Source organism: Lichenostomus cassidix, chromosome 5, assembly GCF_008360975.1.
Source record: "Lichenostomus cassidix isolate B80296 chromosome 5, HeHo_3.0, whole genome shotgun sequence".
Classification (NCBI taxonomy): Eukaryota; Metazoa; Chordata; class Aves; order Passeriformes; family Meliphagidae; genus Lichenostomus; species Lichenostomus cassidix.
Window position 1 is genome coordinate 9,989,889 of NC_139486.1, and position 123,891 is coordinate 10,113,779.

Below are 123,891 nucleotides of genomic sequence, written 5' to 3' on the forward strand. Positions count from 1 at the left end.
TCCACACCGTCAATGCTGACTTTTCTCACCCTCCCTCCTTGGTGTCAGAGAAGACACCATGTCTTTAGGGTGGCTGACAGCTGACAGGACTATCCCAAACCGTTTGGTTCCTGCACCAGGAGTGGGGCCATGGCGACGGGGCTGACATTACACCACTTTGCAATGGCAAAGGCCCATTCCTCTGAACGCCTGAAGCAGAGCAGCAGGAGGAAGAGGGGCGAGCACCAGAGGCATCCGCTGTGCCCCTTATGTCAGGTTTAGACTTTGACAGCAAAGGTTATCTACAAAATCTCTCCCGCAGGAATTCAGGCGCTTGAACGTGCTGTTAACCCTTCGGGGGCCAAGCCCATGGGCAGAGGTAGTGCCGGCGCGGTGCGGAGGGGCAGCGAGAGTGATGCTCTGGGTACCACACGGAGCCCCCGCGCATCCTCGCCGCCAGCGCCGGGCGGCACACGGAGCTCCGCGGCGGAACGCACGCCGTTCCTTTTCTCCTGGCTCCCTCTCGTGGGCCTTCCCGAGCAGCACAACTCCGGCTGCCCCTCAGCCCTCCCTCGGCCTCCCTCGCCCGGCAGCCCGCTGCTCTCCGGCCGTCCTGTAGCCCCGGCGGGGTGGGACACACGGCTGGGGGCCGGGCTGCGGCACCCGGCCACGGGCATCGCTCTGGCTGCCAGGCAAAGGGCAGTAGTTTGAGCTTTCCAGGGTGCGTGGGCTTCACAGCTGCGTTCATGTCCCCAGCAAGAGGGGCTCCTCATTTTATGCTCCTGCCTTCGTGCCTTAGCACCAGTTTTAGGGACAGATGTGCTTTCTCCCAAGCAAAAAGATCATTCATAGTTGTCACTTCTCTGCCCTTCCCTGCGTTTCCTCAAGCTGAAGCCTGCAGTAGCTGTACTGCTGAATAGGCTGCTGCAATTCCTTTCACTGCTGCTACCTTCAGTCCCGTGGGATTGAACCTGCTTGTCCCTGTAGCATCCTCCATCTACCCTGCAACCTGGTTAAAATCTTCATCTAAGTCTTCAGCCTGCAGCACTTTCAGGGAGCTGTCACCTTCCTCCTTGTTCCCAGCCTGTCTGCAAGCTCCTCTGCCCCTTCTTCACCCACTTCACCCCGACTTTCACCTCCCTTTTCACCAGCCATGGCCCTACAGGCTGCTCAGCAGCCCTTTTCCTTCTCTTGTTTCTCTCTGGACACATTCTACAGCGTTGTCTGCCAGGGCACTGTCAGCACTGCTGTCTGCTTCTGTCAGCTTACCTTTTCCTTTCATCCCTGTGAAGCCAAAACACCTGAAAAACGTGCTTATCATCCTTCACTCCGCTCTTTTATTCTTTCCCCTCATGTTTTCATGTTTCAGTCCCAGCTGCATCCCTTTCTCCAGCTGTAACTCATTCTGAGAGACAAAGAGTAACGCGCCATGCCAGCCAAAGCTGCACTGGTGAGGATGAGGATGTGCCTGCAGCTCCAGGGCTGTGAATTAGGGTCTGATACTTTGCTGCATGAACTCAGGAAGGTAAGTGAACCTTCCCATGCCTCTCTTTCCCCATTTCATCTGTTTTCTATTTTTCAAACATAAGCTTTGCAGTGCAGGACAATTTCTTAATCTCTTGTGGTGAGGTGTCAGATTCAAATAGGTCCTATTTTTTGTAAAATTGAAATCTAAGGCCTAATAAAATTTGAATCTGAGGTCTGATAACAACACAAATAATAATAGCAGCATATAGCACTCATGAAATAATCCTTTGGCAAAAGAGTATCTTGGAATTGAAGTAATGCTTTCTAGTCTTTTACACATTAAACACCCACAAGCCTGCAGCTTCCTCCAGGCCAATTTATTTCAATTCCACCTCATTTTCCTGTGAGATACTCCATGAGATTTAGTGACAGTATGTGACAAAGGAGCTAGAAAACGTTTTGGTGTAGAACAGCCACTGAGCCATCCAATATGCTTTATGTGCTTTATTCAGAGACATAAGTCACTAGGTACTGAAAATTTATGAAGTATTCCATTTGGTGATGAGTCTGCCTTTCCCTTCTCACTGGTTGGGTTTCTTTGGGCTTACTGGAGCATTTAGCAAGGAAGAGCATGCCCTGCCAATTGATCCAGGAGCTCCTCTGCCTCATGCTACAAAGGGTGTAAGTGAAGTGGAAAGCACATGTTCTTTCTCTGTGAGAATCACTGTTTACATGTCACTTTCTCTGAAAATTTTGCAAGGATTGTGTGTGTTAGAAATGTCTGAATGCTTTGGAAAAGAAAGCAAAGCTATTTTCAAATGGTATCATTCAGACTGGAGGGTTTCCCCATCAAGATGGAACTTCACTACTAGATAGCAAGATAGTTCACAGCTGACAGAGAGAATAAAATCATTTTTGCTTTGAGTAGTTTGGTGTCCCTTTGGTCTGGTAGTCCAGGTCTCAGCAACTTCAACTGTACGTGAGCTGTCCTGGGATCATGCAATATTTTGGGCTGGAAGGAACTGTTAAAGGTCATCCAGCACAGAGCTGGCCATGTTGGGGGGACCAGGCTACTACCTTAAAGCATCAGCTTGGCTCCCATGGAGTGCAGCAGCCACATTCCCACTGCAGCCTGCAGACACAGGACTTGACCCTTGCTGGAACAAATGCACTGAGGGACAGCCCCTTGCAAGGCCAGCAGCTGCCAAAGCCCTTGCCTTGCCCCTGCTCCTGATGCTGACTATTCCCTATCACAGAGCCCCCTGTGGCTCAGACACAGGGAAAGGTGTGTGACACTCCTTTGCCAGTGTTTGCCAGAGAGAGCAGCCACTCAGTCACTGCCACCTCCATCCTGGCAGTCTACAAGCCCCTTCCTGACACATTATTTTATCAGAAGGATAAATGCTGGCCAGTGGTGAGGCCACTCTGTGCAGGTAAAGTTGGGGATGTGCTGCTAAATGAAGTAGCATGTGCTCTCTGTCTATCACTCCCCATCTCCTTTGTCTTCAGCAGGAATTATTTAGTGCCCAGGAGCAGCAATAAGGGGCTGGGTGCTGGTCTCAGCTGGAGAAAGGCCTCTGCCTAAACTGAGCTCTGCCTTTTGATTCCTTTGCTGTTGGATCTATTTTTATTCCAGATGAGCAGATATTCTCTTGATGTATAATGGAAACGAGTGAAGACATAGTTCTTAGCCAGGATCAGTCTCTATGAATTCAGGTCTTTGATCAGCAGATGAAGGGGCAGACAGCAGGGGAAGAAGGGGACACCCCAGGACCATAAGGGTCCTGAGAAAGCCTTGGCCACCTTTGTGCTGTTTCCATCAGTGCAGGAAGGGGCAGAGATTTTGATTCTGCACATCAAAGTCAAAGGTGAAGGCAAGTAAATGAAGTTCACTTTTCATTTGGATGGGAGGTTTACTCATTCCCCACCAGGTGCCTGGAGCCCTAGGCATGGTAAAGTGCTTACTTTTATTCACCACTCTAGCACTGATCCTCGTTCAAAGACAGCTTACTTTTAGGATTTTTCTATTTGTTTTTCAACTTAATATTACTTAAAATGGCTGAACAAAGTCCTCTCTAGCCTGTGCCCTGAGAGGAAACCAGCTGTACTTAGGGGAGACACAAACACATGCTTTTCTTGCCCCACAGCTGTGGGACTTTGTCAACAGCTGTGCACTGAGACCCCCTTGGTGGCACCTCTGGACCTAGTGGATGTGCATGCCATCCTCACTGCACCTTGGGGGGCTTTTGGGAGGCTCCTTGGTGAGTCATGGGAGTGAGGGGCTGTGCTCCCAGGGACAGTCCCCTCCTTGCCCAGGGTCTTCATGCCAAAGGACAGGACAGGGGACTGCAATATGCAGCAAAGCAGAGGACAGCAGCAAAACCAGCCCCTTGCTGCCTGTGGTTAAACTCCTCTCCATTTCTCCTCATTTACCACAAAACCTCTGTTAGAAAATTTTGGACGTGACTTAAGAGAGACCTCTGCAGTCAACAGGAAGATTTGGGAAGTGATTCCTGGTAGCTGCTGAGGGGGAAAGACAGAAGTGTAACCACAAGCAGCAGAAAACCACAAATCAGGGGAAGCAAAGTGGCCAAGGGGGGACAAGGCAGGGTGAATGACTTCAAGACAGAGCCTGGGGTCTGACTGGAGGAAGAACTCTGAGCCCAAAGGGAAAATGGCATGACCTTGGTGTCATGCCAATCTTATGATGCAACACAAAAGTTACCTTTCCTTCCCTTTTTATACTTACTTTTTATTAATAATTTGCAAGGGGAAAGTGGGGAAAGTAAACTATTTCAGCCTATATCTGCCAAGCTGCAAAGCTGAGCCATTAAATCAATAAATGCAGGGCTACTTAGGGTAGCCAGTGGCTGCAGGCTGGATGCCCTTCTCATCCCCACACCCAGGCTTGTGCTCACACGTCAGCTTGCATGAAACCAGGAGTGGCACCGTGACTTCTTCTGCAGCAAACCTGAGTGCTGGAAGCTCTGACACTCCCTAGGGACTCAGGGCTGCTCAGTGTTTGCTGTCAGTCAGACTGGAGAAGTCCAGTTACAGGCAGTAATGTGGCATCTTATTACTCAATTAATTCATCTTATTTGTTAACTCTCACAGAGGGAGAAAGATTGTGGAAGGACATAGCCTCTGACAGGCAGGGAGCAGCCAGAAGCCCTGCCAACACAGCTCCTGCTGCTGCTGCAGCTACACCACAGGGCTGTGGTTAACATCCCCATCACGGTTAGAGGGCACAGTTACGGTCTTCTGCTGCAGCAAGCAGGATCTTCAGCACTAAATTTGGATTTAAGGGTGGGAAAAATGGCACTTTGGAAAGAGGATTCTGGCTGGAAATGATGCAGAAATACTATCACAAGCTCCCGTCCCCTCCCAGAGCTGCTGCTGCTGTGGTGATTTATGAGCTGGTTTATGGACTGAGACATGTAGGAGTGATTGCCTGTTCCTCTGCAGTGCACTGCAGGCTGAAGCTAGCATCAGCTGGAGGGTAGAAAGAGCTGCTGTGCAGTCCCCACAGCTGGGAAGAGAAAGGCCCCCATTCCTGACCCCCAAGAGACCCACCCTGGGTTCCCCCTCCAGGATAACATCCAGCCTGGCAGTCACAGCAGTCATATCCTGGCTTCTCACAAGTAGCCAGGGTTTGAAAAATCATATTCACAAGGCATCTGCAATATTCAAGGGGTCAGAACTGCAAGGATGCTCCTTTATAAATCAAGTGCAGCTACTAGCTACATCTTCCCAATCAGAGTTCCCAGGGAAAAAAAAGGCTTTTTGTCTGGAATTAATGTTTGAGAGTTTGCTTTATAGTTCTAAGTCAATATCTTTAAATGCTTTGCAAAAGAGCAATGGAAGAGAAAAGCTCTGCAAACTGGCCATGCATATTAAAAGCCTCATCCTTCAGCAGTCTAAAGCTAAGTAATAATCCACTCGGCTCTCACTTACTTCAAGCTTGCTTTTAAAACAAAATTATCAGAATATTTGGAGGCATTAGGCAGTCCAGTATCTCTGACTGAACAGCTCACAACCTGCAAGCTTTCCCAAAAACCCATATGTGGCCGATGTGAAGATCCCCAACCTCCTACCACTGCACAGGGCTGTGCTTTGAGATTGCAGCCTGTTTGGGCCAAGGACAATTTATGGGATCAGCTCAGTGGCATTTTGTTCTTGTCTTGCTTTACCATAATAAGCATAATCATTACAATCAGCATTAACACCCTAGCTATTTATTATTGTTATTTGACTTACAATGATAATTTGCATTATTGCACGAGAGCTTCTTTCTATTCCAAGCAGCCACATTGGATCAGGAAGATTTACTGGCAATCAGGCTGCCCATTTGAGCTGACTCCCTCTTCCTAGCAATGGCAGTGCCAGTCCAGCTGGCATGTGGAGTGAAGGCCTGCCTGCTGAGGACACCAGCAATTTCCTCAGCTGTGTGTTTCCTCACTTCAATTATCCAGTAAATGGATTTTCACCAGGAAGCCAAGGAACAGGTAGGCTCCCACCCAAGCCTGCTGCAGTTGCACAAATGTGAATGGAGAGACACACCAAAGCCGTGATAAAACCCAGGGAGTTGCCTGGGACAGATACAGTCCCCAGGCAAGGGAGAGCTGGAGGAACAGAGATTTCTTCATGCTGGCTGTGTGCAGGGCTGAAGGGAGGAGAGAGATGCCTGTCTCAGGGCAGTGGGCTTTAGCTCAGAGCCCTGCTGCTGTAGGGGCACGGGAAGAGGGCTGAGGTAAGATGTCACCATGCCCTCATCTACCTCATTTATTTGAAAGGGCAGCTGATGACAGAACTGCGAGGAACATTTTTCTGTGACTTTATTACTGGTTTCCATGGAAAATACTGTGTCACAGGGGAGTTAATGAATTCAAGGCAGGAAAAAAGCTGAAGAGCCGGAGAATCTGCGTAGCAGGATTGGGAAAAGGCAGATCAGGGACTGTGCCTGTACCTTACCAGTGGGCTTTGAACACAGCCAGCGTGCTCGTTCACTCACACCCCAGGCTGCACGGCTGCCACAAACAGGGTTTCCAGCAGGTTACAATGACTAGGCCACGGGTTATTTTTATAAATCCTCACCCTTGCAAAGGTCTCTTCCCCAAAATCACCCCTCGAAGCCCCTGTGGGCTCCCAGCACCTCCCTCAGCCACACCCGGTGCCCGAGCATCCCGGCACGGCTCCGGTCCCGTATCACTAGAGGGCACTCGGGTTGTTTTTTCCACCGAGCCTTGACTATTAATATTCATACCATGCGCCGCGCTCTAGGGGCGGGCTGGCAATATTCTCTTACGGCAGCAGAGGATTTTTTTTTTTCAGCTGTTTTGCAGGGAGAGGGAGCGATCACAAAAGCAGGTCGTGTTTTCCGAGGGGATGCCACAGGCACGGCCGGGAATGGTTCGTGCGCGGCGTGGGCTGCTGCGGCCGCCGAACGTGGGACCAAGTCGTGCTGCAGTTCCAGGTGGTGCTGGGGGAAAGGACGGGTCCTGGCCCCGCAGGGTGTGCAATAAAGTGTGGACGCACAGCCTTCCCGAGCTCCGAATAAATTAAGAGCGCTGGCACATCTGAAGCTGGATGCCCAGTGAAGGATGAACTAGCAGCGTGAGCTTTTGTTTTCTGCCTCTGCAGCAGGTTGCTAATGCAGCAGTGAACACACTTCTGGAGGGGCCTAGAAAGGATCCTCCAGAAAGAGATGTGAGTGGTGATCTGCCTCTTGGATAGGTTTTTTTCCCTCTGTTTTGACCTGATACGAAGGCTCCTGGTGTGCTGTCCTACCTCTGGTGTCCCCAGCGGAGCAGAGGATGCAGCCACTGCCCACACACTGTCCTGAGCCGGAGCAGCAGCAGCAGCTTCCCCAGCTCAGCACCATGCTCTGCACTGCCCCGGCTGCAGGATGCCCCACGCCATACCTCCCACCTCGTCCTGCCCACAGGTGTGGGTGTGCACTCACACAGACCAGCACAAGGACACCATGGGCACATGCCCCAGGAGCAGCCAGCAGCTCCCATGGGGTACAGCTCCAGAGAGCAAGGCTGTGAGACACGGACATGGAGGGTCACTGCTTCTGGGTACCCCCAGCTGATCGGATCCTCCCTGACCCAGGGGATACATGGCAAATTCCCTGATGCCTCCTCCACCAACAGCTGGGAGCAAAGCTTTTGCCTTCCCACCGGGTGCTGGAGCTGGCACACTGCAGTCACAGGAGGGGTGGTCTCACTGTGACCCTCAAGCCTTCACCAGCAGCAAAGCACATGTCTCTCTGTTGAAGCACATTTCTCCCTCACAAACCACATCTCATTAACAGTAATTCTTTCTAAGCTATAACTGGTATTCAAATCGAAGTAGAGTATTTTCCCTTATTTATTGCCACTTTATTTGTGCTGGAGTAGCAGCTAGAGGCTCTGATTGGGACCCCCTCATGCAAGACATAATGAAGAGATGGTCCCTGCCCCAAAGAGCTTCCGGTTTAATTACAGAATGAGCGACAACAGATGGATGCCCCATACAGACAGGGAGGAGCACAAGGTAACAGGGAGACAATTATGATTAGCTTAATAACCCATGGTCACAGTACAGCAGCTGCCTGCCATTGTCACTAATTGTCACTCCAATTGCTGAAAGAACTCTTTCAGTTTAATCCCAAACTGTTCGCTGTCACACAGGGGGAGAAAACCCAGTTATTTGCCAACACTTTGTGCCTCACCTCTCTACAAAATCCTCACACCAAGCCTGAGAGTGCAGGACATGTCACCCCAGCAGTGGTGCTTTTACAGGTACCTCCCTGCCTCCCTTTGCTTCCCACATGGCCCTGAGATAAAAGAGTTGTTTCTGTCCCCTTCATTCCCATCCCTGCCTGGTCTTAATATAAAATGGATGGAGGAGCAACAAATAACTGTGCTAGCAAGAGTGCAGAGACAGAGCAACATGCACCCAGCCCACACTGGAGTGTGCAGCAGGAGGAAGTTTTGCTGCTGGACGTCTGGCACTGTTCAACCACAGCCTGAGGGTCTAGCCCATCTTTCTATTTTTCTCTGTCTTTCTCACCACCATGACTCAGCTACACGTAAGTGCTCACTCCCAGCATCCCTCCTAGGCTCTGACACTGTGACTGCTGCAGTGTAAGACCAAATTGCTGTCCCTTTTGTGACTGAAGTAACCATCACAATCTAAGTGGTATTTAATTGAAAATTACTCCCCTCTGTAGCTTTCTTGACTAGCTATTTTCTATGTATTTCTGTATATGTTTTCTATGTGTTTCTGTGTCTACTTCCATATGTTGACTGCTTGGATCCATGTTTGAAATATTTCTAGGCATCTGGCTTGTCCTTGTCACACACAAATACACATGCACAGGCTGCCCATTTCTCCATGCCTGGAGAGGAGGAAAAGTAGGGGGCATACCCTGCCACCCAAATTTGATTTCTGCTCAGACTGAGCCCCAGTCAAGCAGACAGAGTCTCAGAAGGCTGAGGTTGCTGCTCTTAAGCCCAGGCCCACCAGGCACAGCTGCCCTGACTCCTCCATTTCTACAGCCACCAGCAGTCATCCTTTCCTCTGCACAGGCATGAGTCCTCACAAGGTGAGTTGGCCATGAGGGGACTTGGATCATCCCATCTCCCTTCTCCACATCTGCCCATCTTACCTCAGACTGGAAAAAATGGCCTGTAGTGCCTGCTGGGTTACACCCTGGCCCTCAAGGATCTCCACTGGAGTGGAGTCATGAGCTCATGTGACCATGCCAGCTCTCAGCAGTGCCACCTAGGAAGGAGAAGTGGTGTGAGCATTGTCCTTGCTGGCTGCAGTGGTCACTGTGTTACAGGGACTTCAGCCCATGCTCTCTCCCTTCCAGGGGCTTGTTTTAGCTTTGGTGTCCTTTGCTGCTCTCCTCAAGCTGAAGTCAAAGACACCTGTGTGGAAAGCAAGGGCTAGGGAGGGAGGATGCACTGGTCTGCACCACAGAGGGCACAGTGCTGAGCTCTCCAGGGCTCAGGCATTTCCTGCAGCACCAAACCTGCTGCTGCAGAGTGACGCAGTGACAGCCAGTGATGAGGAACAGCAGCTGGGCTGGCACCTCCTGCTTGTGCTTCTCCAAAGCAGGACCATAAGGCTTCTTCAGCCAACACAGCCCATGGGGAGCCAGGAGAGGCTCTGGTGGCTGGGCTAGTCTGGGATCAGCCAGGTGAGCAGTGGGCTGCAGCCCACCCCTGCATGCTGGCACAGTGTGCCAGCCACACACACCAAAACTGCTGGCTGCCAGCACTGTGCTGTGGCATGCTGTGCCAGAGGCCTGGAGAGAAGGGGATTGCCAATTTACCAGGTACCATGGAGCCTGGCCAGCTTTGAGGGAGCTAACTAGGAGCACTTGCACCAAAGTGAAGGTTAAGCTCATGAGCACTGCCCACCTGCCAAAAGCCACAGGCAGCTGCTGGGCAGACCTGACTGTGTCCTGCCTGTGAAAGTCATTTCAGGGTACTTCATTGATTTTGTAGTCTTCTAAAAGCAAGAAGTTGCTTGAGCTTTGCAACTTAGATCACTCTGCGTCCTTGGATACTCACATCAGGTCAAGCACGAATAAATTGTACTTGCTGCTTTCCTAGATATATTGCTTTTGTTGGAACACCAAAATGCCAGGTTTACTAGCAAGCTGAAGAAAATCTCTGGGGTTTGGTTTATATTTTTATCCTGAGCATTGATAACTTGTTATTTATTCCACTATTATTAAAAAAATATATTAAAATATGCAAAGATTTTATGGCAGCTTCTGCTGAATCACTGCAAAGTGGAAAAACTCCTTCAATAAAAATTAGCCCTTCACATTTGTTAGCTAGGTTATCTGAGGCTGCATTTCTCTCCTTTCCCTACCTGGTAACTATTGACATGACAAGTACCAGCAAGGTACAAGATAAAGGGTAAATGTAAATTTAAAAAAAAGCCTTTTGTGTTGAAAGGTGGTAACTGTACTGCAATCAATCTGCTGCTACTGTTTTCCCTCTGTTGAAGTGGATGTAAGTCAGGGAAAAGGAGGATGCCACAGAATGTGATGATGTGCTCGCTGCAGCCCAGGCTGCTGAACAAGGTATCTCAGGGCCTTAAAGACCATGAGAGTTGGAAATGATTTGCTGGCTCATATTTTGCACCATATGTCCCAGCAGTTGAAGTACTTACAGAGTGTGCTTAAGCAATGATATGCTGCCAGGATGAAGGCTAGTGTTCCTCAGCCTTTCAGCAACTCTGCTGAGGGAAATGATTACAGAACCTGCAGAATCTGTTGGGTTTTTCTTTATGTTGGGAATGTAGAGCTGGTTGAACTTGCCAGCCAGCCCAGCAAAAAAGGTGAAAGGCATCAGAGGCAATAAAAGGCAAGTCAGTGTAGAACTTGCAGAGTTCAAAAATACTTGAATCAATCCTGTCAGTGAGACAATATTCCCAAAAGAAAATGCAGTCAAATAGAGCAGGGGTGAGGGAAACCCAACATAAACATGTATTAGGAAGAAAACACTGTTATTTCTGAAGGATGCAGTAATCTATTTGAGACAGGTCTTGGTAAATCAGTGCTTCAGTGCCTTATTTGCAATGATGAGACAGATGATGTGAAATGATAAGAAGTCTTGCATAACTAATTCACTGCAATGTTTCAGAGCTGTTAGTGGGATGATAGTAAGAAAAAATAGAGAAGACATTTTGTGCCAAGATTTTTAAAAGCACTTCATAAAGGGAAAAGTTAAAGATTAATTGACTACTGGCTGTGGTATGATAATGCAGTAAAGCATTGAGTTAGATAGACAACTGGCTTAAAAACAGCTTATGATGGGAGGCTAGGATGTGAGCACCAGCAAGCATTTGATTTTAAGACTTTAATTATCTGTAATGTCTTGTATTTTTAAATGACTAGGTTGGGATATGAAATATTAGTTACCAAAATTTGCAGGTTAAGACAACAGTGAGATTTAATAAGCAGGAAGGGAGCTGGTATGTGTGCAATACAGCTCTGCTCTGAAAGGTGACTGTGAAAATTACGTACTGGAATTTTTTTACATGGTTATATTTCATGGGAAAGCAAATGATAGTTTCATAACCACCTGCTTCGCAAACTGAACGGGAGATCCTTGAACGTCAGTGGGAATATTTGCAGAGTTGGGTGCTTCTCAAAGTGAATCAGGGCATCAGTGTCTGACCCAAAGCCAATAAAGGAGAGATGGGTTTTAAAGTTGATGACTAATGTGAAACAATAAATCAGGGAGAAGTGCCAAGCTGCAAATAGCACTGTCATGCAATACACTGCCAAGAATTTCTGAGTCCTATTCAGAAAAGTTTTGAGCTCATCAGCATTGTGTGTCACTGCAATAAAACTGGGAGAAATAATGCTGTTGCTGGGGGTACAGAATGCAGAATCTGTGCCATATGGCCTGTGGTAGGTGCATTTTGCTGAGACTACAGCACAAAACAAATGCAGTAGTTCCACAAATGCTGGTTTAGGACTGGGTTAAATCTGATTAAGCTATGGTAGGTTTCTATTCTGCTTTCCCATTTAAGGAATCTTTCAGATGCAGTAAACATATGCTTTATATAGGGGAGGCTGCTCAGGAATTCAGCTGTTCTGGGTAGTGTGGTTTTGTCTGGGTAGTGTTTGAGGCTGAGTGACAAGGGTTGAGAGACAAAGAAGAAACTCACAGGCCATCCAGAAACAGACACAAGAAGACACAATAAAAGCACAGCCTCAGCAGTCAGGGAGAGAATACCTACCTTGTGTGTCCCTGTGTCTGTCCAGCCTGAATCCAGAGAGCTGCTCATTCAGATCAGAGCACTGACTGAAAGGCCTTCAGGGATGTCAGTAGCAAAACTGACTTGGACTATTTTGAGTTCTGTGTTTGGAAAAGCCTGGCTAGCACCCTGGCATGAGGGGTCTGACTTTCCTGAGCATCACAGTTACATTTCACAAGCCTTAAAGAGCAGCTTCTGATGTTCCCACACTCTTGTTTTCCTCCCTTCTCCAAACTGGGCATGCAATTCAGGTCACAGTCAACCCTTCCATTATTGTTTCAATCCCCCAAGCCAGTAAAAAAAGCTTGTAAAGGCTTTCATGTTATCTCTACCACCCATTTTTTAGTAATTCTGCAGGAACACTCTGCGCCCTGCTCCCTTGTTGGGCCTGAGCCTTCCAAGTGTCTTTTGCATCTGTTCTTTTTTTTTTTTTTTTTAAATCTTGCAGCAAACAGCTCAGCTATCTGGAAAATGGCCACTTACTCTTCACCTTTGCCCACTTCTCTGTTAAGAACCTCATTAAAGTGTTCCTCTGCCTTCCTGCAGCTGAATTCTTTAGAACTAAAAGCTTCCATTTTTCTTCTTTATCGGACTCACTCCCACTTGCTATCTTCCCCTCACTGCCACTTTTGTAAAATGCTCACATGCTGTTAGGACTCCTACTCTGCCCCATCATGTCCGGAAAGCCACAAAAGAAATATCTTTTGCTTCATCCTGTCAGCTTTTTGTACCCACTTTCAGCAATATCATGTGGCTCTGCAAGAGGCTGAGTTGGATTTCAAATGCAAACTATCAGTCACACAGCACATTAATCCTCAGCTGCTTTTGTGTCATCTTCCCCAAGTTGGGCATATCTTGTAGATACCAAGATCTTTCACAACTCTCATACAGTACTCTATCAAACCCTCAAATTCTTAGCATTTCTGTGATGTCCCTTTCTGGATTTGGGTTTCTCAAAGCCTCTGGGGTATTTCTATGGCTGTTCTGCATCTACTTCTTCATCATGCAGGTATTTATGCTATCAGCATTCTTACAAGTCACAGTCAGAACTCCTCAGGAGCCTGGTGCTCCGGGTTTCTGATTTCCTTAGCAACTGTCTCCTGGTTATATGCCTGGTGCTATCCCTGCACCAGTACCTATGGGACCTGATTTCTACCAAATTTGGCAAAAACATAGAAATGACAAAGATATCATCCTGCAAGTTCTCTGTAAATGGGTGATTTAATAGAGGAGAGAGAGAAGCTGCACTTTTACCCTCCCAGAGAGAAAGGCAAGTCTGCCTCCAGGCCTTACATATCAGGTCTGGCAACCAGCACAGCCAGGATCATTGTGGCCCTAGGTTGAGAGCCCACAGGAGGTAGGTGGGAGGCAGAAAGGGAACTGGAAATACTGACATTAATGAGAAGGAAGTGGTAAACACTTTGGCATACTACAGGGCTGGAGGACAGAGCCACGGGAAGCATTGGTGGGAAAGGCAGGTAGAAAACTGAGTGTTGGACACAGAACAGTTCTGGGGATGCTGCTATGGAAATGACACAGAGAATGAGTAGAAGAATGCATAGAGTACAGATCCTTGAAAAAAGGTTCTGGAGCTCATGAACTCTCTCCATCCTAGGTCACTACTGACAAATGGATTGACATGACAAACAGTGACTGATCTCTGGAGTTCTGCATCATATCTCTAGGTGTGGCACACTTAGCAGATCTCATTCCCTTGTAACTATTCACAGCCCAAGGACACTTTTAACATGTGATTGGTTTCTTCCTTTATTTTAGCAATTACTTCTCTTGCCCATTTCTTATAACAAACTTGAGAAAATCAGCATGTAAGTGTACAGTTCTTCATTAATTGTTCCTGCTTTTTCATCAGTCACTTCTGCACTGACTACTGACAAAGCAGATACCATGCTCCCTTTTTTATCCTGAAACAGCAAATTTATTCACTGAGGGCTTCCAAACTGGTGACTGCTAATAACCCAGGCTCATCATAATACATGCTCACACTGCATATCTAGCTGGCTTGATTCTGCTACAAAACAGTGGCTTTGCACATTTTTAAATGAGAGAATTCCAGCTCTTTCAACTTTTTCACGTTCATGATACTTCTTTGGTTGCAATGTTGTGTTTTGTGCATAGGAGGAAAAGGTTCCACATTCCAAGATCCACTCAAACACATTGTTTTTGTGTTGGGTGATTTCCCAAGGTGTATTTGAGTTTCATACAAATCAGAGCTTTTATAGGAGAAATGTTCAGCATATGCCCAGCCTGCACTCTGAAGAACCAGGCTTCTTCACCTGGCCACTCTCATTCAGCATGATGAGGAAAGGAGCCTGCAAACAAAATCTACTGAAGGATTAGCTGTGTGCCCATGGGAATACTAAAGCCCTTCCGCAGGGTCATACACTAGCTAGCAAGGGCCATTAAAACACCATTAGAGCTCATACTTTGTGCTGAATGAGGCCCACAGCCCTGCCTCAGGGTAGTGAAAATGAAGCAAACCTTCACTGGAGCCTCAGGAGTCATTCTCAAGGGGAAATGCAGCAGGCAGGAGGAGGTGCAGGCAGAGCAGGACAAGCTATAAACTTGCAGTACATCTGGGTCTAACCTGAGCTACAGACTGACAACTACATGCCAGCTGCATTAAAATCATAGCAGGATTTAGGCTGGAAAAGATCTTTCAGTTCAAGTCCAACTGTAAACCTAACACTGCTAAGTTCACCACCAGTGTCATGGCCTGTCCCACCCAGAGGGAACAGCTACTCACAGCTAGAAGGGAAATGGCCACTCTGGCCAGGCTGTGTCTCACTAGTCAGGCCCCTTAGATACATGAGCCTGCCTACATGCCACCAGGGACAAAATCCTGGAACAGCTCTCCACCCAGGGCTCAGTGTGGCTCAGACCTTGGGTTGCTGCCCCAAACTCCTGTGTGTGCCTCCAGCTGATGCCATCCTCTTGCTTTGCTAGGGGTCCAGCAGGACTCCACAACAGGAGCTGCATGTCACCTTATGCAGTTGTGGCTGCTCCTCGAGGAGGCTTTCACAGTAGCAACACACCAGATGGTTTTGGGGCAGGATAGATGGGTGAACATGACTAGTGAGGGCTTGAAAAGGTAAATTCATTGGTTAGCTTAGTGCACTCTTTGGCATGTTCAGAGGAGACACCCTGTCAGCCCTGCTGAGCAGTGTCCCTTCAGGTTCCCTAACTGTGAGGCTTGGCCCCAGGGGTGATATCACCTCACTCCTGCCCAAACCCATTTCCCCCAGAAAAAAACCTGGCAGTTACATGAATCAGCAATGCCTCCATGTGGCACAGAAGGCCAAAGGTATCCTGGGCTGTGTTGGGAGGAATGTTGCCAGCAGGGAGAGGGAGGTCATCCCCTCCTCTCAGCCCAACCTGGTGAGGTCTGACCTGGAGCATTGTGTCCAGCTCTGGGCTCCTCAGTACAAGGCAGACATGGACATAGTGGAGAGAGTCCAGTGAGGGAACATGAAGAGGATGAAGAGACTAGACCATCTGTCTTATGGGGGAAGGCTGAGAGCCTGTTGAGCCTGGAAAAGAATGCTCAAGGGGATCTTACCAAGGTGTAATAAAATAAATATCTGAGGTGAGTGTAAAGAGAATGGAGCCAGACTGTTTCCAGTGGTGCCCAGTGACAGGACAAGAGTCAGCAGACAGTGGGAAACCTGAGACTTTCCATTTGAACATCAAGGAACACTTTTTCTCCCTGAGGGTGACCAAGAACTGGCACAGATTGCCCAGGGAGATTGCAGAGTCTCCAGCCCTGGAAATATTCTCTCACCCCTATAGATAGACCCCCAGCCCTGGGCAACCTGCTCTAGGTAGCTCTGCTTGAGTGGAGGGTTGAGTGGAACCAGATGACTTCCAGAGATCCCTTGCAACCCCAACCACTCTGTGATTCTGTAATAGAAACAGTGAAGATCATGTGTAACACCTGGACTTTTAAAAAAGGTGACTTCAACTTTCTACTACGACAATGAGTGATTGCATTTGGAAGCTGTCCCTGAGATTCTGCTTGAGCTGAAGCCTGCTGTGAGTACTTTGCATTTACTCTTAGAAACTACACCCAGGTGGATGGTTCAGAGAACAAATGTATTTAAATTAGGCATGTGAATTTGCATCTTAATCATGTTATCATGATTAAGTAGTACCTCAGAGTTACCTGAGGCAACCATAGACTACACACCTAAACGAAACCTGAAATAGTCAAAGCCCTTCTGCTTTACATATGTCAGTGCAGATTTTCACATCTGCAGGGCAAATCATAGATTGGCAAGCAGCATTTTAATGATTGAAAGGGACAGCCTTGTCTAGGACAGGCCCCAATTAACTGCAGTAACAATGAATGCTTTGAAATAATGTATCCTGTTCCTGGACCACCACAAAATTAAATTTAGGTCTTGTCCTACTCCTAACATAATCAATAACAAAACCTTGGGGTCAGATGGACATCAGTGGATTTCAATGAAGTTATGACCGATTCTATCAGCCCTGGGGAGTTTAGTTATTGACAGAGTGAGTCTCTGCAATTTGCTATTGACTCCAGTGAAGTCATGGCAATTTACTGTAGCTGAGGTCCTATCACCTCCCACCTCCTGTTTAATATCAAGAACAAAAGCAGTGTCCATTTAGAATAGAATAGAATAGAATAGAATAAAATAGAATAGAATAGAATAGAATAGAATAGAATAGAATAGAATAGAATTAGAATATTTCAGTCTATTAGGAATGGACCTATAGTGATCATGCAGTCCAAGCCTTTTCCAGTGTTTGACCACCCTCTCAGTAAAGAAATGCTTCCTAACATCCAGTCTAAACCTCCCTGATATAGCTTTGAACCATGTGTTATGTCACTGGATCTCAAACAGAAGAGACCAGCATCTCCACCTCCCCTTCTCAGGAAGCTGTGGAAAGCAATGAGATCACCCCTCACTCTCCTTTTCTGCAAACTAGACAGGTCTTAGCCTCCCCTCACAGGACATTCCTTCCAGCCCTTTCACCAGCTTTGTTGCCCTCCTCTGGATGCATTCAAGGACCTCACCCACTTCTTAAATTGTGGGGACCAGAATGGCACACAATATTCAAGAAGATCCTCTCAGAAAAAGACATCACACCTTCATGCTCTTCTGCATTGCCCAGCCTGAGCCCTTCAGCCTGTGGCAATGGCCACTGCAGAGTCTTCAGTTTTGTACTCAGAAAAATCCCCATTTCCCCATCAGAGCTAAGACTCAGAAAAAGTGATAACCACAGCAGCTGCCTCCTCATACACCATTCATCTCTTACATCTCTCGGCAGGGAAGCAGCTCTCAAACTCGAGGCTTCTTGGGGAATCCTTCCTTGCTGTTCCTCCCATGGTGCTTGCTGGTTGGAAAACCTCCTCACATGGGACTATGGACTCTTAGCACCATGTGGTAATCGCTGCCTGGTCTCTTACCTCTGAAAACAGGGCTTTGATAACACATGTGTGATGCCATAAAATGGATTTTTGGCACTGTCACACACACTAGCAGATTCAGCCTCTACCCCCATGTTAGTAGGAATCACACCCACGCTGGCAACATGATGCCAGGTCTTGCCTGGGAAGTTGAAATCCCAACTGAGGCAGCTCATCAGAGATTGAATTTTCAGAACTTCAGGTTGCTCTAAAATGGGTGGAACATTTCAACACTATATGGAGAAAGCTAAAAATAGAACAAGATAAAAGAGCTGGGGCTGCAGATGAATTCATATTGCAGCGGTTGAGGGCTGGCAACTATAGAGCTGGCTGGAGACCTGTGTGGGGCCAGCAGTTGTCCTTTCTTTCTTCATTGTAGCCGGAGAGCAAATTGCTGCTGCTCCTGCCAAACCCAGGTGAATGCCACACCAGGGGCATTGCCAGCCACCATACAGCCCCCATCCCCAAAGTAGCGGGTGCAGCTCTTCAGGATCCTCCCTGGCTTTTTGCCTGCCCTTCTTGATTCCTGCAGACAGTATGACCTCCACAGACCCCTGCAAAGTCCAGCCCAGATGAGTGCCAGTGGAGGATGAATAACTCATTGCTCTTCCCAAAGACAAAGGGATTGACATGGGAGATGACAGGGAGCCTGCCCTCAGCAGAGAGGTGGGAAGTGGGGGAATCAAATATCTCTGGTGGGTGATGGACTGGCGGTGTCTGGGAGCAGGGGACTCAGGCAGGGGTGGCATTCACCCATGCCTGCAGTGTTGTGAAGTTCACATCTTTTCCGAAGTGCTGTCAATGTTGTTACAAATCTTTGTCATTGCTAACGTGTGAGACGAGACGGAGGGCTTTGGCACAGCTCTGTGCTGTGGCAGGGTAAGTCTGTAAACCCAGACTGAGTGCCTCTAGATGTGCAATGATGCAGTCAAGATCAGCCTGAAGCTTGGCTGAAATCTTTATTCAGTGTAAATGAATAGGAGCAAAATGTCTTTTTTGCACATTGTCAGAAAAATCACTTTGTTTTTAGAAGAGGTTTTATAGAATAGAAAAGTGAGAATTATCAGGAACAGTCTTTCAGGATATTTGATGCTGATGCTGATACAGTTATTTTTTCACTGTCCCAGGATGCTGTGAATTGGAGCCATTTGGTCCCACCTCTGCCTTTCTGAACAGTGCTCAGAAATTTATAATAAAGAACCATCAGCTGGAAATGGCTTGCCAGGTTGTTATTACTGCAGAAGTAAAAGCATTTTTCTGTACAGTGTCTCCTGCTGCTTTTAGGGCAGTGTACAACTGCATTTTTCCTGAATGCTATTTATGCTCTGCCTGTATCTTAGAAAGATACTGGAATATTTTCTGATTTCAGCTTCTCATTACCACAAAATTATTATCTATGGATTGTCCATTGTGGAGAGAGAACCAGGGAAGAGAGTACAATGGAACTTGCTCTTTATTTTGATTACACATTTTCTGAAAAATCAAAGAGCACTTTGTCAGAGAAGAATGAAATGTGTATTAAAGTAACATTACTTAAAATGCAAAAATATTTCATTCAAAGCAGATTAATTCTATTCCTTTTAGAGAGACTTAGTTGTGCTTATCTCCATGGGAACACTACTATTAAAGTCAGTGACAGATTTTTAAAGGTTCAAGAGAGAAGACTGAAGAAGTTTTATTTTTCATCTCCTGTCATTCCTCTCAAGACATAAAAAAATTAATAAAATGCAGTATTAATTTAAAATGCAGTATGAATAACACTGCTACTCTCAGCAACCCAGGAGAACTAACCCTACAGATTAGCTAAGAAAAAGGAACACATTTCCTATCTATTTATTGCACACATCACCTAAGACTCCTCTCATTCTCTGCAACAAACAGTATGACTGTCAGCTTGGCTGAACCACAGTGCCAGAGTATCTAGCAAAAAATAAAAAAGCCCACAAAACAAAATCAGATAATCTCAGTCTAGCATCAATCCAGGCGCAAAAAATCGCCTCCAGCAACACGATGCTTTTCACACTTTGTACAAAGATTGATCTGACCGAGTCTGGCAGATGTGGAGTTGCAGTAACACAACACTATTAAATGACAAAATGGTAGTTGTACAGAGAGCAAGATGTGGTACTGTGACTTGCAAGACATCATAATTGTTGACAAGTATTTGGGGTTTTTAACGTCACCTCTCTAACCACTGCTTCCAACTTCTTGGAAGATCCATGGAGAAGTATGAGCCTAAGGAGGGGTTTATGTTTTGTTTTGTTTTGTTTTGTCACTCTTTCAACCCTGCCATGTGCCTAAATAGTTTGGATCATTGAGCCAATGTTTTCCTTAGGATACTGTGGACTTGAAATCAGAACTGAAATAAAAATGAGCTGTTGTCTTGCCTCAATGTGCTGATGACATTCTGTTCCAGATGTCCACAGTAATGACCTCATCTAAACCCCTAGTTCCCCACACTTCAGTCATTTTCAGACAAATAATGGGGGGGGAAGAAAAAAACAATAACGAAAAGAATAAGTGATCTCATAATGATTTTGATGAAAGCAGCTGCCCACTTCAGTTAATGCTGCACTCAAAGCATGAATGGAATGGGAAACCTTTTAATTTGATGGGATCCATTTCAGGCTCCTCATATTAAACTGCCTGTAATCAGGAAACACAGAGATCAATAAGACTGACAGCTTCCTGAAACAGCAGCAGGGAGGCAAGATCCCTTCTTTCAGGTGAACTTATATGGGCATGAATTATTGAGTAAGACAACTATATGAGCATGAAAAAAATACTGAGGGATGAAATTATGTGTTTGGGAACCTACTGCAGCTAGACTGGAAGAAGTGAGGGATTAGCAGGGTTCCTTTGCTAATTAAGGCACTCTGCTCCCTAAAACCTGCAAAGCAAACCAGTCAGAAGTGATAGTATCCCTAAAAGTCTCTACTAATATACTTAATAAATTTTTGCTTTTTATTTTTCATTCTCTTGAAGAAAGAATTCAGCAAGTACAAAATCTTTTCATATCCTAGTTTGTTTGCTTCACCTTCAGCTCAAAATGTTGGATTACACCATCACTAAAATCCAGATGCTTACAAGAGGAAAACAGAAGCACTGCCAACAAATGCACCTAATGGCAGAACACACTTAACAGGAGCTAACTTGCCAAACAGTTTTGTTGCTCTTTTTTTTTTTTAAATTATTGTTATGAGAAAGCATTTTAGTAAAAATTGGAAATGACCAGACTCTCAGCCTTTCCCAGCACTTTCCTGTGAACAACTGCTCGTTCTTTCCTCCCACTTCACTCATCATCATGTGCAAAGGCTAGAGCATTAGTGAAACTCCCTTGCTCAGACAGTGCATTACCAGTGAGCTGAAGCAGACAGAGCTCTCTGGAAGCTGAAGCACAGTTGGTTTCTAGGATTCACCAACAAAAGAGCAGAGACCTTGTCTTCTTTGATAAATTTCCTATGTACTGCCCACCATGGCTAACAAACCAGTGGTGACTTCGGTGTTGTTGTTTTTAATATTCACTACATTAGCTCAAAGTTCAGGCTTACATGGTGCAATGTCATCAAAGACAGCACCCACTGAAAGATTAGTTTTGGCTCCCAGTATAGATGACAGCTGTATATTTACACTGTGTTTGGCAAGAAGGGATTTTTTAGAATATTGCCAAATACAAACAGAGCTGGAAAGGTGACAGTTTCCTAAAAAATAATTCCAGGAAGGAAAGGCCATGATAACAACAAGATACAAAGCAGTTGTGTTGCTTTTAGGCATGTTTAACTCTTTTTTAAATGCTACCTTTGGAACTCATTACTATGGGCTTTCTCTGATTTCAATTTAATTATATTTTGCATTCTGGATCCTTAGAAAACTCCTCCCTTGCTGCACATTAGTAATTTTCTCTCTCAGTTAAAAATTTCATCTAATTTCCTTAATGAATAGAATATATTTAGGTCTTCTAGCTAGGTTTTCTAGCTCTTTAGACTCTCACCTTTGCTTATTGCTATAAAAATAATTTAAGCAAAAACCAAATAAAATATTGCAACTTTATGCTTTTTTTCTCTTTTTCTAGAATTATCTGTCTGAATGTAACAAAGGGGATATTTGCAACTTCACTTTTTATTTTTAGCATGCTGTTTTCCTTATTAATGAGCTATGCTTGCAATTTCTGTCCATACTCTTTATATTTCTTCATTTTCCTCAATTCCAAAATGATCTGTGGGCGGATTTTCCTGAAGTCATAAAGCAGTGACACAGCTATTTCCTGTTGCCATCAAAATTCTGTAACAGAATTTCTTCCTCTACAAGTTACTAAGTTACTCGGAGTACAGCCAAAGCCAAAAAAAAAAAAAATGATATCTAAGTTAATTGAGGTGATTGGATCCATAAAAACTTTACAGTAGCCACATGGACTTTGTGCCTTCAGTTCTGCAGATCTATAATGACTTCAGATAAGCATGATAAATGAGAACCTGTTCACTTGCCAAAAAGAAAAAAAACCCAAACAAAACCAAACCAAAACAGTCAAAAAACCCCACAAACACCCCCCAAAAAAAAACCAACAAAAAACCCCAAACCCACCCTTAAAAAATTTAAAATCAGATCCATTCCAGAAAAATAGGCTGTATTTTTCCACTTAAGTGTGCCATAGGAAAAAGGAACTGGTAAGATGGATCATTTAATTCATTTTAGCCAGATCACATTTATTTTTAGCCTATGGAATTGGCACAGATGAGTAACAGAAACGGAATACCTTCCGCTACATTTTCAAGCCTAAATACAATTCCTAGCAGGAATACCAAATGTCACCTTTTAACTCAGTCGGGTTTTTTGCAGCTGAAACCCTTGCTGTGAAAACCCAGAATTATTTACAGTGCACAAGGCTTTCAACTCTCGGCAAGGGCTTTTTAAATGAAATTTCAACTAATTCTGGAATACCTACAGTATCACTCATAAATAATCCTGCACGTGCTAGTCTGATGTGCTAAACCTTCCATAGCTGTTAAAGCCGGATTCAATATCATCTGTCACCCATCTGTCGTTTTCCCAGCACTGGACTCGGCTCTTCCCTGCTACTGGTGTAAGTCAGGAATAGCTCCTGAAACCTCTGAGTTCTGCTAATGTGAAACAGACTGAGGGGACTGGAAACAACCGAGCGGTTGGTAGGCAGAGATGGCTATTTCTTCACCGAGTCTCCTTTATCTCTTCCTTGCTGAAGGAGGTGATGATAATCACCACCTGCAGGAACAGATAAGGAGAAAGAGATATTGTAACAAGTTCTTTAAAACTCTGTTCTCCCCGGCCATTACTCTGATCAACTGCCCGAAAATGACTCTCCAAAGTGGTAATAAGCTGAAAATGTTAGGCTTTCCGTTAAATAAAGCAACAGCACCAGAAGAACAATTGTGATTGTTAAAATACCAAGGATCCTCTAGATGAATGTATCTGTGATATGACACACCATGAGGTCAGATGAAACAACTGTAACCAAGGAGGAACACGGCGAGAGAACAATGAAAACTTCGAGATCTGCTGTGAATTTTTTTTTTTCAAGTGGATGTTTGCAGAAAGAAGTACACAGAGATAGAAGTTATTCAGGAAAAACAAAACTATTTTAGTCTACTGTGGGTTTTCTTTGTTTTAAAATTACAGGTTCTCTGTATGATTCACAGGATCTTCTATCAACTTGCATTTTTTAGAATTAATATGTCCCAACACGCCTATATCTTCTTGATCCAGGTACTAGGTCCAAATGCACAGGACGGCATTATTATGAACTGAGTAGCTTTCAAATATAACAGATAAATGGTGTCAAAGAGAGATCAAACACGCCTGAGGGCCAAGGGACTCTAGAAACAAGTATTTCTGTAATGATCTGCTGGATCACACATGGGAAGCAATGCTTTCTGCTCCACAACACCCCATCGCTCTGCCTGGTTGTGCTCCCGACCCTTGGGAAAGGGCAGCTCCCTGTGCGCAGCCTTGCCATTGGTCCTGGAGGTGACAGATGGGAATGTTCAGGTCTTTCAGCAGCGACTGACATGTCACGTCTGACCATGAGCAAACCCCAGTCCAGGCAGGGTGTTTCCAGCCCAGACAGAACCAGCATTCGGCTGCCTCTTTTCCGGTGCGATGGTTTTGAGCGCACAGCACTCCAGCTACCTGCCGGGGGAGACAAGCAAGGAAACAGCATCCTTGCCAGTTCAGCTTTGCATCAGGACCTGACTGGTTGCATTCCTTCAGAAGTAAACTCCCATCCCAAGCTACTCAGCATCTTGCCTTGAGGTGCTGCAGCCTCCAGAGAGAACAGTTCTCAGAGTATGTTGTGATGGGAAAAAAAGCAGTGCTGCAGAAAGTTTTGAGTGTCTTACACTCCAGCTCCCTTCTCCTTCAAGGGATAAAGGACAGCAGCTGTGAACACACTGGGCTCTCTTTGCCTGGGGTAGCTGCTGCTGCTGAGAAATAAAATCCTGTCACCAGGGAGGTTCTGAAAGGCATAAAAAGACACAGCTTCCAGATATCACATCCTGCTGCAAAACCATGCCTGCCCTGCCAGCCCCGTGCCTGCTGCCACTGAGGCACCTCACAGAGCAGGGAATCATGGCCAGGGCTGGGAAAGAGAAAGCTCCACTCCAGGCATGGCTGGAGAAGTCTCCCCAGTGGCCACAGCGCCCAGTGAAGACCTGGGGATGGTGGCCCTGGGGTCACCCCCATCCTTCACAGGAAGCCATGGCCTGGCATGGCCAGGTGTGTGGCTGGATGGCTCAGACAAGAGCTGGGTGGCTCAGGCAGGCTGCCCAGTCCCCAGCACACCTGCCTGACCAGTGGGGAGGGGACTTTGCCCTGGAGCCCTGTAGGGATGGCAGAAGCCAGGGCACACACACACACACACACACACACACACACACGCTGGACACACATGTTGTCCATGAAATGGGATTCATTACCTGGTGTGTAACAAGCCAAGAATTACACACTTGAGAGAGACATTGATTATTTATTTCAGAGTTGTGCAAGCCTAGGTGCTCAGTGGTATTCCAAAAATCAAGCACGAGCCACTGGAGTTTCTGTGCCATTATTCACAAACAGGAATTCAGAGTTAGCACCTTCCTAAGCTCAGCCCCTCATTTAGGATAGGTCAGTCATTTCCATACAATTTACATAACCCCAGCTAAGTTCTATACATGCTGAGAGAATGTGTCTTCACTAGTCAGGGGTCTCTTTGACTTGTAGGTGTGATCTTTAGTATTATACTTAAGATAGTTCAGAACTAGAATACATAGATCTTGAGCATTTTGCCCAAGTTAGCAATGTGTAGAGAGACATGGAGCTCCTGGAGCAGGTCCAGTGAAGGACAGCAAGGATGCCTGGGGGACTGGAGCATCTTTGGAGGAGAAGCTTAGGGAGCTGGGCCTGTTCAGCCTCTAGAAAAGACAACTGAGAGGAGACCCCATCAATGTCTACAAATATCTGAATGGAGGGTGCAAAGAGAATGCAGCCGGGATCTTCTCGGTGATGCTGAGCAATAGAACAAAAGGCAATGGGCAGAAAAGTATGCCCAAAAAGCTCCCCCGGAGCATGAGGAAGAATTTCTTTACAGTGCAGTGACCGTGCACTGGAACAGGAATCCCAGAGAAGGTGTGGAGTGTTCCTCGCTGGAGACAGCCAAGAGCCCTCTGGGTGCAATCCTGTGCCATGTGCTCTGGGGTGACCATGCTCGAGCAGGGAGGATGGGCAAGATGCCCTGCTGTGGTCCCTGACCCCTTCCGTGTGATTCTGTGAGCTGTGATTCTGTGCACGTAGACAGACACCAACATCGTGATGCTGTGTGTGCTCAAAGCTCGTTAGTGCCAGCATGTCCTTGAGTGAGGGATGCTGGCTGCTGCCCGTTCCACTCACTAGTGCTCCTTTATCATGCTTGAAAGCACACACAGATCTTGCACCGAAGAACCTCCTGACTGAGGATTTTACACACACACCCCCACAAACATACACACACACCCAAATGCACGAAAGTGCGGACCCGGACGCGCAGCCCGCGCCGCCCCTCGCACCCACCGCGGCGAATCTGCCGCTACGGCTCGCCGCCCGGCCCAAGCTTCCTGCGCGGCTTCGCGCGGCCCTGCCCACGTCGGAGCGCGCGGGCGCCGCGCGGTGGGCGTGGCCGGAGCCGCTCCGAGGGACGCGCCGGGCCCGGGAGGAGGAGCGGGATCGGGAGCGGGATCGGCCCTTCCCCGCCGCCGGGGCGAGGCCGGAGCGGAGCGGGGCGGGGGGTGGCCGGGTCCGGCCCATGGACCGTCCGTGCCCGAGGCGGAGCCCGTGGAAGGAGCCGCTCGGCCGCGGGAGGCGGCGCGGGGCGGCTGAACGCGGCTGAGCTCCGGGGCCTTCGCTTCGCCCCGTCCCGTCCGTGCCCCGCGCCCGGCGCCCGAGCGGCACCATGTCGGCCAAGGTGCGGCTGAAGCGGCTGGAGCAGCTGGTGCTGGACGGGCCGCAGCGGCACGACAGCGTGCTGAGCGTGGAGACCCTGCTCGACCTCCTGGTCGGCGTCTACGCCGAGTGCAGCCGCGACTCGCCGCTCCGCCGCGACCGATACGTGTCCGACTTCCTCGAGTGGGGTGAGCCGGGGCGGGGGCCGCGGGGCGGGTGGCGGGGGCTGCGCGGTGCCCGGCGAGGGGCGGCGGGCCGGCCGGGGGCGGCCCGGCCCCGCAGTGCGCTCCCACCGCCGCTCCCGGCAGCGGCCGGAGACGCCGCCCCTGGATGCGGCGCCTCCCTGGGGAACACCCCCGCCGCCAGCCGGGCCTTGACCCTCCAGGTCTCCTCCCTCGGTCCCAGGCGGACCGCTTGGCAGCCGGCAGCAGGAACAGCACCGGAGTGTCCTTGGCCTGAAACCCTGCTCGGCTTAGCCTGAAATGTCAGGCTAATCCAGCGCTCCTCGGAGGGTTTCCTACCTGGGGGAGGGGAGGAGGGGAGAGCACCAGGATAAGGCTTTGAAATGCTGCTGTGGTGCCGGCTCGTTGCTTTAGAGAGGGCGTGTGTCTGTGTGTGTCTCGAAGAAACAACAGTTCCCCGTTCATCGTGCAGTCTTTTTTAATTTGGGCATGCCCCCCAAGGACAGAGTACTTCTAGGCAGCCTTTCTAAGAGCTTTGTTTAATGGTTCCCTACTGTTAAGTAGCCTGATAACTAGAGACCTCCAATAGTCGGGAGCGTGCTGACAAAAGAAAACGTGGATACTTTTGATAGCACTTAGGATAAAAGTTTTCTATCCAATGTTACTTAGTTAAGGCTATTGACTAGAGGTATGTGGAGAGCAGAGATCCTTCCCTGCTGCATGTCTAAATGAATTTATGTTAAAACGGCCATGGTGGCTGACTGGTTTATTCAGCTGAGTAAGTTATGAATAATAATGCATGACGAAGGTGACTTAACTTCTCCATGGAATAAGAATTGGAGGGGAGGGAGGAGAGATCACTGCTCACGAGTACATTGTCCCGTTTATCAGCTGTTCTACGCCTGTACAGTTAATTAGGCTTTAAAAGAGCACTCTTAAAAAAACTCAAAAAACCAACAAAAAAAACCCCAACCAACAAAACAAAGGATTTCCTAAGGGAGAGGGAGGGGCAGATTTACTTCAGTAGATGCAAATGTGTGTCTTTAGCACTAGAGACCAGAGTACTAACATGAAGGGGGACAGCTGGTTCTCCTTAATTTCTGTGGGGACCACCACTCTTTGTCATACACTAACAAACTAAGAGGATTCACTTCCTGGACTCTTCTATTGACGTCAGTAATGCGATTGCCAACTGAATAATTAACCACTTTATCACATCTGCCCCGCGAGGCTGCAGCCTAGGGAACATTGATTATTTGTTTTGTCATGGGAGCTTTGTATGTCTTCTGCAAAGAGCATTCAGGGTTTTTTGTTTTCAAGCTGATGGCTTGAACGAGTGAGCACCAGCAAACTGTTAAGTGGGATAGATCAGACTACAACACACTTAGAAAACTGAACTTGGTAGGATCTGGGGCAGGCCAGAGAATGATATGCTTTTTCTATAGCACTGCTGGTGGTTGTGTCTTACTGATTGATCCCTGCGTTGTCATTTTCTGTGTGATGGAGAGGCCGATTATCCAATTGTTTATAAAATCGCTTCTTTTAATTCTATTTATTGTGTTCACTGAATGTGAAAAGGTTACTGACTTGATGAAAAGTATAGCTCGCAATAAAAACAGTGTGTAGTTTTTACTGCAGTGTGGGATTACCCTGGTATAACAAAGTGCCTATTCAATAAATAATTGAAATGTATGTGAGCTACCATCTGGTGCTGCAGAGTAGGGATAAAAGTTTATAATCCAGGCTCTTGATGGTAAGGGGGTGGGCCTAAATCTGGACTGCTGTATATTTGTGTTCCATCAGCAAAGGATACCTTTAAAACCAATTACAGTTGATACTGTGTGTTCCTTCCTTTCCTTCAAGCTGTTTAAAACAAATAAGTGCCAGCAACGAGACACCTTTTATCTGTGTCCTAATGCCCTCACAGTGTGTTTCCACTGACAAGGAACTTGTTTCTGCCTCCAGCTAATAAGGAAAATATCATGCCAAACATGCTAATCTTCCTTATGTCATGATGTGTCTTAATTACAGCCTGATTCGCTGTTAGAAGATATTCTGGATTAATGTGCACAAGTTTTCTGTGCTGTGATGTGTCTGTAGAAGCATCAGAGTGTAGTTAAATATTTGGAATATACTTTGAAGATCAGTGTTTCTTTATCAACTGGATACAGGAGTTTCCTTTTGACAAAATGGAGACTTACCACTGACAATGGAAATAAGCTGCATAGGTATTAACTTTGAATTACGCTGAGCTATATAGCAAGCATTTCTTTACAATTTTGATTTTAAAACTGGGTGTGAGATATCACACATGTAAAATTGCCTTGAAATGATTCAGTGTTGCTAATGGACTTGCTTGCCTTCTTAATTGCCAGGAGAAAATAGAGTTCAGGCGTGGTAGTTGAGGCAGGGTTTTTTTTCTGGCTGTGGGGTGCAGAGGAGATTCTGAGTTGTGTGGTGTAGTTGCTGGATATGGATAGCTCTGCTTTCTGACAGAGCATGGTGCTACTCATATTCTGTAGCTGGTGAATGATGGAGAAATGGGACGTCCAGAAAACTGAGTCCCACGTTCATCTTGTGAGACTTAGGCCACCTCCTCTATTCATCATCTTTGGAAGCCTTGCACCTTACCTGGGGAGGCTGATAAACTCCAAATGGTGGATCCCATTGCTTCTGTCCTATTAATTCCTCTGCTGCTTCCTGGCAGTCCTGCCACAGGCTTATTTCTTCAAAATCTTCTTCCTATTTGCTAACCATAGAAGAGCGCAGGGTGTGGTCCTTTGCCTTGAGGCAGCTTGTGGCTTCCATTGCTTTACAAATCTTGTAAGAATCTGCCATTTTAACCTTGGCAATTATAGCTTTCCCATGGTGAATGGAGCTTTCAAACAGACTGTTTTTTCCCTATACTGGATGTATAATACACATAACTTTATGCCAAGTGTCTTTGGAGAAGAGCTAGCTGAACTGCAAATGAGGAGTCCAAAGTCCTTTTCTTCTAGTTATTTTCATTTATAATTCTGTTGAATAAGCTCTCACCCAGTTGGTTATCACTGTTATATTGTTTATATAATAGATATTGAAATAATCGTCAGTATTCTTAGCAGGAATTGAATCCAAGTCTGTTAGATAATAGACCCACCTCTACATGTTCAGAAAGAAGTTCCCAAATCTTAGTATCTTTTAAACTGTTGCTGCATCTGCTGCTCCTAGAGTGAGAAACAGTGAGGAGTCCTGTTTATTCTAGTTGGTTTTGCTGATTTCTCTCTGAAAGGGAGACTACCTAAAGCTGTCAGCAGGCACAGAGGAGGCTGCATGGCCTTTGGACTTACCTGATGGACTGTGGGTGCTGCGGTGTGGTATTGTCCATGCACTGCAGAGGGACCTCCCAAGAGACTCTCCCTGCAAAAAATGTATGCTGTGTCTTGTTTAACCTGACAAGGAGAGAAGTACAGGAGTGCTGGAGCAGCACAGTTGCAGCTCAGGTGTCTGTGCACCACCTGTCCTTTAGTTTTCAGGTACAGCGTGTTCCTCCCTATGGAGCCTCTTGTTCTGTCATACTGAGGCATCTGAGTCTTGCATAATCCTGTGCTAGAGTGGCTGCTTGCAGGGCACCTTGCTGGCTGGCATCACTTCTGTGCTGGTTTGACATCACCTTGTTTTTCAGGAGTTATCTTAGTTGGCTGTGGCTGGAGCTCACTGCCCCTTCCTTCCAGTCAGCAGGGACTGGCACAACCGGCTGCTCCATTTTTGGACAGCTACTTGTCACAGTTTGCAGCCAGGAGGCAAACATGTTCAGAGGAGAGTCTCACAGGAGTGGGCCTTATTTGTATTCAAAATGATCTTGGTGCTGCACAGCCTCTCATGCTCCAGCCTTTGTTTCCTCTGACCCTGTTTTGTACTGCTGGCCTGCTACAGAGGGCAAGGTGGCACGTGTCCCTGTACACTTCATTCAGTGTTGTTTCACTCTCACTATGTACTGGCTGGTTCTCTCTATAAGAGAATGCCTCAAAACCCATGTCAGAGTAGTTCAGACTAATCCATGTTTGGGTTTTTTTGTTTGAAGCAGGTGCCGAGATACTCCTGTGGACTGTTTCTCCTGATTTGTTATGAGCTGTCTGTTTGAATGCTGACTTACTGTCTGTGTTCTCAGTTTGTGCAAGGTCTGCTAACCAGCTAGAGTGGTGTTCTGCTTTTGGATGGTGGGGTGGAGGTGTTTGTGTTTGTTTTTCTATTTTCCTGAGAGGAACTCCAACGATGCTGAAGCTGTGGGGTAAATGAAGAAGATGCAGATCATAAGCACAAGTAGGCCAGCTTGGCACCTGCTGCTGAGCTCTTGAAGACAGTCTAGCGTAATAGAGTGGATGCCGTTGTAGTAATATCAATATATTCCCAGTCTGGACTAGAGGAGACAAAAAGTGTACACACAGAGTGCTTGAAGCAACCTCTAGCCTAGCCCAGAACTGCCACTTTTTGGGTATGTATCTGTTACACTTGAGTCTGGACCGTAGATGGAAAAAGCCATGCACAGAACATTCACCGGGAAGGGCTGCTGTGCTGCTGCAGTGATTCACAGCTTTAGGTCACTGTCGGGACTGGTGCTTCAAGTTTGGATCTTGCTGTTTGGAGGGGCTCTGTGAGCTTTGCAAGTTGACTCCCAGGCTACTCTCTCAAACTCCTTTCAGTTCTGCTGAAGAGGCACCTTAACCTTTCAAATAAAGAAATACCTACTTTGGGAAGGGATAACCTTGCAAGGTGGCCTTTCTGTCAGAACAGCCTCTTCTCTTGGCCTGAGAGCAGTTGTGTTCAGAAGTGTAGATGTGAGCCTGAGAAGGGGCCTTTCCAGCCTTCATTAGAGCATCTTCTAAATTAGCTGCAGGGTTGACCTAGTCCTCTGCCACAGGTACTGCTGTACTAGAAAGAGTACCAGGTAAGGGCAGGGGCACAATGTGTGGTGAGTGTGATACTTGTATAGGAGGCAGGAACTATCCTTAAGTATTTTTGAGATGACCTCATAGCTGATGGACATTGAGGGTTGCTTGTGAGGATCTGTTGGTCTTTTGAGGTTACGCCAGGAAATAACTGTCACTCGATAACAGGTCATATCTCTTGACCTGAGGGCTTAAATTCCTCTCTTCCTTCCCTTTGGCACTCCTCCCCCCTCCCCTGCTTGCAGAAATACACATGAAAAGCCAGGAAGGGACCTCAGGCTCTGCCAGCTCGTATAATGTCCTTCTCTGTGCAGGCAGAAGCTGTGCAGTGAGTGATAAGCCTGTTGGGCATGTGTGTGAAAGTGACAGTGGTTGGATAATGAAGACAGCTGATGAACAAGAAAACCAAATTTCAGATTTTGGCTAAGTTTCTTTTACATTATCCTCTATCCACCAAAGCCTGTTATGATCCCTTATTAGAGCTAGTGGCAGGAGGCTGTGGACTGATGGCCCACTGGGTCAGGGTACAGCTACAGGTGCCTTGCAGATGTTCTGGAAAGGTGAGTGGTGGTGGTGACCATCAGGTTTTTTTGTGCAGTGTGGATGCAGCTAGAACTCCTTCCTGCTCCCAAAGGCTTTCCTGTGGTCAGAGATGGGGCACCATAGCTTGGATCACCTTCAGGAACGAGGTCTTTGATGGTCATCTAGCAAAATAGTGCGACCATGGCTGCTGAATCCCAGTTTCCTGCATTCTCTGCTTTCATTAAACTGGTTTTGTTCTTTTCAAAAATGTATGCTGGGATTAATTCATGTTGAAGTAGCCCAAAATGCTGTGTTAGCTTTGACAGTGTTGTAATCTGGGCTAGTGACCGTGAGGGCATGTGGTTAAAACCCTGCTGCTGTATGATGATGGACTCTTCACAGGACATCTGTTTTAATCTGTTAGTTTTAGAATGAGGCACTATCTTTTAATGACTTTTTCTGTAAAACTTCATGCTGTGAAACATTGGCACTGAATGCTGCAGTTATGTTTTAGTAGTGGCAAAGCAACATGGTCTGGAGGATGAGAGGCCCATTGGCGTGTGATGTTAAAATGACAGATGTCCTGGGTGAAGGATGTCTTTTGTCCCATAGAAGGAAGTTGGTATCACTTTCCTCCTGTGGATAAAGGTGCTAATAAATAACACCAATCTTTAGTTAGGGCTTGAGGAATTATATAGTATATTAAAGGCTGTGATCTGTATTTTGCATTTAAATTTTATTTATCTGTGAAAACTCAGAAGGGGGTAAATAAGTCACTGATAAGTTTGTCTTCATACAGGAAAATATGTGTGCAGCTAGCAGTTTCTCACTGATGGTACATGATAAGGTATAGAATGCAGAAGTAAGATTTCATAAGCATCCATAAATCTAACTTTTTTCTATCTTGTTTCACTTGCAAATCTAAATTATTTTCATACTGATTTTTCACAGATAATATTAAGATACAATATTTTGCAAAAAAAATTACTTAATTTACATCCTTAAAACTTCCATAGTTGGCAGAATTATGCGTTATCAGTGGAAATGGTGTGAAAGTCTATTAAGTCAACTGATCCCGTGCAATGAACTTTTTTATCAAATTAAATTGAAGTAACCTATTTTTGCAAACAATTAATGTGTGGGAATGAGTCAGTTTCTTCCACACCTACTAGAACAAATTATTTTAACTGTGAATCAGAACTGAAAAGACTTGTTTCATTAGCTTTTTATAGCAAGTTACTTTTGCTTTATGGTTGTGTATTAATGTTTTAGGTTTTAGGAATGTTGGTCTGTAGTTGAGATGAGTTGGGAATGGTAAACTACAGATTATTTAAATTTACAAAAATTATATTTTATCCCTTGCATGTGATTTGAGGCAATTCATACAAGCAGGTTTTAGATGGCTATGACAAAAAGGAAGAATTACAATACTTAACAATTGCAAATTTATCTGAGCCATTAACAGAATTTAGTGCCTAGGATTATGAAAAATTTTATGGGTTCATCATTTTCATTACCGAAGTCTGAAAAGATTGATGGGATGATAGACCACAAGCAGACTGTTCAGAAAAATAGAAGGGACTTGTTAAAGCTTTTTACTGTATTTTTGCATTTGTTGATACTGTAAATAGAGTTTACATTTGTTTCTAAGTCTTTCATAAGGTACACTTGAGAGTTCCAATGTAGTCTTGATGTTACCAAAGAGTTGTATCATGCTCACTATTATATTGGTTTTGGTTGATATCTGGTTTTTGTTGTTGTTGTTATGTGGGTTTTTTTGGTTTGTTTTTTTTGTTGTTTTGGGAGGTTTTTTTGAGAAAGGAGACTTAACTTAAAAAATTCTCCAGGCCTGAGAATTATGTGCATTTGCTTTGTGGTTCAATGTGATCTCTTCATTTATTAGCTATCTCCTAACACTAAAACTTCCACCCTATTTTTCTCATCAACATATGCAGATTGCCAGAATGCAGGCTTTCATTTGTAAAGATCTTGTTCACTATAATGAATGTAGCTTTCTTCAGTAGGAAACTACACACTGTTTTCTTAAGCCCTGATTTTGCATAGAGCTCAGTAATCATGTCTGTAGATATACTTAGAGTGCATTCATATTAAGTGTGTGCATCCATCATTTCCAGCTGAGGCCTTAGGCATCCTGAAGTGCTTGAGATCTTAATTTCTATCATTCATGTCATCAGGGTCTTAACACTGAAATGTGTTATTACTTAACCATGGCCTAAAGCTTCAAATGTGATTAGTACCTCTGGATACCCAACCTGAGACCTCTATAAAAGAGTCTGAGCTTTAGAAAATGGTAGGGATATCTTTACCAAGTATTAAATAATTGAAAATGTGTGGAATTTATTAATCAGATGTGCATTCTCAAAGTCTGAGGTATAGTTCTTAATTTGCTTAAGTGCAGTGCCACTGAAGGCTGAATATGTATAGCTGCCTTTCCCCAAAAGGCTAAGAAGAGAAAAGAACAGAATCAGTATCAATTTCAAATATTGGTAATATTTGAATTTCTTTTCACAAATTCTTTTCACAATTTATATCTGTTCTGCACAATAAAAATAAACATCAGTAATTGCTTTGTGAAGTCCTGCTTGGAATGTATTTATGCCAGTTTAGTGAGATGTGCATGCTCAGGGTTTTGGAAAAGTCAATACAAAATTCTGTCTGGACTTTTAATTCAGCTTAAACCTGAGTTCTGTTGTTCTAATTGTCATCAAAAGATTTGGTGAAAGATGAAGTAACAAGTAAGATGACACCTCTTTTAAACTCGCTTGAGTAGGTTTATGGAAGTCATAAGAAGTGTTGCAGCTATTCTGGCAATCTTGTACTTTCATTTGGGACTGTGTAGTTCATGGGATGTGGATTCAGTCTTTTTACAGGAGGTAAAAAAGCATAGCATAGCATATGCATAGCATAGCATAGCATCACCCAAAGCATAGCAACCACTACAGAAGTATGGGGAAGTGGGAAGTTGAATATTATGATTTCCCTATTAATAATGGTCCCTTAGCCTAAGAACTAAACGGTATGTCTTCCCTGGATAGATGAAATCTCTGTCCTTATTTGAGGAAGGACAAGGTTTCTAGTAATTGCGAGGTAATACTTATGGGGCATCTGAAGTCTTTTTCCCAGTTTGAGGAATTCCTCTGTCTCTGGTTCCCTCCACTGCTTCTTTCAGAGATTCACATGTACCTTGGGAGTAGATGGGAATTGTCTCCATTGCCTTTGGATTTCTGCTGTTGTTACAACATGGCTTCTATGTTCTTCATTTTGCACATCCTTCCTCAAAAGTGGGCTTCTTCATGGAGCTTTTCTATGTGCTGCCAGCCTTATTGCTGCCCGTGTGACTTGGATTATCAATACAGAAAGTGGAGTGTTCAGAGTGCCTTTTATTTTACTGTAATTAAGGCAGAGTAGAAACAGCAGGAGGGTGACTTCAGGCATGAAGATCCTATTATATCATTTTGAAATATGTTCCCAGAGGTTTGCTTTTTAAGATGCACATTTAGTCTTTAGATTTAGCTCTTTTTCTGATAGGGTTATTTAGGTTGTTGTGTGTTGTTGTTCCCTCCACCCCCATTTCTGTGTATCATGGCTGTGTGGCTGTGGTCTGCCTCTTATTAGCCCTGAGAGATGGACACCCAGTGTGCAAGCTCTGCAGGCTTTGTTCTCCATTTTGTTCTGGCCATTCTTGGACTCTGGATCCGAAGGAGAATTAGCAAATTTTTCCTAGTCAGGTGTTTTTCCTATAGTTAGGTGTACTTGAGTAAGAAGTTCCTATTGAAATTTTCAAATTAAGGATTTAAGTTTCTGTGTCTAGTCTATGATTGTTGGCATTATGTCAGCATGAAACGGGAATGTAATGTCTGACCACATTTTCTTTCTTTTTAGTTCGTATACTCTTTAAGCCAAGGAGGGAATCTCACTCTGTTCTTCCTATCAGAGGTTCTATTTAGGGTGGCATTATTGCCCTGGAATGCTCTCAAGTTACACACCTTAAAGGAAACTACATTTTTGTGATTCAGAACCATGGGACTTCCTTCAGGAATCTGTGAGAAGAAAAGTTCTACATGTGCAAGACGCTGAAAGTGATCTAGAGGTCCTAGTGGAGTAACTGGTAGCTAGTAACCGGTAGATGTTGGGTGGTAAGTGCAGAGTGATGGCTGGAGCTTGTGGTATTAACTATTTTTGCCTTTTATGGGTAATATGGTATTTTTCCTAAACTCGCCACTTTATATTTTAGAGCACACTTACCCTGTGTCACAGGGAAGAAGCACAAACATTTTCCTTTCAGACCAGCTTTAACTAGTTGTAGTAAAACGCTTTAAGTCACGTGGCATCATATCACTGCATGGAGGAGTTAAGTTTGAGTGTGTTAACTTACTCTGTTATGTAACTGAAGATTTCTGTTATCAGTTAGTTCAGCCTTTGGTTTCCTGAACAATTGATATTTAAGTTGGGAATAATGACAATATGCACACAGCTGTTTTTAAACTGTGGTTCTGCTGGCCAGGTACTCCAGATAACATGAGACAACATAGTGTGGGGATGCCTGACTGGAGGCTGTATCAGGCCCACAGACTGTCTTTATCTTACCCCTAGAAGTATTTACAGGTTATTAAGGCAACTGAACTCTGGTTATCAGCCTGTGTTTGTTATTGTGGGCCAGCAGGATTTACTGGATTGGATGTAGTGCTGCACCAACAGGGCTATATTATGCATGCTTGACCCTGGCAGGCATGACCCGGTCAGGTTTACATCCATGGCTAGAAATAATCAGTTCTTGTGCGTCCTGAATTTGACTCTGATGTGAATTGTAAAGATAAAAGACCTGACATTTTGGGAAGGAGGGAAGTGGGAGATTTTTAATTAAGAAAATTAAAGGTCATTCATGGAGAAGCTTTTACTGCCCTTAGGAAAGGGCTCTGCAGTAATTTTCATCAGCGTTAAAAGTATGCATGCATTTGAGTGGCTCAGACCGGGAGAAGTTGCCCTGGTTGATCCAAAGCTGTAGGTTGTCTAGATACAGACTTCCTGTTCTTGTGGGTAGTGTTAAACATCATAAAGATTGTGTTTAATGTTTCAGGCATGTTTTGAGGGTGGGGATAGCAGGTACTACATTCCATCCTCTACCTTTTGTACACCAGCATTATACTTCTTCACACTGTGAAACATCATGAAATTCAGCATGACACCTGCAAAGTCTTGCACTGTGCAGCTGCAAAAGTTGGGGAATGACCATCTAGACAGCAGCCTTACAGAGAAAGATCTGGGGATCCTGGTAAACAATTAGTTGAAAAAGTCAGTGGTGCATCACTGTAGAACTGGAAGCTGCCTTTGTATGGGACTGCATCTGGAGAGTGTAGCTAGCAGGCTGAGGGAAGTAGTTATTCTCTTTACAGCACTTCCAAGGTAATTTCTGTAGTACTGAGTCTAGTTTTGGACTTCCCAGTACCGAAAAACCACCATGAATCGGAAGTGAGTCTAGCAGTAAACCACTGACATCATTGAGGGCCTGAAGTACATGATATGCAGCAAAAGCATGCGATAGCTGGATCTGGTCAGCCTGGAATAGGGGCATCTTGTCATTATCCTCAACTGCTACATATGTGGTTAGGGAGAACACAGTGGCAGATGCTTCCTGGATGCTCTGCCAAGAAGGACATACAGTGGACACAGTCTATGGCAAGGAGGATTCTGACTCTTTGTAAGAGAAAAATAAACCGACTCCTCCTGAGGATGGTCTTGCACTAGAAGAGTCACCCAGAAAGGTGATAGGCTCTTTGTCCTGGGGACAAACCTCAGCTGGACAAGGCCTTCATCACCTAATAGAACTTTGATGTTATCTCAGCTTTGAGTATTTGGGTGGACTCTAATGTCCAGAAGTCCCTTCTAACTTAAATTTACTCTGTGGTTCAGTTTATTTTTTTCCTGTGTTCACAAATGTATTTAACATCATGGCTGCTGTAATAGAAAACAGTTCTTCATACTTCTCAAAATGAAAAGCAGTATGTGACATAGCATACTGTTGTAGATGAAATAGTTCACACAACTTACTTTTTTATAGTCTTAGGTGGTTACCTTGGTTGGCTGGCATTTTACCACAGTCTGAACATAAGTATTGACAAGCTTGTAACTAGGCTTGTAAATGAAGGGAAACTAAATTTTGTTCATGAATTTTGTTCATGTTGTTCTTCCACGTATTTAAAGAAAGCACCAGTTTCCTTGTTCCTGGCAGTGAATTGCCAGAACAGGTTTTAAGAACTTTGAACCTATGTTTTATGTCTAGTGCTGTTTCTCAAGTGTGGTTTCCTTATGTCTAGTTAGCCTTGATAGCACTTGGAGCATTTTAAAGCATTCCTCCATGGAGCTGTCAGAAGAGCCTGCCATCCCTGCATGACTGTGAGCCTGAATCATCCTTTATGAAAAGTGCAGGTTTAGTTGTTTTACCAGATTTGTTCTCATATCACAAAGGATCTCCATCTAGCAGGGTTCCTAATATGCTTATATCTGACACTATAAAGAGTCTGGCTAAGCAGTTGGTAACAACAGAGTGAAACAAATCTTCCTCCTAAGAGGAGGATCTAATGGGAGATACTAGCTGTGTTTTTTTGTTTGCTCTATAAACTAAGAACTCATAAGACTTGCATGAAGTTGGACTTGCAACATGGTTTTAATGCTGATATTCTTGATTGATGATAGTGCACTCAGCTAAAAAATTCAGTGTTTCAAAATTATACTGATACATGGAAGTGCTATCAAAGATGAGGATAACAAAGTACAAATAGGAAAAAACCCAAGAAAATGAATCCTTTATTAGTGGTGTTTTGTACTTAGAAGGTATCCAAAGTGGCACTTGACTTTCCCTACAATGAATTTATCTCTGTGTTGAGTATTTTGCTTACAGCACAACCCTTGGAAAATAGTAAGATTCTTCAAAATTCCCATATTTGTAAATACCTAGAAGTCTACCCTTCTCAGAGAACATATATTGTCAGCTATGTCATGAAGGCATTCATTGACAGCACTGTATTATGTAATGGTCCACTGCCCTTCTGGGGCAAGGACTGTGTCTGTGAGCAGTTTATAATCTGTGCTCATTTTTCAGAAGAAACTTTCCTCCAAGCGTTGTGTAGTTGTTTCAGATTCTCTGGTGCCTACACACTGTGCAGGTACCTTGGGAGAAAAAGCAGAGAGTGAAGTAATGGCAATAACTTTTTTTGTGGACTGAATCTTGCTGCTTAAAACTGTGGAGAAATATCATTCTCCTCCTCTTATGCCCTAATTTCTCTTTTCATTTAATTATTCAGACTCTTCACTTTTCATTTCTTATTTGTATTTAGAGAAGACACTTGATGTCTTTAAAACAGCAGTGCATACTTGTGCACACATGGCAGCAGTGATGTTTTGTGTCAATGGCTGTAATATGTCCTTGTGTGCATTTGTAATGATAGCTCTTTCTTCAAGTAAGAATAACTTGATAACTACAGAATAAATAATACAGAGACTTTACTGGAAAATGTGCTTCAGTAATTCACCTTCGGAGCTCTGTGGGTGACAGCTGGTGAAAGATAATGGATTATCTTTCTGCAAGAGGAAAGCATGGGCAAGACCTACTTCTTACTTCAATCTCCTTGCCCTCATCTCTTCCTCCCCCCTCATGTCCCATATAACACTTAAGATCTGGTCCTCTCCATTTTCTGAGGGACTTGGGTGGGGACTGCTTGTTATCACTTTTGTGTTTAAAAAAATTTAAAAAAAAATTAATTGGCAAGGAAATAAATTTAGCTGTGCATAACAATTCATGGAAGAGGAAATCAACACTGTCTGCTGGTAATCTTCTAACACGTGTCCAGAAATAGATTGTTGGAGAGTCTTAGTATTTGTTTTAAAAATTGTAGTATTTGAATAAAAAATAAGCATGTCTGTGAATTAGAAAGGAGTGGAAAAAAACATCATTTAAAGTCCAAAATATTGGTCAGTATACTCCAAACATTGATCAGGCCACATGTCTTTACCTGGTGCTTCCAGAAGTTCCTGTACTTTACGGTGAACTTTAAGTTGGCCTTTTTTTGCTAAGGAGTCTGTTAAGAAAAGTTGTGAAGGAAAGATGGAACTGATGGTACTCAAATAAAAATTTCTCACATGAGATAACAAAAATTCTTACTAGACTTGGGGGTTTTGATCTGTTCAAGCATGTTCGCATAAGAAAGGTGACACTCCAAAGTGACTTCTTGGTTCCTTGAAAATGCATTTCTTATGGAGTGACTCTTCAGAAAAGAGTAATTGCTTTAATTTTGATTTCATATTATACAGTTGTAAATGCTCCTGGTTTCTTTCCTTCCATTAAAATACAGCTGAATAGTCAGTCAGGAGTAAACTTTTGCCAACAACTGCACGAACTACTCTGCTATTGTAAAATTTCTTAAAATAATTGGGTACATTTTTGTTCCTGTGTAAGTGTAATGACTGGTGTCTGAGCATAGTAATAGACATAGTGACAGAGTGACCCTTGCTGCTCATGCAGATAATACAGTGGAATAGTTTAACACATGACTGTTCCTTTTTTATCATGATTGATACTTGTTTTGAAAGATTTTATGGACCTAGATTTTTTTTTAGTGATGGTTCTGTGGACTTGGTTTTAAAATTAAATTATATAGGAAATAAGAGTTAAGCTTCAAGACATTATTATAAAAGTGAAATTTTGTGGCTGTTAAGGTATAAACATTACAACAGATGCCAGAAGTGTAGTCTTCAAGGCTTTAAACTCCACAGACAATTTGTTCAACAAAAAAGCAAGTTTTATAAGCAGAGTCGTTTTTCCCCTCAATGCTGTGGGATATTTGTGTCCTGCAGACCATTGCCACAGACCTTTGTTGTGTGTGTACCTGCTTGTAAGAACCAGAGTGAAGCTGTATGTTACTTTAAAAATCACCAAACTCCCAAGAGATTAAAAACATTTTTGGTAAATGTAACGTCCTTGCTTGATTCATAGTGGCAATCCAAACATGGAATAACTTATTACTGAAAAAGCAGTTTTGAGCACCTTTTCCATGAGGCTGAAAAAAAAAAAGGAGACCTACGTTACGTATAGATTGAGTATCTTATGTAAAGGAAAAAAAAATCAAAGATTAAATCTCTTCCAGACTTCTGTGTTAGAGAATTCCAAAGAAATTTACGGAAGGAAAGGAGTACATAATCTCAGCTCCACAATACTAGTAGTATTAGAGATGAACCTAGTTTGTCTGAACTACAGTATCAAGGCAGAAGAGTTTGACAGTCTTTATGAGATTGTGGTTTGGGACTGAATGTTTTTTTAAAGTGAATCGATGCAAGTGGAAAAGATTACTTAAGAGCTAAAAGAATCATGAAATGGGCAAAGTAGCCAAGGTTTACTTAGACGACGCTGGAGACAAATTAGTAAAGGAAAATATTAAATTCTGTATGGAAAAAGAAAAGGGAATGGGGTATAACTAAAATGATGTGTAAGAAAGTAGAAAGGCAACCATTTGGTTTTTCTCTGTGTAAATATTGGCTCAATGTCTATACTAGTCTGCAGTTGCATGGAAGTAGATTAAAACATTTTGTAGATTGACTTGAGTGCCTTGGTTTTCTGTTTGTGGTCACCTCTTCTGCTTGTGGCCTCCTCAGAGGCCAAGTACGATGATAGAAGATTTCTGGAAAGAAGTTAATGCATCTTTACTGGTTCTTACTTTGGAAAGGGGAAGTTGTAAAAGCACATCTACACCAGTAGGGTTTTCCAGCTGCATCTGTACTGGCATGCAGGTTCTCGCCCTGGTGTTGCATGGGAGCTTCCAAATGTTTGGTTGTTATTTCCAAGTATGAGTAAAGAAAAGGCTTGGAAGCCAACAGAACGGAGCCTGAGGTACAGATGAAGAATTGAGATTGTCAGCCTACTACAAGCTTGTTCTGAATGTCCTAGTGCTTGATACTGTTTTGAAATTAACACACCTGTGTAGATGGGCTGTAAATGAGGAAGGAAAAAAAAAGGAATTCACTGCTTAAATGCGTGGGAATAAATCTTAAAGCAAAAGGATCATGGGTGTAGTGCTTATTAAACAAAGACGGCGTGTGGATAATGTTACACTTTAAGTAAGGAGGAGGGGACAAAACTGAAAACTTGTGTTTAAAACATCTAGCTTAAAAGCAGAATGTTCTATCAGATACTGTATCTGATACAAAAACTTTCTGGTATGATCCTCGCTTGGTATGCCTATCTTGAAAAGCTGAGGAACAAGTCATAGAGGTGAGACAAGGTATTTACAATTGTGAGTATAGTTAAGCACATTTTTGTTCCCTACTGGCTTTAAGAATATGCAAGAAGGAGGGAACAGCTAGACCCCAGGGATCTTGGACTGCTGCTGATCGTGCAGGAGTGTGCAGTAATGGGAGGTATGCTCTGGACTGGAATGGTAGTGTGGAGGATATAAGATTCCAGGAGCCTACAAGAGGTTTGGGAATGCCTAGAAGCATGTCCATTTAACAGCATGTCATGTGGGCTGGCAGTCTATTGAGAGCTTTCCTAAAATCATGATCCAGAAACTTGATTGAAGAATTTCTGAAAGATATCACAGCGAAGATGTTACGAAAAGATGGGCTATAAATACTAAACAAAACCAAAACTGTTCTTTGACACACAGAATACTGAGATAAGGGGAAAGAGCTGTACTGTACATAAATTCAATGTACTGTACATAAATTAGCAAAAATTTGGATAGGAAAGCATGATAAAAATACAGAATGAGGGGGAGAGAAGAAGGAAGAACTTCATCCTGCCTCTTACTAGAGAAAGCTGCATTTATAATGCTTGGAGACTTGGAAATGTCTCTAGGAAGAGGCATGGTGTTCTATTTTTAGATTTTTGTTCTGTATGCTTTGCATATACATGTGGTGTTAAAGCTCTTTAGTCATGCTCTAAATCAGTTAGATTTTAAAAATTCACTCTTAACTGTTCCAAGATTTGCCTCTCCTAAGGATGACTTTTTGATTTGAAGGAGAGTTTAAAAATTTGAACCTGTATAAACTATTGTGGGTCTAAAATTCTAAATTATCATTTATCCAAAATGTTTTCTTTAGTGGGTATTCACTGTGTCTTAAAAAACCAAACCCTGCTTTAAATGGATTTTTTTTTCTTTTTAATGGCAGATGTTATGGTCTTGGTTAGTTTGAAGCTTCAGAATAATTAGCTGATGCTGGCAAGCCAATAACTTAAATGGGCTATATTCTAAAACAGCATTCTACAGGCTTCTTGATTTATTTTATTGGTAGTTAAACTTTCTGGCTTTTTTTTTTTTTTAACCATGAGCACTTTTAAAAAAATCTGTGCTGCTAATGATCCATTATCATATGGTTTGATGCAATTTTTAGAAATCTACATATAAGGCCAGGGGTAGGATTTTCTCAGTTTTCCAGTAAATTCTCCCTGCCCCCCACTTCTGATAAGAGTTTTGACGTTTCTTATCCATTTTAAATTTTAAGTGTATTTTGTAGAAAGCCTGGGAATAGATATAGACAGATTTTGAAATACGCTGAGTCAGTGTTAGACATTAAGGGAAAGTTGCACAGTGAAATTAGAAGCATGTTGCCTTATCTGGGTGAAGTTTTCATCATGCCTTGGAAGGCTGAGAGGTGTATTTCTCTTCCTTTTCTACTCTATTTACATCCCATCTGAGCAAATAATTGTCAGGAAGCATCCTGACATGGCCTCTGGAGATGTGCTTACCTCTAAATACTCCAAACCCCAGTGAATTTTCTGTTACATGCAGCTGGCTGTGCTCCTGGTGCCCTGCTTGCCCTGAGTTTTGTTGGTAGTGACCTTTAGCACTTGGACTCAGTGAAAATAGTGCTGCTGTAAATGATCTTTCTCTTCCTTGTTGCCAGCCCGTGGTATTGGAATGAGTAGAGCAAGACAGAATACCTTTGGCCCTAGATTCCTGGTCTAGAGAGGGAACTGAAGAAGTGAGAGTATATATAATAATAAAAAAGGCACTCTGAGCTGTCCACTATAACGTGTAGCAAATCTTGGCATGGGACTTGTTAGTGTTCTCTGCAGATTTAAAGACAATTTCCTTCTTCTCTGCTTCTGAGTAACTTGAGCTACTCCAAATATTCTTGTGCCTGGTTACAGTAATTGCTTGTTGCATGTCTTCATGGCCTTTTCCTATGGCAAAAATCTGACTTTCAGTGACCTTTTAATTAGATCTCAAGCTCCAGGCAAGTTTTGAAACAGGGTGAGTAATGTCTGAGAAAATGTCCTCCTGCCCGCTGCCATTTAGAAGGAAGTGTGGAGAGAAGAGAAAGATGTGCCACACCTGTACTTGAAGTAGCTGTTGCTACCTGAACTCTTGAGATTGAAAAACAGCTCAGGGTATTTATATGTGTAGTGTCGCAGCCTTGAGCCATCAAAACAAAAAAAAAGAAAAAAATCAGGTGCAGTCCTGTAGCACTGTAAGCTCATCTAATTGTCTCGTATTTCCTAGTTTGTGGTGTTGATCTGGTTGGGAACTGAAGTATCAGGAAAAGGTAATTGTCATTTGGCTGTGCTCCCTCATCCAGCTTTCTGTGGAGCTCCCTGTGTTGGCAGCAAGGCAAGCCACCTCTGCAGCAGCTGGACAACTCATCACACCCTGTGCCACTTCAGACAGTGGCTTCTGAAGAAATGCTCTGCTCCTTCACCCTCCTTACTTGTGCTGAGGTAGCAGCATCGCCTGATCCTTTAGTGATGATGATTCAATTTGTTCCACTACAGGGTGATAGTTGCATGGTGTGTCTTGGTAGGTTGGGATCCTGCTGGTTTAGTGAGTAGAATCAGGTCAGTGAGGTGAGGCCAGCTGGAGCTGTTGAAGCTGATACAAGGAAGAGAGCCGACCTGTGAAGTGTCTGGTCACAGTGATCCACTGTGATTGTGTTATTGAACTACTTCACTCTAAGTTTATAAGCAGAGAAAAGGGATAGTCATAAGGTGGATTTTACTCCTGTAAGTGCATTTGTGTAAGAAGAACTTACTGGAAGCCTTTAAGCTCTAAAAAGGAAGGAGGTGGCATTTGGTAAATACAGCACCCACGTAAAGTGTAAATTGTTCTGTTACTTAATGTACCTATTAAGTTTATAGTAACTTGAAAGAAAATATTGTGTATAACTGGAGAAAAAAATACATGCATTTACTGTGACAGATAAAACAGCTATGCTGCTTTCTTGGTAAGTTTTATTTCTAAGATGAAATAAAGCATGCAGTCAGGAGCTAGAACTTTGCTCATACATTGATGATGTAAGTGGTGGCTTAATTAATGTAAGTGTATGTATGCTTATATCAGCACAGTGTGGTCATCAGATTGGAATTGTTTTATTTCTCAGGATGTGCAAGAGGTGCTGGGTCTGATGAAATTTAGTTTCATCCTATGTTATTGAAATTTGGGTGAGCTCAAATTTGAGATTTACTTAATCTACTTTGAAACCATCAGAAAAATATAAAAACTTTTTTCTAAGAAGTTGTAATTCTCAGGCTATTGTACAAAAAAATATTAACTATGCTTTTAAGAGTATTCATTGTGTAAAATGGATTTTAGCAATATTTACAATGTTGTTACAGAATAAAAGAAATGGAATAATTGAAATGTTACTGTTTGGACCTAGTGATTCATGTAAATCCCCGAATCAATTTTTCCATTACTGATGTGCTTCAGTATGTGATTGCCATTTGCTGTGGCTTAAATGTCCTCTCAAACACCTACAAAATCTGGTCCTGAATGAGGAGTACAGAAAAACTGATGTAGAAATAAAACTAAATTAAACAGATACTACTACGTTCTGTGTTGTGTTACATCCATTTCTTACAACATTCTGATGCATGTTTTGGAAGAGCCTGTCTAGTGCACCAGCCTGTCTAGTGCAGACAGGCTCTGGTGTAGCCACTTCCATGGTCACTGCACTGCAAGCCACGTTCACTTCAATTCCGAAAGCCATTCTGCCCTATTCCAGCCTCATCCTGCTCTCTGCCTTGGGCTGGGGCTCCAGTGATGCCTGAGTTGGTTCTAGAAACCAAGTTGTAATTCCGTAAATTTGGATCATTCCATGACAGTCACATGAATAAAATGAGAAATTGGGCAGTGAGCTTCACCCTCTGATAGATGTAAGCCTCATCTCCTCGTACTTGCATCCTTATTAGCATACTGCAGCCATATTAGCATATGCCATGGTCTGATTGGCATGTGGCTTTTGTTTTACCTTTATTATTTTTCCTTTGGTAAATAAAGGTCTTGCATATAGATGAGTACAGCAAATAGTCATTTGGTGTGTTTCTTTGGATGTGTGAGCCAACACTTACTTCCTCTCGCCTGCTAGAACTGTTGCTGTCTAGTTCTCAAAGACACGCAGTGGCCTTGGCAGGAGTTAAATTGGCAATGTGTTTTGTCACTTGGACTACTGGAAGCCATCTGTGTGTTCCTCAATACTTGTCTGTACAAACCTTGAGTATTATCTTTGCTGTCCTTTCATTGTAAGCATGGAAAGCAGTGAATGGCCAGGCAGGCAGATAGCCAGCTATTAAGTGCTTGTGGTAACATTCATCAGCGAGCTGGCATATTGCTGCTGATTGAGTCCTTCTGTGTGGCACTTGCTTTTGGGGCTTGCCACACAAAAAGAATGACAGTGAACACAAATGATGTTTCAAGGTAAATGCCTTGCTCTTCTGCTGGCAAATTTAGCAATGCTAATAGGATCAACATCAGAACTACTACTCGATATTTTTCTTCAAAGCATTTCCCAATGCCATTAGCCTTTAGCTTGGAGATAAATTTTTCATGCAGTTACTGCAGACTAGTGTACAAATCCCAAATGCTACAATCAGTTCTTCTGTAACATAAAGCCAGTTATGGAGCAAGATGCAGAAGCTATGAACAGTCAGTCTTCGTTTATGCCTAAAATTAATGATGTTTTTATCCTTTTAAACCTTTGAGAGGTTTTGCACTTAATTATCTAATCCAAATGTTATCCAAACTCATATTTCTGTTAAGTGTCAGCAAGATACCTGATTGAAGGTGCTCAGATATTCTTTTGCATATGTCAGAAAACTTTCATAACATAAAACAAAATCCATAACTGGCTGCAAATGGATACCTTTGTGCAATAGTTCAGAAAGCTTGAAGGATTTTTAAACATTTGTATACCAAATAAAGACTAACACATTGATATCTAACTTATTAGTCAGTTACCACTGTCTGTCTTGAAAAGTCAGCCTCAAGAAGACTCAGACTTTCTTGCTATTGTGTTAGTGTATATATCTGTTTATACTGGCATTTTAGTTCAGTTTAATACTGTTAGAAGAGAGCAGTACCAGCCACTGTAAAACTGGATGGCCTTGCTTGGGGAATAAAGAGGTCTGTGACTGTGTGAAGCAGTGTTGTAGCAACAGGCTGTTCTGCAAGGTCTGTAGGCACTTTGCAAGAGATAATGAGCTTGTGCTTCTCTGGTTTTAAAGCCAGTGGAGTTTGTGTCACTGAAGTGATAAACAAGAGTCTTGCACCACTGCATTGGTCCAATGGATGCTGATGAATGATGAAGAATTGGATTATTGAGCAAGAAGCAGACAGAGTAAGTGAGGTGTGTGTATGTATGTCATAAAAACAAGCAGGAGGGCATGGCAGAAGTCAAGGACCAGCAGAAAATGTGTCAGAGAACACAGAATGTGTCACCTTTGACATTTAAACAGCAGAACTTCGGTGAAGTTTGCCTTCCTGTAGAATTTATCTCCTTTATTAGGCTCAGTGGAATAACTCCCTGCCCTTCCCACTGCATAACCTTCCCTTTTCTGCTGCACACTTCCTCTCTTCCCTCTTCTGTGCAGTATTGCCCCACTGTCCCTGCATGACTATGGACAGTGAGGTATGTCTGCTTTGCACCTGGGCTGCCAGCTAAGCAGGTGACCACTGTGTTCCTGCTGCCACCTTTCCCTTAGTGGAGGTAATACTGTGCATGTCTCTTATTCGCTGCTATTTTTTTAATAAAACTTGTAGCCACTTGGCATCTTTAAGCAACTTCAGTGAAAATTGGTAAAGGGGATATGAAGGGTCTTTACTGGGATCAAAAGGTACTGGGTGAGAGGAATGGCCTCAGAATGCCCAGCAGTGTGATCACACCTACCTTATTTCCTTAGGAAACCAGACTGAAAAAAAGCATTCACAGAGGTAGACAGTAAGAGGAAACAGGCCAGCACAGGAAAAGGGAAGCAAAGATCTATATTTGGAAAAATTAAAACTGGAGTCAGCATAGGGTGGAAGAATAAAGAAATTTGCATTTCTAAAATACAGAAAAAATTTCACAATCTGATACAAGAGGATTGTACTTCTTTAAAACTCAAGTGTGGGTTGTAACAGGTATTTATCACCTTAGTAAGCAGGCTGGGGCTACCTGGGTGTGGGTATCTCCCAAGACATGTATACAAGCAGTAACTTGTTAAACCTGCCAGCCTGCTGTTTTAGTAGCAATATCATAGGAACGCTGTTTCTTTGAAAAGGGTGCACAAAGGGCACACAAGTTACTTGATTTCTAAGAGGGATGGCTGAGGGAAATGGTAAAATTTGCTGCTCTTTCATGTTCTTCCTCCAAAGAAAACGTCTTAAATAAAATACTGGATCTGCCTGGTGGGAGTATGGCTCCACAGACAGTTATCTGCGTCATTTTGTTTTTCCCTGACATTAATATTTTGCAATTCACATAGTTTCCTACCACAATGTTTAGTAGAGGGGATGAGGAGATAAAGGGAGCATGGTGGCAGATGAATTTCTGTCTGACCAGACACTTTGGACATATCTTCAGGGCAGATCCACCTGAATGTTGTTATCATGTTACATAATGACTTAAACCCCAAATCACTTACAGAATCAGTTCTGAACTGTGAAACTGTCTGGTACATGAATAAGTTGTCCACAGAGCCCATGGAGTCTCCATCCTTGAAAGTTTTTGAAATCTGACCAGGCAGAACCATGAATAACCTGGTCTGAAATCAATATTGACTGTGATTTGAGCAGGAGATTGGACTAGAGATCAGCTAGTCCCTTTCAACCTGAATTGTGAGTCTGTGTATTACTTTCTTGCAGTTGTCACATTTATTTAAAACTTGGAGCTGCCAGTGATACAAAACATCAGATGTTCTTGAATATTTGGCAGCTTCAGCAAAGCGATTTTTGTGAATTTCTGGAAACTTGTACTGCCTAACAAAATCTGGAGGAATCCTCAAATGAGAGTCCTGCGATGAGTCCACCACTGAAGCAGTGATCCCTGAAGAAGTGATCATAACCCAGCGTGTTGTCTTTTGCCCACTGCAATGTAAGGGTGTTAGCTTTTGTGATTCCAGATGGTAAAATACTGGCATAAACTGAATGATCCAGATTATGAGCAGAAAGTAAAAATTCAAAACATACCTTGACACTTCTCATTTCTGAACACATTCTAGGTGGGAAGAGTTGACCTATAATTTTTTAAGGGTAATGTTGACAAAAGCCATCGTTCCCTGACCTGCTTTCAGAAATGAGAGGAAATTTGACATATGAGGTCAGCGTGCACCCATTCCTGGGGTAGCAGTGCAGAGTGCTCTGTCTGCTGTGTCATATCATCTCTGCTGGCATTTCCTGCAGCTTTCAGTAATTCTAAAACTGCCTCCAAATATTTTCTCTCAGGTGGTATAATACAATTTGACTGCAATGTAGATGCACCAGCTCTCAAACCTAAATCACAAACCTATTTATCTGTGACTGTGCTTTAAATTATGTTTCCAAATTATTCAAATTGATGTTTTCTTTTTGTGTAAACAAAATATCCTAATCCCATCTATCTGTGGAAGAGGAGAATATTATCAGAATAGAATTTGTGTGTGGAGAATTATGTCTTTCATATGTACCCTGGTTTTTAAGGGAGAAATAAATGCTGGCATTTCACTTCCCATTATGAATCAAAACATCAACTGTTACTGTTATTATTTCTTGAGAGCATACATTACTTGGCTTCTTAAGATTAGTTGTTTGGGTTTGAGTTTTTTTCTTGCCTCACATTGTGGAAAACACCCTCCTTCCAAGCAAGAATAAGTACAATAATGCAAAATCAGCTTGAGAGAAAAGGCAATGATGCATACAAAGATATTGCACATAGAATGTCTATCCCAAATTCTGATTACATCCTCACAGTCATGAATAAACAAACTCTTGCAATTACTTTCAGCTAATGTTACCCTGACAACAGTGTGTATATATAACAAAATTCAGTAATCACTGCCAACAAAACCCCTAGTACAGCTAATGCTTCTGTTTGCCAGGATGAAATACTTTCATTAAGGATTAAATCAACTCCAGATCATAAGTTCTGCCTTCAATATTAGGATCAAAAGTAATTATTCATTCCAGTATATGGAGATAAGTTTGGTTTGAGTTCCCTATTTCTCAAATAGTGATATGTAAAAGGAGAAGCTGGGGCTCTTTTTACCAGTTAAAGAGTGATAAATCACTTGGCATTGTTCTGGCAAGCACAGTGGACACAGTCTGTCTATGATGCTTTTTGGTGCAAGTTTCTGCTCACTCAATTTTGCCAGTTCTGTGCATGCTACTGATCTGCATATTTGCAGATTGAGGAACAGCAGCCTCCTGGGACTAGTGCAGGAAAGCAAATTGGAAATATTTTTCAATTTAAGAGATAGAAATTGTGGAATCCAGTACTTAAATGCAGCAGGTCACATCCTGGTGGAAACAGGGTTCTACTTCAAAATGCCAGTAAAGTGTTTATCAGTTTACATAAATTACTGGTCTATTGCCTTCTCTGAGCTCTGATCTGCTCTGTAACTGCTGTTGTAGCCTCTGTGATCTTGAGATTCTGTTGACACTCAGTTTTATTTTCAAGTTACATTTACTTTTAAGGAATCTTAGATGCCTTAACAAAGACTCATAATTTTTCCAATTCAGGGGCAGTCTTGCCAAATTAAAATTTTCTTTGTACATTCAGATGTTCATGTTTGGTCCTTTCTAAGAGAGACCACTGAAGCTGCAGTATTTCTGAACACCAACACCTGCTAAATACAAAAAGCAAACATTAGTTAATTGCACAAATGGCTTGTAAAAATAGTGGCTTCCTTCTAGGAGTGAGTATTTATTTTAATTTACGTATGTTAAACTACTTGATTTTCATAACCAGTTGACCAATTGAGGTGGAAAAAGCAGAAACAACCCCAGGACTCTAGTAGATTTTGACAGAAATGGTGGTCAAGAAAATGAGTGCTGCTCATCCTTCCTTCTTCAAGGATACAATTTCTAGAAAGATAGCAATAAAGCACTTCCCTACAGACACTATTTCTTCTGTTTACTGAAAGTTGAGTATGTGCTCTGCTTTATACATAGTATTTATTAATATTAGAATGCAAAACTAATCAAATTAACTTGCTTTTATACAACTTTATGCATTTCTAAACTGAATTCCAGTTTTAGTGGTGTGAAGTTTGATACACTTCCAAGTGGGGAAATTTGTAGATGAAATAATAAAATATCTTGTCACCAGTCAACAGAAATGTAAGATGTAAGGGTTTTTTCTGAGTGTACAAGATGGCTTGAACTTTAATAGGTTTGTGTCTTCCACCTTTGAAGGTTGCTTGTGATCAATTTACAGCATCAGGGCTTTTTATACTTAAGCCAATTATTTTATTGCCCAGAGAAATTGTGGATGCTCCATCCCTAGAAGTGTTCAAGGCCAGGCTGGATGGGACTCTGAACAACTTGATCTAATAGAAGGTGTCCCTGCCCATGGCAGAGGGCTTGGAACTAGATAACCTTAAAGGTCCTTTCCAACCCAAACCATTCTGTGATTCAGTGATTTTGATATTCTGTTTACTTACTAGAATTATTGCTAAACTTTGCTATTTATTCAAAACCAAAGTTATTACTGGGTTAGGGTCCTCCAAAAATAAATAGTAGATTTCATTTCCCCTCAAACTGTAATAACAGAAGCTGGTGTTCTGCAAAATTAGTTCAACAATCTGCATTCTGTAGTAGCAAACCCATACTTAATAAGGGAACTTTCATGTTTATTTCTTGTCTGCAGTTGTGTTTCCTCAATCTGTCTTCATTTGATGGGAAGTAGGTGAGAGAACCTTGCAAAAGAATTGATAATATCACTGCTGATGGCTGTGACATATTACTTGTACAGGTGTCTGATTGGACTGGGATAGGTCTCTAACTGAGGTGGTGGTGCTGGGGAAGTTTGGTGTAAACAGTTTTGGGTTTGAGGTGATAGTCTCAGTGGTCTTGTGGTGAGGGAAAGTGTGGTAGGCATTTCTGCCCAGCTGAAATAGAGAGTCTAGCAGAAAATCTAGTAGTCTCATTCTTAAAATTCCATACTTTGGATAGACAAGAAACTCTCAGTGTAAGGGGTATGACTTCTGGAGGAAGCCTTTTCTTAGGAAAGAAAGCCTTGCTCCTTTCCTTCTCCTGAGGACAAAGAAACAACATGGCTGTTCTTCAGTACAGCTGTTTTTTCATGATTTTAGTAGTTACAGTATTTTGCTGAGAGGTTTTCAGGCGTTCTTAGACTTCATAATGAAATCTTCAGTCTCCAGACCTCTGTATCTCTGTGTGGTTGTAAGGTTTGGTTTGTTTGTGTTAGCATCTGAAATACACCATCAAGGCAGTGACCCCTCTTGTAGGAATTCTCTTTGGTTTATAACTCATTAGCTTAATCACAATGTAAGGTGAGGTAAAACGGGAGTCTGGGCTGAATTACAAGTAGCAGTTCTGTGATGTTTTATTCAGTTGCAGATGGGAAAATACACGTGTTGGAAAACTTTGGTCTTTTTAGTCTAATAGTGTTTGTGATAAGGTGGAGAGAAGCAATCTTTTTGTGCTTAGTTTGAAGAGTAAACTGCTGTGCTTGTGCAAACTCATCCTTGTGCAGTTTGCTTGCACTTGCATCGCTGTTTTTCCTTATTGATCTGGTCTTCAGAGAAGTGACTTGTAACAAATGTTGTATCTAAATAGTGATCCACATGCTTTGATATGCTAGAAATAAATAAAGTATTCTGAATGGGATCTGGATAGGAGAAAACTGATGGATCTGCAGGTATAGTGGACTTTATCCACCAAATATTTTGAGAAATGTGGGACCACCAGAACAAAGTAAGTTAGTTAATCGCTGGACATCTTTTTAGACTGCAGCCCTTCAGTACTTGGTCTAATTGAGATCTGGTGAATGTTGCTTAAGAAAAGATAGTTCAAAGTAAAAACCTTAAATTAGCCACAGATCTTGTGGGAATTGGTTTCACTGGTGTTGAGTAGAGACAGCTATCTCTTGAGATTGGGTTGTTAAAGCCTTAGCTGGTACTAGCTGAAATCATAAAAAGTAAAGCTGCAATACTCTTAAGAAGAGAATTAATCAAGTGCCTGCAGGGTAGGACAGATTGTCTGTAGGGTTTACCAATAATGAATGAGCTCTCCCTTTCACGTGGTCCTTCACTGATTCACAAAACCCTAAAGAAAGAAGGGGAAATCCTTCTGAAAGACCACTTTGCTCTATATTCTTACTAGCAGCAAGGCAGAACCAGTCATGCAATTGAACTTCTAAAAAAATTGTAATTGTTAATTAAATAGTGTACTTAGCTTTTTTCCTTCTGTAGTTTTAATAGTTGAAAATCATCTATTGCTCTGGGTATGCAGTGAGTACTTTTGATGTCCAGTTTATGGGTTGGCTTGCAATGTTTCTCTTTATAATTGAATTTTCTTTTTTTTTTTTTAACAGCAAAACCATTTACAAAATTGGTAAAGGAAATGCAACTCCATCGAGATGACTTTGAAATTATAAAAGTGATCGGAAGGGGTGCATTTGGAGAGGTAAGAGATTTTTACTTTCAGTTGCATCTGATTTCTTGTTACAGTTGACCTGAGAACGAACAGTTCATACAGATGTGTTAAAATACTTCCAGATGTGGCATGTAGGTAGGTACTAGTGCAAGGTCCCTTTGAAGCAGGTTATGCAGTGTCCTGGTGTGCTTCTTCTGTGACTGGGTCATTCTGACTTCAGTGTAGGCAAACGAGTGGATGTGTGCCTGAATGGGGAGGTCCCCCTGAGCAGCTGCACAGCTGAAATTGGGATCTCTTCTCCTACTTGCCATATGTACTGCTCGGTGCTGCTCTAATTTAACACAGAGCTGGGCTGCTTCTATGGTAGGAGCGCAGAGGCTGCTCCACCCATCTGCCTGTCTCTGTAGCAATCTGGTAATGCAGAAAGACGTATTTGGCTGCCTCAAAGGCTGTTCCCTGTCATCTTTGAAGATCAAAGGCTGCTGGATCTGTTTTTTGGACAGCAAGTTGAGTCATGCTGGGATGATAGGAACGCCTTGTGTTTTGAGGACTCGCCAGTCCCAGGACCCTGGACTGAAACTTTACTTCTTAATATGTTTGATGAAAGTCACATCAATCACACAAGCCTGGTAGGGCTTGCCACTGGCAAAAGCATTCATGGGCAGCAGGCATAGGATACTTGAGACTTTGGAGAACCTCAAAGACAACGTTTTCAGCATTTAAGAACAGGTAACTAAAGTCACAGCTGTCTGCAAAAGAGGCTATTAACTACAGAATTTCTATAAGTAAAAAAACCCCTTATATTTCTTTCAGGAAACTTCTTTGAAGTAGTGCCACACTCAAATATAGAGACTGCCATTAGTGGTTCACTTCAGCCCATTAGCACTTGGTTGCAGCTTTTGCTGCTGCTGGCTAAGGATAAGCTTCCTGATCCCCACGTCCTGTTGTCTCCACAGAGAGCAGGACTGTCTGCCATGTGGGCATTCCTTCCAAGTGTGGTGTGCCCTGGACACCTCAGACTGTTTCATGTAGGGTTTGATTGTGGGACAGGCATATCACTGGCCAGCCAGAAACTCGGCTAGAGAAAATCCAAGCCCCTACTAGACCTGGCTCCAGAAAGCAACAAGGTTTCTATGTGCAAATGCACTTGTAGCAGGTGATGTTTCATAGTCACACAATTTTAAGTTATTTGAGAAATTACTTTTGAGAAAAGTGGACACCTAAGACAGAAATTAATGTTTCAAGAATATCCCTTCATCTGTACCATCATCTATGTACCATGTGATGAGGTAACATGTAGTTCACATGTAATCATCACGAACACAGCTGCTGAAGGAAGTAGAACATTTTAATAAAATGTCCAGATAAGCAATAATATCTTGCCCTGTGAGACAAAAGTTCACTTTCTGGTGGATGTTGAACTTGATGAGTGCAACATTTGTTACAAGAAAGGAAGTGTTATCTTAGAGTAGTGGAAATACTGCATGAAAATCAGTTATTTCACTTGAATGATTCACTTGAATATTATTTGAACAGGACTTGTAGAGAAAAAAGTTACTGTAAAAAGTTTGTCAGGAAAAAGCAAAATTGGAAAAAAAATGGTAAGTCTAAGGACGGACTGAGAGCTACAAACTTAGTCCAGAAAAGAAGTCTAAGAAGGGAGGTTTAGAAGTAAATAAAAGGCCAAAAGAATCAGGACAGTAGTAGGTACCTGTCTGCCTCTCTGTTACGACTTTGTTCAAAGCAGTGGCTCAGTTTTGAAGACAATGCCCCCATCTACTGCATAAGGATTTTACTCAGCATACATTCCAGCTGGGTTTCTCCTGGAGGAAACTAACCAGAACCTCTGTTCCAGGTGTGCACCAAATGGCCTTTTGGATCGAAGGAGTGCCTAAGAATCAATCACTGGGTTTGATTCTCCTAACAGCTTCAAAGCATGTTTGGTCCAGGAAATCAGGCTAGATACAGTCTGAAACAAAATTCCTGAACTGCATACAATATAGATGGGAAGGCTCAGCACAGGATACTTTGATGTTGTTCTGGTCTTGCTGTGCCAAATGACTTGCTATAGTGGCTGCGACCACTGATATCTAAAGAATTTTAGATTAGTGTTTTGGCAGTTTGTCTTTTGGCAGGATTAGAAGTGGTTTCTGGATCTTTTCAGGACTAGACTTGTGAATGCTATAGCTATCAAAAATGGGAACCCTTTATAGTGACTTGGTGATGGATTCAGTGTTGGGAATGCCTTCCCGCAGTATAACTTCAAGGAAAGGGCTGTTTTCCATGGTGCTTGTTCCATTCTTTTTAAAACAATGCTCTTGTCTGCTTAAGGAATTGACCAACTGGAAATCTCAGTACAGCAGCAGATGAAGTATTTATATGCATTTCAAGAGACTTTAGTTTATATTTGCTGGGGGGGAGGGGGAGGTCAGGATTACCTTTCTTAGCTTTGGATCAAACGTACATCTTAAGGTACATAAGAGATACAAATTCTGGGTGGAAACTTCAGTTAATAGTGTTTGGAGTGCCAGAATCAACAATGAGTTTCATACTTTTTCATTTGGAAAAGCATGGAACTTTACAAAAACAATTCACACATCCTATCCCCCCCAATGGAAATGAAACTTCACAGAAGTGAAATGAAAGAGTATTTAAATTCCATCCTGTTAGAGCTGTGGTGCTCACAGAGTCAGAGGTGTTAGTTATCTGTCAATACCACATCTTGGTCATCTCTTGTCTAGAAAAGTTTTAGTTTATAGTTGCAGCAGCTTGAAATTTTTGATCATTTCAAATTATACAGGAATCATCAGTTTTAAGTTCACTATACTTTAATCCCTCTTGCCACAGAGTACTTAGTGCCTTTTGCTTATGAAAGAATGCTTTGACCTTTGTGTGTATTACACTGCTATAACTGTCAAATTTTATAGATATTATAAAATAATAATTATGTAAAGGTTGACATTCCATAATAAGAAAATGAAATATAGTTTCTTGAAAGGAACTTGTGGCATCTGACTTGTATAAAACAACACTTGAGGAAACGGAATGGAGGAACTGTGAGTAATTTTTCCATAGTACATTCATACACATATGGGAACTGTGTTGGAAATTAGTTGACGGCATTTATCTGCTAAAAATACATTTAAAAAATACCTATAAAATATTTGTTTAAATGTATAAAGAAATTAATCAAAATTAAACTAAAAATATTCCTGTTAGAATTAAGTAGTTTAATTTAAATACTGAACAGCTAAACAAGGTAGACTTCAAAAAAGATGAAAATTACATTTCTTTCTTCTCAGTTTAGCTACTTTGGACTTTTTGGAGAATGCCAGGGGCTTTATTCTTACCAAAGAACTTTTGCATAAATCAGTAGCTTTGAAGAAATATAGTTTAAATGAAATAAAAGCATGATATTAGTTATTAGTCAGGATCAGTGGTCAATTTTTGCCAGAAGATATGTAATCCAGGGAAACATGGTATTTGACCAAAGAGAGGATTGAGACCACATGTGAGCTTATCCCTGTGAACACAGCTGCCAAATCAGTATCTAAGGCAGATTGATAGAATCACCAGTTCACATCTGTACTGGCATGTCAGTACCTTTTTCTCTCTTTCTCCTTTGCAGACTAGCAGAACTCAACTTGATTCTTCAGACTTTTTCCAGCAATATGAGAACAAAACCCCATGCAAAAAAAGCCACCTGAATGAAAGTTCTTGTAGCACAGGATGTCTGAGAAAGCAAGACTCAAAAAGTGTCTTAAATTCTCATTATAATGCTAGGACAGAAATAGCCTAGCTTAGAGCCTGGAGATTTCTTCTCTAGTCACCTGCACATCTCCTTTCACATAAAAGAAGCCAGCAACTTTGCAAGCAGAGTGATATGAAAGTCTGAATATCCCTTACAGCAGCATGTAAGGCTCTGAGTTTGGAAGTCACTGGCTTGAGAACATAATTTATTTTTTTCAAAAGTTTCATAGTTACAAAGAAAAGTTTGAGTGCGTGACATTTATTTGAGTGCGTGACATTTAGAATGGCTTATAATTTGAAATGCTAGCTGTAAGGAGGTTAAACTACTCATGGTTCTTCCTCATCTCCTAGGCTGTATTCACCTGGGTATATACCCAGCTGGGTGGAACATTTTTGTGAGTGCCCCAGCATCACTTTTTTAGTCTTTCCTTTTTCTGGGTCATGTAGGCAGGTAGCTCATGTACAGAGGGACAACTTCCACATGGAATAAAACTAATAATAAGTGAAAAGCCCCCTGAAATAAAATCAGAAGTAAAATGGTTTTCTGGTTTCTATGAATAAAATGTCTGTAGAAGTCTGTGTTTGTAGACAAGAAAGAGTATGTTGTGTAGTGTGACGTTTTTTGTGAACTACACAAAAACAAGCAAACTACACAAGAGTGAAAATAACTTTTGCGAGCTACACAAAAGTGAAAATACAGTCTGTAGGAGATGGTTTAAGGAATATCAGCATAGAATGCAAAACTCTTCCAGATTTTCAGCCTTTAGAAAACCACACCAAAACAACAAAGAAACCAAAAAAGCAATCCACCTGTGATTGAAGTTTGCCTGTGCCTGAGTATTCCTTTCATCTAGCAACAGTATGGACCGTTACTTGAAATGAAACTTGAAATGTCCTGAGAACCTTAGCTTGGTGGGATTGTAGGCCAGCCTGAGAAGTGCTTTCTGTGTGCTTGATGTTTGGCTGTGCATGCCAAAGGAACTGGGAGTAATCATGGTGTAAGCCCTGTGAGAGGGATAGGAAGAGGACACTGTGTATGGAGACTGTGGCTCTAAAAACTCTTATATGCTGCTTTGCAAGGTTCATCTGCCCTCAGTAATGTGCTTGTAGGTCTTTAAGGTCACATGTCCTCATTTTGTGTAAAAGACCATTTAGGCACGTTGCTGTAGATCAGCATGTTCCAGTCAAAGCAGCTGCTGAAGGAAGAATGCCTCAAAATGTACCTTGCTTACGAACTTTGATTGTATAATGTGGCTGACACCTCCTGGAAATTTGGCAGCATGGGACTGGAACAATTGTTTTCCTTCCCTTGTTTGTTAGCAAGGATTTCTTGAATGAGCAATGCTTACTGTGGTTCCGGCAGAAGGGTGGAACTGCTTGGTCCTGCTTAGCAGAAAAATAACTAAAACTCTTAATGTGCCCCACCTAAGTATTACTGCTCTGGATGGATTAGAAATACCTTTTCATGTAAGTGCTGTTGTGTACAGACTTGATCTGTGTAGTGTTCTGTAATAATACGTCACCTCAACTCAGGATGCTTAGTCAGAGTCTCAGCTGGGATCAACAGACAGAAAAATGTGTTTCCAGAAGAAAATAATGGCTGAGAGAGAATAAGACTGATCCCCTCTGTACCACAGGTTTTGATCAGTGATGTGGTTTCTAATGAGAGAGATACTGGCTGAGGTTGCAGTGAGAGTCAGAAGTGAATATGTAAAGCCTAAGCTTCCTGCGGTCAGTCGTGCTTGGCAGGGAGAGGCAGAGCTCTTTGTGCCCTTTCCACCTTGTAATCACAGCTGTAGGGTACTGAGTTCAGTGTTTTGATGTACTTCTAGAAATTAACCTGGGGCACAGCGAGCTTATGGACTGCAATTAAGGCTGTCTCACCTATTCAGAAGCTTTGGTGGTTGGTGTTAGGTGCCCAGCAGGGATTGTACCTTCCTACATTGTAGATTAACAGAATTCCAAAGTATTGCACACCACATATGACACTTTCCATTCAATTATTCAAAGAGTCAAAGCATTCAGAATACGATGCAGAAGAAGTATTTAATTAGCCTTGCTTTTCTTCAGTATGCTCTTCATCAAAAAACAAAATTAAATCAAAGCAAGCTATTTTCTGCTGTGGAAATGGATGAAGAAAGAAGCTGCTTTGTTTTGAAAATGCTTCAAAAGAGCTGGTTGCTATCTCAGTCCTCCCCAGCTCCGTGTGTGTTTGTGTGGCAGCAGCAAGTAACTATGGAGACAGGCAGGTTGCAAGGAGCCGGGGAGACACAGTTCATTGTGGTGCTGCTGTGAGAGCAGCCATTTGTCTCTGCAAAGCCCCCTGATCCCTAGGAGAAGCTTAGGTGCCATTTGAGGCCTTTATTCTTCTTTTGCAGAATCTTTCTGGCTGGTACTTGTAAGGGATTTCTTATTTGCACAACATGAAGGTATATACTACATGCTCAAAAAAACTGATTTTGCTTTGGAAATCTCCACCATGGCATATGAACTCTATCAAAAGACATTCTGGTTTTTGAATTTGTATGTAAAATAGACATAAAAAAACTGATAGAGCAGCCCAGACCAGTTTTTCCTCAAAGATGCAGTATTTAAAACTATTAACTCATGAGCTCTGTATCAAAGACTTCTCATATCCAAGAATATCAGGAAGATAAAGTAGTTCCTGCAGTGTTTTTGCAGTAGCTAAGTGTGCAAGATATCAGTAGCACGAGACAGAAATAGTAAACATGGCATAAACAAGCTTTAACCAAAGGAAATGAATGTAATATTCAATTATGAATCTGGTAATAAGACATTATGGATAAATTGTTTACATCTGAAATGACATTTCGTCTCTTCTCCCAGCTGAAAGGCTTGACTAAAATCTCTCCTCAAATGTCTAAAGCCTTTCCAAGTTCCTGACAAAGGTTAATTCATGGTATTCTACACTGTTTTATCCATGTAATTTTATTGTCCTTTAGACTACACAGATCTTTTATCTTCCGCATTTACTGATGACCTTCCTTCCAATTTTATTTTAGGTAGAATCATAGAATGGTTTTGTTTGGAAGGGACTTTAAAGATCATCTAGTTCCAATCCCCCTGCCATGGCCACGGACACCTTTCACTAGACCAGTTGGTCAGAACCTCATCCACCCTGGCCTTGAATAATAACAATAATGTATGCTTCTTTTTCTTTTTCCTAGCAAGTAAGGTTTTTTCTATTCCCACAGTGGTATGAGAGGCTCTTTAGTTCGTTGATCACCTCAATTGTCCTCTTTCACACCTGCTCCAGATGAAGTTTATTTTTCTGAGGTGTGGCTGTGTGTGGAGTTTCCAGTGAGTTTGTATTGCAAGGCAGTAATGTTTACCCGTCCCCAGTGGTGTGTATCTGCCTGGGAATTCCAGACTCGAGTTTGCCTTTTTTCTTAACTACCTGCCATTATGAGCTGTTTGCACGAGTATTATCACCTGTATGTCTGTGTTCCTCCTCTTTTCTGGTGAGAACATCCTGCAGTCAGTTTCACCTTATCCACGAGGATAAGTTTTACCTGAAAGTTTAAGGTGCCATGAGCATGAATAGTGTCCTAGTGAGCTTTTTTTGTCTTTGCTTTGAAATAAATGCCAGCATGATTTCCAAGAAGTATTTGTGAGCTGTCTTAATTGTTTTCTGGAAAGCCAGTCCTATATTTAAATGATTTCTGCACTTTATTGCACCATACTTATCATTTACATAAAAGAAAATTTGTAACTTGATGCTGCTTACTAATGTTGTTCATGTCACTCAAAGGGCACAGTACAGTGTGGGAAGTTCTGTCCTGTCTGAAGAGGCTGATCTGGCTCAGATTCCCTCCCTGTAGATTTCATTGGGACATTAGGAAAAGTGGAACTTGACCTGGCATGGCTTTACACAGTGCAGCCCTAAATGTCAGTATTGAATGGGTTTTGAAGATCAAAACATAGCAACATACTCCTATAAAACAATTCAAGAAGCAGAATACTAACTCTTCCTGAGGTCTAGAAAAGCCACTTTAGGTGTATTGGTTCTTTATTTTATTTTATTTTATTGCAGTTCGAGTGAAACAGAGCTTTGAGGCACAAAATATGGGAAGGAAATGGATGGCAGAAGTAATACAAATCTGATAGGGTGTGGTGGCTTGTAGTTACCATAGGTGGATCTCACTTACACTTTAGCCCCAATACTCATACATTCTTTTGACATAAATATGTCTGAAGTTGGTTGAAGTGTAAGCACTAGGATTCATTAGGCTTTCTGAAATCCTTGAGGAAACATACTTGAGCTTTATTGCAGTTTTCCTGTTGCCTCAGTCTTGAGCATGACGAGTCACAGTGATGCTAATCAACTCAGATGGTATCAATCAATACAGACATGCCTGGAAGAGGGGTTGCAGTGGTGGGGGAACCCTTGCATCTGCAATTTTTCCTTGTTACTTTTTAAAGACTTAAAAAAACAGCACTACCTAAATATCTACCAGACCACTCGGTTATTGTTGAGTATTTGACCCCCTGATTCTGCATTCAACCTGGCATTATGAGATGCAAGTTGGGAGTAAGTTTAAATTTCTTCTAATTTTTACACAGGTACTACTGGTGGTAGTTCTAGGTCAGAGGTGTATGGATTAGTTAGCCCATGTCCCACCCCTTTGGCCAGGTAGAGAGGTGTAGGAAAAAAATCCAAGAACAGAGCAGAGCTGAATCCTCATAGTTTCCAGTGGCTGAGGGTTCAGGGGCTCCCCAGCCTACATCTCTTAGTCAGTGGTCAGTAGTCACTGAGGCCCACACTGCAGTGTGTTACTCAGGTATTAAGCATGTAGATATTTAAATACTTTCTAAGTACTTAGGTGGCCACAGCACCCTGTGCCTGAGTTCCAGAATTTTTGTGTGACAATAATATTTCCTTATTCTTGGTTTTTTTTTATTTTATTTGATGCTTTTCAATGTCTGTGTTATCAGAAACAGCAAATTATTGTTCTCTGTTCATCTTCTTCATGACATTGATGGTTTCCTGTGTCTGTCATAGCTGTTACCTCTTCCAGGCCTGGAATATTTTAGGTTATTAGATCTTCTTCTTCAGAAGCTGTTTTATTATACCTATGCTTGTACATTTCCCCCCATCATTATCCTTAGCATACTTTTTTTTTTTTTTAACTTCTATTACTGAGTAAGTTGTATTAGCCTTGGAAATGAAGAGTGAACATCAATATTAAATCCTGATCTGTGCTTAACATGAGCACTTGTTCAGCCCAGTAGACTTTTAAACTCTGTAGATGGAAACACTGCTTTTGTTCTTAAAGTAGGCATTTGTAGCAGTGTACAAATCTGTGTCCTTTGGAATACCTCTGAACACCAACTGAATGGTTTTAACTTACATTAGTAGATGTGGTGGATCAGTATGTAGGATAAAAACCATCATATTTAAAACCAGACATCTTGCATGGTTAGCACCAGTGCAGTATAAGAGGCCTCTGTTTGATCTCGCAAAGTAGTCGGTGTGGTTATTGTAATTGAATTTGAGGTATGCCAGAGAAGGAGGAATTCATGTAAAAATAAGAAAAAACAACTCTACTGCAACATCTCAGAAGCAGACAAAGCATTCTATGACAAAAATAAACTTAAAAATGCTGCCACCTGATCAAGAAAGTAAAAGAAAGGTAACTTAAGGAAATGCTGAGGTATTTTATGGAAGAAAGGATCTTTTCCAATATTGTAACAGTACTCTTCCTTATAATAGCACTGAGTTTATCAGGGCATAATTTTGTTTGTGCTTCCCTGTTTCAGTTCAGACATCAAGGAAGTTTGGGTTATGCTTTTATGTTTTTTTCTTTAAAAAAGAAATCTAATGATTTGAATTGGTTGAGGAGTCAGATCTAGTCAGGCAGATATTCTGTCACTTCTGTGAGATAGCTTCAGCAGTCCTAAGATTTCATTCCAGAGATAAAATTCTTGGGGAATTACCTAATTTGCTGTGTGGTTCAACAAATTTTTCTGCTGACATGAGAAACTGTCCCACTGTTGCCCTTGTAACTAAAGGAGCAGTGTATTTACTGGTGCCATAACTTGATAACCAGTTAATGTGAAAATATGAGTCAGCTTTCTTTTTATGAACTATACTTTTTCTTCCACAGAAGACAATTATCTTCCTCCAGAAAGTTTAAATCAGTCTTTTTAAAGCAGTCTTTTCAGTTGAAAATAAATAGCACTAATATAGTTAGTGGCTGGGGAATTGCTAAAAAGCTCCTACAGATTTGGCATCCTTTCTTATTTTAATTTTTTTTCTTTTTCCAGGCCTGTTTAATTTGCCACTTTGTTCTAACATTGCACAGCTCCTCAGCTGTGCCTGCCCTCCATGATGCCAGGCTTCCATCATTGTTCAGCAGTTGAGCACACTCCAAACTTGTGCTATCCTGCAATGCTTTTGCACAGTAATGGCCTTAGATGAAGTGCAGTAGATGCATATCTGGGTTCTGATTTGTGCACTGTATTTGTACTCAAATGGCTGAGCAGTTCTAGTGTTGTGGTGTTACGGAACTTAAATGTTGCTTCTCCAGGGCTGGCAGAGCTACTCTGGCAAACTGCATCTCCCCCAGAGTGTTGGTTTGTTCCTCTGCAGCAGGTAACCTCGGTGCTGCACTGTCCCTGTCCTTGCACTGGAGGTGGAGGCATTTCCTGAGTCATCATATTCTATCTGGAACAGTTTAAAAAGTGTAGTAGGTAATGTCAGCATCTTGTAGTTTCTCAAAGCTTTTAATGCACTGTTTGACTTACAGTGTGCCTTCAGCTGGATCAGGGTAATGACCCAATTAAGTGTATGAAGAGAGGTTCTTACAGTGACTTTTAACTGTGATGAGGAGAGGAGCAAGGCTGTTTACATTTTAGGCCATTACTGAAGGTCATTTGAACAGTTTCGTGCCTGCCAAGGAGCCTCGTGTGTTTGGTTGAGACTTTCTAGTCTTGCTCATCCTTCCCCTGCAGCATGAGCAGTGTCTGCAGGAGGTGTTCGTAGGCCAGGAGATACTGAGATTCTCATGTAGCTCTGGCTATTCTCCATCAATTACAGAAGCTGCTGCTTAGTGCTGTGCCTTTCCCTGCTGTGTCTAGGGCCAGATTGCCATGTCTTTCCTCTTTCTAGAGCTGTGTGTCTATTACATGACTCTGTGCAGGTGTGTAGAAGGTGCTGTGATCCACTACATGTCTTGGGGAGTGGAGCTTCACTCACTGAGGGGTGGAAGGCTGAGCAATTCACCTGCAGGGTGAGCTAAATGTGAATATCCTGTTCTTGTGTTACTAGCGAAGCAGTAGTCTTTCTGCCCCTCACTTGAAACTTCTTTACCAGTAAGGTGCAGGGTGATATCACATTTCCCTCTTCCCTCCTCAAGACTTAAGACTTTTTATAATGTTGTTCTGCTTGATGCATTATTGCATTCTTTTTTTTTATAGTCAGCATATTCTTAAAGCTGCTGTAGCTGAATCCTTTCTAGAGAAGAGTTTTTAAGCCACAGAGGAGGTGAGCTGATGTCATTCCTGTTACTTTTCACACGGCTATTCCGAGCTCTATTGGAAGCAATGAAAGCTGGTTAGTTTTCTGCATCTGAAATAGAGATGAGCTAAGAAGCAGTAGAAATAGAAGCAGAAATATTCAAGCAGTCCATGTATAGTCCTGTGAAAATGTTGCTGTCTTAGTCATGATGCCTGTTTTTCTTTCGCCAACTGGAAGATCTTTGTGGAAATTATGTCTTTACCACAAGAAGAATTAGTTTTGGTCTTTGAGAATACAAGTCTTGGTCAAAATGAAGTCTTTGCATTCCTAAGCCTTGAAGTTTTTGTATTCTTCTGTTTTTTCTTCCACTGTTACAGCTGTGTGCAGAGCTACTGTTCATAATAGATCAGTGTAAGCGAGTCTAATACACAGGATGCATAGTAAAATGCTTCAAGCAAAATGGTGAATAAATGAATATTTTTTTCCTTTAAAAATATCTGCATACAGTACACAAAAGCATGCTAATTTTCAAATATCTTTAATGTTTCTGAGACCCGAAATGTGAAAACAAATTAGTCAAATGTAGTGTATTTCTATTGACAGCAGCCTTTCTTGTTTTCTCAGGCTGCCCTTTTAAATGTTGTCCTGGTGGCTGCAGGCATGACTACAAACCCCACTTGTTCTCGGGAAACAATGCAGCTTTACTACACATCTTCATATGAAAAGCTTCATGCTCCTCCTGTATCATCCCCCATGTACTTCATCATGAGCTCTTGACCACACATGGTGCATCAAGCACCTAGTAGTAACATTGGACGAATGTAGAAGGAGCAAAGACTCAGACTGTAGTTTATCAATGTGTCTCTCAGTTGATCACTGATGCCTCCTTAGTAACTTAGTTTATTTATTTTTTAACATTAAGCTCTTTGAAAACTGTATTTCTCTGACCATACTTTTGTGTGAGTATTGATCTCTTTAAATTACTGTATTTTTTCTGACCATGCTTCTGTTAAATAAAAATATCTTATTATTTCAGGTTGCAGTTGTTAAAATGAAGTGTACAGAGCGCATTTATGCCATGAAAATTCTGAATAAATGGGAAATGCTTAAAAGGGCAGAGGTAAGTAACACTTTTTTTAACACAGAGAATTTTTAAAATTACATTAGGAAGATTACATTGAAGCTCTTCTAGATTAGGAAGAATTATTTCATGAGCATAGGAGCTTCGTTCTTTTCTCTTTTTTTTTTCCTTAAGCTGTTTTAATGCAATCAAGTCTGACAGTCCCTTCCAGGCATCTGTTGTTCTCAGCATTACTGTGTATTCATTTACCAGACAGTCTGCCCTAGTTCTTACCCTGAATTTATTGGCCAGATTTTTGTTTACAGTAAAGGCAAGTTAAAGACCACATGAAAGCTGAGATTGGTGCTACTATGACATTCACAGCTGTATACAAAAATGTTATGAAAAGGTCTTTCTTCCATTCAGAAAGCATGCGTTAAGGAGCTTTGCATCCTACAGTTTGTAACAGGATTTGTATAACTAGTAAAACTGTAACTAAATATTTTGGAATCAGAGATTCAGACTGTAAAACAAAATGTGTTAAGAAGGTAAATCTGTTTAAGAAGCTTTTTTGTGGCAAAAGGAGGTGTACACTGTCACAACAAATTGTGTAAATGTAAAGGCGAATGGGTACTTCACACATTAGGGAAAGAATACTAAGAATACACAGTGAGAAGCAGCTTCTTAGGATGGATATTTCTAGGATACCTGCTCCTGCACGGTAGAGGAAAACCTTATGGCACATATATAATATTATGTAAGTTAGCTGATAAATTAGCAATAGATTTGAGGAGAAAAGACATGTAGTGCATCAGGACTTGCAGCAGTTCTTTTAAGGGGCAAGCAATAGCTGCTTTGCTGAGCTTGCTGACCCTTCCCTGTCCCATTCTTCTGTCCCTTTCCTGACACCTCCTCCCCCCAGCCTGCCCTTCCTAGTCCCTCCCTTCCTTTCAATGAGTCAGTGCCAGGCCTTTTCCTGTGACAAAATCTCCTCCCTCTTGTTAAACCCCTCTTCACCACTGCCTTTGCCCGATTTAGTCACAGTCTGTCCATCCATCCATCCATGCACTTCTTTAGAGGCAGCCACTGCCACCCGGCTCTCCTTTGAGCTGTCAGGAGATTTCACACCCTGAGCTGTGCTGCATCAGCAGTTCTGCCTTAAGCCTTTCCCTGTATGAGGGAAATTTGGTGCCCTTTCTATGCAGATTTCAGCTGTGTTAATTCATTGGTCAGTACAGAATTATTTTAAACAGAAATGTTTGCAGAGGTCTCCCAAACTCTAACGGAAATCCAGCTATGCTGGCTTACTTCAGTCATTTTTAAAGTGATTTCATTAAGTGGCCTAAGTAGATGGAGCTTTTGCATGTAGAGAAGACAGCTGTTTACAAATTGTATTCTAATCATGCAACTAACTTGTCTTATCTTCTCAGGCAGGCATGAAGGATGTATAATGAGCAATAGTTTTCCCAATACATGCTTAGGAACAGTAACAGTCAAAAAAAGTTCTCTTTCTGCTGATTTTCCCCATCTGCAAAGGACAATAAAGGAACTTTCTCTCTGTGGGACCACTTTGTCTTTTCCTGTTCAATTTGCTCACTTGATTTGGCTCTTCTGGATGAGCAAGATGTTATAACCTGCATATCAAGTTCATGCAACATCTGGGTGTTAAAATTTCCCAAATGTGGCAAAACTTGTTAGTTTTTAAAATGAATCCTGCAAGAATACAGTAGCCTCTTAAATGGAGAGATCCGCTGAAAAAGTGGACTTCATGTGTTTTATTAATCCACCTCATCTATTATTATATAAAAATATTATCATCATCATTATTATTATGAGTGGTCTAAGAAGCATGTTATTGCATGGGTTTATGATTGTTGTGTATGACATAAAACATAGCAAGAAGTTAGCAAAATACTTGTTTACAGTATTCATGTATTCATGCTTATTCATGTACTAGCTGCAAGGAAAAAAACCAAATGGTTGGAAGCCACTAAAATAAAGGAAAGGTTAGTGAATATCACCTGACATCCATAAGTGGGATGGAAGCTAAAATAGGCATGCCATTTATGTTGATAAGGACCATTTGTGTTCGTTGTTCTGACAGCAAAATACATAGTCATTAGTGTATTACTGTTGACAGCTCCAAATAAGTCCTGACTGGCTGATTAGGTAGTCTGTCATGCTTTTTCAAGTCACGTCTCAAGGCCTTTTAAGCTAGTGTAAGCAGAGAAGGAGAGTTTTATGCTCTGAATTCACGATGATGCAGAGTGTTCAGCAGCATTACTGGGTTTTCGGTGTTCATAACATTCCCTCGCTATTTGAGGTTGCACAGTGAGCTGGATCAAGGGACTGATGTCTTTGAAAATAAACAAACTAGTTTTCTGTGTTGGCAGCCCTCTCACATCGTGGTGCCAGGAGATCTGAGAAGTGCTGTGCTCTGGTGCTGCGGGAAGGGGATAGGATTACTTGGAGCTGCTGTAGCTGCCAACCTTTTTTTGCAGAGCGCTACTTTGGCCCTGCATTCATAAACCGTTAAACCACTCAGTTGGCATTTAATTACAATTTACTTCTCTTTGCACCAGTGATTACTAATTTACAATGTGACCAAAGCATGGTGTTCTTCAGTAAAAATGTAGATTGAATTTTGCTTCCTTTGGGGGAAAAATAGTTGGAGATACATTTGTAAGGTGCAATCAGTATATGGTAAGGCTTGGGCTTTCCAGGCATGTTTCCATAGTACATTTTCTGAGACATCTGAAGAAGTGGCAATAGCCAAAAAAAAAAAGTTCTTGTCTGGAATCCAAACACTTCAATCTGCAGCTGTCAAATATCTTGATAATACTTCTCTGGATTGGGAGTAGTGGAAGAGTCCCAAGGTCTGTTTCTTGATAGTTCTGATCCAATAAAAACATTAATATATTTTTATTGAGGAGGACTTGCTTGAAGTTTATGAAAGTTGTTTTTATGTAAAGATGCTGAGAAAACCTGTTACACAGAGCTTGCTTCTCTGAAGTGTTGCAGTGTGCTGTTTGAAGTAGAGGAAAGAATACTGAAAATGAAAATGTATTATACCGGACAAAGATAAGGCAGCAATAGTAAAATCTGCTTATTTCCTATAGTGTGTTAGCAGTGTCTGGAACTGGGACTGTAATGTAATAAAAGTATACATGAAACTGTTTTCAAAAAGGTCTTTATCAGAATCAGACTTACTTTCCTAGAGCCATTGTCTTTCTTCTACAGATGGTAGTGACAAGTTATGCTTTCTCACTTTTAAAAATGTTTTATAGAACAACGATTTATTTTTGACTTGAATTGGCTTGTGGGCTTTTTGGTGTTTGGTGTTGGGGGGTGTTGTCTGTTAGTGTGGAGATTTTTGGGATTTTGGAGAGGGGTGTTGTGGTGGGGTTTTTTTGCTTGGTTTTGGGGTTTTTTTTGTTTGGGGTTTTTGTTTGTTTGTTTGTTCGTTTTGTTTTGTTTTTTAAAGTCGCAGTCAGGATTAGAGTCACTGAATGCCTGACTGAAACCTGCAGAGATTCCCTGGCATGTCACTTGCCCAGACTGAATTCCAATGAATAGAGACCTCTGTTCAGTAATTTGAAATAATCCCATAAAACATCCATATATATTCATCCTGTGAAAACTATTTGTTAATGTTGACAATGGCTTTTCCCCCCATGTCTTCCTTTAGACAGCTTGCTTCCGAGAGGAGAGAAATGTCTTGGTGAATGGAGATTGTCAGTGGATTACTACATTGCACTATGCCTTTCAAGATGAGAACTATTTGGTATGTTTAATTCATCAGTAAATAAAAGCTTCGGGTTGTGAAAGAACTTCATTTTTGGTATATTTTAAGAATGTAAGTGCATTAAATCAGTCCACCTCATGCCTCACAGCAGTGTTTCAATATTCTTGTTTTCTCCTTGAAAAAAAAAACTTCAAAGGGACTGACTGTAGTTCCAGGAGAGTGAGAAAATTCTGTAGGACTGTAGTGTATGAAGGTTTAGTTAAGCATCTTTAATTAAGTAATCTCCCCTTGCATATAAAAATACCATGTTCAAACTTAGTATTTTGGATAAGGTTGCAATTAAGTAATTTGAGAGGTGTTAACTGTGCAAGAAATATTTTTATTTTATTTTAAACTTTCAGATTGTCTTTTGAAGCAAGATTTTGTTTTAAAGTGGCAAATGTAATTTAAAAGTTTGGTAGTCTAAAATCCTTAGGGGAAAAAGAGCCTATTTCTAACTCTTTCCATGGGTGCTGAGACAAAACACAGTACTTCGTCATGTTTGAAGTATTTTTATAATAACAAGCACATTGTAAGAATATAAGTAGTCACATCTTAGGCCATCATTTATAGGCTATTTCCATTGAATGATCTGTGCTAGATCAAGATTTTCAATCTCTCACAGTTTAGTTATCTCTGGCACTGCCTCATGATTTCAAATCCCCTTATGATTTCAAATTCCAACAGAACCAACCTTCAGACATCAACTTGCATAAAAAGCATCCTGTACTGTATTTCCAAGTAGCTTATAAGAATGGAGCTAGCTAAGGAAAAATTGTTAGCTGTGCGAGATAACAAGTAAATAGTAAAGACAGCATAGAGGGGGATGTTTTCCCAAAGTTCCCAAAGGCATTTAGATATTGAAGTTTCACTTGACAGCAGAATGTAGACATCTAGCATCTAATTTAAGATCCAGTATCTAAGAAGACAACAGTTCTGCCCGGCAGCCAAAGGCAGCAGATTCCCAGCTTGCCTGAGGTCTGCTCCTGCATGTGCTGAGATGCTGCCTTCCAATTTGGTCTGTTACTCAGAACCCATCTCCTGTAAATGTCTGGTGCTCACAGATGGAGTGGATCTGCATCTCAGTTACCATTGTAAATGATGCATGAAGAAAAGGTGAAAAACATCAGGAAATCAGTTCATCCAAAAACTTAGACAGAAGGTTGTCTTCTGTGTCATCCAGTACTTGTCCAGGGGCTAAGAAATCTCTATTCAGTTCTCTTTGGAGCTTGAAGAAGTTTATAGCCACATTTTTCCTCATCCTGGAGAGTGCTGCCTTGTTACAGAACCTGGGCAGGTTTGGTTTACTCTTTTAGCTGTGCTGTTCATCCATGATCCTTGTAGAAAGGAATACAAAGCTGAGAACAAAACAAGAACAGACAATGGGGTTTGGTTTTCCAGCCTGGTCCTCTGCAAGAGAAAGCTCTAGGTTCCAGTATTTCCTCCCAGTGATGTTTGTGCATTGTATCTAGTGATTCTTAAATGCAAAACCACATAAGCTAACCCTGAACAGAGGGAGAGCCTTATGCCTTCCTCCACCTAGTGCTCTTGCCTCTGGCTGTATGATAAAGGGTTCAGAACAAGACAAAGAAAAGGTAAGATAGTAACACAGAAAAGCAGTAGCTGGCTTTGGAGAGTCTAAAAGTATTTAGGGTTTTATTCTCTCTATTTAATATTAACAGAGCATTTGATAATGCAGAACTTACATTTAAGCAAGAAATACAAAATTCTGTGAAATATATATGTTCTGGATTTAATTTTCTGGTTCTGCTCTTACAGTTTTAAAACCTTCCAAGCAAATGCCCCATGCATTACTGTTTTCTAAACAGCCAGTTCTTAAATGACATTACATGGAAATGCTAGCGTAATTTTTTTCTGGTTCTTAAAAAGCTTTCATAAGAGACAGTCTAAGTCAAGATGGGTTAAGTAAGCCTTTGGTGATTTAGCTGAAGCAAATATGATGTAAGCGAAACATAGTCCATGAATATTGGGAACTTGTATGAGACTTGAAGTTCTCTGTCTCTTCCCAATTCAAATCCCTTAATTTTCTTTCCCAGTCTCATTCATGAAGAAGGGCATATGTGTGTTCGACTGCTGTCAGCCCCTCAAAGGCTTCTGAGTACTCATGAGAGTATTTTGATATCCTTTTTTCCTTTGATTTCTAGCTACTCTCACGTTGTTTGATGTAGTCACTTCCTTGGAAGAAATGCAATACCTTTAGATTTCAGCATCAGTACAGCCTTTATTTTAACTCCATAAGAAGGGAGAAGCACCTCCTGGCAAGCAGATAATTTTGAATTGAAAGATTAATAAAGTTGTACTTCCTCATAGAAGAGGTTTCACCATCTTTCTGTGATCCAAGTGCCTTCCTTCATGGGTCACCTGAGTTCTTGTTGAGTTATAAATGCTTTGGGAGCTGACGGAAGTGCATTACCTTGTCTCTGACAGGCAGGATATTTCACTTCCCACAGAAGGCTCTATAAAGTCTCTTTGCCTTGAATTTGAGAGAAACTGTTTCAAGATAATATCCCCCTTAGAAGATTGATGGTTTCTGTCTGCAGTATTTTGTTTTGAAACATAATTGTTGCTTGTGTACAGTGTTCAGTACGTGTTTAAAGTTCCTTGCAGCAATACCCACAGATTGATTTCAATATAAATGATGCAATTTGCCTATCAAATTAAGCTGTAATTTGAATAAGATAGAGAAAAATATCAAAACTTTTGGCTTTTGGAGTCACTCTTTTAATCCAAAAGATAGTGAGGAAATGGTTAATATTGTACTTTATGTTCTTTGCATTCCTATATTCTTTCATTTGCTTCTCTTGTGGAAGATGAATCTGTGGCAGGGACAATGGATTCTAGGTTGCTTTAGTTTGAGGAGAAAAATAAGATGACTGCTTTGGAAACTTAGCTCCAGAATAAGTTAGTCCTAAATCCACATATTAAATCATCTTGGGAAACATGGAGCAATACGGCTTAAGACTGGTAGTACTAGTGATGGTCTGGATTTAGGTGGATATTACAATGAAACATCTGAAACATAATCTTTGTTTTGTGGTATGAGAAACAAAAAGCATTCCTGAGTCCTTTTCTTTCATGTCACCCTATCAGTATTGGTCCTTTCCACGAATAGAGTGATTGCAGATTGGCCTAGGAGGCTGTTTATTTTTCATTGAAATATATTCAAACGAACATTAATCTTTGACTTTTAAGTTTCTCACTTTAGTGCCTCTGGCTTGACAGTGCTTTTGGCTTTTCATGGGCATCCATGTATAGTAGAGTAGTGTAATGTATAGTGTCATTCAGCTCCTGCCAGCTGTGTTATGCATCCGTGATGTGAAATGTGCCAAGATGCATACTTGAAGATGTTGATGTGATAAGTGCCACTTCAGGAACAACAAGTAGTATTGAAATGGTAACAAAACTAAAAGTAGTAATGAAATGTATATGTTAGACTTAAGCTGCATTAAATATTTATTTTAACTATACTTTTTTTTTCTTTCATCATCCTCTGGAAATTTTCAGTTTAAGAGTTGATGACCTACATTAGTTTTGGTGATATTAGATAATTTTCTTTGTGATACTAGTTAAGACAGACATAAACTCACCCTGATTTACTTCTTTGTTGCTGCCATATTTTGTTTGGGGTTTTTTTTATCATAGGAACTAAATGCTGATGTGTCATTCTTACTGTGATTGTTAAAGGAATATGATACCTTTTTATCCTAAGTAAATAAATAAAAGTGAAACAGAAGACCACCAATTTTGACTACTTTTCACACACATAGACAAAAATAGTGAAAGGGTTTTTTTCAGGGGTTAACTGATGAACTTCAATTTTTTTTTCTAGCTGCTGTCTTTCAGTACTTGACTACTTTATTTCCATTTTCAGTATCTAGTGATGGACTACTATGTTGGTGGTGACTTGCTGACACTTCTCAGTAAGTTTGAAGACAAACTTCCTGAAGATATGGCTAGGTTCTACATTGGTGAAATGGTGCTTGCTATACATTCCATACATGAGCTGCATTATGTGCACAGGTAAATACCTTCTCATTTGGCAAAAAATACACATACAGTTATATGAAGTTAATTCCAAAGATACTTCTGTGTATACAGCTGGGTACAGTAGCAACAGGCAAGCTACTGTGCATGCATGCTTACAGTATACTGTGTAATAGCTGTATAAGCTATTATATTTTAAATATCAAGTTTTGATAGATGGATATCAGAAGCAGTGACATTTATCTGGTCAACCTTTTACTGACTCTTCTATTTTTAATCACGGCTCTTGACTTATTCTCAATTCACTTAATAAATATTTATCAGCCTTTGTCCAAGCCATCCTAGAAGTTTGAAGCTGTTTGAAATGGTTTGAACTTACTACAGATGTTTAGACATTCTGCAGAATTTATGCACAGTAAGCCCATGATCACATCAGTGCATTTGCTTACCTGAGGTCATTCTCAAACAAGTTTTGTAATCAGTGGGCATGTGCTGGTCTAATTGTTTTTGCACACAAGATGTATATTTTGAATCAGTGGCTACCATCAAGTAAACTTAGGTTGTGGTTGGTAGTAGCTGTACAATTAAAAGTTTAAAAAGCATAGGGAATTCTCAGCTACAATGCTTTGAACTCTTCTTTTGTTTGCACTTTGATTGCTGTTTTAAAAATTTAAAAGAAAAGATATTTGAACTCTCTAAAACTCCTGTGAGTAAATGTGGACAATATTTGGGGATTTATAAATGTTACAGCCTCGGAGAATTTCACCAGAGGCACCATTACACTGATTTCCAAGGAAAGTGGCCTGACTTAGTGAGCAGCTACATCTTTTCATGGGGCTGAATGAAGGTCTGTTGTGGCAATAGGAGTATGTAGTTCTGTGGCCAAAACACGTGCTGTGAAAAGGACATGTGCCAATGCCCAAGAAATTACTGCTTGGCAACTGGAATGGATTAGGAGGAAGCATGATTGCTCTGGAGAGGGTTTCAAGGACCCTTTAAAGGCTTATATGACCTGTTAGCTGTAGATAGGAGAAAGTGGAGCTCAGAGAGGGGGCATTAAGCCTTTCTGAACAGCAGTACTGGTCCCTGAGGAAAGTGAGAGCTGTACGCCAAACAGATATTGGCTCATGCTGCAAGTGGCGCTGTGAGCAGTTCTTTAAAAAACAAACAAACAAATTAGTGTATAGTTGTATGCTAGTTTTCATAGTCCCCTGCAACTACCAAGCTTGACTTGTGGTTGTGGGACTGTAAGGGAACATTGACAATATCTGGAGCTGAAATGTATAGAATAAGTTAAACAATACAGAATTGCTAATTAATTTGTTGGGCAAGCATAACGACATAGTCCAATTTTCTCAGCACATATTTTTGTGTATTATCACAAGTAAATATGCATTTAAATTTAATGTTGACAAGCATAGATTAACATTTATTATTTTGTATTAATACTGCTAATGAGCAGCAGTATTAGTGACATTTTAGAAATGAATTTCAGAGCATTAGCCCTTGGTTAAAAAAGGTTAATTCAAGTTTGTGTTGGAAAAATGTATCGTTGACAGAATTTTTACACATATGGGGACCCTTTGTCAAACCTATCACAGTTTTTCTCACAAGTTTCCATAAGTGTGAAACTGGAATTCAGCACATTAAAAATCAGACATTATCAGCTTCCGCATCTGTAGCAAGGTGTATAAGAGCACCTTATTTTTGTTTACTACTAGTAATTGTCATCTCCTCCTCAAAGATTAGGCTGAAGGTGTTGTACAATTTTCTCTAATTTTTAAACACATGTAGTGGCATCTGGGATTTCACATTTGAAAAGAAATACAGATTTTATGATGCAAGAAAACTGGTGGGTTTAAGGTTGGTCAGGAGGAGAGAGCCATAAATAGTACCATAAAAAGAGTTTACATCAGTGGGTAAAATTCTGTGTTATTTTGATGCAAGATTAATCTTTACAAGCAGAGCTAATACTGTATGTTTAAATCTTTTCACTTTTTTCTATTGTAACAGGGACATAAAGCCTGATAATGTTCTTTTGGACATGAATGGCCACATACGACTGGCAGACTTTGGGTCCTGTCTGAAAATGAGTGAAGATGGCACAGTATGTATGAAGCAAAATTTATTTGGGTCGCTGAGAGTGGGACCTTATAAGTGAGTTGTTGGTTTTAAAGAGATTAGACATTATCAGTGTGCATCAGGGATGTGATAGATTGTGGACTTTCTGACATGCTAAAAATTTAGGGTACAGTATAACTCAGCATACTTAAAGGCATTTTTGACATCTTCACCTCCTTTTTTTAGCGGCTGCTAACCTTTAAAGTTATCGTTTGCTATATTTTTCAGTTTTTCTTCTAATGACCATTTCAGTCCAGGGGGGAAGGGTCACTGACCAGCTACACCAGTTAGGCACCTGCAAATGTGGAGTCACCATCCCTGTAGGTATCAAAAAGACATGCAGATGTGGCATTTGGGGACGTCGTTTAGGTGGACTTGGCAGTGCTCAGTTAACAGCTGAACATAATGATCTTAAAGGTCTTTTCCAACCTAAATGATTGTTTAGATTCTATAATTAATAAGCAGTTTGTTTTGTATGCCTTTGACAAATTGAACAGCAACATGATGGTAATTGGCCATCTTGTGCAGCAGATTGGATATACCTCTAAAAGCTAAATTACTTGTGACAGGTTTTGTTTGTTTTGCCTCATTTAGGACGCTTCCAGGGGTGCCAGCCCTGCCAAAGTATGGCATGCAGCATCATTCACTGGTTTTGGCACAAACTCACATCTTGGTGATGTTCCCTAGGCATAAAATGCCTGTCAGAGCTTTACCATATTAAAATGCAAAATGAAGGAGCCATTAGAATTGAGAACATATTCCTAGAGATTAGAGCTGTGCTGCCCTGATGTTGAGGGCATCCCTACTGCTCATGCACAGGGTAATTTCCCCACCTTACTCCTGTAGTGCATCCAGTTGTACATCAGGCAATAAACATTTGACTGATTTCTGACATAATAAAACTTATCCAGGAAACTTCTTCAGTGATCTTCAAATGAAACTGTAAAATTCAGGGGTAGGACTTGATCTCCCTACTTACTCATTTTTCATTTCAACTTCTGACAGCCAATTGCAGTTTTAAAGTATAAACAGACACAAAGGCAAAATACATTTTGTCTTTCTGCTTTCACAATTGCTGTGATTCTTTTGGGTTTCTACTGTGTTCAGAATAAAACATATCAACTGATTTTATGTTTTAGTAGAATAGAACTTCATCTTTGCAGTCTTTATTACTTTCTTAGTATTTTCTTTGTTATGTTGCTGTGAATTTATAAATCTTGTCCTTCTCCAGAATCATGTCCTGGTGTCTCTGTTTGTCAGAAATATTAGTGTTTGAGTAAAAAAGTTGCTGAGAGAAACTGAAAACTTACGAGAATTATGTTTGCCTTATTTTTAAGGTACAGTCATCAGTAGCAGTGGGTACTCCTGACTACATCTCTCCTGAGATACTGCAAGCAATGGAAGATGGAATGGGGAAATATGGACCTGAATGTGACTGGTGGTCCCTGGGTGTCTGCATGTATGAAATGCTGTATGGTGAAACACCCTTCTATGCAGAGTCACTAGTGGAAACCTATGGGAAGATTATGAATCATGAAGTAAGAGCTGTATTAAATCTCATGTGTTCTGAGTTTGTAGTGTTTACAGAGAAACTTACCACTTAAAGGTACTGAAGTGATGGTAGTTCTTTGCATTTTCACAGTGGTTTTGATCCATGTTGTGTAGGTTTGTTGGTTCAGGTTTTAGGAATGCCTGCTTCTCTGAACTGCAGAATGTCAATTTTTGACGACTTGAAATTTTTCTCTAAATGCTGATTTTCTTGTTGGAAAGTATAAGTAATCATCACAAAATCAAAATTAAAATCTACTCTTGTCTTAGGCTCAATCAAAGTTTCTTCTGGACTGTGCAGGAGAAATGAAGTAATGCATTATTTACACAGCTGTGCACATTTTCTGTCACACTGATAGCAGTACCAAAAAGGCAACAGGCAAGTCAACCAGTGTAGACAGGAGCTGCATGAAGAGCCTGAGTTTGGGAGGAGTTGCCTGGAGTGGCAGTGGGTTGCAAACTGTGAACTTGAGCTGCATGAAGAACATGCGGTCAGGGGGTTTGTCCAGGGTCAGAGTGGTAGGGAGGTATTGGAACTTGTGCATTTTGAACATTAGAGAGTGAGAATAAACCAGTCCATGGTGTCATTGCAAGAGCTGTATTAGAAGGACATGTTTATGTGCTTATTTCCCCTAGGTAGCCAGAAGCTGTTGCATAGGGTGTGTTATTGCATTTTCTTCTCCCTGGGTGAGTGCAGCTTACTGGGGTTTACAGTGCTGGGCTCTCACAGTGAAGCAGGGATAGGGTATGAAATGATAGGATGGGATGATAGGATCATGAAGTGGTAGGACATGAAATCCTTGCCAGAGCTGACACCCTTGCTGTGATGAATATTAAGCTCTCTCTATCTTTAATTCCTTCAATGACCTAATGATTGCTACTGTAACCAGTGTAAACTCTGGCTGCCTGGCTCTTGAGCTAAACGGGAGGAAATTTGAAGCTGGTGTCTTGCAAACTTAATATTTTAATCTCATTTTGGACACACAATCAATATGATTGTATGCTTTTCATTTGAAGTTTTAAAGTCGAATTTCATTTATGATCATTTAGTCCTTAATAATCTCATTTTTAAACTTGAAAAGTTGTATTAAAATGCATGGATATATATCTATTTTAATGTATATCCATATGCACATCAGCAAGCTGATATAGTGGGTGGCATCCCTGCCCAGGAAAGGGGGATTGAAAGGATGATCTTTCTGGTTCCTTCCAACTCAAACATTCTATGATTCTGCAATACTTAAAAATATGCTATTGTCTTTTACTGGAAAACAAACAAACAAACCAAGAACAAACGCCATCCTCATCAACCAACCAAAAAACTCCCCAAAACCTTTCTTGACTATTTAGTAATAGTAGTAACACTCTAAAATGCAAATAAAGTTTTCCCAGCTTTTTCAATCAAGAGTAATTTCAGTCATTAGTGGTAATTACAATTTTTAGATCTTATGTTTGTTTATGATAATATATATATTTTTTAAATGTAGATTATCTTTTGGTAAGAACAACAGGTATTTAACCTATAAATCAGAAAAATACATTTTTAAATATGACAGCATTTGGTAAAGAATTGACTACCATGATGGGGTTTTAAGAGTTGAAATTAATTTAGTCTCAAGCAGTGCATCTCCAGGAGGATCAGTGGACCTCTGACTAAGAATACCAGTGAGGGTCTGCCTTTATTATATGACCTTTATTATATTGTAGTCTGTAAAAATTTTGGTATGTCTTAAAAAAAAGTTCGCTTTTTCTTGCAAAGTTACTGCAATCACAGATCAAACAGATCTGTATTAAAGAAATTGAAAAATGATTTCTTGTCCTTGAAATCCAATTTAAGACAAAAAGTCTGTCACTGAATGTATTGAATTGTGCTCTGTCATTGCTCACTGTAACTAGAACAGTATCTGACTATTCATTTTCAGTTTTATTGGTGTAATTTAGCATGTTTTTTTGAAACTACAACTGAAAGTTTTGAAATTAATTCCTTCTCTAAAAAATTCTCAATTTGTTTTGTTGTCTAGGAACGGTTTCAGTTTCCATCCCATGTTACAGATGTATCTGAAGAAGCAAAAGATCTTATTCAGCGACTGATCTGCAGCAGGGAGCGTAGACTGGGACAGAATGGAATAGAGGATTTTAAGTCTCATGCGTTTTTTGAAGGACTTAATTGGGATAACATCCGAAACCTAGAAGCACCTTACATTCCAGAAGTTAGCAGTCCTTCTGACACCTCAAACTTTGATGTAGATGATGATGTACTAAGAAATCCAGTGAGTCTTTGTTTTTAAATATTACTGATGGAAGTATGCAATCTTGCTGGCACTGCAAGGTAGTATTGAGAACTGATTTCAAAATAAATAAAGTAAGAGATGAGGAACAAGTCACTTCAAATGCAAAAAATTTAAGTATTTAATCTCTTTGGCATTTTGGTTTATCAGAAATTGTGAGCTGCTTTTCTAAGTGGTAGCGCTTGCCAAAATGTATTACTGTTACATGGTCAAAGTTAAAACATATTTAGGTGGGGAAAAAAGTCCCTTAGATGCCCTTTCAGTTTACCTTTACAGGGAGCTAGTATTTGCATTTATTCCTTTTCAAAGGTGAACAAAAAAAATCTGTCTTTAGAAAGACACATATATTCTCCATGCCGTTTGCAAGCACAGATGTCCAAGTGAGAGGACTCATCCTGCTACTTCCCCACTCACTTAAGAACCAGGAGGTTGGTTCTTGGAATAGGGAACATTGGAACTCCTCTATTTCTGTTGTCTAGTAGTTTACAAATGGGTCAGGAGGAGTAGAGAGCTTTTGTAGTAATTTGTTCACCAGCTTGTATTCCATGGAATGAAGAGCTTTTGGCATGTTTTTTGATTACATGTCTGACAGTAACTAAAACACTAAGACTAACAGCATGCATTTTGGTGCCAGGTCAGTTTTAATTAGGAACTTGAAATTTCGGGTTTCCTTTTACTGGCTGCATTGTGCTTTGAACTTGTTGAAATGCTGCCCTTTCAAGTGCCAGTTCAAGAGGCTCCGAAATTCAAGTCATTATATTAGGCGAGCTAATCTGAAATAAAGTTTGTCCAGGGGCAGTGGAGCATAACTGCCAATTGTCAGTCGGTGTATGAAGGAAAATCTTTCCTTTAGCTATCTCTCTTTTAGCTGTTGAGACTCAATCAAATGTCTTTGACTCTGTATGGGTTCCCTCTTGGGTTTTCATGCACGTTGTTTTCATGCAGGAAGTGGTGCCCCCAAGTTCTCACACAGGCTTTTCTGGATTGCATTTACCATTCGTTGGGTTTACTTACACCACTGATAGGTAAGCAAAGGATATCTTCTTCATTGAACTTGTTCCCCATATGCAGCTAATTCCTGGGAATTCTCATTTTCATAAACATGTAGAAAAGTGTATGTCCATAGGTGAACCTGTGGCTTAACTTTTATCCCTTGTTTTTATTTCAAATGTCTGAAGATATTTTGGTTGTGTTTACCAAGATTAGGTGCTTTTGTATTTAATATTTTATCTATTTGAAATGACAGAAAGTTAAGGGACTAGATGTGTCAATTGAAGTTTCTTCATTGAGAGGCTGCGAGCAAGTCTTGTCCATGCTGAACACCTGCCAGGAGCTGTTCAGGTTTATCTCATTGGTCCACTGTCCTGCTGGTAGAACAAGTTAACAGAGAGGGTTTTGAGCATGGACAAAGTGGCTCACTTTGTATATCTTTGAAATGGCCTCCATCTGACTTCAGAGATCTCTCAAACATATGCTTGTCTCTGATATTAAGGTATTCTGCCCTGTTAGTTATTTTCTTATTTCTCCTTGCATGGATTTGTTACCCCATGAAACCAAAACAAGCATGTCATCCTTTTCATAATGCGATTATGTGCCTTAACTTAAATCCATCTTTGCCATGCTTTAAACTAAACTTTTGGAGTTGTCCCTCAGCTATCTCAGTACAGCTATCTCAGTACACTTACCTGCTTCCTTTCCTGCCAGGTACTAGTAACCTGTAGCATGAGAGAGTTAACATTTTCAATCATTTAGGCAGTTTGTGGAGGTGTATCTGCATTATTGAAATCCTGCATGCAGGTATCTTAATTTTACAGCAGCGTATGCGGTAGCTGGGAAATAATAACTTTACCCTGAGAATTGTCTCTGCAGTAACAATTACTGCACTAATTGTTCTTGTAAATTTAAGGTGCGTATTTGGTGGAATCCCAGCATGTCACAGCTATAGACCACTGTGAGTATTTATTAAAGTGTCCTAACTGATGTATTTCTTTTCAGCTCTTTATCTGATAGAGGCACTTTAAAGAGTGTGCTGCAGTCTGACACTGTAACCAAAGATACGGATGTACAGCGAGACTTAAAGAACACTTCACAAATAGAAGGTTATGAAAAGAAAATACGGAAATTAGAGCAAGAAAAGCAGGATTTGAACAGAAAACTGCAAGGTCAGTGGTATATATTTGTTTGAATTCTTAGTTCTGCTCATTGGAATATATTTTATTGAAAATCTTTTCCTTTCTGTTCGGATTTTAAGAATCAACAGAGACAGTGCAGAACCTCCAAGGTCCAGTGTGTGTTACAGCAAATACAGGTCGTGATAAGGAGATTAAAAAATTAAATGAAGAAATTGAACGGTTGAAGAACAAATTAACAGGTAAGCCTCTGGCATGGTAATTATAGTAATGCAATTTTTTTTGCAATAAGTAGAATTAATGTTCTTGAGGTATTTAAAAAACAAAGGGTTTTTTAAAGCCATGTTCAATATTAAGAGGCATTTCAGTTTTTTCTAGATGAGCGTGTAGCCAGTTCTTCCACTTGCTTGGCTTGATAGCACATACTAGCATGGGAGGTCCATCTTTGTGTGATGGATTGTGTGGATAGATTTAGTTAAATTTATTTTGTGTGGTATTTGTTTCCCTAAAAATCTCAGGAGATCCTGTTCTCTGACTCCTCTGTTTTCGGAGGAGTATTGTGTTGGAGAGGTTTTACTTTGAGGCGGGTGAAATAGCAGTCTGGTTGCTCTTTAGTAACATAAAGGAGTAGAAGGGAGAATGTGTAATAGTAGTTCACATTTAAATATTTCTGAGCTCCTGCTCCCTTTGTGTTTCTGTTTGGTGAGGCATTAATTAGGAAGCACTGAGCGTTGCAGAAAAACAAATACTGGCATCTGTCCTGAGGGAAGACTGACTCACCCATATCACTGAAAATCTGTTGCTTGACAATGCTGTTAGTTTATCCATGCAAACCTCCTGTTCGCACCTAATTTTTAAGTGGGAATCAGTGATAAACAAAATGGTAGTTTTGAATCCTAATGACTTGGCTGGGAGTTTTATAGAGGCCTGTATAGTGTGAGTTCAGATGCTGAGTTGCTGATGCTGATTTTTTAAAAAATATTTTTCCCCATTTCATTTGACAATACACCCTTTCTGTAGGTATATACACTGCAAAAATCAGCTCTACTCTCCTACATAGATTCTCCTTCCAAAAAAAACCCAATTCTTGCATATTCTGAAATCAGGTTTGCATCACAATAGTTAGACTAAGGTTCTACTTCTGCAAAGGGTTCAGGTTTATCTAGTTCTTCAACCAGTGATGTCCTGGTAAATATAAACTCTTTGATTTAAAAAGAAATAGCATTGGTTCATGTAGGGTGGGAGGAAGTTTGTTCTGAAGTGAGGAAAGGAATAATACTTCGAGCATTAACAGCAGTGCTTGGGATCTTGGGAACTTGAGTGAGGCAGTTATTCCCTGTGAAATTTCTTATTTATTTGTTTAGAAGTAGTAAATAAAAACAGAGAATTGCAGTTCATTTTTTTAGAATTGGTAAGATTGAGCAGAAGTGTATAAAGGTGGCTATGTTGGGATTTTTGCACTTAAAACCAGTAATTTCAAATAAAATTTGTTTATTTTTCTTTGAAAGTAAGGAGCGAACAAACTGCCAGGAATATGGGCAGTTGAGTCTCCAGCTTGCCTTGTGCTGGATGGTATTTCCTTCCCAGGCTATTTATTAGTTCTTACCTAGTCTAGAAAAGAAATAGTCCTTGCCTGTCTTGCTGGATGCACTAACGACTGTAGCCTTTTTGTTGCATAATGAAAACTATTTAGGAAACACATTACTAGAACTGGAATTGGAGTTTACTTTGATATTTTCAAGGGCTAGAAGTTGTGTTCCTCAAAAGCAAAACAAAGCCTTATGCTAAGGCTTTTTCGCTTATAGATCACAATCTTTGGGAGAATTTCTTTAAGGGGCTGAGAAAAATAAAATTATTATGAGTGCCCCAAAGTTACTTTAAACAGTCTAAAATGGTGGGAATGGGAAAGAAGCTGTTTTTCTGAGCGAAGTGATGCCAATTTGCGTGAATAATGTGACTTGTTTTATTGGTATTTATTTGGGACCAGTTACCTTTAAATATGTATTAATCTACAGATATAAGTAAACTGGAAGCACAGCTTGCAGATGCAGTGGCTTTTCGACAAGAGCATGAAGACTCCATTCACAAGTTGAAAGGACTAGAAAAACAGTGCAGAGTACTGAGGCAAGAAAAGGAGGACCTTCATAAGGTATTGATCCAAAGGCAGAAACATTTTAAAATGTAAAGTAGTTCTAGAACATGTACGTTGTGATTGCAATTGTGTTTTAAATGCTGCTTTTTAAATCTATGCTGAGATGTTAGGGAACCTATTTAGCAGTACAGTAGCTTTCCAGAGTATCACACTTTCTTTTTTGGAAGTTGATGGGCTTCTTACTTCAAATGTGTTCTGCTAGATGAAACAAACACCTAAAGAACGGTTTTAATTAAGCTGTTTAATGATTCTTAACCATTTCAATAGAAGTCTGAGGGCAATCAACAGAGGCTTCAGAGCTTTGGGGTGAGTTGTTAAGGGATCAGGAATACAAGTGTTGTTCTCCTTCATTCTTCCAGTTCCAGGGAATGATGAGAGAGGACACAGACCCAGCAGATACCTGGCTGGCGTCCCTGGCAGAATTCTGGGGTTTCTGACCTTGGTTCAGTTTACATGACACCAGGCCTGCTGCTGACAGTTTGGGTACACCTGTCTATTTAGGGGAAAAGGATCTTTGCACAGAAATTACCAGGGCTTATTGAAAAAGCCTATTTACTCTTCTTTATAGCAAAAGGTTAATTATTGCTTAAGGCTGGTGATGACTTTTATGTAATCGCGGAGTTTATTTGCTGCTGTGTAAATTATCCCTTTGTTTGCTTCCTAAAATTTAGCAGTATTTCACTTTTAAGTCAGCAAAATAATTTGCAGTAAAGTAAACAGGGATTTGCATGTACTACATACCACTTTCAATAATAACAGAAAAAAAGCTACCTGTATTGGAATAATTAGTTTTGCACAAGTCTACCAGCCATATGATTCCTGAGCATTCATATAGTTCTAAGAGTAATCTGTGGGCCAAAATCTCTGGGCTGCTTGTACACTAGAATTTAACAGTGTCTCTTCTGTCTCTTAATCACTGGTAGGGGTTATTTGCCAGATTGTATGAGTAGCAGAGAAGGCAGATCTGCTGCTTCTGGTCTGAATACATGCTTTTTGGGAAGTAATCCTCCTGACGTGCTCCTACTAATGGCAGAAATTTTTTGAATTCCCTTCGTCAGTATATGTTTATTTTGTTGTGTAGTTCTACTCTTTTTGTTACTTTTCCTCCCACTCTCAAATGATTTTATGTCGAACATTCCGTTTGTATTTTTTTCCTGTTAATTTTTGTTAACTAATTTCTGAAAGGAAATAGTTTTTATACTTTCAGTTAAAGTATTAAGGGCTTCACAGTTTGTTTTAAGGAATCTTCCTCAGTTTTCTGAAACATTTCACATTTGCTGCAGCCTCTCGGTGCTGGTACAGGGTATTTGATGTCTCTCCCAAGTCTGCTGTCTGCTAAAGCATTCCTTTAAACAAGGTTACAAATGTGCAGGTACATGGTGGTAATGCAAAATTAAGTTATTTGGAAATGAGGTGTCCTTGTGTAGTCACATTTATGAGAAAGACTTCTGTGACACCAAAGGTAGTTTCAGAGCTGCCACACAAGAAGCAGAGTAATGGCTGTATTTGTATGTCATTGCAGCTGCTTAGCCAAACAGTTATGTAAATTAAAAATTAGGAATAATCTTTTGTAGTTATGTGAGGTGGTCAAGACAGGCTTATGTAGGTCCAGTTTTTTTCTTCTTGGAAAGAATATGGGGTGTTCAAATTACTCTATTTATTGTAATTTTTTTTTAAACCAGCAACTCGTAGAAGCCTCAGAGAGATTAAAGATGCAGTCCAAAGAACTGAGGGATGCCCACCAACAAAGGAAGCTGGCTGTGCAGGAGTTCTCTGAGCTCAGTGAGAGGATGGGAGACCTGCGGTCCCAAAAGCAGAAGTTGTCCCGGCAGCTTCGCGATAAAGAGGAAGAGTTGGAAGTGAGCATGCAGAAAATTGATGCTCTGCGACAGGACGTCCGTAAATCAGAGAAGATAAGAAAAGAGGTAGCTTGTTAAAATAGCTAGCACTCGTGTTTCAGCAGCTGCTTATCTCTCATATGTGATGGTATTGAAAAATTGGGAGTGTCTTCTGGGGTTTTGGGGTTTTTTTCTGATTTGCACTCAGGCTGATTTGAATCTGGAGGAAAGTATTCTTGCTATATGCCCGGTTTATTAGTTCTGGTGTTTTGATTCTTGTAGAGTCTGACTCACAGTCAGCTTGAAACCCATAAAGTTCAGTGAGTGTCTTCATGTGCTCTGAGGTTGGAGTATTTTGACTTCATTATTTTTTTAACTGAATGTTTCTCTTCAGCTGAAGGGAGGAGTAGTGATGCAAACTAAATATGTGGGTTTCCTTCCACTGTAGCTAAGTCATTGCAAGAATATCTTTAATATCTTTAAGCAAGTTAATTTCCAATTAGTATTCTAGGTAATTGGTATTTTTACATCAGCTGAAGTGGATAGCCAGAAGAGGGCATAAGAAAAAGTTACTGTGGTTAATCTGGAGTGTTTTAATCACTGAAAAACCATCGTGTTTTCTGTATTCTCTGGGTGAAGTGTAGAAGAGAAATTCAGGAGCTCTATAAGCATTGCTAGAAAACTTCTGGCAAAATGAAGGGCAGTTTATGAAAATGTAGTAGAAGATGAAGTTTCTAAGGCTTTTATCCATGAACAAGAAGTGATAGTTAACTGGGAACTGGTGAATTGTTGTGGCATCTCATCTTTAGAGCAGAGTGCAGCAGGCATTCAAGTGTTGTTGCTTATTTGATTAAATACTTTCATGCAGAACTTTAAAATCTCCTGTCTTTGTTCTTAAAAATTCCTCTGTACTCCCTTTCATAACAGTTGTATCAATCTTCTATTTAGAATACAGTCTAGAAGTTCATTATCTTGTCCCACAGTTCTAAGTACAATCCTTTTAAAAACAACTTTGCTAGTTTAATTTGAACGCAGAAAAACAAATCTTACTCTTTCTGTCAGGATTTTAAACCGTGCCACAATTGCTTGAATTCCAGCAGTTACCTTAGTTGCCACTAAATCTAAATTGTCTTTCTGATAAGCTTTCTGAAATCTATAAATGGATGATCAAGCTTATGTGGTTCCATAATTGCAAAGTAAAAATATTCAGTGCCCATATTTCAAGTGTTTTGCAGTAATTTGGCACAAAGATTGAGATTTTTAAGCTGCTAGATACTGAGGCATGGTGCTGACCTGTAAATGTGGGAGACTTCCTTGTTTCCCAGCTGCAGTGACTTCCTAGAGCCATTTTCTTCTCTTTGCTTTAATAGAAGCTGTGCTGTTATCCCTGAATGGGCTTGATGTAGTTCACATCAGTACAAAGAGTCATAAAATAATAGTTCTCTGCATGTGACAGATGGATGCCTGAATCACTGAAGGCAAAACAATTATCATGACATTCTGAGATGGTTGTTACAGTGGTGTTACTGAAAATAGAAATAAGTAAAACTTGCTGCTAGGCCGTATGGAGGAAAGGAAATGAGTGATACAGATAGTGCTATCTTGTGTTGAAATGACCTAAAATGACTCTTTACAGCTGGAAGCTCAACTTGAAGAAGTCGTAGCAGAAGCATCAAAAGAACGCAAGCTCCGTGAGCACAGCGAGGTTTTCTCCAAACAACTGGAAAATGAACTGGAAGCTCTAAAGGTTACATGGTTTTTGATAAATATTTACTCATGGCCCAGAAGCTGTGATAGTTTGGCCTGCTCAACTCTTGATACCAGTGGGAGACTTAAAAACTACAGCATTGCTGGAAACCTGACCTAACCCACCCGGATTTATTTGCCTTTTTTTTGCTTGAAAGACTTCAATTGCTGGACACTAATGTCTTGAAAGTGCCCAGTTTATATAAATTCTAAGCAGTTACTATACCAGTGTGATCCAAATCTGTTATCTCTGCAATGCATTTCAACCTCTTACTGCAGTCATACAAGCAGAGCAGTCACTTAAGAGGCTTAATACTTGGAGAAAGGCACGTTTTAAATCATTTGGTACCCAAATAAAAATTTTTCCAAAGTGCCACCAATTGGACAATTCTGACTTTTTAGAATATTCACAAAATGTAAAGATTGTAGTTTTTTCCTGATGGTTTCTTGTGTTGTTCTGCAGTTGAAGCAGGGAGGCCGGGCAGCTGGTGCCACACTAGAACATCAGCAGGAGCTTTCCAAAGTTAAGTCTGAGCTGGAAAAGAAAATCTTATTTTATGAAGAGGAGTTGGTCCGACGAGAAGCATCACACGTCTTGGAAGTAAAAAATGTGAAAAAGGAAGTACATGATTCAGAGAGCCATCAGCTTGCACTTCAGAAAGAGATCATGATACTAAAGGATAAATTAGAGAAAACAAAGCGAGAGAGGTAAGCTTTTGGCCATGATTCCCTCACTATGGATTTCTTTTTGTTGTGTGTATGTATTGCCTTGCATGGGTGCCTGTGCAGGCTGGTATTTCACCCTAACTGTGTTTATTTCTTCTTGAAAATCCCAGTCTATAGGTTCAGCAATGTGACAGTATAAGTGTTCCTATTTGTTGCCCTTCTCTCTAGGCACAGTGAACTGGAGGAAGCAGTAGGAACAATGAAGGAGAAGTATGAGCGTGAAAGATCTATACTCTTGGAAGATAACAAAAAGCTAACAACAGAAAATGAGAGGGTAATTATTTTATGAAACATATAATTCTTACTTCATTACTCTCTGATGTTGAAGTAGTCTACTCACTGATCAGAACAGGCTGTGTGAATGTTCAGGCCCTATGAATTAAAAAAATGTCTTTTTTGCCATATAAATATTAGAGATTTGGCTACATAGTACTTTAGCATATTAGTACTGCTCTTCAGGGGATTGATTCCCACAATTCAGAGGACACCACCCTTTGATTCTTCATAAAGGCTGCAAAGAGAGAGAATTATTGGCACACTGCCTGCCTTCCTGATGGCTTACAGTTAAACCTCTTTCCTCTCTGATGTCTACACTTGCTTTTTTGTTTTCATTTGTTTTAGATTATTTTGTGTAAACTGATAGTTCCCAAAAAAAGAAGCCCATCCAGTTCTTTGCTCTGTGTTAGAACTCCCATATAGCCCAAGCTGGTCTTATTTGTTCAGATTCTAAAGGTGTGTAGGCATACACATATATAAAAAGTCTGAAATTGTCATAAGTCACAAGTGAAGTTAATATTTTGTTTCAGCTATGCTCCTTTGTGGACAAACTAACAGCACAGAACAGACAGCTGGAAGATGAGCTCCAAGATCTAGCAGCAAAGAAGGAGTCTGTTGCTCACTGGGAAGCTCAGATAGCAGAAATTATTCAATGGTATGTGTTGTTAGAGATCCAGATATGGCCACTTTCAACTTCGAAATATTGATTGGCCTTTTTTTTTTTTTTTAAACGTATACCTAGGCCTTGTCTCTGTGTTTGAGATCAGCAAAAGCATGGTATTTCTGAGTGTTGATTTTGTTGAAATTGCCAGATGCCACTAAAACAAATACAAAGCAGAGTCTTGATGTCATCTTTCTTCAGTCTCTAAAGTGATTATTAAGTCTCCCAGTTTGGAATATTTTGATAAATTCATTCAGGAAGTTGGTCATGATTTAAAAGGTCAACATTAACATATAGAACTTCACTAGCTATACTGAACAAGCCCTTGCCCTATTCTTCCCTCAGTAGTTCACTGTCTTACCAAGCTGTGTGCAAGAATTTCAGCGTGCAAAACAAAAAGGACTGGAAGGTAGCCCTTATAAAAATGGAGCAAGTAATATGCAGATCATCTTCCAAACTACAACAGTGAATCTCTGCAGAACTCTTGCTAATGGCAAAAGGGAAGCTTCAGTTTCCCTAGCAACTGCCACAATCAAGAAAATCAGAGAAAAGAAAAATCTGAAGCAGGCAATAATCTGAGATGTATTCAGTTTTCTGTTGCTGGGAGAGTTTTCCCTGCTCTATTTGTTCCTGTTATGTCCCTAAACCCCATGCAGACGCTCTGATAATTTGGTGGTACAGTATTTGGTTCTATGAGCCATGAAACTGCTAAGTTACAGGTTTTTGTAATTGCACAACAGGGTAAGTGATGAGAAGGATGCTCGTGGCTATCTCCAAGCATTAGCTTCCAAGATGACAGAAGAACTAGAATCATTGAGAAGTTCCAGTCTGGGGTCACGAACACTGGTAAGGAAATAGGAAACATTCAAGATATTCTGGGCATGTCTGAGAAGCTACCTTTTTGTACCTAAAAAGAATTTTTTCCTAACAAACCCACTGCTGTGCTTTCTAGTTTTCAGCTGCTGCTTGCAAATCCAACTAGGTAATCTGATCAGAATTTCATAATTACATGGGGCAGTTATTTCATACTAATGTCTGCCATCACAGATGTTAAACACTGTAGAGGAGAGAAGAAACAGTAACTTAAACCACTAAAGGGGAGTACATAAATATACCTTACCATGTTATGTGCAGTTGAATAATTTTAATTGCTGTTACAGTGAGATAACAGAGTAAGTTTTCTTCTGTGAAAAAAAATTATCTGGTTCATACCAATACAAGCTAAGGGACACACCAAGAACATGTGGCATTATTTACATGCAGAACAATGAGACTTTGTGCTATAATTTTGCCATACATTAGTGACGTGAATTCCCCAAAATATAGTAGAAGAGCTCCTATAAAGGAATATGGTTCCAAAGAGAAAAACACCTGCATAAGGAAAGGAAGGGAGCCATTGGCAGCTTAGCATGGGAGCCCACATCCATGTCCCTGCCAGTCAGCAGTCTGCTAAGTCTGTCTGCTGCTGGTTTATACCTAAGAGAAGTTACTCACCCCCTGCAAACCTATGGATATGAGACAATGAGAGTTTTATTTCTGTGAGCTAACATTTGTCTGCATCATCAGGAGATGATTATAATATTGAGAGGTTTAGTAGGAAGAAAGATTGGATCAACTGCAGTTTGCATTTTTATCTTAGCTACTGCCAGAATAAAGAACGCTGTCTGTTCTTTATATTAAAACTGGTTTTGTAACTTTTACAGAACCTGCTCTGAGGCAATTACTTCTCAACACAGAAAGTGCTTCTTGGTTTTCATGACTGTTATTTGCAAGTTCATCTATGATTAGATAGGTATTCATTAAGGAATATCAGAAAAGTAGTCCACACTGAAAAATGCCTGGAAAAACTCAGAATACTAGCTTTTGGGATAGTAGGGAGGAATTGCATGGTGTATGGTGAAGTATAGCATATGCTACTTAGCAATCATAAGAATTGCTTAGGCAATTCTTCCAGATATCTTGGGCATCTCAAGATCTAGATTCTTCCTTTCTTTTTCTTCTCATGGTTTTGCTACTCTTGGTATGTTTTATATTAGTATGTTTTACATTAAATGTTGACATTTATCTCATGTTTGAAAGTCCATTGTATCACTGGGCAAGTTTTACACTCTGTTCTAGATTGTACAGTGAAAACTAGTCATTTTCAGTGGTTTCTCTCTGTTTGACTTCCATGCTCAGTGATACAGCATTTTGGTTTCAAGCATATTGTGTTGATGGTCAACCAGTATTCAAATTGCTTATTACTTTATTTTATGCAGTGAAGTCTGACTGTTGGCTTGTTTTCATGCAGCAGGTATGCTGCCCTTAACTAATTAAAAGAGCATTCTCTGAACCAGTGTGAAAGCTAATTTATGTCTTTGGACAAGAAAAGAAATATCCTCAGACAGTTGATAGTAATATTCAGTAACTTACTGCAATAGGATCCACTTTGGAAAGTGCGACGCAGTCAGAAGTTGGATATGTCAGCAAGGCTGGAATTACAGTCTGCCCTTGATGCAGAAATTCGTGCCAAACAACTAGTTCAAGAAGAGCTACGGAAAGTTAAAGATGCAAACATATCTTTTGAAAGGTAATGAGGGCTTTGGTTCTGTTCGGGGTTTAATGTACTGAACTAAACTGCTGATTAGAATAGCAGCAACTTTCTTAAAATGGCCCCTTGTGCCTGGGATGTTAGATTTTGCCAGAGGATCCCATTCTACCAACAGCACATTTCTTACATAGTCAAATGAGAACTTAAAAAATTTCTTCAAGTAAACATTTCAGTGCAATAGTAAGATACAAATCTTGGGCATGTGAGGAAGAAAAGCATAAGAGCAAATTCACTGTAATTTCTTTGACTAACTGGAGAGTTAGACGTGTTCTTGGGAATTAAAAGTGAAAGCACTCTTGGAATAATTTTGTTTGGCAGATACCTGCAATGATAGCAGAAGTCTCAAGTACAGTTTTAAATATCTAGTGAAGTAGTAAAGTGCAAATTCAGAGGAAAAGTAAAATTAATCATCCTTAGGAAAAAAAAACCCACATAAAAAACCCCAATACTCCTCAAATAAACCCCCCAAAAAAGGCATTTTCCAAAACTCTGAGATGTAGGACCAGAAATTAACAACCTTGTGTACTGGCACTCCTGCCTTTGAGACATTTCAGATTACATTTTGATCATATTTTTTTACTTTAGTAAATTAAAGGAATCAGAGGCAAAAAATAGAGAACTGTTGGAAGAGATGGAAGGTTTGAAGAAAAAAATGGAAGAAAAATACAGATCAGATTCAGGTAATTAAAGTTACTGTGTTCTAACAGAGATCTAACACCGCCTGTGATGCTGCCTTTTAGCTAAGCCTGTTCTGCTTTTGGTTTTAGGTCTCAAACTTCCAGACTTTCAAGATTCCATTTTTGACTATTTCAACACCTCTCCTCTTGCACGTGATTTGACTTTCAGAGTGAGTTATTATATAAAATAACTATAAAAATGAGATAACCAAATTAAATTTTTATTATGTAAAAGTAACTCTTAGGCACTGTATGGCACATTGGTATATTGCATATTAGCCAAATCAGCGTGGCACAGAATTGGATGCCCAGTAGATGTCAGATTTCTTGGCATTTTGTAGAGAAGTTGGCACCTCTGGGAAATATTCTCAGAAGTTCACCTAATTATTTCCCATTCTAGCTTCTTTGTTCAGGTTAATCTCAAACATTTGGCTGAATGAAATATATTCAGGGTTTTTTTGAGATGCTAGCACACCCTGTTACAAATAAGGAATTAAGTGCTTTGCAGTTGGAGGATGCTGATTATTACAAGGAAAAATGTTCACACAGTTCAAGGAGTGCTTAAACAGATATGCAAAATTCTTGGCTCCAGATCTTAATGGAGTGGTTAGAGGGGAAGGAGCTGGGAAGAGAATCAGAGGACCCACAGATGTTGGTATAATAAGTTTATCGTGACACACCCTGTGATCCTTAGCAAACTAATCATACAAATCACAGCTCCAAGTAGGCGTTTCACTTTAAATGATTTGTGCATTCCCTGAGGAAGCAGCTGTTAAATGCAACACTGAATCACATTTCCTTACTTCATGAACTCTTGATCCTTGAAGATTTTTCTGGGGTTTTTTAAATTTTGTTTTGCAAAGCATAGACAGTTTAGGATAAAACCAAGAGCTTGAACCAGAACGAATAATGTGTTTATGAAGTGGAGTTAAAGGTGCTCAGGTTAAAACCTCCTCAGTCTGGTTAGATTTTTTAACAGAGATGTGTACTCTCTCTCTTTTTTCTTTTTTTTTTTCCTTCTTTTTTTTTTGTCACTTGTTAAAAACAAAAAACCCTATGGACATGCTGTGATATTTTCATACAGTTCGTGTATTTGCTGTTCCCAGTCACAAGACATCTATGCTGTCTTTCTGTTGAAGCAGCAAGATGTGCTGTATTGGTGATGTGGAGGGAAGAGAGAGAAGCATGATATATGCTACTTTCTCAGTAGTGACTTCTATCTACTGACCTTCATATTTTAAAACATTGCTTTAAAAAGTACCAGATAGAAATAAAACAGTAACGTGTAGAATATCAAGCCCATAAGTAAATAAGATTCCATTCTATGGATCCTGGAATAAATACATATTTGCTATGGAAATGCAGGTGGCATTTTCTGATTAATTATATTTAAATTGCTGATACTGTGCTTGATGACTTACATGAATGATTTTTTTTTTCACATGTACTTATAAAGATATTTTGTATCATATTCTTTGGGGTTAATTTAGTTTGAATGAGTATCATTTGGCCATATAAAATATTTTATTTAGCTAGCCAACTAATATTCTATCTGAAGTTTTCCTGTGGGTGATAAGCGATCGTTTTTATCCCTCATATCCGTTACAACAAAGGATTCTGTTTCTTCTTCGTCTACATCTTCTCTGCTAGCCTTTTGGGAAGAAGTAAGTTTTTGCTAGTAGTTTTGTGTCCTTATTTTGTTGTGACCTGTCATAGTAAAAATGGCCCTCTAAAACTAGATATTTTGCTTCCTTAATTTCTCTGTAACTTAATCCACTAAACCTCTTTGAGGCTTATTGTTTTATAGTTTGGCTATCTATATAGCTAAAGCTGAATCACACTTAGCATTTTGAAATTGTTCATATTACATAATGATGCAATTTGATCTTAAATGGCCCAGCCCTTCCAATCAATTCGGAACAAAACAAAAATAACAAGTATCTGAACATACTTAGTGAGCTAACTGAACTTGAGATGTCTTCCTGTCTAAACTGGCTGGGAAGTGAGTGATTCATTACTTGTTGCTTTTAGTGCTAATTACATCATTGATGTGAAGTCTAATCTCATGTTTGTTAATCATAGTTTTCATGATGTCCTGAGAATACAGTAATACAGAATCCTGCTTCCACACCCAGCTGCTTTAGCTCTGGAATTGTAGCATACTTCCCCCTTGTGCTGGCAATTAGTAGTTGCTAATTTAAGTGTGAAATTAATAGATGGCTTGTAATGGATGCTAGTTTTAAATTTTAGTGAAATGTAAGACATTGTGATTAAGTAGACATCATTCTTTTAATGACAGAGGCCAATCATTTTTAAACAACTTTTTTAAAGATCGAGTATTACTACTTTAAGATTTTTTTTTGTGGCGGACTTGCTGGCTTCTGTGTGCTAGAAAAATCCTGGTGTAGTAAGCTACCGTGAGAAATCAGCTATTTTAGGGATGATTGCCAAGCTTCTCTAACATCATTCCATACCTGCAAGCAAGAGATTAGACACAGCCTTGCTGGGAGAATATGACTGTTAGAGCATTTATGCTGTCTGAGATTTTGCATCTCAGTACTTCCAGCTTTTCCATCAGGTGGCAGGGTTTGTTTTGAGGAAAGATCTTTTTTCAGACTGGATGTTAAATGTATGTGTACTTCATATAGAAATTGGCACTGGGTCTCGTTTCCATTTTGTTGACATGAAAACATTTAATCAGGTTTGTGGTATCTAATCTAATGTGTTTGCTGTCATTTTTGCAGACCAGCTCTATTAGTGAGCAGGAAATGCAGGGTCCCAAGTCAGAAGTTTCACCATCTACTTCAGTTGTAACTGCAGAGCAACAACAAGAAGTAAGAGACCCATTGTTTTACCCTGAAGAGTAATTCACCAGAAAGTCTCTCTGCCTTGTTCACAATAAATACATATTGCAGCATTCATTGTGAAGAAGCAGGATTGAATGCTGCTTATTTGCAATGTCTCAGTGTTAATTGCACCTGCTTTCAGGACAGTTGCAAATGAAATCTTTTCGCTGGCTTTGTGTATGTTGATGTACCTCATTTTCATGTTTTCTGTATTGCTGCTTGTTTGTTAGTGTGCAGGCTTTCCTGTGAGCGCTTTAAAACACAATCTGTTTCTATTAAATCAGAATGGCAATGTTCACGATTATTAAATTTTTGATAATTTTCAAAAAAGGAAAAACAAAAATCAGAGAACAATAAGTTTTGCCATCCCAATCTTGAAACAAATTCTTGCAGCCTTATTTTGCTCAATTACAGTTTCTTGTGATTCAGGAACCAATTCGGCTTCAGAGGATGCCTGCTGCTCCTTCCCCCACCATTCAGTCCATTTCTCTAGCTGTACCAAAGGTAGGGGGACTGTGCTAACCTTATTCTAAAGAACAAAGGAAAAAAAATATAATTTATAAATTAGCCCTCTGTGTTTTCTTGTCCTGTTTGGGTTTGTCATATGTGTGTGTTTGTTAGGTCTGTGTTTTTAATCAAATGTTTCCAAATGCATATCAATGGGTTTCGTTTTGTTGGAAGGGATGAGAAAACATGGTTGAAGTTTTGGGTTTGAGTGTCTTTTGGAGTTGGAAATACAACTGTTACTGTTGTCCTGCAGCACCTTTTACAAGCTGCACTTCCATAACAGATTTATAGGTTTCATAATGTGCACACTGGAGGGTGGTGGAGGGTGGTATTTGCATTATTTAAGTCCAGAAAATGAAGTTATTTTTTATCCTGAATGTATCTTTCAGCCTAAAGCTCACCAGCTCAATATCAAGTCGTTCACAAGCCCCACTCAGTGTAGTCATTGCACCTCTCTAATGGTGGGATTAGTTCGACAAGGTTATGCCTGTGACGGTGAGTTGGTGAAACTTTTATAAATTTTCAGCAAGTCCCTCAAAAAGCATCCCAAGGCACTAATGTATTTTAAGGCAACCATTTCTTTGGGGAGGGAATGGCAGAGAGGGGTGGCTGCCACTGGATGATTTTCCTTTCTTTTGCATCGTCAGCATACTCCTGAAGTCACTTTAGAAGTATGATGGTGATGTATGATGAAGTATGGTTCCCTTGCATATTGTTAATTAATTCTGCTATCATAAGTGCTGTTATAGTGCAAGGGAGGGTGTGGGGAAGGCAGGACTGGTTTCTGTTGCTGTAGCAGAGAAAACTCTGGGAATGATCTGGTACCATGAATCTGGTTATGTCATAAACCCCGTATGTTGGGAGGACTATTTGCTAGGTTATTTGGCCTGAAGCCTTCTTGCTGTCCATTAGTTTTATTTAAAATGCTTTCTCTGATGCATATGTCATTATTGAATTCCATGTTCAACTATATGGAAGTTTTTTTTTTTTTTTTAATACTTCCTGTATATTGGTTAAGCACATGAACACAAATCTGTTGAAGACACTACAGTATAAATAACTTTATTTCTGTGTCCAGCTTAGTTCTTGCTAGTGGCAGCCTCTCCACTGACAACCTCAGTATCACATTTAGATTGCCTCATCTGCCCTTCAGGGCTTTTTTTCCTGGCAGATCTTCTGGTGGCAGTTCTTCCCCAGGAGGACCTATCACTCTGCCAGCACTTGCCCTGGGGCTGCCTTTTGTCTCCTGTTGCTGACAGTTCTGAACTCTTGTTTTGCATCTCTTCCTGCAAGCTTGAAACTGTCTTTTTCCTTAATGTAGCTATCGGCTTCACTCTTCTTTTGTCTTGTATATTTTGATTAAGTTCTGCATCATTAGTTTTCCATTTTGCCTAATCTACAGCAGCTCTTAACAGCTACAGAAAAACTAAAATCACATTGATATAAAAATAGAGATGACTCCAATAGAACAAAACTTTGCCATGTTCCACTCTCAATCACTTGCATTTCCCAGTTCCTCCTCTTTCCAGTGCTAGAAGCTATGGCAAAATACAGCTACACTTACAGAAGACTGTGGAACAGACTCTGTCCTTTGGATTTTCCCTATTCTGGAACTGATGTACCATGATATCCTCAGTCCCAAATAATCGTGATGCCTCCTCAAAGACCTGAATTTATCACCTGGTCTTGGAGAGCACCTACAGTACTTTGTATGTATGACTTCTTGGTAACCCCTGCCCTCCTGCGCAGTAGTTCAGAGAACAAGCCAGGCAGCCTGCTCTGCACTGCCCTCTCTGCTGTCTCTTCCCTCAGGCATGCTGAGGAGGAGGTTTGTTGCCCAGTCTGTGGCTGTAGTAGAAGCAGACTGTGTCCAGGTTTTTTGGAATCCTTTGACACTTCATAATTACAGAACTAGATGTACCTGGGATATCTGCCAGATTCTCACTTCTCAGAATACAGTTAGGGGGAAAGGCAGAATAGATCAGTGTCATGGTCTTCTCTTCAAAGCCTACTGGTAGAAACAGGGTAGCTAGGATAAACCAGCAAAATCTCAGTGGAAAGATCTGACCCCTAAGCTGTGGGTCAGACGCCTCAAAATAACACAGTAACTCATTCCACAGTTTTTGTAGTCTGTCTCATGTGAAGTGGCATATATCACGAGTTTTTTTCTGTGTACTGCTTCTGTGTGAAGTGCTCTGTAGACAAGACCTAGAGACCTCTGTCCTTTGCTGCTGCAGCACAAAGTGGTACAAAGTGGTGCAAATGGTAAGAAAGCATGCAATGCTAGTTTGCTCCTTATTTGAACTCAGGGCAATAGATCTGTATGCTTCTTTCATCATGCAGTATTTCAGTCCTTGTCCCTGGTTTCTACTTTATTTATGCTTTATTTATATCTTGTGTTTAATAGTTCAACCCTTTCTATTTTTTTTTATCAATTGAGTTTTACTTTGTCTTTGCAGTGTTCTTGCATATGTGGATCAAATTAAACACCTATTACCACTACCCTGTAATTTTTATTCCTCCTTTATTAACACTATTTCTCTTCTGTGACTGGGTTAGTTGGTACTTAACACCAGCAAGGCTGCCCAACTCATTTTCCTTGAAATATGGACTCAGTTCCTGCCTTTTATAAATGGAATAGGCCAAAACCGGGAAATAAAAGCGCTTTGGAGAGTCTCATAGAATATATAGGTGTGTTTACTCCTTCAGCATCGTGAGCTGAAGTATTGCAATATTTGAATGCCAGTTTCAGTGTGATTAATTAATTTGCTGCATGTAGACTGTGATAATCACCTGTTATGATTGACTCATACACACATTTCACTGTGAATTTTCTCTTTTGTACTCAGTGTGTTCATTTGCATGCCATGTTTCCTGCAAGGATAGTGCACCTCAGGTCTGCCCTATACCCCCTGAACAAGCCAAAAGGCCTCTTGGAGTAGATGTGCAAAGAGGAATAGGAACCGCCTATAAAGGTTATGTAAAGGTAACAGTGTTTTGTTCTTGAACAAGAGAAGAATACTTAACTTCACTTACAGCTTGGAACCTCTAAGTATGTTTAAACACATTTCTTAACTAGTACTAAAGCCTTAAGGCTTCATGTGCCATCTGTGTAACTTGTTTAACCTTCATTGCTTTAGATGTGGGAGAAACACTTGGTTTTACTACAAGAGCTGAAGGTCAGTAGATTAGTAACTACAATGTTCATAAGAAGCAGGGGGGCAAAGTGAATGGTTTAAGAAAGTTGACGTTGTTGATGTAAGCATAATATAAAAGGTAAACTGTCTGGCATTTTGGCATTGGTGGAATATCCAAGCCTAATATCTTTATACAAGTGTTAGTATATTTATTAAGCTGTAACAAGGAATGACTGAGCTTAAAAGAGGAAAAATGATTGCTTGATTACTTGATATTATTCATCCTATTTTGAAGGACAAATAGAATGTGTTTTAATTCCATTCATCTAAGTATAAGCTTTTCTAAATGTCCTGCTTTCTGTGTCTCCTACACGTGCTTACATGTAATAAGCAATCAGTTATTTATCCACAGGTCCCAAAGCCTACAGGAGTTAAGAAAGGGTGGCAGAGGGCTTACGCAGTTGTCTGTGACTGTAAACTGTTCTTATATGATGTGCCTGAAGGAAAATCCACCCAGCCTGGAGTTGTGGCAAGTCAGGTCTTGGATCTCAGGTTTGTATTGTTATACAATAACAATCCTCTCTACTCTTTTCTTAACGGGAGTATTTCTTTCTAGTACACAAGAAACTATAACATTTTGAGAGCTCTGGTCTAAGAAGATATGTGTATTCTGTACATAAACTGCAGCTAAGTTTAGGCTGATCAGGTTGGCTCAACAAAAGTCACTTAAGTGACTTTATAGTCACACTGCAATTATCAGTGTTTACAGCATTAGCATGCTTCTTCCTAGAATTCCATATGGATATAAAAAGCAAGTGTATACTGGTAGATTGTTTTTCCTGTGCACTCTGGCCTCAACATTAAGTTACAGATAATCCCATAGCCAGTAAGTTCAGGAATGTTGTAAAAATCTGCAGAAAAGCACCAACTAATTTACACTGCAAATGGCTCTGACCCTGCCTTCTCACAGGAGTTACTGTTTCATGGGGAACCATCTGAACCAGTGAACACTGTCTACTAAAGATCTGAGACTTACGTTGATCAAAGTAACCAAGGAGGTTTTTTTATTTCAATTTATGGAAATATCAAGAAAGTGTAATACCTTTTAATGTTTACAGCACCTTTGTATCTGTGTTGAATGTAAAGTTTGCATTCACAAGCACCTTGATTTATATTTTTTCCAGACAGTAGTACTGTGGGGTTGCACCAGTACTGCTGTGCTGTTCTCACACTCACCGGGAACTGTCAGTGTCAGGTCTCTGACATGCTGGCAGCAGGAGCAGGAACGTGGAGGTTTTGCAAACAGCAGCATTCACATCAGTATATTGCTTGAAGCAACTCAGCCAGATACTATATACCAACTGTCCCATGCTTTATCTGCTTATTGTAGCTGCCTCTTTGAGGCTGTCATCTGAGGATTCTTAGATATTTTTAATAGATGTTAACCACCACAGCTATGAGTTCTAGTACAGGCAAGTTTCAGGCATTAGTGTCATCTTTGCACTAAAATTGGCAATTACGGTGATCAACTTGGTCAAATTCAGTTTAAAAAGGCTAGTGCAGACAAGCCCTCTGGGGTGGAGCACTCTGAAATGCAAAAGTTGTTCTGATGTCTGTTTATTTTGCTGTAATAGAGAATAAAATCTAGCTGTTTTGAAAACCCTTACTTAAAACCCACAAACTATAATTATGTTGCCAAGAGCTTTTTATGTGATTTTTCTTTTTTTCCAAAGGCCCCTCTCTTGCTACACATTGAGGTATGAATTATTCATTTCTAATGTGTCTGCTGGGCTGGAAGAGCAATATTCTTGCTTCTAATTGTAGAGTAGGTGTGGTTGGGACACCAAAACTAAGCCACAAAGCCACCCCACTTAACTTCAGGTGGACTGAGTTACACGTACCAGATGCTGTAGAGACATAACTGAGGCTTGTGAGTTGTTTGGGTCAAGGATGGTTAGAGCATAACAGAGCAGTTGTGACCTCTGTGCGGTGTTAGGAGATTGCAGCCTATTGAAACAGTGGTGATACCAATTAGATTTTGTTGAATAATCCTAGTGTGTGCTGTATGTGATGCTCTTGTTCTCTTTCTCATTAGAGATGAAGATTTTTGTGTGAGCTCTGTCCTAGCGTCAGATGTAATACACGCAACTCGGAAAGACATCCCTTGTATATTCAGGGTATGCTACCAACTGACTCTTACAGAAAATACCAGTTAAATACCAGTGTTTTGTTTTGATAATGGCATGTGTTATCCATATCTGGTGTTGATTAAGTTATGCAGAAGTGTAAGAATTTACAAGGGCTGCTGAGATATGTAGAAGAACAATATGGTACTCCTCTTATAACTGAACTGTAAAGAACTAAAATCTCCTTCTTTAGCTGCATTTTTAATATAAAGTTTAGATTTTTTAAAATTTTCTTTATTATAATTTAGTTTATTTTGTCTCTTTTTCCATTGATATTACCAGATTCTGTTTTCTGCATGCATAGCTTTGGACTCTTGCTTTAGAAACCAATGCTGTAACAGAATATTCTGAAACTGGTCTAGTTTACCATGTATTACCTTGTATATAAGAAATACATTTGAAATTTTAGTTTCCTTAATTTTGTAGTTAAGTATAGTAGAAAAAAATAAGAGAAAGTAATCAGCTGAGTTATAATATCCTCATTAATGTATGTTCTATCTGAATGCTGTACTTAGTTTTTAACAACAGGAACTTAATTCCTATGTTTTATGTGAATCATATCAAATCTAGAATTCTAAAATTTAGAAAAGAGTACATTAGTAACCAGTATCTATAGTCCTTTGCATTTGAATACAGAAACTCACTGTTTTCAGCAGCTTTGATCTTCATCCATTTAGAATCAAGTCAGTCAAACACAGAAAGCAAAGAGCTGTCAGTCAGTTGCAGTCCCTATCATTTGGTCCTTCAGGATTTTACTTGGGAATTATCTTTGCTACTTGACTGCCTCTTTGTCTTTGCTTTTCTGCTTTTTTGTAAAAGTTTTTTCTGCAGTGGATTTTCATACTTCGATTTACTGCTACCTTTACCTTAATTTTCCTTGTTTCTATTTTGGTTTTTGGGTTTTTTAATTCCCATCTGCCTGCTCTCTTCTTAAATTAGCAAGCATGTAATACTGTAGGAAAGGACTTCTGAGGAGAGAAAATATGCTGTGTATATTTTTTAAGAACAAGGCATCCATACAGTTTAGCCTGCCTGACTTGCTGCTCTAGTTTCTGCCTGCAGTTTATAACTGAAAGGGTATCTAAGTAATAAGAACCACTTTTGTCAAATATCCCTGTGTAAAAATACTTATGTGGATAGACATGACAAAATATCTCCATGGTTTGATCAGATTATCCCCTGTTAAAGAGGTGTGATGAATTAACTGGAAGCTTGCTGTGTGAATATATCCATTTAGATATGGGACCAGAGAAGCTGCTGAATTACATCTCTTTTCTCAGTTCTATGTCTTCCTTCAAAAGAAGGAATTTCTAAAACTGGAAGCCACTAATACCTGATGTGAGAGTCTCTTTTCTCAATTTCATTTAGTTCTAGATCTGCATCTCGCTGACACAGTCACATAGCATAGCTTAGTCACATAGAGCAGCTTGTACACAACAGTTCAAAGTTAATTCACATCATCTGTGTAAAAATACGGTCCTTCTTTCATATGTGTTGTTGCACATAACACATGATATTGGTGGCCTGCGAAAGACAGATTTTCATTTCTTCTGGATCTTCCACCAGCACAAAACAATACCAGAATGTTGCCAAACATTAAAATGTTCCCGCCTGTGAACCTGCCATGAATTTAAGAAGAGGAGGAATTTGTCTCAGATTCAAACATTTCTCCTTAGTAACCAGTTTTTAAAGCTGGATGTTAGGCCATACTGGCTTTCAGACACTGCAGTCTTAAGTGCTGCCATTGATATACGTTTTTAATAATAGTGTAAGAGTGGCTGTTGTGGAGTGCTTCCACAGCTTAGCAGTTTGAGTTAAGAAGCCTTGAGTTTCATAGCAAATAATGGATTTTTGTATGATGAATAATGCAATATATATATCATGACCAACTTCTCACTTTTTTTCCCCTGCATTTGACTGTAAGTAAATTGCCACCTTCAAAAGACTGAGGAGTAATACATGGTGGTACTTCAAAAGGAAAACCATTGCTGGAATCTGGTTTTGTTTTGTTTTCAAAACATACTATCCATTATGCCTCCATCTGTCTTTAAAATATTAATGCTTAGTTACAGTTTAGGCATGAACAAAGCTTTATGCAGAGTAGTAAGAGCTATGAGCAATTGCAGCTACTCAGTTCCTTCCCTACCTCCCTTCACCTTCATCTTACTTCTGAACTTCTGTCTTTGACATCCTATTCTCCCAAGTTTACTTTCAGATATATTTTATCTTCAAGATAATAAGTGTTACTATTTAAATCAGTCTTCCAGGAAGTGTGTGTATGTGTTGCATTACCACAACATTCATCCTTAAAATGATTTTCTTATTAAGGCATATAGGCTGACGGTCTGATATTCCATGTTACAGCCTTCAGATTGGCACTTTTATATCTTTTGTTGCTTTTTTCTGTTTAACTGTTGTTACTCAGAGTCTGTGGTGAGGGCTGATCCTGGCTGTTGGCCTGTTTGTCTGTGGCTGAAAGCATAGTTCCCATGATACCACAGACCCTCCAGTCTCTTCATGCAGCACACGAAAACAAAATATTAAGAACTACAGTGTGCATTCTTCAGGCAACAGATGTTCCTGGATAGTTTTCCTGTTTAGAACACATTCTGCTTTGAGATCTATGGGATGATTTAACTGAAAATTAATTGAAGGTGTAGTGATTTTCTTTTAACACGGTTTAGTGGGAGAATGCACTATACTTCGGTCTCAAATACTTTCCTTCAGAGCTTTGAATGCAGATATGATGTGCTCTTCCCCCTGGACAAATATTTGGAAAATTAGGTAACAAAATCAAAATCTAGAACTGACGATAGCAATGCCTTTGGTTTTAAATGCATCTGGTTCTCAAAGCATGTGTGTCACTTTAAGTCAGTTATGGGTGGGTGGGAGGGATCAGGACAAACTATGGTATGCTGCTGAAATTCCAGTTCAGAGCAGGAAGGAGCCTTTTACTGCCATGTATTGATTATTGTGGGAAAGGAGTGTGGCATTCCTTTCCCATATTTTAGGATTCAGAATATTTAAGCAAGACTGAATACTTCTAAACAAAACCACTGTGGCTTGTGCAGTATTGTGTTTTGGTTGTTTTTTTTTAAGCAGTGTGTCTGTATTAGCTGTGTTGTGCATGCCCCTCAGGTACATCATTCCATTGTCATGAAAAAGTGTACTTTATTTTCACAGTTCTGTGTGATAAAAAGGGGTTTTATTATTCTAACTAATTTCACTGTCTCTGTCTGTTTAAAGGTGACAGCTTCTCTCTTAGGTTTGCCTTCAAAGTCGTGTTCTCTACTGATCCTGACAGAAAATGAGAATGAAAAGAGGAAGTGGGTTGGAATCCTAGAAGGGTTGCAGTCTATCCTGCACAAAAACAGACTGAGGAATCAGGTTGTGCATATTCCACAAGAAGCCTATGACAGTACACTGCCTCTTATTAAAGCAAGTTTAGCTGCTGCTATTGTAGGTATGTTTGTTTTAACTTTTATAAGTGTGTGAAGGTTGTTGAAACTTTTAGATGGGCTTCTCTAATGGGAGGACTGACACCTTGAAATAAATTCCTCAGCTGAATTCCTTCATAGGAATTTAATAATGGGTGAAAAATGCTAATCTTGCATTGATATTCAGGTTTCTTCATCCACTTGGAGAAAATAATACTGTTGAGTTGTTCAGCAGGTTGTTTTAGCAATATGGTCTGTAGCATGCATTTGACAGGCTGTGTGAACTTAAGCAAAATTGATTTGCTGGTGAAAATCTGTGCAGAAATTTTTTCAGCTGTTCAAAGCAAACAGCCTGTTTTAAAGATAAGATTAAGCAGCTGAATTAATGGCCTTTTTTTCCCCCTCTTGGTTTAGATCGAGATAGAATAGCAATTGGTTCAGAAGAAGGACTGTATGTGATAGAGGTGACCCGTGATGGTAAGTTAGGCCATAATGCATGCAGTAATTACATACAGAATAATGAGCTCCATAACTTCTAGTGCTGCTGTAATATAGGTTGCATAACAGCCTTTCATGTATAGTAAGTATTAAGCACTTAGTTAATTGATGAGAAGGAAAAGTGAATGTGAGATATAAACACTAATTTGGTCATTATCATTACATTCAGTCAACTGGCTGAAATTAAAGGGATGAGTTACTGGGCATATTCTGACACATTGTCACCTTAACTGTGTTCCCACAGCAGGAAGCAAAATGCTTCAGCCCACAGAGAATCCACAGCACATACAGTCTGTAGACTTTCCATTAAAGCCTCCATGTCTTCTTGTCTGTTTCTTCTAGAGCTTTGACAACCACTCACATTCTCTTTCAGTCCAGTGATGTCCAAAGCAAGTGATTGCTTGCTCCTTTGCATTATCTTCCTCCTAAACCTGCTTTTTCCTTCCTGTTCTTAACATACTTTGCCCTCTGCCTAGACAAAAATGAGGTCAGTATAGTCTGTTCTTCCTGAACTGTTACTGTGTCCATTCCAGAAATTCACACAGAGCCTACTTCAGGCACCACAGCAAAGCGTGTGCTGCATAGTCACTGGGCAGCACAGGCATATCCCTCTACTGTTGAATTATCAGGCATTATAGTTAGGGAATAAGGGAAGCATTTTTCTCTTTATTTGGATATACTGAGCACAAACACAAGTAACAGAGGGAGACATGCCTTGGAATGGTAGGGAAAGCATGGAGGCCAGAAGGATTACTACAGCATGAGCATGGGGATCGTTTGGGGTCAGTCCATACAAAATGCAGTTTTAAACATGCAAAAGCAAAGAGCAAGCCTGGTTAGTATTGCAGTTTGCTTCCAAACTGAGATTCTTATTTTGAACAAATAATGAAAAAATGAAAAAAACAGTTGAGGTAAACCGAATTCTTTGAATTTATAGACATTATGTATGTCCAAGAAATAGCTATTGTATTTACATTGCAATTATTTAAAATACAATAAGCTACTACTATTAATCCTTTTCCAAGTTACTGTAGGGAATATTCACAGAATCACAGAATGGTTTGGGTTGGAAGAGACCTTCGAGATCATCTAGTTCAACCCCTCTGCCATGGGCACCTTCCACTAGAGAGGTTGCTCAAAGTCCTGTCCTGCCTGGCCTTGAACTCTTCCAGGGATGGGGTATCCAAAGCTTCTCTGAACAGCCTGTTCCAGTCTCTCACCACCCTCACAGTGAAAAATTTCTTCCTAATACCTAACTTAAATCTCCTTTCAGTCTGAAGCCATCCATCCTAGTCCTATCACTACATGCCCTTATAAAAAGTACCTCACCATCTTTCATGTGGGTTAGTTTTCTTTCTCTCTGACTTTAAAAGCACCCAACATACCTTGTGAAAACTATGTGCTTTCTGATAATTCCTGAGGCATCCCAAACTTACACAACACTCTAAATCTGCACTTTTCATAGTATGAGAGTGAAGAGCTTTGGCTCTCACTGATTATTTCTGACAAAGTACCTAATGCTTTCTTCACCTATATTTATGACCTCTAAGCTCAAGTTCTTCTGGTGCCTTTAACTATCTGGGAGTTGAGAATAGTTACACAGATTTGTAAAATGTCTTTTCCAACCTTGGAAAAATCACTGAGACACTCCTGAAATATCCCCTTGACTCTTTTTAGTATTTGCATTCAAATTTCCACAAAGGTATTTCTTTAAATTTAACCTTGATGGAAGAATTTGAATTTCACAGAATCCCAGAGGTGGGTCAGGTTAGAAGGGACCATCATTGAGGTTGTCTGGTTCAAGTAGAATCATTCTAGAACAAATTGCACAGAATTTCGTCCAGATGATTTTTGGATATCTCCAGCGAGGCAGATTGCTCTCTCTGGGCAACATGTTCCAGTCCACAGTCACTGCACAGTAAAGAAGTTCTTCCTCATGTTCCATATTCAGGTGGAGCTTCTTGTGCATCAGTTTCTGCCTATTGTCTCTTGTCCTGTTGCTTGGCACCACTGAGAAGAGCCTGGATTCTCTTGACACCTTCCCTTCAGATATTTATACACTGATGAGGTCCTCTCTCAGTCATCTCCTCTCGAGACTGACCAGGCCCAGCTCCCTCAGCCTATCCTCATATGAGAGATGCTCCAGTCCTGTAATCATCTTTGTCACCCTCTGTTGGACTCACTCCAGGAGCTCTTTCTTGAACAGAAGAGCCCAGAACTGGACTCAGAGCTCCACATGCAGCCTCACGAGAGCTCATGGATGCATCCCTTCAGGCCCATAGACCTGTAGATGTCAACTCTGTCTAGGTGATCCCTAATCCAATCCTGCTTCCCCAATGGAAAGTCTTCTTTTCACAATTCCTTTTCTCTTGTGTCAGAGATTCTTAAGTGCTGGTCTTGTGAATTATTTCCTTGATTCTTTTGTCTGTGTAATTTAGTTTGTGGCTATTTGAAAGTTGGATTTTAGTCATGCTAAAGCTTGTATTTCAGTGTAAAAGAAAGCAGTGAATGCAGGTTGTTAAAGACTTACTTGACTTTCAAAAATAAATTACACCAGGGCTGTGGTTTTGGGTCAAAAGAAAAATGTTAGTCCTGCTTCTTGTTTAGAATAAGACATTGCCCAATTCCAGGAGAAGCTGCTTTATACATGGAGAGAACAGATATTTGAAATTCTTTTTAGCAGTAATGAATGCCATTCCTTTGAGTAAACTTCCAGTGGTCACCATTCTTTAAGTAGTTAGATATAAACATAACTTGAGATGCAAATAATTCCAGGGATTCCAGTACAGCTTCTTCCATAAAAGAAAGTTGTAAATTTAATTTTAAAGGTCATTTCATAAAGGAACGATTATCTGCATCACCATGTCATATGTAAATGTGAAAATTAATTAACAGTTCTGGTTTTAAGTTAAGAGCTATTTAGCAGGAGTTTTCTATGGCCAGTTCTGTGTGTTAATAGCATTTTTATAAATTGTTATCTGTTTTTCATTTTATGGCAGTTATAATTTTCAATATTAATTAACTGCCAGCTGTTTTTAGCAAAGGTCTTTGGTTAGAATATCACTTAATTCTTGACAAATAACTGGAGTTGGAGCTAGGAAGAAAATAATTTCTCTGTGGAAAAGCTGGTTATTTCATAGAACATTTCATCAGACATTTCATCTATTTATGCAAGTGGGGGGACACCACAACAGCACTTTGTGATCTGAACAGCTAAAGTCTTATTACCAAGTTCCAGAATTTGGTAACTTGGCGACGTTAGTCAACTGTTACTGAAAAAGGCATAGAATTTCCAATTAATAGTTCTCTTTTCTTTTAAAACTACTATTCACAAATATTTTTAATGCATTCAGCTTGCAGAAAAATTTAAGTTACAATTTCATTTAATTGGCTTATGCTTATTAAGCTTCCTAGTTTAGAATTGCTCTTCTGTTTGTATCCCATGAAATACTCACTGCATTCTTGAAAATTCTTGTACAGCCAAGATCCCCAAAGAGCACATATTGTACCTAACCCCCTCAGCTGCCTCTAACCCTGCTTTAAAAAAATGCATCAAACAGCAAAACTCCCCATGGGTAGCCTGACTAGTCCTTGCTCTGAGAAGGGTTTTCTTGGTGTCTGTCCTAAATTTTTCTTCCTGCAGCCTAAGCTCATTCCATCTTATCCTTTCCTCATTACACACAGCATTTTTTTGCCTTTCCATATATGCGTTTTACACACACTTACTCTACTGTTTTTGTATCTGGCTGAGAGATTTGCCAGCAGTACAGCATTTTGTATCCTCACTTGTCAGCATTAAATACTTTCTATTTCTGTTCTTTGTATTCTGATAATTTGGTCTTCCTCCAAAATTTAATGAAGATGTGATGTTTTCCTCATGGTGGGGCCAGTTTCTGAAGATGCAGCATCTTGCACTGTACAGATGGTACAGATGTAATTGTATAAAAAATTCTTTTCCATTTATCTCACATGTTTAGCAGCTTTTTGCCACAAAGTGTTGTGGAGATTTTTGTTATGAATAGAGAGGGTTACAGGAATGCTTTGTTTCATTGTTTGCTCTGAAAATTAATAACAGAGAATCAAATGTGTAATAAGTGTTCTTCCTCACCTGTCTGTGTAGACATGTAATTAGATTAATTTTCAGGCATCACTGTGTAACACTGCAGTGTTTCTAGGCCTGGTGGTTTTCCTGTTTAACTTACAGCTCTTGTTTCCTTTGCAGTGATAGTCCGAGCTGCTGACTGCAAGAAGGTGTACCAGATAGAGCTTGCTCCCAAAGAGAAAATTATCATCCTCATCTGTGGTCGGAACCATCATGTCCACCTTTACCCCTGGGCCTCTCTGGATGGGTCAGAAGGGAACTTTGACATCAAGCTTGCAGAAACTAAAGGCTGCCAATTGATAACAACTGGAACACTAAAGAAGAGTTCTTCTACTTGTTTGTTTGTGGCTGTCAAACGACAGGTTTTTTGCTATGAAATTCACAGAACTAAACCTTTCCACAAAAAATTCAGTGAAATTCAGGCTCCAGGAATTGTACAGTGGATGACTGTGTTCAAGGACAAGCTCTGTGTTGGCTACCAGTCTGGGTTCTCTCTGTTGACCATCCAGGGAGATGGACAATCTATAAACCTGGTAAATCCTAATGACCCCTCGCTTATCTTCCTCTCACAGCAGTCTTTTGATGCCCTTTGTGCTGTGGAGCTCAGTAATGAGGAATACCTGCTTTGCTTCAGCCATATGGGAGTTTACGTCGATTCGCAAGGTCGAAGGTCACGCATGCAGGAACTAATGTGGCCTGCAACTCCTGTTGCCTGTAGTATGTATATGTTTTTCTGTTGCCATATCCCTGTTGCTGCTTTACTTGTCTGAAAATACTCAGCATTGTATTCGATTTTGCTTCAGTTTGTCTTTGAATATTGAGTTTAAGTTTTGATGAGTTAACAGACACATGGTCCTTCCTGGTGGTAGGTTTGGACTTGGAGATCCTGGATGCTGCAAGCAATGCTCTGTCTTGTTACAGGACACAGAAGAATAAACAGTGGAATGCAAAATGACTTATACAGAGAGTAGTCCTGGATGCAGGACAGTGCAAGACTACTTGTCTGTGAAATTTGGTGTCTGTAGGTGTCTTCTGTGTCCTGTATTCAAAGTACAGTAGAAAGTTGAAGAAGAAATGTAACTGCAAGTCTAAAAGTTCGTACATATAACAAGAAAGAAAAATTTTGGCAGAACTGGTAGCATTTTTTCTCCTTTTGGTTTTAATTTTAGGGGGACAATTTCCAAAAATAGTATAGGTAGAGCGTCACTTTTGAACTACTGCTGTTTCAGGAGCATTGGCTTATCAGCTTGGTAGAACAGAGGCACATGCAGAGCATTTTTCAGTATTCAGTAGTCAAAGGCAGTTGATGATAAAGGTAGTATTTCCATTTGTAACTCAAATAGCAATTAAAATTTTTTGAATGGTTGAAGGCAAGAAATAGCTTTTTGTTTAAGTAGTACAGCAAGGAGTTAGGTGTATGTTGGTTTGATCAGGCCAGGCCCTAATAGGAATTTGTTTAATTTTATTTGACTTGAACTGAAATTGTTTGCTTGCTTTACTCTGACCTAGTTCTGTGCAGAAGTCTGGAGCAGAGTCCCAAGGAAACAATGTAGTGGCAAATTTACTTTAAAACACCATTAGCGAAAATGAATGTTTCCTTTTCCTTAATCAGCTTTACAGTTTTTTTGCATTTCAGCAAACTAGACTTGCTAGTTAATGGTTTTGTCTGTTATTATTAGAAGTGTTCTTACTGTAAACTATTTTATAACATTCTTGCATGTGCAATCCTGAGTGGTTCTGGCCTAGGGCTGTTTTTGTACAAAGTGCAACATTTTCTGCTGCCAAAGGAAACTGAATTACTTCCCTTTTCATTAGACTTGTCCTCCCTCCTCAGTCCTGGTTTCTGTCACTAGTGATGGTGGCTTTTTTTAGCTATCCCATCAGGAGGTTGTAGAATTACAGAATGGTTTGGGTTGGAAGGGATCTTAAAGATCATCTGCTTCCAACTCCCCTGCCATGGGCAGGGACACCTTCTACTAAACCAATTCTTTCAAAGCTCCATCCAGCCTGACCTTGAACACTAGCATGGATAGAGCAGCTTCTTCCACAGCTTCTGTGAGCAACTTGTTCCAGTGCCTCACCACCCTCACAATAAGGAATTTCTTCCTAATATCTAGTGTAAACCCACTCTCGGTTTAAAGCCATTTCTCCTTGTCCTGTCACTCCATGCCCTGGTAAAAAGTGCCTCTCCAGCTGCCTTGTAGTCTCTTTAGGTACTAGAAGGTGCTGTAAGGTCTCCCCAGAGTCTTCTCCAGGCTGAGGACAACCGTGACTGTCTCAGCCTGTCTTCATGGAAGAGACCAACAAAGTGGAAGTGATTGTGCTGTAGTAAAGCAGCATGTTGTAGAGAGGCTTTAGGATAAAACAGAATTTGTGTCTGGGGCATTCAGTGCCCTCACCCCGGGAGAGGGCAGGGTGAGCACTAGCACAGCTCTGTTAGCCCAGGTGGCCTGCTGGGGTTGCCCCTACACCAGCCTAGTTCAGGTGTCCCGTGCTGAGCCAGTGTGAGCATCCTAGGGCTGCTTGGCTCCAGTGCAGCCTGGTGCAAAGCCTTGGAGCCAGCAGGTTTCGAGGCTGTAGCATGGGCAAGCCTAGTGCAGGCACTGACACTGCTCTGGGAACCACTTGAGATCTGGTCAAGCTCATCAGCTCTGGCTGGCAAATGCCAGCCTTGGCTATAGATGGTGTTTCTGCCTGATGCTCGATTCTCCCTCTTGATTTCAACATCCAAGCCAGCTAAGGCCACTTGTAATAAATACTTGACCATAAATCACTTTTGTATTACATATTTGTGATAGCTGTCCATGGCATTCTGTGAATGAATTTAAAAAATAGCACCACAACTGTACTTCAGTTCTTTTAAGAAGATTCTGTGATGTGTTTAGTGTCCTACTGGGTTATTTTCATTTTGGTTATTGAAGCTTCTTCTCTTTATTAAATCCCTTAAGTTTCTAGTAACTGCTCTTTACATCAGGAGACAGTCTTTACATGAGCAGAAGCATGTTGATACAAAGCTCTAGAGATCCCTGCTTTTCGTTTGACCTAAAATAAACTTGTCTGCTGATGTGTTTTATGCTTTTAAAAAAAAGGTTGAAAAGAGAAAACAAATTATGGGCTTTAAGCATTGTGACGTTTTTCTGTCAACTTGATGAAAGCAACCGACATATGAATATCTAAAGCTAGAAAACTGTAAGCAAAAGAGGAAGGAAATTGAGAGCAGATCTGCATCATGAGTTCGTGACCCAGCTCACAGATGGTGGCTCTCTCATCTCCTCTGCACACAACAGATGTATAGTCAGTTTGCTGCATCTGAAATGAAGTAATCCATAGCAAAGCTAGCTGCTCAGTTCCTACCACCTAGCAAATTTGTATGCATCTGAAAACTTCAGATGCCATTTTGCAATTTCATGAAATGGCAATGTGAAGTTTTAAAAAGTACTGCAAGGGTGAAATTTAAATCTTTTCATGATGCTGGTAGTTGTCATTAGCAAATCTATTCTCGCAGAAGAAAAGATCTGCTTGAAACCGGGGCTTTAAAAATGTGTTTTAAAATACATCTTGCACACTGTGGAAATCTTGTAACTATTGAAATCTGCTCAAATATTTGTCAGTTTTGGACTGCTGAAATGACATTAGGATTTTCTGTTTGTTTTCAATCAATGCAGGTTGCAATTCTTCCTATGTAACAGTGTATAGCGAGTATGGTGTTGATGTGTTTGATGTTAACACTATGGAATGGGTCCAGACTATTGGCCTGCGAAGGGTAAGTAATTTTCTTTGAATAATGAACTTAATTGGGTTAATTTCAAATGAGGTGTTTCTTCATAGTGTATGCTAGGCTTGAGGTAATTCTCTGTCTCCTTCCTCAAAACAGATCAGACCATTAAACATGGACGGCACACTGAACCTCCTTAACTGCGAGCCGCCAAGGCTAATATATTTCAAGAACAAGTTTGCAGGTGAGTTCTGAGCAAGGGAAGAAATGGAAAACTCATACTGACTAATTTTCACCTTGTTACCTTTGCATTAGATGAATTTTGTATGGAATGTGTCTGGGTCAGTGTGTACCTGTGCATGTGAAATTGCTTTGTGCTATTACAGCAGGAGCTGGCCTCAGTGTACCAGAAACGTCTGACAACAGCAAGAAGCAAATGCTTCGAACCAGGAGCAAAAGAAGATTTGTATTTAAGGTTCCTGAGGAAGAGCGGTTACAACAAAGGCGGTAAGAATTTATTGTGGTACATAATTGAATATACATGATGACATGCAGAGAATGGGAATGCTAACAGTAAAAATCACTCTGGTTTTTTTAGGGAAATGCTTAGAGACCCTGAGCTAAGGTCAAAGATGATTTCTAACCCAACGAATTTCAACCACGTGGCTCATATGGGACCAGGAGATGGAATGCAGGTCCTCATGGACCTCCCACTGGTAAAATACATTTATAAGGGAGGGATATATATGTGCATTTGTTCTTGCTCTCAAAAACTGTGAAAATGAGCTGGATGGCCTCCAGTATTATCTCTGTATTGAATTCTTCTTTAAATGCTTTTGAGAAAGGTGAATCTTCCTGCTGTGCAATGCTTCTAAATCCTGTGCAAGGAAATACTGTTAGCTGACTTATGAATGAGGCACTGAAAGACAGATATCACTGCCAGGAGCTTGTTAGTAGTTTTGTAAATAATCAGTCTCTCCTCCTTCCTTTTTCTTGTTTGTCTTCTTAAAATAACAGAATGAATTTCCTTTCCCCTCATCCTCTCAACATTCTGCTCTTGGTATCACCTCCAACAGGCTTTGAGCACATCTATCACATGAGTCCTATCTCTGCTGAAATCTCTCTCCAGAGTGACCATTCCTCACTGCAAGGCTCCCCTCTGCTTTCTTCCTCTTCCTGTCCCTCCTCCGCTTCCCTAGCAAGGGTAGGAGTAGCTACAAACTGTTAGGAACTGGAATATGGTATGCTTGTGGCACTTCACCAATTCTAGAGCAATAACAAGGGGAAAAAAACTAATGCTGTGGAGGTAACTAAAATGCATGCGACTTGCAGTGCTTTATAGCAATAATTTTATTTTGTATTTAACTAATACAATATTTTGTGAGCTATTTTAGTGTTAAATCCACAAGAGGAAGATGTGAAGGTACACTTGTGTGTTCTGTATGTACCCTCCACTCTAGAGCTGCCAGTCAGGCTTTCTCTTGTCTTTCTCAGATAGTCCAGATGTGGGTCAGGCATTTGTCATTTCAGCAGGAGGAGGAAGGAAAGCACAGCTGTTAGTACAGCCTAGTTAGTTAGTCCCTGCCCCTTTGTAGAGGGTTTGCTGGCTGACAGGTTCCAGTGGCTGCTATGGGGCTTAGTTCTTTCTCTGTCTTTCTCAGGGTTTGTGTCTGTTACTGAAAATATGTGGATGTGGTCAAGTAAGTTCAGTTTTTCTACCAACACTGGGTTGTAATAGCTTCAAAAGCACAGTAAAGTTTTCATGAGTAACAGCTTCTCATTGGATAGCTTTTGTTGCTGGCTAACAAGGTGTTTTATTTCAACTACAGAGTGTCCTACCTCCTGCACAGGATGAAAAAACCTGTCCATCCTCAGCTAACCTGTCACGGCAGCAGCAGCAGAGAAACAAAACCTACATCTCATGGCCCTCATCAAGTAAGGCTGGAAGCAAGCTGGTCACTTGTGAGCTGTAATCTATGGTGTCAACAGGAGGTGTAAACCTGCCTTTTGTCCTTTACTCTCTGCAGGTGGCAGTGATGTGGGAGCAGCCATGCCTTCCCGAAGTATGTCCGACCCTGACCAGGAGTTTGACAAAGAGGTAAAACAGCTTCTGTTAAATGGAGACTGATGATTGTTTTCTTTTTCCAAAATATTACATTCCCGAGGAAATACTTCATAAAGATGTTTATGGAGATGTTTTCCTTCCAAAATGTTTTTTTTCAAGCCTGTAATAGATGTTTGCAAATTAGATACACCAGCACAAAAGCAAAGCTGTGAAAAGATCTTAGGGTGATATTTTAAGAATTATTATGTCTTGGAATAAGCTTTACAGGCAATGGAAATTTGACTAATTGATGAAATGTCCTCAAAGCTCCTAAAAATGTTCCCTGGGATATTAGCATAGAATAGCAAAGTAATATGACTAGTTAAGTAATTTTCTGTGCTGCCTTAAGGAAGACTTTTTATCATGTAACTTGAGACGGAATCATATTTTAAAATGCATAAAACTGCTTTTAGCAAGAGTAAGAGTATGTGCCAGTAGTCACCAAACTTAAAATGTCCTGGCTCTACAAAACTGGTATTCCTGAATCTAAATACAGAAGATACATTATTTTTATTTCCATGATTTATCATGTGTGTTCTTCTCAGCTTTGCTGAAGCACTGTCTCTGCAAGGAAGGTGTTAAAAATAATTCCTGGGAAGCAGACTCCCTGATTAAGATCTCGTTTAGTGCTTTTTGGTACCCAACTACAGGCCCATATAATGCTCTGGATTTTGAAGCATGTTTTCCTGAATCCAGACTTTTGCAGGATGCCTTGGTACACCCCAAGTCCAGAATTCTGATCATAGCTGTGGTCTAACTTCCTTTGTCACCTTCAGTTAGCCATTAAAAGCACATGCAAATGGGGATCTCTAAACACAGGTGTTTTTGAAACAGTCTTGGTTTTCAAAGGTGATTATGATGGACTATGTTAGTTGACTTGGTTATTCTGCACACCCTTCCCAAACTCCATTATATTCCATGCTGTTATGGTAATTGTTGTTTGTAGACACAAGTAATGATAGATTCTAAAGGGTATTTTTTACAATCTTTTGTCTTCTTGGTAGCTCTTAAAATTTCTTGTGACTTCTTAAATTTAAAAAAATAGTTTGAAACTGGAAAGAGGCTCTAATAACACCTTTTGGCTTTATACTATTTTTCCCCATAGCTTTTGGCTTTATAAACTGATCATGTTAGGATAATCTTGTTATAGATTATTTTATTATTGTTTGAGCCATGCAAAATCTTTTGAACAGCATTCCTGAAGGACGTTACCTTTCAATCTATTTGCTAAATAGATATTTCCCTTTCTTGAAAATAACTTGCTGCAATGGTATCAAATTTTTTTGTGCAGTATTTGATTAGCTGTGAATGTGTGCAGTGCTCAGAGTTGTAACACACCAAAATAGTGGGAAACTTGCCAGCCATTTTGTTGAAGTGAGATCAGCCTGTGAAGGCAAATGTCCAACAACTAATCTAACACTGGGGAAATAACTGGGGATAGTCTTTATTAGATATTGACATAGGATGTACCCACTAAGTATATTCTGTTTCCAGATCTCCAGCCTGATTCTTGGCAGCTTTCACTCATTTGTCAGGCACTTCACATGCTTGTTGCTGTTTTGTAAACAGTTCATGTGCTTGTTTCCTGCCTCCTCACCAAACTGAAGATGATTTGACCATAATTTTTCACATGTTTATATGGGCAGATAAACCTACTCCTGGGCTATAAAAATTGCTTAAAAATTGCAGGATGGTAAATTCTAAACAACAGTGAACAGATAAATGCATTCCATCAGGAAAGCTTTGCAATGACTAAAGGAGAGGAGCCAGAGATGTTGCAATTTCCGCATACTTTACCATAATTCCTGTTGCGTCAGGAGGTCACCTTTGGGACTGCACTAGACCCTGCTGATTGTAATGGAAGTATTTGCTTGAATGTTTAACTATGGAATTAATCTAATGCACACTGCTTCATAGGTGTTGCTCACCCTCATTTTTGAGTGCCTTTGAAAGCTTTTAAATGTAAAGAATTCACTTCAAGTAAACATAATTTTTTTAATGTTTCTCATTAACAGCCTGATTCAGACTCCACCAAACACTCTACTCCATCTAACAGCTCAAATCCAAGTGGTCCCCCAAGTCCCAACTCTCCTCATAGGAATCAGCTCACACTAGATGGACTGGACCAGTCGACCTGCGACGCGTAACGCTGCTGCTCTCACCATTCCAGCTCCAGTCATCCACTGCTCCATGGTGTTCAACAGCAGGGCAAAACTGTCTCAGATGCTAGTGCCAAGACTGACACAGACTCTCTAGTGTTGTACAAGAATAATTATATATCCAGATTGTAGATACAAACTATGGAAATGAAGAAAATTCTTTACTAATAGCGATTGAGCTTTTTATGCAGAATTGTTCACTGCTTAGTTACGGTTGATTCCTTTCTGCACAGCTGTGACATGGTTTTATTGCATAGGAGCATTTAAGGCCACCAGTAAATAGTCTTATTCTTATGGTGAAAGAGAAATAGAGAGAGTTACTGATAATGTTGCTACAATATCAGGAATATTATTTTTCTATAGAATGATGTAATGTCTGATTAGCAGGAAATCCTTTTAGACAGAATTTGGACTTCTGAATAGGAAATGTGAGCAGGTCTAGTTACATCCTCAGATGAATACACTTTTCCCTTTTTCCCGTAACTGTTTTTTTCCTAAATCTTAAGGAGAATGGTAGGAAGCTGTAGGTTGTTTCCAACATCAACAGAATCACCAGGAAGTCAAAGAAAAGTTGGTTATAGTTTTGTGGCCTTTTAATTCATTTAGCCATTACATATACAGCTGTATAACTGTCTTTCTATCTTTCTACCAACTTTTTAGTCTTGTACATAGGACTACTGCCAGTTATCTCTTTATCCATTCCCTGCTTCTTAGTCCTCATCAATCAGTCGTTAGTCAGGGCTTTTAAAATACTGGTAATTACTGCTGTGAAAAAATTTTACTCCTAGTTCCTGCCTTTCTCCTCCTGAGAAGTTGTTTCTCCTGGGTTTTTGGTGTAAGGACACACTACGCTGTTTAGCTAGCAAGCCTTCTCGCGGACGCATTGCCCTCGAAGTCTGCTTGACCTAAGGGACTAAATCGCACTAAACCACCAGTCTGTTTTTTGGTTACCAAAGTGGAACGTGAAGGATGTGTAACTGGGGGTGCTGCTTTTCTCATTAATTGTATCCTCACCTGCATGAAGACCCCATGATTATTAATCAAGTATTGGTCATGTAGAAAAATGCACAACACACTCCTGTATATTTTGCGATGGCCCACGTGCGGTGATGTTTTGCGTGTATATTTAATCTCATGCTTCCATGTATTATACATTTAGTACACAAAGATTTGTGACCATGTTTCATTAAAAGCTTGTAATTAATTCAGTGGCTGGCATATCCAGTTTGTCATTGTCACACTAGTGTGCCTTCTGTGCCAATTTTATGACAGTTGGATGTCACTTATTTAAATTTCAGTTTAAATGGGCTAATGATATACCAATGGCTAATGTTCTTTTCTGAAACACTGTATAGGACGTGCACTTATCTTTAGTTTAAACGGAGTGTTCTAGTCAACATTTAATCCTGTTATGTTAAGTGTTCGACAGTACTTGCTCTTTTTCTCAGATTCTTGATAAAGGGGCTCAGTTAGAGCTGGACACTACTGCTTTGGGGGTTTTCTGGTTTTTACTTTTTTAATGTAAGTCTAAGTCTTTGTAATTATTGAAATGTGAGAACATTTTTGAACAATTTACATGTCAATAAAGCAGAAGAGGGAGGTTTTAAAGTTTATAGTTGTCTGTCTTGACATCTGAAAACAATTTACTGCTCATACTTGCTTCAGTCTCATGGTAAAGCACTTTGTTCACATGGACATTACACATAACATGAAGATATTTTGGAGCTCCATACCCAAGCACAAGAAAGGTGCATATTGCTGAAGGTAATTGAGTGTTCAGGAGCAATGGAAGTCCTTTTGGTGGAATACAGTGCCCTCCGTTTGCCTTCAAGTTGTCAGTTCATTGATTTGCTGGCCCTATTAATTCCTTTTTAAATGATTTATATGACTCATTCCTTACAGCCGAAGCATATTAAAGAGGCTGCAGGATCTATTCATGCATCTTAAGTATCATAAAACAATAAATACATTTGACGTGTTGTCAAAGCAGTAGTCCCAAAGAAGGGCTTAGGAACATTTCAAGGATTGGTATGTGAGTGGTGCAGTCCTTCATATAGGGTTTTTTTTTTTTAACTCTCATGCTCTGGTATTTGAGCACCATAGAGCCCACTGTAGCTAGACAGTGCCAGTGTCTGCTCTAGGGTGTCCTAAGTAAACAACCCTCATCCCTTATGGAGTACCAAGTGTTCCTGAATTGCTTCTTGGTTTGTCTCACCCTTTACAGGAAAGGCCTAGGTGGGTGCTTTGGACCCTGCTGTTCCTTGCCTGACTGAATGTACCTGGGCAGGCTGGGATGAGTTGGCTTGGGAAAGGACACCCACACTGCCCTGGGGATTGGGTGATAGCTGACAGGAGGTTTGAGGGCTGTGTGCCGGAAGCCTTCTCACAAGTATTCATGCTAATCAGCCTTTGACTTTTAAAAAACATTTCTCCTGCTCTTGAGCTGATTTTTCTCTGCACAGTGAGGACTTGGGATGACAACAAAGTCTTTAATTATGGGGGTATTAAATCATAGCACTCAGCAGTGCCAGGGCTTGGTTATAATTTAAGCAGGAGAACATTTCTAGAAAAATAAATTAATTGCTCATATGAATACATTATTCTTTTTTTTTTCCCCTGTTTAAGTCTGGCCAAGCAGAATTTCTTCCCATGTCCTACACCACAGCCCTTTGCAAATCATCTTTTCCCTTATAGGTTTTGATTCTAGTTACCTAAAGAGTCCTCTTGAGCCCTCAGGAAAATTTTCAGAAATGCAGAAATTCAGGATGTAAAACGATTCTCTGACAATGCGTTTTCTTATCCCTGGAGGCTACCAGCCTAGGATTGAAAGTGAGGAATTGTGCTGTGGAAGGAATGAGGGTAATTTGGTCTCTGCCTGATCCTCTGCTCATTCAATTTTCACAGAGGCATGACATCAGGTCCTGAAGGTGGAGTGGTGGGGGTACCACTCACTGGAACGATCAGTCACTTCTAGCACAGATCTTTTCCCCAAAAAGCAGAGTATTTTGGGATATTGTCATGGTGTCCCTTGCCACTCAAGAACTAAACTCACCTGCCACCATCTCTGTCTGCAGAACAGGTGAGCTGAGAATAAACAGCTTCCTAAATAGGTGCAATCTGCTGAAGAAGTGGGTGCATAAAAGCTCACTTTATCTTTGCAGGGTAAGTGCTTAACACAGCTAAGTCACAGGGAGGGGACTTCAGTGTGGAAATGCTGGAGGTGCAGGCACCCTTCTTGTTCTGCACAGCGCCAGATTGGCATCCCTGGGAGAAAGCAGATGTGTAAAAACCTTGAGAGCTGGCGCTGGAAGCCTAAAGCACTGAGAAGCAGGAAGGTGTTTGAGGAAAGAGATGACTGTGGGAACTGAACTGCACCTTGAGGTGCAGTTAAACAAAGTATTACTCCAAGGAAAGTGTCGCATCATGACCAAAAATCTTGTCTTGCTGAGTTTAGCTTATTTTAAAAGAAAAAGGACACATGGCATTCTTGCCTGCCAGGCTACTGGAGCATCTCGTGTTCCAGTCTGCACCATCTGCTCTGTATGAAGCAGCTCTGGCAGGCAGAAGGGAGGAGGATAATCCAAAAATCAGCATTCACCTGCCCAGCCCTTGCCTTTCACTGCTGTGGCAGCAGCTCTGGCTTGCCTTCTTCTGTCTGCTTGCCCCCCTGTAAATGTAGCTCCCCTCTCAGTTTCCCCTCAACATCCCTCCTTGGGGGTCTTGGCAGCTCACGGGGCAAGAGCTGTGGCCACTGCCACCCTTGCCCAGTGCAGGGCAGCCTCTTGCTGCGGGGTGAGAGCTGCTCGCAGTGGGCTGAGCTCACTGCCATCAGGGCAGCACATGGGGCTGGAGGGGCTCTGCTTGAGGGGAAGAGGTGCCATGGGCACAGGTGACCAGGTCAGGGAGGCAGGACGGAAGGCACAGTGCCAGCACAATCTCAGTGCTTGCAAAATGTGCTAAACATGTTTTTGGGGACAGGGGGTGATGATGAGATGAGGCATCAGCTGCAAGCCTGGTGCGGGATGCCCGGGAAAGCCAAATGTTGGCAAGAGCATGTCCCAGCGGTGCCTGATGCTCAGGCCAGCGTTGCTGGCAGGGTTAGCTGAGGACAGGAGCAGAAGACAGCAGGACGTGCTCAGCCAGCAGGAGCTGCAGTGCTGTGCTCCAGCCAGAGGAGGAACATGGACTCAGGAATCAGCCCCTTCCCTGTCCTTGCAGCAAATGTTTTCCCTACTCCCCGATAAGCCGCAGCACTTTTTTGTCATCTGACTTCACAGGTTCTTGCAGCTTTATTGGTGCTTTCTCAAGATAAAACCCTGATATTTTTTTCAGCCTCGCCTCCTTTGCTGTTTCTTACGCAGTCCCTGCTCTGCGGTCCCGTGAGAACGAGCAGTGCAGAGCCCTGCATGCTGATGGACGTGGCCAGAGCTCAGCTCCCACCCCGCAGTGCCTTGGCCAGCTCCTGCACTCCGGTGAGACCAGCCTCTGCCAAATGCCCTCCTGCCGCTGCTCCCTCCTGCTAAAAGAGATATAAAAAAATAAACTCATTGAGCCAAGTCTGTCTTTAGGCTTGGGGGTATTTTGAGGACTGTGCCAGTGTGAATGCAGGTTTGCACAACTTCTGTGAGCGGCTGTATTGTGAAAAAGGAAGGCGCTGTGATACGAATTGGTGCCCATTAATAGTGTGCAGGTTGCTTTTGCTTTTGAGACCCTGGGAAGCAATGACTCCTGAGTTCTTGCCATTAACACTAATGCATTTTGAATTAGTCTGTCACAGCGGGGGACCCCTGACTCTCAGGACCAGAAGCAAAACAAAGCCATCAGGTGCCCAGACGTGCCGCACACAGCCTCGGCGACATAAACCACCCATCTAATGTGCTGCTTGCCAAAGATGGCTGTGAATTAAATTCCTTGTTTAGACAGGATCGCAGGAGACACTCATGTACCAAACCCCTTCATGTTGCCCTGCCTGCGCCGTGGGCTGTCTGCGTGTGTCGGTGTGCAGCAATCATGGATACAATCATGGATACAGCTGTTTTTCCAGCAGCTGTTGGTCCCCAGCATCGAAAACTGACTCTGGTAATTCATTCTTTTTCTGCAGAGCTCCCCCCTCCCTGCAGCGCGTTCTGTACAAGCGAGCAGACGTGGCTCCTGAAGGAAAAGTACAGACTGTGCTCTGCTCGTGCACTGACAAAAATTGATCTCTACTTTAATTAAAGCCTCCATTGTAAGTGACCTCGAGCTGCAAATGCATTTTAAAAATGAAGCTTTGCCAACAGCAAATCCATACACGCCAACACGTGGGGGTGACCAGGCGGAGATTCCTGCCACAGGGTGGTCTGCCTCCCTCCATGCAGGTGACATGTCCCAGGATGTTGTCCCACTCCATGAGCACACACCTGTCCGTGGCTCACCCTGAAATCCCTGTGTCCAGGCAGGACACAGCTGATGTCCTCAGCCACTTGCAGGGGAAGGACATCATCCTGACACCATCTTGTGCAATGGGCTGCCATTGGGTTGTCTCTTCCCTCCCTTAGCCCATGGCCATGGGATGCTCTTACCTTTGCCCTTCTGCACATGTTGTGGGAATGCAGCCACTGAGACCCTCACAATCCTCACATCACAATCCACACTCACAATGAATGAGGCACAAAAATAGCCAGGGAAGGAAGAAATTCTCTTCCTGAGCTGGAGGTCACCCTTGAGCCCTTTCCTTGGGTGGGCAGTGCTGGTGTGAGGGGCTGCCTGGTGCAGGAGCCTCCAGCATGCTGCACTGCATCAGCCTCAGAAAGAAAACTCCTTTGTGTACATTTGAAGGCTGTGGGCTGGAGGAGACTCAATCACCTGCAAGGAACTGATGTGAAAGGGGAAAAGAATGCAAAAAGGCTCTCACAGGCAGAAAGTAGGGACGTAGCTGATGGAGGATGCAAGTGCTCTCACAGGCACCATGGTAACACCACGGCTGCTGAGCTGCTCCAAGCCCTGGCCATGTGGTGCTGTCCAGCCTTGTGGGGTCAGCAGGAGAGCTTGGGTTGGGGTGTCTCCCTTTGGCTCACATCTCAGGAGTGACTGTGTGTTGAGTTTTTGGGTCCTGTCCCTGGGTCACTGCTCCCCTCAGTGATGCACTGGTTATAGGACCATGGGATGGTGGGGACTGGGTATTCCCAGCTTGCCCATGTCAGCTGCTGCAGGCTGATGGCTTCCTCTGCTTTTTGACCTGGTCAGTGACCATTTCACCCAGCACCAAGTGCCTGACAGGCAAGTTGCTTTTCATCCCAGTACTGGTGGAGCAGACCCTCAGGAGAGGTGTGCATGGAGAAATCCCAACAGTGTGCCCTGAGCACAGAACTCCTCCTGGCCCTGCCCTGCTTGCAAATTCACCTCACCAACCCTCAGCTCACAGGCCCTGTTCCCTGCCTGCCTCGTGCTTTTGTCCTGCCTGTTCCCAGAACTCTTTCTGAGGGCAGGGCTGGTCCCACTGCCACATGCTGCCTTCGTCAGGGCTCTGATGCACTTAATGATGAATTCACAGGCCTTTGAGAAGGGATTATGTCTTCTAGAGACTAGAACAAAATATTATAAACTTAAAATAGCTGCTTCCTTATGGAATATGCCAACAAGCCCTACTGAACACCCAGCAGAGTGTAAATTTGCATCAATTTGCATACATATCCATAATTTCATTCTCACCCATCAGCCCTGCTCCATAATAAAGCACTGCCTGACATTGTGGGCAGATGAGGGTGTTTGACACAGGCCAGTGCTAACGAGGCCCCTCA

The 123,891-nt window shown here is 41.0% G+C and overlaps 1 protein-coding gene across 13 annotated transcripts; it reads left to right on the forward strand.

Moving 5' to 3' along the window:
* Positions 1–25,838: 25,838 nt before the first annotated feature.
* CDC42BPB (CDC42 binding protein kinase beta) lies at positions 25,839–118,723 on the forward strand. Of its 13 annotated transcripts, none has more exons than XM_085061301.1 (39): positions 25,841–26,286; positions 53,529–53,620; positions 65,857–65,940; positions 69,569–69,664; positions 73,557–73,705; positions 75,683–75,776; positions 77,128–77,328; positions 79,360–79,608; positions 80,572–80,651; positions 81,622–81,788; positions 81,878–81,997; positions 83,771–83,904; positions 85,590–85,832; positions 87,382–87,492; positions 87,955–88,199; positions 88,386–88,491; positions 89,024–89,148; positions 89,895–90,000; positions 91,575–91,723; positions 92,330–92,424; positions 92,512–92,591; positions 94,035–94,085; positions 95,166–95,255; positions 95,682–95,771; positions 96,164–96,269; positions 98,624–98,760; positions 99,324–99,463; positions 101,007–101,088; positions 104,344–104,560; positions 104,949–105,011; positions 109,255–109,851; positions 112,800–112,897; positions 113,009–113,093; positions 113,236–113,356; positions 113,448–113,565; positions 114,511–114,549; positions 114,679–114,784; positions 114,877–114,947; positions 116,969–118,723. In XM_085061301.1, exons 1-39 carry the CDS (start codon positions 26,109–26,111, stop codon positions 117,098–117,100), a joined length of 5,247 nt encoding a protein of 1,748 aa, XP_084917427.1. In that variant the 5' UTR covers positions 25,841–26,108; the 3' UTR covers positions 117,101–118,723. The 13 variants fall into 13 exon arrangements, 12 of the variants coding, with proteins under 12 accessions (XP_084917427.1, XP_084917428.1, XP_084917438.1 ...); XM_085061302.1 differs by having other exon boundaries at positions 113,239–113,356; XM_085061303.1 differs by having other exon boundaries at positions 25,842–26,286; positions 95,697–95,771.
* The last annotated feature ends 5,168 nt before the right edge of the window (positions 118,724–123,891 follow it).

Excerpts from the sequence above, each read along its gene's own strand:
- CDC42BPB (XM_085061301.1), top strand. The coding sequence starts at position 26,109 with ATGTCGGCCAAGGTGCGGCTGAAGCGGCTGGAGCAGCTGGTGCTGGAC. Across the intron at positions 69,665-73,556 it reads TTCAAGATGAGAACTATTTG|TATCTAGTGATGGACTACTA; the intron begins GTATGTTTAATT and ends TTCCATTTTCAG. Across the intron at positions 73,706-75,682 it reads GAGCTGCATTATGTGCACAG|GGACATAAAGCCTGATAATG; the intron begins GTAAATACCTTC and ends CTATTGTAACAG.